General features: G+C 36.7%; 3 protein-coding genes and 1 pseudogene across 4 annotated transcripts; 2 read left to right on the top strand and 2 right to left on the bottom strand.

Moving 5' to 3' along the window:
• The first annotated feature begins 24,029 nt into the window (after positions 1 to 24,029).
• LOC138336659 (uncharacterized) lies at positions 24,030 to 25,724 on the top strand. The gene is made up of 2 exons (XM_069286190.1): positions 24,030 to 24,417; positions 24,577 to 25,724. Exons 1-2 carry the CDS (start codon positions 24,030 to 24,032, stop codon positions 25,722 to 25,724), a joined length of 1,536 nt encoding a protein of 511 aa, XP_069142291.1.
• Positions 25,725 to 39,317: 13,593 nt separating this feature from the next.
• On the bottom strand, positions 39,318 to 40,775 carry LOC138336463 (uncharacterized; annotated as a pseudogene).
• Positions 40,776 to 44,686: 3,911 nt separating this feature from the next.
• On the top strand, positions 44,687 to 60,813 carry LOC138336372 (carbohydrate sulfotransferase 13-like). The gene is made up of 4 exons (XM_069285840.1): positions 44,687 to 45,316; positions 55,787 to 55,812; positions 56,776 to 57,027; positions 58,719 to 60,813. Exons 1-4 carry the CDS (start codon positions 45,217 to 45,219, stop codon positions 59,649 to 59,651), a joined length of 1,311 nt encoding a protein of 436 aa, XP_069141941.1. The 5' UTR covers positions 44,687 to 45,216; the 3' UTR covers positions 59,652 to 60,813.
• A 5,707-nt stretch (positions 60,814 to 66,520) lies between these two features.
• LOC138336459 (beta-1,4-N-acetylgalactosaminyltransferase bre-4-like) lies at positions 66,521 to 112,865 on the bottom strand. 2 transcript variants are annotated; one of them, XM_069285965.1, is made up of 6 exons: positions 112,405 to 112,865; positions 77,861 to 78,093; positions 76,843 to 77,030; positions 74,316 to 74,438; positions 73,754 to 73,858; positions 66,521 to 67,818 (listed from the first exon to the last, which is right to left on the bottom strand). In XM_069285965.1, the coding sequence occupies exons 1-6, from the start codon at positions 112,790 to 112,792 to the stop codon at positions 67,677 to 67,679; spliced, it is 1,179 nt and encodes a 392-aa protein (XP_069142066.1). In that variant the 5' UTR covers positions 112,793 to 112,865; the 3' UTR covers positions 66,521 to 67,676. The 2 variants fall into 2 exon arrangements, with proteins under 2 accessions (XP_069142066.1, XP_069142067.1); XM_069285966.1 differs by lacking the exon at positions 74,316 to 74,438.
• Positions 112,866 to 115,578: the final 2,713 nt, after the last annotated feature.

Below are 115,578 nucleotides of genomic sequence, written 5' to 3' on the forward strand. Positions count from 1 at the left end.
CTGAACATCCATAGTACTTTAGGCCTGGACCGGAGACTAAACTGAACATCCACATTCTTACGATTAGGACCTAATACTGACGGAGACTAAACCAGGGACGCGGGAGGACTAAAACTGAACATCCACAGTACTTAGGCCTTGGACGGAGACTAAACTGAACATTCAACACACATACTTAGGCCTGGACGGAGACTACTAACTGAACATGTCCACAGTACTTAGGGCCTGGGACGGAGACTAAACTGGAACATTCACGTGCAAGTACTTAGGCTCCCAGGACGGAGACTAAACTGAACATTCACAGTACTTAGGCCTGGACGGAGACTAAACTGAACATCCACAGTACTTAGGCCGGGTGACGGAGGACTAAATCTGAACCATCCACACGTACTTAGGGCTGGACGGATGAGTATACTCTGTAATGAACATCCACAGTACTTAGTGAACATCCAGCAGTACTTTAGGCCTGGACGGAGACTAACAACTGAACATCCACAGTACAGTAGGCCTGGACGGAGATCTAAACTGAACATCACAGTAACTTAGGCCGTGACGGAGACTAAACTGAACATCATAGTACTTAGGCCTGGACGGAGACTAAACTGAACATCCACAGTACTTAGGCCTGGACGGAGACTCTAAACTGAACATGATCACAGTACTTAGGCCTGGACGGAAGACTAAACTGAACATTCACCAGTTGTTAGGCCCTGGACGGAGACTAAACTGAACATCCACAGTACTTAGGCCTGAGACGGAGACTAAACTTGAACATTCACAGTACTTAGGCCTGGACGGAGAGACTAAACTAGAACATTCACATTAGTACTTAGGCCTGGACGGAGATTAAACTGAACATCCACAGTACTTAGGCCTGGACGAGAGACTAAACTGAACATTCACAGTACTTTAGGCACTGGACGTGAGACTAAATGGACATCCACAGTACTTAGGCTCCTGGACGGAGGACTAAAACTGAACAATCCACAGTAATTAGGCCTGGACTGGGAGACTAAACTGAACATCCACAGTACTTAGGACTGGACGGGAGACCTAAACTGAACATCACAGTTACTTAGGCCCTGGACGGAGGACTAAACTGAACATCCACAGTACTTAGGCCTGGACGGAGACTAAACTGATCATCCACAGTAGTACTTAGGCCTGACGGGACGGAGGACTAAACTGAACCATCCACAGTACTTAGGCCTGATAGACGGGAGATTAAACTTAAACTGAACATCCACATTACTTTAGGTCCTGGACGGAGACTAATACTGAACATTCACAGTACCTTAGGCCTCTGGTCACCTAGGAGACTAAAACTGATACATCCACAGTACATAGGCCTGGACGGAAGGAAACCTAATCTCTGAACTTATACCACAGTACTTAGGCCTTAGATTGAGACATAAACTGAACATCTCACGCAGTACTTATGCCTATGGGACGGAGACTAAACTGACATTCCACAGTACTTAAGGTCCTGGACGGAGACTAAAACTGAACATTCACAGTTACTTAGGGGCCTATGACGAGACTAAACTTGAACATGGCCACAGTACTAGGCATGGACGGAGGACTAAACTGAACATTCCACAGTACTTAGGTCAGGACGGAGACTAAACTGAACATCCATAGTACTTAGGCCTGGTCACGGAGACTAAACTGAACATTCACATACTTTAGGTCTGGACGGAGGACTAACTTAGGCACTACTTTAGGATTGGAGAGACTAAACTTGAACATTCCACAGTAGACTTAGCCCTGGACGGAGACTAAACTGAATATCCGAGTACAAGCTACGGAGACTACTTAGAGCCCTGGACTGAGGAGACTAAACTAAACTGAACATTCACAGAGTACTTAGGTCCAGGATGGAGAGATAACTGAACATCCACAGTTACTTTAGGTCTGGATCTGGAGACTAAACTGAACATCCACAGTACTTAGGCCTGGACGGAGACTAAACAGACCATCCCACAATACTTAGTCCTGGACGGAGACTAAACTGAACATTCACAGTACTTAGGCCAGGATACGAGATTAAACTGAACATTCACGTACCAGACCTACTGGAGACCTAAACTGAAACATTCACGAGTACTTAGACGCCTGGACGTGAGACTAAACTGAACATACCCACAGTACTTAGGACTGAAGACGGAGACTAAACTGATACATCCCCAGTACTTAGGCCTGGACGGAGACTAAACCTGAACATTCCACAGTACTTCAGGCCTGGACGGAGACTAAACTGAAACATTCACAACAGTACTTAGGCCTGGACGGAGACTAAACTGAACATCACAGTACTTTAGGCCTGGATGGAGATTAAACTGAACATCCACAGTACTTAGGCCTGGTACGGAGACTTAAAACTGAACATCCACAGTACTTAGGCCCTGGACGGAGACTAAACTGATCATCCACAGTTACTTAGGCCTGGACGGAGACTAAACTGAACATTCCACAGTACTTAGGCACCTGGACGGAGACTAAACTTAACATCCACAGTACTTAGGCCTGGACGGAGACTAAACTGCTGAATCATTCATCAGTACTTAGACCTGGACGGAGACTAAACTGGAACATTCACAGTAACTTAGGCCCTGACGGAGACTAAAAACTGAACATCCACAAATACTTGACTGTGGACGGAGACCTATAAACTGAACAATTCACAGTACTTAGGTGGTGGACGGAGACTAAACTGAACATCCACAGTACTTAGGCTCTGGACGGAGACTAAACTGAACATCCACAGTACTCCAGATCTGGACGGAGACTAAACTGAACATCCACAGTACTAGGGCCTGGACGGAGACTAAACTGGAACATCCACAGTACTTTAGGCCTGGACGGAGACTAAACTGAACATTCACAGTACTTAGCCCCTGGACGGAGACTAAACTGAACATTCACAGTACTTAGGGTCCTGGACGGAGACTAAACTGAACATTCACAGTACTTATCGTGTGGACGGAGACTAAACTGAACATCCACAGTACTTAGGCCTGGACGGAGACTAAACTGAACATTCACAGTACTTTAGGCCATGGACGGAGACTAAACTGAACATTCACAGTACTTAGGCCTGGACGGAGACTAAACTGAACATTCACAGAACTTAGACACTGGACGGAGACTAAACTGAACATCCACAGTACTTAGGCCTAGGACGGAGACTAAACTGAAACATCCACAGTACTTAGACCTGGACACGGAGACTAAACTGAACATCCACAGTACTTAGGCCTGGACGGAGACTAAACTGAACATCCACAGTATTTAGACCTGGACGGAGACTAAACTGAACATCCACAGTACTTAGGCCTGGACGGAGACTAAACTGATCATCCACAGTACTTACGACCTGGACGGAGTACTAAACTGAACATCCACAGTACTTAGACCTGGGACGGAGAGACTAAAACTGAACATAACCACACTCAAGTACTTAGGCCTGGACGGAGACTAAACTGAACATCCACAGTACTTAGGCCTGGACGGAGACTAAACTGAACATTCAGTCAGTACTTAGGCCCTGGACGGAGAACTAAACTGAACATTCACAGTACTTAGGCCTGGACGGAGACTAAACTGAACATCCACAGTACTTAGCGCCTGGACGGAGACTAAACTGAACATCCACAGTACTTAGACTACCTGGACGGGAGACTAAACTGAACATCCACAGTACTGTAAGTTCTGGACGGGAGACTAAACTGAACATCCACAGTACTTAGGTCTGGACGGAGACTAAACTGAACATCCACATGTACTTAGTACTGGACGGAGACTAAACTGAACATCCACAGAATTAGGCCTGGACGGAGACTAAACTGAACATTCCACAGGTACTTAGGGCCTGGACGGAGGACTAAACTGAACATCATTCACAGTTACTTAGACCTGGACGGAGACTAAACTGAACATCCACGAGTACTTAGCGCCTGGACGGAGACTAAAACTGAACATCCACAGTACTTAGGCCTGGGCACTGAACCGGACTAAACTGAACATTCACAGTACTTAGGCCTGACGGAGACTTAACTTAACATCACACATCTACAGTACCTTAGACCCTGTTTGACGGAGACTAAACTGAACATCCACAGTACATAGGTTTTGGACGGAGACTAAACTGAACATTCACAGTACTTAGGCCTGGACGGAGACTAAACTGAACATCCACAGTACTTAGGCCTGGACGGAGACTAAAACTGAACATCCACAGTACTTAGGCCTGGACGGAGACTCAAAACTGAACATCCACAGTACTTAGGCCTGGACGAGAGACTAAACTGAACATCCACAGTACTTAGGCCTGGACGGAGACTAAACTGAACATCCCACAGTACTTAGGTCTGGACGGAGACTAAAAACTGAACATTCCACATGTACTTAGGCCTGGACGGAGACTAAACTGACACATCCACAGTACTTAGGTCTGGACGGAGGACTAAACTGAACATCCACAGTACTTAGGCCTGGACGGAGACTAAACTGAAACATTCACAGTACTCTAGGCTGCGACGGACGGAGACTAAACTGAACTTGTGACAGTACTTAGGCCTGGACGGAGACTAAACTGAACATTCACAGTACTTAGGCCTGGGACGGAGATGACTATGAAACTGAACATCCACAGTACTTAGGCCTGGACGGAGACAAGGCTGAACATTCACAGATACTTAGGCCTGGATCGGAGACTATAACTTGAACATTCACAGTACTTAGGTCACTTCTGGACCGGAGACTAAAACTGAATTCACCAGTCAGTTACTTAGGGCCTGGAACGGAGACTAAACTGAACATTCACAGTACTTAGGCCTGGACGGAGACTAAACTGAACATCCACAGTACGTAACATTAGACCTGGACGGAGACTAAACTGAACATCCACAGTACTTAGCCCTAGACGGAGACTAAACTGAACATCCACAGTACTTAGGCCCTGGACGGAGACTAAACTGAACATCCACAGTACTTAGACCATTGGACGGAGACTAAACTGAACATTCACACAGTAGGCTTAGGTCCATGGACGGAGACTAAACCTGAACATCCACAGTACTTAGGCCTGAAACGGAGACTAAACTGAACATTCACAGTACTTAAAGGCCTGGACGGAGACTAAACTGAACATCCACAGTACTTAGGTCTGGACGGAGACTAAACTGAACATCCACAGTACTTAGGCCTAGACGGAGACTAAACTGAACATTCACAATACTTAGGCCTGGACGGAGACTAAACTGAACATTCACAGTACTTAGGCCTGGACGGAGACTAAACTGAACATCCACAGTACTTAGGCCTGGACGGAGACTAAACTGAACATCCACAGTACTTAGGCCTGGACGGAGACTAAACTGAACATCCACAGTTTATCTTTAGGACCTGGACGGAGACTAAACTGAACATCCACAGTACTTAGGCCTGGACGGAGACTAAACTGAACATACCACAGTACTTAGGCCTGGACGGAGACTAAACTGAACATCCCACAGTACTTAGGCCTGGACGGAGACTAAACTGAACATCCACAGTACTTACGTCTGGACGGAGACTAAACTGAACATCCACAGTACTTAGGCCTGGACGGAGATTAAACTGAACAGCCACAGTACTTAGGTCTGGACGGAGACTAAACTGAACATTCACAGTACTTAGGCCTGGACGGAGACTAAACTGAACATCCACAGTACTATAGGCCTGGACGGAGACTAAACTGAACATCCTCAGTACTTAGGCCTGGACGGAGACTAAACTGAACATTCACAGTACTTAGGCCTAGACGGAGGTTAAACTGAACAGCTACAGTACTTACGTCTGGACGGAGATTAAACTGATCATCCACAGTACTTAGGTCTGGACGGAGACTAAACTGAACATCCACAGTACTTAGACCTGGACGGAGACTAAACTGAACATCCACAGTACTTAGGTCTGGACGGAGACTAAACTGAACATCCACAGTACTTAGGCCTGGACGGAGACTAAACTGAACATCCATAGTACTTAGCCCTGGACGGAGACTAAACTGAACATCCACAGTACTTAGACCTGGACGGAGACTAAACGCTGAACATCCACAGTACTTAGGCCTGACTGGAGACTAAACTGAACATCCACAGTACTTAGACCTGGACGGAGACTAAACTGAACATCCACAGTACTTAGGACCTGGACGGAGACTAAACTGAACATCCACAGTACTTAGGCCTCCTGGACGGAGACTAAACTGAACAGTTCACATAGTACTTTTAGCCTGGACGGAGACTAAACTGAACATCCACAGTACTTAGTGCCTGGACGGAGACTAAACTGAACATTCCACAGTACTTAGGCCTCAGACGACTAGAGACTAAACTGAACATTTCCACAGTACTTAGACCTGGACGGAGACTAAACTGAACATCCACAGTACTTAGACCCTGGAGACGGAGACTTAACTGAACATTCACAGTACTTAGGACCTGGACGGGAGACTAAACTGAACATCCACAGTACTTAGACCTGGACGGAGACTAAACTGAACATCCACAGTACTTTAGGCCTGGACGGAGACTAAACTGAACATCCACAGTACTTTAGACCTGGACGGAGACTAAACTGAACATTCACAGTACTTAGGCCTGGACGGAGACTAAACTGAATATCAACAGTACTTAGGCCAGGACGGAGACTAAACTGAACATTCACAATACCTAGGCCTGGACGGAGATTAAACTGAACATTCACAGTACTTAGGACCTGGACGGAGACTAAACTGAACATTCACAGTACTTAGACCTGGACGGAGACTAAACTGAACATCCACAGTACTTAGACCTGGACGGAGACTAAACTGAACATCCACAGTACTTAGGCCTGGACGGAGACTAAACTGAACAGCCACAGTACTTAGGCCTGGACACAGAGACTAAACTGAACATCCACAGTACTTAGACCTGGACGGAGACTAAACTGAACATCCACAGTACTTAGGCCTGGACGGAGACTAAACTGAACATCCACAGTACTTAGGCCTGGACGGAGACTAAACTGAACATCCACAGTACTTAGGCCTGGACACAGAGACTAAACTGAACATTCACAGTACTTAGGCCTGGACGGAGACTAAACTGAACATCCACAGTACTTAGACCTGGACGGAGACTAAACTGAACATCCATAGTACTTAGGCCTGGACGGAGACTAAACTGGACATCCACAGTACTTAGGCCTGGACGGAGACTAAACTGAACATCCACAGTACTCAGAAATGGACGGAGACTAAACTGAACATCCACAGTACTTAGGCCTGGACGGAGACTAAACTGAACATTCACAGTACTTAGACCTGGACGGAGACTAAACTGAACAACCATAGTACTTAGGCCTGGACGGAGACTAAACTGGACATCCACAGTACTTAGGCCTGGACGGAGACTAAACTGAACATTCACAGTACTTAGGTCAGGACGGAGACTAAACTGAACATCCACAGTACTTAGGCCTGGACGGAGACTAAACTGAACATCCACAGTACTTAGGCCTGGACGGAGACTAAACTGAACATCCCACAGTACTTAGGCCTGGACGGAGACTAAACTGAACATCCACAGTACTTAGGCCTGGACGGAGACTAAACTGAACATTCACAGTACTTAGACCTGGACGGAGACTAAACTGAACATCCACAGTACTTAGGCCTGGACGGAGACTAAACTGAACATCCCACAGTACTTAGGCCTGGACGGAGACTAAACTGAACATCCACAGTACTTAGACCTGGACGGAGACTAAACTGAACATCCACAGTACATAGGCCTGGACGGAGACTAAAACTGAACATTCACAGTACTAGGCCTGGACGGAGACTAAAACTGAACATCCACAGTACTTAGGCCTGGACGGAGACTAAACTGAACATCCACAGTACTTAGGTCTGGACGGAGACTAAACTGAACATTCACAGTACTTAGGCCCTGGACGGAGACTAAACTGAACATCCACAGTACTTAGGCCTGGACGGAGACTAAACTGAACAACCATAGTACTTAGGCCTGGACGGAGACTAAACTGGACATCCACAGTACTTAGGCCTGGACGGAGACTAAACTGGACATCCACAGTACTTAGAAATGGACGGAGACTAAACTGAACATCCACAGTACTTAGGTCAGGATAGAGATTAAACTGAACATCCACAGTACTTAGGCCTGGACGGAGACTAAACTTGAACATCCCACAGTACTTAGGCCTGGACGGAGGACTAAACTGAACATCCACAGTACTTAGGCCTGGACGGAGACTAAACTGAACATCCACAGTACTTAGGCCTGGACGGAGACTAAACTGAACATCCACAGTACTTAGGCCTGGACGGAGACTAAACTGAACATTCCACAGTACTTACTTAGACCTGGACGGAGACTAAACTGAACATCCACAGTACTTAGGTCCTGGACGGAGACTAAACTGAACATTCACAGTACTTAGGCCTGGACGGAGAGTTAAACTGAACAGCTACAGTACTTAGGCCTGGACGGAGACTAAACTGAACATCCACAGTACTTAGGCCTGGACGGAGACTAAACTGAACATCCACAGTACTTAGCCTGGACGGAGACTAAACTGAACATCACAGTACTTAGGCCTGGACGGAGACTAAACTGAACATCCACAGTACTTAGGCCTGGACGGAGACTAAACTGAACATCCACAGTACTTAGACCTGGACGGAGACTAAACTGAACATCCACAGTACTTAGGCCTGGACGGAGACTAAACTGAACATCCACAGTACTTAGGCCTGGACAGAGACTAAACTGAACATCCACAGTACTTAGACCTGGACGGAGACTAAACTGAACATCCACAGTACTTAGGCCTGGACGGAGACTAAACTGAACATCCACAGTACTTAGGCCTGGACGGAGACTAAACTGAACAATCCACAGTACTTAGGATCTGGACGGAGACTAAACTGAACATCCACAGTACTTAGGCCTGGACGGAGACTAAACTGAACATCACAGTACTTAGACCTGGACGGAGACTAAACTGAACATCCACAGTACTTAGGCCTGGACGGAGACTAAACTGAACATCCACAGTACTTAGGACCTGGACGGAGACTAAACTGAACATCCACAGTACTTAGACCTGGACGGAGACTAAACTGAACATCCACAGTACTTAGGCCTGGACGGAGACTAAACTGAACATCCACAGTACTTAGACCTGGACGGAGACTAAACTGAACATCCACAGTACTTAGACCTGGACGGAGACTAAACTGAACATCCACAATACTTAGGCCTGGACGGAGACTAAACTGAACATTCACAGTACTTAGGCCTGGACGGAGACTAAACTGAACATCCACAGTACTTAGGCCTGGACGGAGACTAAACTGAACATTCACAGTACTTAGGCCTAGACGGAGACTAAACTGAACATTCACAATACTTAGGCCTGGACGGAGACTAAACTGAACATTCACAGTACTTAGGCCTGGACGGAGACTAAACTGAACATCCACAGTACTTAGGCCTGGACGGAGACTAAACTGAACATCCACAGTACTTAGGCCTGGACGGAGACTAAACTGAACATCCACAGTACTTAGACCTGGACGGAGACTAAACTGAACATCCACAGTACTTAGGCATGGACGGAGACTAAACTGAACATCCATAGTACTTAGGCCTAGACGGAGACTAAACTGAACATCCACAGTACTTAGGCCTGGACGGAGACTAAACTGAACATCCACAGTACTTAGGCCTGGACGGAGACTAAACTGAACATCCACAGTACTTAGGCCTGGACGGAGACTAAACTGAACATCCACAGTACTTAGGCCTGGACGGAGACTAAACTGAACATTCACAGTACTTAGGCCTGGACGGAGACTATAAACTGAACATCCACAGTACTTAGGTCTGGACGGAGACTAAACTGAACATCCACAGTACTTAGGCCTGGACGGAGACTAAACTGAACATCCATAGTACTTAGGCCTGGACGGAGACTAAACTGAACATTCACAGTACTTAGGCCTGGACGGAGACTAAACTGAACATTCACAGTACTTAGGCCTGGACGGAGACTAAACTGAACATCCACAGTACTTAGGCCTGGACGGAGACTAAACTGAACATCCACAGTACTTAGGCCTGGACGGAGACTAAACTGAACATCCACAGTACTTAGGCCTGGACGGAGACTAAACTGAACATCCACAGTACTTAGGCCTGGACGGAGACTAAACTGAACATCCACAGTACTTAGACCTGGACGGAGACTAAACTGAACATTCACAGTACTTAGGCCTGGACGGAGACTAAACTGAACATCCACAGTACTTAGGCCTGGACGGAGACTAAACTGAACATTCACAGTACTTAGGCCTGGACGGAGACTAAACTGAACATCCACAGTACTTAGACCTGACGGAGACTAAACTGAACATCCACAGTACTTAGACCTGGACGGAGACTAAACTGAACATCCACAGTACTTAGGCCTGGACGGAGACTAAACTGAACATCCACAGTACTTAGGCCTGGACGGAGACTAAACTGAACATCCACAGTACTTAGGCCTGGACGGAGACTAAACTGAACATCCACAGTACTTAGGACCTGGACGGAGACTAAACTGAACATCCACAGTACTTAGGCCTGGACGGAGACTAAACTGAACATCCACAGTACTTAGGCCTGGACGGAGACTAAACTGAACATCCACAGTACTTAGACCTGGACGGAGACTAAACTGAACATCCACAGTACTTAGGCCTGGACGGAGACTAAACTGAACATCCACAGTACTTAGGCCTGGACGGAGACTAAACTGAACATCCACAGTACTTAGGCCTGGACGGAGACTAAACTGAACATTCACAGTACTTAGACCTGGACGGAGACTAAACTGAACATCCACAGTACTTAGGCCTGGACGGAGACTAAACTGAACATCCACAGTACTTAGGCCTGGACGGAGACTAAACTGAACATCCACAGTACTTAGGCCTGGACGGAGACTAAACTGAACATCCACAGTACTTAGGCCTGGACGGAGACTAAACTGAACATTCACAGTACTTAGACCTGGACGGAGACTAAACTGAACATTCACAGTACTTAGGCCTGGACGGAGACTAAACTGAACATCACACAGTACTTAGGCCTGGACGGAGACTAAACTGAACATCACAGTACTTAGGCCTGGACGGAGACTAAACTGAACATCCACAGTACTTAGGCCTGGACGGAGACTAAACTGAACATCCACAGTACTTAGGTCTGGACGGAGACTAAACTGAACATCCACAGTACTTAGGTCTGGACGGAGACTAAACTGAACATTCACAGTACTTAGGCCTGGACGGAGACTAAACTGAACATCCACAGTACTTAGGCCTGGACGGAGACTAAACTGAACATCCACAGTACTTAGGCCTGGACGGAGACTAAACTGAACATCCACAGTACTTAGGCCTGGACGGAGACTAAACTGAACATTCACAGTACTTAGGCCTGGACGGAGACTAAACTGAACATCCACAGTACTTAGGCCTGGACGGAGACTAAACTGAACATCCACAGTACTTAGGCCTGGACGGAGACTAAACTGAACATCCACAGTACTTAGGCCTGGACGGAGACTAAACTGAACATCCACAGTACTTAGGCCTGGACGGAGACTAAACTGAACATCCACAGTACTTAGGCCTGGACGGAGACTAAACTGAACATCCACAGTACTTAGGCCTGGACGGAGACTAAACTGAACATCCACAGTACTTAGGCCTGGACGGAGACTAAACTGAACATCCATAGTACTTAGACCTGGACGGAGACTAAACTGATCATCCACAGTACTTAGGCCTGGACGGAGACTAAACTGAACATCCACAGTACTTAGGCCTGGACGGAGACTAAACTGAACATCCACAGTACTTAGGCCTGGACGGAGACTAAACTGAACATCCACAGTACTTAGGTCTGGACGGAGACTAAACTGAACATCCACAGTACTTAGGCCTGGACGGAGACTAAACTGAACATCCACAGTACTTAGGCCTGGACGGAGACTAAACTGAACATCCACAGTACTTAGGCCTGGACGGAGACTAAACTGAACATCCACAGTACTTAGGCCTGGACGGAGACTAAACTTGAACATCACAGTAACTTTAGGCCTGGACGGAGACTAAACTGAACATCACAGTACTTAGGCCTGGACGGGAGACTAAACTGAACATCCACAGTACTTAGGCCTGGACGGAGACTAAACTGAACATCCACAGTACTTAGGCCTGGACGGAGATTAAACTGAACATCCACAGTACTTAGGCCTGGACGGAGACTAAACTGAACATCCACAGTACTTAGGCCTGGACGGAGACTAAAACTGAACATTCCACAGTACTTAGGCCTGGACGGAGACTAAACTGAACATCCATCCACAGTACTTAGGCCTGGACGGAGACTAAACTGAACATTCACAGTACTTAGGCCTGGACGGAGACTAAACTGAACATCCACAGTACTTAGGTCTGGACGGAGACTAAACTGAACATCCACAGTACTTAGACCTGGACGGAGACTAAACTGAACATTCACAGTACTTAGGCCTGGACGGAGACTAAACTGAACATTCCACAGTACTTAGGCCTGGACGGAGACTAAACTGAACATTCACAGTACTTAGGCCTGGACGGAGACTAAACTGAACATCCACAGTACTTAGGCCTGGACGGAGACTAAACTGAACATTCACAGTACTTAGGCCTGGACGGAGACTAAACTGAACATTCACAGTACTTAGACCTGGACGGAGACTAAACTGAACATCCACAGTACTTAGCCTGGACGGAGACTAAACTGAACATTCACAGTACTTAGGCCTGGACGGAGACTAAACTGAACATTCACAGTACTTAGGCCTGGACGGAGACTAAACTGAACATCCACAGTACTTAGGCCTGGACGGAGACTAAACTGAACATCCACAGTACTTAGGTCTGGACGGAGACTAAACTGAACATTCACAGTACTTAGGTCTGGACGGAGACTAAACTGAACATCCACAGTACTTAGGCCTGGACGGAGACTAAACTGAACATCCACAGTACTTAGGCCTGGACGGAGACTAAACTGAACATTCACAGTACTTAGGCCTGGACGGAGACTAAACTGAACATCCACAGTACTTAGGTCTGGACGGAGACTAAACTGAACATCCACAGTACTTAGGTCTGGACGGAGACTAAACTGAACATTCACAGTACTTAGGCCTGGACGGAGGTTAAACTGAACAGCTACAGTACTTAGGCCTGGACGGAGACTAAACTGAACATCCACAGTACTTAGCCTGGACGGAGACTAAACTGAACATCCACAGTACTTAGGCCTGGACGGAGACTAAACTGAACATCCACAGTACTTAGGCCTGGACGGAGACTAAACTGAACATCCACAGTACTTAGACCTGGACGGAGACTAAACTGAACATCCACAGTACTTAGACCTGGACGGAGACTAAACTGAACATCCACAGTACTTAGGTCTGGACGGAGACTAAACTGAACATCCACAGTACTTAGGCCTGGACGGAGACTAAACTGAACATCCACAGTACTTAGGCCTGGACGGAGACTAAACTGAACATTCACAGTACTTAGGCCTGGACGGAGACTAAACTGAACATACACAGTACTTAGGCCTGGACGGAGACTAAACTGAACATCCACAGTACTTAGGCCTGGACGGAGACTAAACTGAACATCCACAGTACTTAGGTCTGGACGGAGACTAAACTGAACATCCACAGTACTTAGGCCTGGACGGAGACTAAACTGAACATCCACAGTACTTAGGTCAGGACGGAGACTAAACTGAACATCCACAGTACTTAGGCCTGGACGGAGACTAAACTGAACATCCACAGTACTTAGGCCTGGACGGAGACTAAACTGAACATCCACAGTACTTAGACCTGGACGGAGACTAAACTGAACATCCACAGTACTTAGGCCTGGACGGAGACTAAACTGAACATCCACAGTACTTAGGTCAGGACGGAGACTAAACTGAACATCCACAGTACTTAGACCTGGCCGGAGACTAAACTGAACATTCACAGTACTTAGTCCTGGACGGAGACTAAACTGAACATCCACAGTACTTAGGCCTGGACGGAGATTAAACTGAACAGCTACAGTACTTAAGCCTGGACGGAGATTAAACTGAACATCCACAGTATTTAGACCTGGACGGAGACTAAACTGAACATCCACAGTACTTAGCCCTGGACGGAGACTAAACGGAACATCCACAGTATTTATGTCAGGACGGAGACTAAACTGAACATCCAGAGTACTTAGACCTGGCCGGAGGCTAAACTGATCATTCACAGTACTAAGGCCTGGACGGAGATTAAACTGAACAGCTACAGTACTTAGGTCTGGACGGAGACTAAACTGAACATCCACAGTACTTACGTCTGGACGGAGACTAAACTGATCATCCACAGTACTTAGGCCTGGACGGAGATTAAACTGAACATCCACAGTACTGAGGTCTGGACGGAGACTAAACTGAACATCCACAATACTTAGGCCTGGACGGAGACTAAACTGAAATCCACAGTACTTAGGTCTGGACGGAGACTAAACTGGACATCCACAGTTTCTAGGCCTGGACGGAGATTAAACTGAACATTCACAGTTAATAGGCCTTGACGGAGACTAAACTGAACATCTACAGTACTTAGCCCTGGACGGAGACTAAACTGAACATCCACAGTACTTAGGTCTGGACGGAGATTAAACTGAACATCCACAGTACTTAGGCCTGGACGGAGATTAAACTGAACATTCACAGTACTTAGGTCAGGGTGGAGACTAAACTGAACATCCACAGTACTTAGACCTGGACGGAGATTAAACTGAACATTCACAGTACTTAGGCCTGGACGGAGATTAAACTGAACATTCACAGTTTCTAGGCCTTGATAGAGACTAAACCTAACATACTCTGTACATCTACATGTACACTGAACATCCAAAGTACTTAGGTCTGAACGAAGACTAAGCTTACATATCATCACTCTTTCACAGTCTTAAAGGAAGCGATTTTTTAAGATTGACGTAATTATATTACTCATCTAATCAGGCTAATCCATCTAAAATTATTTGAGTCAGATTCATACCTTTATATTTACTGGGAAATTACTGCAGAAGACCCGATAGATAACCAGATGATGCAATAATATGAATATAGATAAAATAGGAACTTTTAGTTTGTACACACAATTAAACAAACCTTTTTTAAAGATGCTCCACCGCTGACAAATGGTATTTTTTCATTATCAAAAACAGCAGCAGACGATTTAGTATTTTTATTCAGTTACAAAAGTTACTTTATTTACACCATTACCACCATTGAAAAGTTTGAGCTTCTAATTTTACTTCAAGTTAAAAATATAAAAAATAATTATTTGCATCCCGAAAAAATTACGTGGCACTATATTCTATATAGAATGAAGGACTGATTGTGCATGCACCAAAGGCGAAATAAATTATTTTATGTTATTTTTTTTTGTGTTAATTAGACATATATATACACGATTGAACACCAATAATTGTTCAAATGATGAATATCATTTATGCTCTGTCGGCGGTGGAGCATCTTTAAACAACATTATTTAGAGAAACTTAATCATGCGTAACACGTCCACAGGCACAAAACAAATACTCGATAACAATCACAATACAAAACTAGAGGTGAATAGTGCATTGTTAGTTCAAGCACATAAGGTCAAGATTGGAAACGAAAAAAACCCAAAGAAGACAGCTTAAGAAAATGACAGATAATATTCAACAGCTTTAGAAAATGAACAAAGAAGATTCAAAAACTACAAAAAAGAAAGATTTGAAAAATTAAGACAGAATTCAGACCCTTGAGCTTCAAAATAAAAAAAGAAATGTTCTCAGTATTTTCTTTTGTTATATATTATCATTACATGTACGTTAAAGTGAACAGTCGGGCAAGGATGGCTAAAGGCGGTAAAAATGGTGTGAATGTATCCAGAATAATTTCTTATGTAATAGAAAAATAAACTTTCTCGTCAAAATCTGTCTGCGCACGTAGAAATTAATTTAAAGTATAGGAATCCTAAAACGTCCTCCCGGCTGACTATGCCCGTGGTTACATTTCCACGCAGCCTCGCTTTCAATGTTTTCACCTTTTCTTTATTTCAATGGTCAGAACTGGGAAACGTAAGCAGACCTTGACCGGACACAAACAGTTTCGTGACGTTAATACGTCCACTTTTAGCTCCACCGACATTATTCACTTTCGAGACATCAGCGGAAATGCACATTTAAGATCTTAAGATGCCTTTAAATAATTCTTGTATTTGAATGTCTATCGAACAAAAAAAAACAAAAAAAATCAGATGCATTCTTCCTGAATTTGTATTCGAAATTATATAAATTATGCCTACGGAAGCCTGTAAGGGCCACATTGAAAATAAATATATTATATCGTTATAACGACTTAGTATGTCGTAATAACGACTTATATTTATGTCGAAATAACGACATAGTATCTCGTAATAACGACTTAGCTATGTCATAATAACGACTTAGTATGTCGTAATAATGACTTACCTATGTCGTTATAACGACTTAGTATGTCGTAATAACGACTTAGTAACTCGTTATAACGACTTATCTATGTCGTAATAACGACTTATCTATGTCGTAATAACGACTAAGTATCTCGTTATAACGACTTATCTATGTCGTTATAACGACTTATCTATGTCGTAATAACGACTAAGTATCTCGTTATAACGACTTAGCTATGTCGTTTAAACGACTAACCTATGTCGTAATAACGACTTAAGTATTAGTATTTCGTAATAACGACTTAGTACATTTGTATGTCGTTCTTACGACATAACTATTCTGTTATTACGACATAGTCAACAGTGGCGTAGGAAGATGAAACGTCATGGGGGGGGGGGGGCAAAGGTCCTCAATATTTTGTAACCCCCCCCCCCCCCCCCCGCCCACACCTACAGGAGGAGATTAATTCAACTCCCAACCATACAATATATGCTTTATGTTCATTTTTCATATATCACTAAATTTAATCCTTGTACACATTTATAGACAGTGGGGTCGCTAAAAGGAAATTAACGAATACGCAAATTGGCCGAATTAGCGTGTGAGCGTCGAAGGCGCGAGATTTTGGTGTTTTATTAGGGTCTGACGGTGACCCCGGGATTAGTTTTATGTATTTTGGTGATTTTGCGATCGCCCGACAGCGCGAGATTTTGGTGTTTGGGGGGTCCGGGGGTCTCCCCCGGGAAAAAAATTACGATTTAGAATGGCTTAGATGATTTTTACGATGCATTTTGATGAATTTGCGAGCGCCCAAAGGCGTTGAGAATTTGGTGTTAGGGGGGTTCCGGGGGTCTCCCCCGGGAAAAAATATACGATTTAGAATGGCTTAAATGATTTTTACGATGCATTTTAATGAATTTGCGAGCGCCCAAAGGCGCGAGAATTTGATGTAGTGGGGTCCGGGGTCTCCCCCGGGGAAAAAAAAAATACGATTTAGAATGGCTGAGATGAGTTTTTACGATAAAGTTTAATGATTATAAAGCGTTCTTAACATGGTGATTTTTCGATTTAAAGCTACCTGCATTTAGAAATGATAATTGTGTCGTCATAACATTATGCAACCCTACTCGATCTGAATATACCGGCTTCACACCATCGGCACATTGTTGTGTAACATAAAAAAATGAATTAATTGTTTCGCTAAGACATATAAACAAATTGATCTTTTAAGAGACATTTTTTTAAATAGCACATAGAATCCCTTGATGGACATTTTTAGTCTAGTTTTGTGTGTATTGAATTTTCACTATTTAAGGTTTGACATTATGTGCTTGAACGTTTTTAGGAAATGCGCCGCGCAGCGGAAAATTTTCTAGAATGAAGTACGAAAATGTGGTAGGAGGACCCTCTTTTCTTTCAAATAAGCATTTTTATAGAAAATTTCAGTCGGCGAAAAATGGGGGATTTCCTTTAAGGGCAAAAAGACATTGTTGCCCCCCGTCCTGGTAACGGGCAGTTGCGCCCCCCCCCCCCCCCCCCCCCCCCGCCCCGCTTTCCTACGCCCCTGATACAAGTCGTTATACCTTCATACTAACGTTGCTTTATTACTGTCATACTAGAAGGAAAGATTACTTCATAACTCTTTATTACGACATAACTAAGGTCGCTTTAATTTACGATCATAGTTAACTCGTTATAAACGACGATATTTTTTTTCTCTAATGTGGCCCTTACAAGCTTTAGTAACAAAAATAACAAATATTCAAATGGGCAAAGAAAGGAAGAACCCCCAATTTTTCTGCCTGAATTTAAGAAAGAACCACCCTTTCACCTGAATTGATATGCAAAAATATATACAACAAAAGCTTAATACCAGAACTTTACCTATAAAGGGTTAAAATTCGGGCAAAAAAATGGCTGATCGAAAATGGTGTATTTTGTAGCTCAAAATTAAGGGAGAAAAGGAGTAGCATATAAATGTTATTCTGAGGAAAAACTACTAGTGACAGGCTTATTAATCACAACTGTTATATATTTAAAGAAGACCACTGGGAAGGTAAATTCTACAAACATCCATCCAAGACATTATGCCAAACACCCTCATTAGGAACAATTATAGACTTTTATCTCTTGGTGTATTTGGTCAAAACGGTACAATTCATATCAAAAATCTAATATTTTGTCAACTAGGTAACTTTTGAGGGACAGTTCATAGCTCAATAACGAGCACACGGACCATACGTATTTTTCTTCCAGTTTTTCTTTTATGGTATGAGCTTCTTTTTCTAAAAATCTATATGAGAAAAAAAAGTTAATTTTTAACATAAGAAAAATTTGACTTCTCAAAGTTGGTGTGCCACATCCTTTAGATAGTGTGGAGCGATAGACGAAATTTCTAGGTCCTTTCCAGTGCAAGTGAGACCTTGTTGATGTACGAGGATTGAATTCCTACAACGTCGTCTTTCCACCCTTCGCGTAATATTCTCAAGGTCCCAGATATTACCTGGTCTTACCGAAAGACGCTCGTAGACGCCTTTACATTGTAAAGCCACCGGCTATGTCCCTCGCCCCCAAAACTCTGATAAGATAGTTTGTGTGCCCCACATCAGTATGTAGTATGGTATGTCTGCGATCCTTTGATTGACACATAATTCACGGTAATTATGTAAATCGGCTAAAATTATGGACTGTACTTTGAAAGTTGTAGCGACCCGCGTGTTGTTGCATAATTATTCAAAGGTTGTATGCAGGCGCACTGTGATTGGTCCAGAATTTTTATTCGTCATGGAATACATTCAGTTTTGCACTATGGCATATCTCGGGCATGGAGTATTAAATTGACAGTGATATAGAAAACTCCTTTTATCAAGGATCAAAATGTCCGAGATTATAGAGATTATAAGTCTACTTTCGAATCCAATAATGCAGTAAGTCCAGTATCATTGCGCTTTTACCATAGCTTTAATCTTCTCTAACTCTAAAAGTGTAGAAATAGATGGACGTATATATATCAATGAATAAGAGAAATTATGAGTTCATATTAGTTCATTTCCTTAGTGTTCATTTTTATGGGGCTATTATCACATGTTTATGCGAAAGCGATATTATAACAATCAGAAGCTGATGCATTACAGGAATAACAAGGTATTGTTCCAGTTTTTGTTTAATGGAATCCTCGTTACCTCAGAGGAGTTACTTTTCCTATGTACGTTATACTGATTTATCTGGAAGCTCCCTAATAGTAATATATGAAGGGCGAGTAGGATATAAAACATCTCTGAACAATTCAATTGTGCCTGTAGTGTGTTTGCTTTGTAAATGTGAATGACATTTGACGAGCTAGATGCCAAATTCTGTAAGCCTTAAAGTCATCCAGTAGATAAAAGGTATACCTGTATTCCGTAGTGATCCTGTTTGAAGTACTGTCAAAGGAGAATTAAATGACCATAAATAACGATTGTACATCATTACTGCTTTGCCAAAACACCGAGACTCCAAGTTTTGCTAGATGGCCAGAGTTCCACGAGTTGGATTTAACAAAAGTGGATAGTAACCCCTGTTCATATCCAGCGATGGGATTAAATGAGGAATATTTAATAATATGGAAATCCAGACTGTTAGATCGAATAAAGCCGTGTAGTCTCGTCTCAGATTTTCGTAGTAATTATGATTAATAGTTAACCCAATGTTTTCACTAATGTAATGATTTTCAAGACTGGTTTGTATTTCTTCTCGAAGTTAGTAAAACCAATTAAAAGCAGTACGTCTGAGGAACCTTGAAGAGTCCTGAGGAACCTTGAATTAAAAATATTTTCCGTTGATAAATTTCGCATGTTCTCTTCGTTCGCGAAGTACGTGTTTTTTGTACGAGTAAAATAAATTACTTTAAAATAATCTATAGGGATATAAGACCTTTCACTTTTTCATAAAAGGTGATAACTGATGTATACTTTCACCAAAACAACCATGGGCCCGATCTAAGTGCTTTTTTCTGATAGGCCGAAGTAGTCTGATGATCTAGCGGCGTTTGATATAACGTTTGAGCACATTAGCGAATATCGACTCAGAGCCAGTATTGCCAGGGGATAAAATGTGTATCGATTTTCAATTACGGTGTTATGAAATATCCCTGTATTAAAAAAACTTCAGTCGTCTTTTCTTAAAAAAGCAAAATCCAAGAGGCATTAGTATAAATATGATGGATGTGTCACTTATAAATTTAAAGGGACAATTCGGTCTAAAAGTACATTAAAACTTGCACATATTTCGGAAACAAATCACTTCTTATGCTTATGGAAATTAGATTAGCTGGGTTTACTTTGATATGCCAGAAAAGCCCACCGTAGTCAATTGTATGTGAAATGATCAATCGCCATTACACATAGCCTTGTATTCCGAACCCTGACCCATGCCTGTGTAATAACGAATTTTTTGTCTAGAACTACTCAAAACGCTCTTACAATTGTGTTAACATTATCAGATGCATGTTCTTGTCTAAAAATAAATTTCATCAACTCCTCAGCGGTTATGTATTGCATTTGTTTAACGTGCGTGACTTTGACTCGGGTAAGGGTACAGCGTACATGTTGTACCTGCTTAATCATATTGATCAACATTTTGAAATTTCAATGGTATTAATCAAAATACTTAACAATGTTGTGGAATTTGTCACTATTTCTTGTCATATGTTTCATAAGGAATGTAGAACAACACATTTATGTCATATTTTGCTTCGTGGTTATGTAACGAATTAGCCTCACTGAATTGTCCCTTAAATTTATTATGCATAATAAATAAATTTATGTAAGATGTACCCGGCATAGTATTGCCAATATGTGTTATGAATGTATAATTTGTAGGACTATTTTAATATTATCTTAGATCTAGAGAGGCAAGATCGCAATAAAGAGTTGTGAGCACGGTGGCATAGACCTCTGGTTAAAGGCTCGTCTACGATGTCTAAAGCAAGATTCTTGTTGAACCGCACAACGTGTGTAATGTTGCACTTGCTCACCTCCATTTATAAATGCTGATAGAAAAAAATATAGAGAGTTAGGCAATTATATGATGTGTACAATACTTGAATGACCAAAACCATATTGTGTTAGATGTTGATGATATATCGACATAAACAGAATGTGTCTGCCATTACAACAGAACCAACAGTTCATTATTTGATCATATTGTATGTTTATGTTGTATACCACAAGGGGGATTGATTTACATGGATCCGGGAAACGATGTATACGGTTAAGCATCAACATGGTCACGTCCTAACAATTATATCACGTGCGTCCATTATGTCGCACGTGTTTATTTTATCTCTATCAGCTAAAATGGTCGTGTATACGGAATACGTATACCGAAATGAGGCTTTTTCAATGTGTCCTTTTCCGGTTGCGCGCGCATCAATGGCGGGTGGAAATGAAAATTCGAGGAAGGAACACTGTTGAACACTGTTGAAAATTGGAAATTTTTAGTGAGAAATCTTCGGAAAATAGGTTAAATAGTTAACAGAACTATCAGGCATGTCATGCTGAAGCTATTCGGTTAGCAAAATGTAACTTAACTGATACGCTTAAGCGTTAAATGTGTAAGTATGTGTTGGACGTTGGAGGTGCGATCTACTCACCGTTTTTGATATGGCGAAAAGTCAGTGAGGATACCAATACTTTGTGAGTATATGTAGCTAACTACACTGTTTATAAATGAGTGTTCAAAGACTATCCAAATATCTGGAAAGAACTGAACGAGATCTTATAGATTTGGGGAGCACATCACGTAAATTGATTATTGTATCGGACAGTAAAGGGAGACAATTACGTGAGCAGGCCTCCAGCGATGAGAGAAACTACATAGTTTGGTACATTAAACCAGGGAAAGGTTCGCGATACATCATCAATTTTGTGATTGAAAATATAGACTCCTGGATTAGAAGATATGGATCCATTTTATTGGCCATATGGACAGGGACTTGTGATTTGACAAGGAAAGTTGATCGGTTTATCGACATAAACGACAGAGTCACACCTCAATCCATCGTTGAACAATACGAAAGGTTAACACAAATCGGTCAGCGTTATGGAAACAACCTTCATATAGTGTTTCTGGAGTGCCCCTATTATTCGATCGAAATTTGGAATCGTCTGAAAGGTCACAACGCCAGCGAAGTATTCAAAAGTAATACAAAAAAACTAGAAGGGACTATTGGATGAACTCAACAACATCATTCGAGACCTAAACAGGTCACTCGGAATTCATGCCCCTAAATTCCCTGAAGATATGTGTACATCTCGAAAACACAACAGGAACAATACATCTAAGAAAATCTCATACAACCTACTTAAAGATGGAGTTCACCCAGGTGATATGTTAGCTAAACATTGGCTAAGGAGGTTGATAGTAACACTGGTGAAAACTCACTGTGTATGAACGCATTAAACTGTTACGAACTAACTACTCTGATTTCATTCCCACAACACACAGTTTGTAAATACTATCAAAATGGAGTACAGTAGTGGTGAAGATGATAACCTATCTAATATCAACAAGAGAAGAAGAGATTATTCAGGATCAAAGTATTGTGGAAAGTGTGACATACAACTGAGAAATGACACAAACCATATTGAATGTGATTGTTGTGGTCTATTTTTCTGTCAAGTCTGTACTGGAATCCCTAAAGAAGTTTACACTCACCTAGCAGGTAATAAAACAGTAGGTACTTCATACCACTGTAAGTCTTGTAAAAGAATTCAACCAACATTACAAAACATTGATGACTCAATGAGGAAATTGATGATTACCAACGAAAAACGTTTAAAAGAAATAGACGTGAGAGTAAATAAACTGGAAGTAGAAACTCCGCAGCTGGTACATAACGAAATCACCAAGGCCAAGCACGACATCCAGACAACCCTAGCAACAAATGTAACTTCTTTGGTAGATGCCAGGCATAAGGAACTTGAGGACAGGAAAAACAAAAGTAATAACATCATCCTATTTAACGTTCCAGAGCAAACCAGTCAAGACCCACTGGACAACAAACGGAAAGATGAAAGAACAATACAGACTATTGCCTCATCACTAGGAACAGACGACCTCGCTATTGTTGCCCAGTTTCGGATGGGAAAAAGAAAACAGGGACAAAACAGACCACTTGTTGCTGTCCTAGAACACAAAAAAACAGAGAAAATCACTGCTTGAGAAGGCACGCCAAATAAAAGACTCCGTACCAGAAAATCTAATCCGCGTAATCTTAACACGAGACCTAACACAAGAACAAAGGAGGGAAAGAAAAGATAAAAAAGCACTACAAGACCGGGGTGACCAAACTTCAGTAAAAGAAGATACAACAGAATCAGCTCTACGTAGGACGAGATGTAACCCGATGTTTGGGGAATGCTCCGACTCGGGCCATATCGTTCCTCACGTAGAAAATTTTGGCAGGACATTCAGTAGTAACCTGATGTTTGGGGAATGCTCCGACTCAAGTTCGCTGAAAATGCCTGCCAATAATCCTGGCCGAACTCCCCAAGTCTCAAACATAGATGCCCCACGGGCAAATCCACAGAGTATCACCAGTCCAAATATGGAACGGCAACAACCTAGGGTAACCCAGCAAAAAGCAAAACAACAGATGCAACTCCCATTGAGTCCAATAATAAATGAAAGTGCATCAAGCATGCAGAATAACAGTGCATACCACTACAATACCATTATGGACGACACAAACAACGAAGACTCTACCATAATCTACTCTGATTCACGTCTATCGTGTAGTCCCTCAACAGAACAACCTACATCACCTGTGGTGGATAGAACATAGGATTCAGGTTTTAACTATTTTAACGCCTTACCAAATCAAGACACTTCCATCAGAATCAACAGGCAATACATCAAAATCTTCTATTCAAATGTTGACACCTTATCATCAGACAAAAAATTGGAGCTATTAGAAATTATTGAAAATGACAAGCCAGATATCATCTGTTTAACTGAAATTTTTCCAAAACATACAAGCCTTCATCTCGACGAGGATTCCTACCATCTGAGAAACTACACAACTAATATCTCAACAGTCAGTCACAGAGGAGTAGTAATCTACACCAGAGATACACTGAATGCTGAAAAAACTGATCAGCACATACCTTTTCAAGAATATACTACAATCTCTGTAAAACTCAACGAAAAAGATGAACTTTTGATATGCTGTGTGTATAGAAGCCCAAACAGCCCAGAGGACAACAATAAACATCTGAACGAGTTGATAGACAGTCTGGGAAACACAAAATGCTATTCACACATATTGCTACTCGGTGACTTTAATTACAAGGAGATTGATTGGAAAAACCAGATATCACTGTCAGGCCTAAATAACCCAGCAACAAAATTCCTAGAAGCAACACGTGACAATTTCCTGATCCAACACGTAACTAGTCCAACACGTTACCGAGTAAATCAGACTCCATCTACTTTAGACCTCATTTTTACCAACGAAGAAGAAATGATACGAGACATATCCTATGAATCAGGACTGGGGAAAAGTGACCATCTAAGTCTTCAGTTTAGACTTTACTGTTACAAGGAAACACCTCTAGAGAACCAAACTTCAACTCATCGAAATTTCTTCAAGGGTCAGTACACAGAGATAAAAAGTAACCTAGCCAAGATAGACTGTAATCGCTTAGACTCAATCCAAGATGTTGATGTAGCTTGGAATTCCCTTACTGTTCATTTTAACTACATTATAGAGAAATTTATACCAGTGAGTAAGGGGAGAAACACCAACAAACCTCAAAACCGTGAATTGAGTCACGAGGCCAAGTCAGCCATCCGAGCTAAAAACCGTCGCTGGATTAAATACTTACATTGTAAGACAGAAGATAACTTCATACTTTACAAATCTGCCAGAAACATTGCTACAAAACAAATTCGATCCTCGAAATACAACTACGAAAAGGACCTTGCCGGGAAGATCAAAACAAACCCAAAACTATTCTGGTCTCATGTCAAATCCAAATCCAGAGTTAAATCAACCATAGGAGAAATAAAAAAAAACAAATGGCGAACTATCAACCAATAACAAGGAAACAGCTGATACATTAAACAACTACTTTGCAAGTGTATTTGTCAAAGACCAAGATGCCGAATTACCTCCCTTTCCCCGAAGACATCAACAAGACGACATAGTCAACATAGACATTACAGAAGAAAAGGTACTAAAAGCCATTAAGAATATTAACCCAAACAAGTCTCCTGGCCCTGACAACATTCACCCAAAGTTTATAACCGAAGCAGCAGAAGAACTAAAAGGACCTTTGAAAATTATTTTTAAAAAGTCCCTACAAAACTGTAAATTACCATCAGCATGGAAAGAAGCCATAGTCACTCCATTATTCAAAAAGGGAGCAAAAAACGATCCTAGCAATTACAGACCAATTAGCTTAACATCAGTCCCATCAAAAATCATGCAACGGATAGTGAGGGATGAAATTGTAGCTTATATGGATATCAACAACCTATTTACTCCTCATCAACATGGCTTCAGATCTGGAAAATCGTGTGTCACTCAGTTACTAGAATCCATGGAAAACTGGACCAGAAGCATAGATTCAGGAAAAAGTGTTGATGTCATTTACCTGGACTTTAGCAAGGCTTTCGACAAAGTCTCGCACAAATTCCTCCTCCATAAATTAAAACAGTACGGAATCAACGGTAAACTGTTGGGATGGATCAAAGCCTTTCTCGACAACATGACACAACGAGTAACGGTAAATGGAGCAACATCAGAACCTCATCCAGTTACAAGTGGAGTACCGCAGGGGAGTGTACTAGGACCAATCCTCTTCTTGATCTATGTCAATGACATGCCAGACATGCTAAACTGTACAATTAAACTTTTTGCTGACGACACAAAGTTATACTCTAAAATCAACAATATGGATGATAGACAAAACCTGCAGCACAACATAGACCAAATGTGTAAATGGACACAGACCTGGCTAATGAAACTTAATACATCCAAATGTAAATACCTGGAGATAGGCAGATCTCAAGGAAACCATGTTTATACTATTAGTCAAGATGGCATCGCAACACCAGTACAAAAAGTAGAGTCGGAAAAGGATTTAGGAGTGAACATTGACCAAAACCTGCAGTTCTCAATTCATGCCAACTCGTCAAGCTCAAAGGCCAACAAAATCATCGGTCTAATGTTTAGATCATTCTCATATATGAGTCCTCAAATGTTCCTGGCACTGTATAAATCACTTATTCGTCCAATTGTGGAATACGCAACACCAGTATCCTCACCACACCTGGTCAGAGACATGACCGTCATTGAAAATGTACAAAGACGAGCAACAAAAAGGATACCGTGTTTAAAGCATCTATCCTACCAAGATCGCTTAAAGAGTCTAAGTCTACCAACACTTCAATATCGTAGAGAGCGCGCAGATATCATCCAAACCTACAAAATTCTAAATCATTTGGACATACTGAACGTTGAGTCACTATTCGATGAAATTGGACGAACTTCAACAAGGGGGCACTCCAGAAAACTATATAAAAGGCAATTCAGACTGGGAAAATCAGGCCACTTCTTCAGCAACAGAGTTATCAACATCTGGAATTCTCTACCAGAGGAAGTGGTGTGTTCACCATCTCTTAACACCTTCAAGTCAAGACTCAATAAGTACTGGAAAAACCACCCAGCAAAATTTCAACCATCTTTCTGACAAAATTGTATAAATCGGGTGAATAAATTACTCACAGGAATGGACAGCAAACCCTGTGATATTCTAAATCCATGGAAACTTTTTAATCAGTGTTTTTATCAGTGTCTGGCACTTATATATGTGTCGGTATCTCATTACTATGAGATTAAGTAACATTATGTATATATATATCTCCTGTTCCCCTAACAACGGAAAAGGATTTCAACATTAATGAAATGACTGTATATACATTATTTTAAGCAACCGGAAGTCCATAGTACGCGTTAGGAGTACACAATGTCATTGTTTGAAGAAACTTTAATACATCTCCACAAGCTAGTCTTAGCTTACCAATGATGTCAACTGAGCGAATACTGCACGCGAATTCTGTACCCAGACTCTGTATAAATTAAGTTTCATGGTTAAGGTTCTTAGAAGTACCTTTATTTGAAATACACATATCATTAATTGAAGAATCTAACTTAAGTCGAGACTCTAATGTTTTACTTTACCGTTACCACATTAATATTGTAGCTTTTAGTATACAGGCACTGTGTATATGGGGTTTCCAGTTCGGGTCCGGGTATGGGGTACACAATATCCACTCAAACGTGTTTAACCTAGATTTCAGTGGACAAGCAAAACGACAGTGAGGAAATCTGACTGCATTTTCCGCGTTCATAGTGAAATAAAGGTATGTTAATACTATTATAACGTTTAGAGCTGGAAGATTTATCTCCCTTTTTGCGATATTTTTTCTTACCGTTGTACCGTCCTTTTAGAGGCAGGTGTACCTCTTTCGTGGTTATTGTCCTTGAGTATATTTGTCGTATAACAGGTCCTTCTTTTTACTTGTCATATGGGAGCGTTGGACTTCCCATGTGTGTTTCCATGGCTATAACTGTTGTAATGGCTGTATCAAGCGTGATGGTACTTTCTGCGAGAAGTTTACGTTGAATGGCTTCCTGGCGTAAACCACAAACAAACAAAAAAGATCTCCAATAGTGACTTGAAGAGTGTCTCCAAAGTTACAATGGACTGAGAGTTTACGTAACTCTGCAACATAGTTCATAGCATCTACCCCGGAGCGATGTTCACGTACACGTGTGTGAAAACGGAATCTCTTCGCTATCCCAGATGGTTTGGGATTTGAATGACCATCTAGCACGACTATAATTTTATCATATCCTATAACTGCTGGTTCCATAGGGGCCAGTAGGTTTTTCAGTAAACCGTATGTTTTTGGACCAATCATATTAAAACGAGGTCACTTTGACTTCAGGCTTGACGCAATTCCAATTTGGTCACACTAATCGTAATTGTTGAATATTGAATTTATTCCACACTCGTAAGTTATTTTTTTTACAAAAGACACTCGTTAAAGCTCGTGTCTTTTGTAACTTTAAAAAATAACTGACTCGTGTGAAATAAATTCAATATTCAACAACCTCTCATTGTGCAACCTCTTCAAAATCCTTTTGAAGTACGTCAAAGGGACAAACTACTTGCTCATTTGCTGCCAAACACCGAGCCTTCAGTTATGCTATGGCAGAGTCCAGAGTTGGATATAACAACAGTGATAGTAACCCCTGTTATATCGAGTTATAACCGTACCCGTCCAGCTTCAGTATCATTTAATTACCGTAAACCCACTGTTTTTCGCGAATATCAAATTTTCACGACGATTTGAAACCATTTTAAGTCCTGAGGAACCTTGAATTGAAAATGATACCGGTAATAAATTTCGCATTTTCTACTCGTTCGCAAAGTACGTGTTTTTTGTACGAGTAAAATAAATTAGTTTGAAATAATCTATTGGGAAATAAGACCTTTCAGGTTTTTGTAAAAAATAACTTGTTTTCTTGATAATAGATGTATATATTCACCTAAACAACTCTGGGCCCGATCTAAGTGCTGTTTTCTGATAGACCGAAGTATTCAGCTGCTGACCTATCGGCGTTTGCTATCAACTTTGAACACGTTAGCGAATATCGACTCAAAGCCAGTATTGCCAGGGAATAAAATGTAAAGATTTTCAATTAAACGGTGTTATGAAGATCACTTTGTTAAGAAACTTCAATCGTCTTTCCATTAAAGATTCATTAGTATAAATATGATGGATGTGTCACTCAAGGATAGAACGCAGCATTCCAATAGATAGAATATAAATTTAATTTAATTTGATTTTTACGATAGTAAACAAGATCTCTCCTGAATATGTCCAGGGCTTGATAACAATCAAACAATCATCTTTATTATAATTTCAGACAAGACAGAAAAGCAGACATCAAAAGAATTAACAAGGTTAAGTATGGTCATAAATCATTTTCTTTTAAGGCCGCTCGGATGTGGGACAGACTTCCAAATGAATTCCGAAAAGTTTTCAACTGAGTTTAAAAGACTGATCAACACCTGGGACGGCCAAATTTGTCAGTGTGCCATTTGTCTGTCTTTTGCAAAATAACCGCTCGTGTCATGCTTTACTGTCTTGTGATTCAATTTCTCCTGTGTATACTTACATATTTTCTTTATGCAGCTTGTGTATACACTATATGTATCTGCTAAAGCTTTGTCATGTTTACGCTTTTTCGTTTATTTATCACTAGTCTATGTTTATGACACTTTGTCTTTATATAATATGGTCTTAATATTGCTTTTTACGATCTCAAATTAAAATGCTTCCTTTTAACTCATACTATATTAGTGTATAATCTGTCAATTTTTACTTTTTGCTATGTTAGTATATATGTACATTACACTTACCTGATAGTGTTTTAATCCCTACCTTTAGTAACACAGTGTTTGTACAAATTCGAGTGTTCATGTTTAACTGACATTTCTGTTTTCCCCTCTAATTTCTGTGATATATATACAAACCTATATCTTTTGATTTTCCACATTTTAATTTAATCTTTGTGTTGTTAACAATACATATATACTTTTGTTTGTCGCGATAATAGCTCACAAGAGCTAATGCTATTTATAAGAAATATGCGACTTTCAATTGTATTGCATTGTATTGTATTGTATTGTATAGTATAGGCTCGTGTCATCTATGGCAAGATTTGTACCCCATCTGTGTTGCATCTGATTTATAATGCTGAATAGAAATATAAAGCAATTATTACAATACTTGTATGACAAACAATATTTTGATATGATGATTACGACATTAACAAATTGCCATTTCAACAACAACATTAATTTGATCATGTTGTTGTTGTTGTATACCCAGGGGGTTTATTACATGGATCCGGGACGGATATCGGTAAGCTTCACATGTCACGTCATAACAAATACGGCGTCCATTATGTCGAACTGTTTTTGTCTCTACAGGCTAAAATTGGTCGGTGGTATACGGAACTCGTATACCGAATTGAGGCTTTCTGAATGTGTCCTTTCTTGGAAAAATACCGACACATTGTATATATGAATCTACAAGTACATTTTTACCTGGGTCATCGTCAGGTTTGTCACATCTAAAACATGGCTAATAACGTTTAGAGCTGGAAGATTTATCTCCCTTTTTGCGATGTAAGTTCTTACCGTTGTCCATCTTATTAATACCGTGTATTGCCTTGAATTTGTTGACAGGAGTTTACTTGTCATATGGGAGCGTTGGAGTTCAACCGCGTCCAAAACAGCTGTTTCCATGTCACGTGCGGTTTGATTGACAGCTGGCGATCCGTCAAAATCGTATTTTGTATTGTGTGTGCTACGATGTTTGCTCCGACATTGAATAGAAACACGTGCGTTTGTGAGCACGAGGCGTGGCTATATTTCACCTGGCGATCGGTCACATTAAATGCTTCCTGGCGTAAACCACACACAAAAAAAATCTCAAATTGTGACTTGAGGAGTGTCTCCAAAATTACAATGGACTGAGAGTTTGCGTAACTCTGCAACATAGCTCATAACATCTACCCCGGGGCGCTGTTCACGTACACGTGTGAAAACGGAATCTCTTCGCTATCTCAGATGGTTTGGGGTTTAAATGTCCATCTAGCACGACTATAATTTCATCATATCCTACATGTATATCTCTCACTGTATGGTAACGGGATCCGGCCCCGGTTGTTTGGTATCTACTTCCGGAAAAATCGTACCCCCCAAAAAAAATGAGAGAGGTACGTGCTTAATCGCTTAAAAAACTCGATATTATTTCATTTGTTTATTAAAACCAATAAAAATTTAGAACAGTGGAAGCTTAAAATTTTAATATGTCCCACAATTGTATGTGAAAATGAGAATAAGTCTCCTTTTTTGTATTCAAACATGTAACTGGATCGAATTTCCGTAAAAAAATTGAGAAAAATGCGTGAAAATATGAAAATATCTCAAGATATCGGATGCATTTCATTAAGATAAGATGTTGAATGAAGGATAGAACAAAAACTATCTACCACTTCAAATTTATCATAAAGACGTTCTTTGTCCCAAAAATAGAGAGTGCATCTAACTGTGTTTCAAAAAAAAAAAAAAAAAAAATAATGAAAAAAAACAATATTAATTTACCGTTTAACCACAAATTTTCGCGAACTATCGTCTAGATTCACGACGATTTGCCTACATCGAAATGGTTTATGTCCTGCCGGAACGTTAGCAAGTGGGTGCCGTTGTGAGTCCATTCGACTGGCAATTGTTATAATGCTACATTGTCTATCTCGCTTTCGGCAATAGTAAACGTCGTTAAATTTGTCAAGAGTATCACTAAATAATTAGTTTCGAAAATAATCTATTTCATAACGAATCCTCTTTTAGGTAGCGCAGAAACGCCACCTGTTTTCATAGATAAACAGATGTACCATTTTCACCTAAAAAAAACGCTTCGCCGGATTAAGTGCTTTTTACTACCATAGACGCATGTATCACAACGTGTGCGAACATATCGGCGTTTGCTATCAGTCTTTGTAACCAGGTTCAGCGTTTAATGAGATCCGGAACTCAATAGCCAGGATATGTAAACTGTGTTGGTTACAATTAGTAAGATTTCGTATTAAACGGTGTGTATGAAGATCATTTGTATGGAAACTTCAAATCGTCTTTTCCATTAAAGATTCATTAGTATAAACTCTGATGGATGTGTCACTCAAGGAGTTAGAACGGCAAGCATTTCCAATAGATAGAATATAAATTTAAATTTAATTTGATTTTTTATCGATAGTAAACCATACTTGATCTCTCATTGAATATGTCCAGGGAGTTGATTACACAATCAAACAATCATCTTTATTATAATTTATCATTTAAGACAAGACATGGGGATTTAAAACATGCAGACATCAAAAGGAATTAACAAGGTTAGTATGTACATCTAAATCATTTTCATTTTAGAAGGCCGCTCGGAGTGGAACAGATTCTCTCTTCCATCTTTTGATCCAAATTACATTCCGAAAAGTTTTATTCAAAACTGGAGTTTAAAAAGACTGATCAAATATAATATATAGATATAAAAATTCTTAAACAGGTATGACAAATTCTGCATTTTGAAAACTGTGTTTAGGAATCAATATTGATATACCAACCAAAATATGGTCAGTGCATAGCATGTCTTAATATTCAATTCTCCTGTGTATACACTTACATGTATAGATAATTCATATTCCAATTTTGCAAGTATCCTAATTGTACAAACGTGGATCATTTATTTTCATCTGTAACTTGTAAGAAGCTTTTAAGAATTGTAATTGTATCACTAGTCTATGTTTATGACACTTTGTCTTAAATATGGTCCTATATTGCATTTTTTTATCCACTAATCAAACTTAATATGCAATTATACAGTTTACCTGCATGTATTATATTAGTGTACCTACAAGTATAAATTTACATGTATGTATATATTGCCTGTACCTATTACTATTACCATGCATAGTCTATATTTGATTCCCAGTATTATAACTTTAAGTGTTTGAACAAATTGATATATTAATTCAGTGCTGTAATGTATTTACTGAAAATTAACAAGCATTTAGTGATTTAGGGCAATTCCAGTTTTTATAAACTAATTTTTTATCTTAAAAATCATACTTTTAATTTCACATTTTAATTTAATCTTTGTGTTGAGACAATACACGTCTTCATATACTTTTGTATATGACAATATGTTCCACAAATTATTGTGCTAAATGCTGAATGCTGCGACAATTGAACAAAAGAAATTTTGTATTAAATTGGAAATAAAAATATTATGGTTATAGGCATTTAATACTGTCTCATCATATGGAAAGATGTTGTGTAGCCTCATCTGTGTTGCTTCTTATATTATGGGGGTTTCCATACCTGAAATATAAACAAAATAGAAAATTAGACTTGAAAAATTATACCAGGTACAGAGCTATTGATTATAGGGTATCTTTGTTCTATAGGGAAAAAATGCACATGTACAGGTAAAAATACAAAATTATTGCATTGACACAACCATTATGAGGACTTTTCTTAACCTCTTATTTGTGGTTTACCCAGTAAAAATCCGGACGGATATATTTATATATATCTTCACCTGTATAATTTTCATTTTACAGATAAACGTCCCAGGTAAAAATGATTTACATGTAGAACTTACATTTTTAAGTTAACAGAAGGAAGGATATCTAGTCATTGGTGTCGGTGGTATACCCAGTAATCGTGAACCGAATGGTATTTGTTTTACCTTTCTAAAAATGTCACATTGTATATATGAATCTACATGTACATTTTTACCTGGGTCATCGTCAGGTTTGTCACATCTAAAACATGGCTAATAACGTTTAGAGCTGGAAGATTTATCTCCCTTTTTGCGATGTAAGTTCTTACCGTTGTCCATCTTATTAATACCGTGTATTGCCTTGAATTTGTTGACAGGAGTTTACTTGTCATATGGGAGCGTTGGAGTTCAACCGCGTCCAAAACAGCTGTTTCCATGTCACGTGCGGTTTGATTGACAGCTGGCGATCCGTCAAAATCGTATTTTGTATTGTGTGTGCTACGATGTTTGCTCCGACATTGAATAGAAACACGTGCGTTTGTGAGCACGAGGCGTGGCTATATTTCACCTGGCGATCGGTCACATTAAATGCTTCCTGGCGTAAACCACACACAAAAAAAATCTCAAATTGTGACTTGAGGAGTGTCTCCAAAATTACAATGGACTGAGAGTTTGCGTAACTCTGCAACATAGCTCATAACATCTACCCCGGGGCGCTGTTCACGTACACGTGTGAAAACGGAATCTCTTCGCTATCTCAGATGGTTTGGGGTTTAAATGTCCATCTAGCACGACTATAATTTCATCATATCCTACATGTATATCTCACTGTATGGTAACGGGATCCGGCCCCGGTTGTTTGGTATCTACTTCCGGAAAAATCGTACCCCCCAAAAAAAATGAGAGAGGTACGTGCTTAATCGCTTAAAAAACTCGATATTATTTCATTTGTTTATTAAAACCAATAAAAATTTAGAACAGTGGAAGCTTAAAATTTTAATATGTCCCACAATTGTATGTGAAAATGAGAATAAAGTCTCCTTTTTTGTATTCAAACATGTAACTGGATCGAATTTCCGTAAAAAAATTGAGAAAAATGCGTGAAAATATGAAAATATCTCAAGATATCGGATGCATTTCATTAAGATAAGATGTTGAATGAAGGATAGAACAAAAACTATCTACCACTTCAAATTTATCATAAAGACGTTCTTTGTCCCAAAAATAGAGAGTGCATCTAATTAGCAACGGACCACTTCTTTGTTAGTATACCTAGTTATACATTTCCAGTTTATGATCCCAGAGTCCGATATAAGTGAAAATTAGTGTGCGGTAATAAGTTTAGACGCAATATATCATGGTAACACGTTTTAAAATATTGGTTGCCATGGTAACAAAACGGAGGTCTCTGATTGGCTGAAATTTAAATGATGTCAGAATTAAGTAAAAATTGGTATATAGAGGTTACTAGGTATGGTGAATAACATGGTATGACTTTTTACAAGAATGGTTGCCATGGAAACAAAATGGAGGTCTCTGATTGGTAGAAATTTAGATATTATTAGATGCTAATGAAAATTGGTACATGTGGGTTATGGGGTATGCCGAATGAAATAGTAACAGTTCTAAATACATTGTTGCCAATGTTTCGAAATAAAAGCCGTCTGATTGCTCAATATTAAGATTGTAACCTTTGTGGTGCTGGTATGGCAAACAATAGTGGGTTATCTCATCTTGATTTTGACCAGGTGGCGACACTGTTCCCGGTCCAGCAGTTTTGGAACTCTCTAATGTTTACCTTGACGATCTATTGATGCGATTTTCAATGACGCGATGGAATCGACGCAATCGTGTGATAAATATGCGCATTGGAATCTTAAAGAGCTCAAAACCGAGTTGAGAAAGAGAAATGCTAGAGTATCCGGTCGTAAACAAGAATTTCTTAACCGGTAGGCTATAATTTACAGCCATTAAATTGTTACATTTAACCCGTTACAACATCTAGTGTCATGTCCGATTCCGTGAATAATCATAACGTAGAATCTACTGCAGCAGAATGTCTTGCTGGACATAGAGAAACATTCTATGCTGCTAGTATGAAAATTGATATCTGTATACAGTGTTCCACACATGTACATCATATAGAATTTTGTCTAGTTTTAGTCTAGTGTTGTACATGTACCATAAGCCTTCAATCGGTCAGACATTGCAGTCACATATATTGTACAACATGAGATCTGGAGTTTGAAGTTCTATCTATAATATATACACTTTAGCACATATATATAATAGATATAATAAGAAATATGGGAATACATGTATGCATCAGTATACATTACAGACAAAACTTCAAACTCCTGTTGTTACAATCCCACTAATAATTTATAATTATACAAGTATTACAAAGTACAAACGGAAACCGGTTCTGACACATTTTAGTTTGCATCTGTTACGTATTTAATACAAATAGGCAACTGTCAATAGAGATTAAAAAAATACTTTGATATGCCTATTCAAAAGTCATTCAAAATTCTAAATTTCTTACAGACTGGCTGACTATGATAGAAATCAGAATTTTGGAAAGACAGAAAATTTAGACCCAGAGTACCTAATGACCACACCTGATCCTTCATCATACTTGGATGTAAACTGTGATTCAGTGTTTTCTGGCACCACGCTAGACGATCTTACCACTTATTTGGCCAAGTATGACAAGCAGCTAGACATGCTAATACAAAGAATGTATAGTGAGCGAACCATCCGGTATTTTAGAGTATCTACTGACAAAGATTTTACTTATGTATCATCAAGTTGCTATGCTGAATATAGGTAAGGCGTCACATATGATGTTGATGTGCAATTTGACAAAAATGGTTCTATTCAGCAGGCGCAGTGTGACTGCCCAGCAGGAGAGGGACCAGGTGCACATTGTTAACATGTCTGTGTTGTACTGTATGCCTCAGTTATGTTTCAAAAACACAGAGATGTTAAAATTGAGGAGACGTGTACCCAAAAGCTCCAGAGTTTTCACAAAGCCCTCTGAAGGCACAGGACATAAATATGCCTGGAGCTGATGAATTTACAAATTTGGATTTGGTCCAAGGCCAGAGCACCTCAGAAATGATCCTGGATATGAAGATAATTTCAGAAATAAGTGTTTTAAACTTTTCAGGCATATCCAAAATGCCCATTTTTCAGTTATTTAAGCCTGTCAATGCATTCGCTGTTGCCCATGACCATGATTATTTGAAACTAACACCCCAAGATAGATTTCTTGAAAGAATCAACTTACTCAACATAACACAAGAGAAAATAGATGCAATTGAAGAACGCACACGGGATCAAATAAATAATGTTGCTTGGAAAGAAGAACGCATGCACCATCTTCCATCATCCATGTATGGAAGAATATGTAAAGCGACGGATCGTACTGATTTTGTGAAGCTAGCTAGATCTTTAACACATTTTGCTGACATTAAAACAGCACCGTTAGAACATGGTCGCAAATATGAGAGCTTTGCTATACAGAAATACATGAGTGACACAGGGTGCATCGTTAAACCTTGTGGATTGTTTGTGTCCATGGACTTTCCACATCTGTCATCTTCACCAGATGGTATAGTAACTGACAAGTCCATCATTGAAGTTAAGTGCCCTTATGTTTCAAGAGACAAACCAATTAATTCTCTCACTGTACCATATTTGAAACAAACTTCAGAAAGTTGGTACACTTTGGACCCAAACCATGACTATTATTTTCAAATCCAGGGTCAACTCTTATGTACAAGCTTAAAGGAATGTACTCTTATTGTCTGCCATGCAAATGATCTAAATATCACTGATATTAAGTACCTGTCAGTTCTCAGAGATGATGCCTTCATAGCAGACATGGTTGAAAAGTTAACCAACTTTTATCACAAATACTTCAAACCAACATTGTTGGATATGCTGTACTACAAACCATTTGATCAGTAAGGCTAACATAATATTGTGTTCCCTATCATTTTTCCTGCCTGCACTTGACATTTATACATATAGCTAGTTTTCACAAAGAAAAGACAGAACTTATTGGTACAAAACAAATATAAATTTCATAATTATATGAAATAAATAAGCTGCCTTGTAGCATAGGTATCTGCAAATAAAGTACAATATGTTAGTAAATTATATGGTTTATAAGCCATTTATGGCTATCTGCCGGTAATGATATTGTATTGATGACTAAAGGTAATACTAAATAGGAAACACAGATATTATCAGAGTTGGCCTCGATCACTATGTAAAAAGTAAGAAACAATACATGAACAGTGTGTACATATTCCAAGCAATATTTTATTAATTACTATCTATAGCTATTCCATTTAATGATTTATCAGTTACATCAATCAAATCTGTCAATGAAGTAATTTAGCTACGATTGTAGTAAAATATATGATATTGATAAAACAATGATAAATGTACGTACCTATTTACAATACAACTATTTGAGTCACCTCTAAGGTAGAAGGCCCTTTTTAATAAAGTGTTAAAATAAAATTGTGAAAGGTACTTTGTTTACACTAATCATGTTATGATAACTTAATCAAATCAGAAATATAATAATTTTGACAAACAACTTTAACAAACAAAAGCAGCTGTAAACTCTTAAAATATTACTTTGCTACTCATTCAACTTGTGTATAATGATCACTTTTATCTATCCATTAGAAGTGACAATTTCAGCACCTGTACAAAAATTAGTATACATGAATCATGTAATAGAAACAGGCAAGTGCCCTTATAACTGTCAGTATTGCATGATTGACACATTTATACATCATAACATTACCTGCCTGATTAATTTTGAACCATCAGTAGTTGAAGAAAAAATTCTATAACATTTCAACTTGGTATGCACATTTAAAAAGATCAATTTGTATTCTAAATTTTATTGATACAGTATAACTTGTCAAACTGAGTCTGTCTAATCATGATCTCAATGGATTCCGGCACGACAGTATGGCATTTTCCTTCTAATATCTAAAACCTGTGGTACTGGTATGATTTGGAAACCTATCGAACATACTGTATTTAAATACCATTAAGTGCATGAAATGATACAGGAGTTGCATCAGCTGAGTAACACTCTGATGGGCCACACTGGGCAGGTAGACTATATACATACCATATAATTGGCATACATGTATTGTACCAAATGTGATTTTCAGTAAAGTTATTGTAATCTAATGACATTTAAATGCTTCAAACCAAGTGCTAACTACATGTAATGTAGGATATAGTAGTTTTAATGTAATTACAAATTACATTCACATGTCCTAAAGTAATGTAATTACAAATTAACACAGATCCTAAAGTATATACATAAGATGTAGTAGTTATAATGTAATTAAAATTACATTCACAGATCCTAAAGTATATACATAAGATGTAGTAGTTATAATGTAATTACAAATTACATTCACAGATCCTAAAGTATATACATAAGATGTAGTAGTTATAATGTAATTACAAATTACATTCACAGATCCTAAAGTATATACATAAGATGTAGTAGTTATAATGTAATTAAAATTACATTCACAGGTCCTAAAGTTCTAAATGGTCATTTATATGCAGAATATAATGTACAATCCATGCTCATAGCAGATTCTGCTATTATATTGAACTGTTGTTGTAATTTATTAAAATGGTTTCATAACATCTGAAAGTGTGTTACATTTTATTGAAGATTAAACCTTTAAGCATCTCTTGGAATGATACAAGTTTTGAAGTTACAAAGCATATAACAGCAGAATGTGATATGTGATGAAAGTTTAGTCTCAGTACTGTTAAGAGGATTTGTTAGAATTTTAAATGTTTTTCCAAGACCAATCACTCTTTCAATGTGGACTCTTTTACTTGAGATTCTTCTATCTCGCAGAAGTGTTTTTGAATTAATTCTGTTTCTTTTTTTGAAGAAGGTTGGTATGTTCACAGTGACATCCATTCTAGCAAAAAAGATCTTGTACGTTAAAACCTTTATCCGCCATCACACTGTCTCCAGGATCACAAATATTTACAAGCCTACATCTTTCAACAATTTGATGGTCACTTGTACACCCACCGTATGCAGTTGAAACATAGTTAACCAATCCACCTGTTGTTGATCCCACTAGAATCTTTATGGTGTTCCTGTTCTTGTAGGTAGAAAATGTACCTTGTTGAGCTTTTGGAGCTCTTGGCTTCTTAATGGGACATTCGGTGCCATCTACTATAACTCTAGTTGTTGGGAACTTGGCTTTGAAGTCAGATGGGGCAAAGTACCTCACTAAACTGCGAGATGGCCAAATGTTAATTTCCTGCCACTGTTTGGACATAAATATGATCCATGTATATACAATATTTTTCACACTAGACTCAGATATTGAAAAAATTTGGACAACTCAAAGTTTGTTGTGCAACGCCTGAGCTTCATAAGTGTCATGAAAAATTGATCTTCTACAGATACAGTGTCAATCTGAAAAAATATATATTTCAAACAATAGGCAGCTTGTCCAAGTATAGACAACACAAACATGAACTTCAGGTAAGACTCTAAACCTGTGTAGAAGTGGATGGTAGTGTCATCATTTGCGAATTGTTCAACAGAAAACATAGGAATCTTTGAAGCACCGGTATGTGTCTGTGTAGATTTGTCAACATTTTCATTACCTACAGAAGATATCACAGTATCACTGTCACTCTCTGTCACATACACCACCTCTTCCTGCAGGTCTACACAATCATTAAACTGTTGCTCCAACTGTTTGGTACAGACATTATCAATGTTGATTCTTGTATTTTCACGCAACACCGCCCTTTCCTTTCTGTTAATAGCTGACTTGGACTCTGGCTGGGTCCAACAGAAGATGCTGGGTACAGCAGCTGACTTCAGTCTGCTAACTGATGGTGTCTTTCCTGTGAATAAAAAGGTTATTATTTATCAACACAAAACAGATGGATATACAGTAGCATTATACTTGAGTGACTATGATAATGAAGTTAGATAAACATATAGTTATACATGTATAAAAAAAATCAAATAGCCACAGGTGTAAGGTTTTGTTAATCATATAACTACATTTGTAGTTATATACATTGCATGTAGGAAATTTGAAATACAACTTATAGGCTAAATGACATAAAAATTGAACAGGGTCATATCATTACAGTAATTTTTTTTTGTTTTGTTTTGTTTTGTTTTTGTCTCTATTGTGATGTCACAATAATGCACTATATTTCTCTTCATGGAAGTTAAGTGCGCTAATAAACCTGCATAAGCTTATATATATTAAATATTCGGTAATGAAGTTATGAACGTTTAAATTTTTTTCGAAAAAGTGTTATTTCTTACGTCTGTGACCTTGACCTTGAACATTTTTGTGAAAAAATCGAACGTACGTTTATAACCCATGTACGTACATAACGTGTCCAAAGTTGAGTGTCGTACCTTGTTTGGTTCGTTAGATATCCTGCTAACAAGATTTGTGGAAATAAGAAAAAAAAAGAAAAATAATAAGAAAAAACAGAACAATAACAAAAGGGATTTCCTAATTACAGTAGACATTGTCATCCTCTAATGCAGGTAGTATTATATATATACCCGCCTAGTATCTAGTAATTTCATCCATATGAGTTTTTCGTATAATTCATGATAAAAGCAATGAAGTGAAACAAATGAGGTGACGTTATGATTTCGAGGACGACGGGACAAAATGTCGGTCTCAACTACATTTTTGCAATACATTTTGACGTGAGATTCTTCAAAATGCAGATTGTTTTAGTTGTGCGATCTAAGATGTGTATTCATTTCATTTTAGATATCATTTTTTTCTATCTCATCGGTATTAATTTTTGCTCGCCAATGCTCGGTTCATTAAAGGCCCACTACCTTTCCGAAACGGCTTTTAATATTTAAAATGGGAATGTAAAACAAGATCGATAATTTTGTAGAGTCCTAAAAATTATTAACTTACCGTTAATACTACATTTATCATCACCTTCTGAAAGATTTGATTAAAATAAATAAAATATTTATTTTCATAACGCGGGTCGTATTATGTTTCCCGCCGTCGTCCTAAATACCGCGCGGTAGTTGACTATCACTGCGCCAGACGGCAAAACAGCGAATTGACTCTCCACTGTTTTCATATATTACGCAGGCAATCTTGCATATGTTTGGTGTCGTAACCTTATTTTAGATCATCGGTATGTATTTTCTGGTGTTATTAATGTTTTTTAACAAACCTTTATATTTTGCTCCGGAAAGGTAATGGGCCTTTAAATCCCATATGAGATGCACACGTAGTAAAGATCCTATGTATATATTTTCTGTTTTGATTTATACCACCGCTATTGAGTCTTCTTTTGCCGTATTGGGGACACACTCGTCACAAGTTACAAAGGGTGTCAATGATAGCATTAGGTGTTATCATTATGGTGTCATGGTTACTAAAACTTCGCAACAACACGATATACATGTATCATTCATATTATCCACCTTGTGCACTAACTGCAAAATGCATTCATAATTGAAGGTTTATCAGTAGATGCACAGACAACAAAGAATTTGGATTTATGGTCACAGCTTCAATTAATATCTACATTTGGCGGCACGGTCTGTCAATAGACCATAATGGCACGTCATCAAACAAATTCAATCAAAACTACAACACAAATTAATTGATAGATTCTGGGAAACAGTAATCCACCAATTAACATGGCCGCCGGTCCATCAATAGACCATAATGGCAAGCCATCAATCAAATAAATTGATTGATTCTGGGAAACCATTCTCAATCAATTAAACAATAAATAAATAAATAAATCAATCAATCAATCAATCAATCAATCAATCAATCAATCAATCAATCAATCAATCAATCAATCAATCAATCAATCAATCAATCAATCAATCAATCAATCAATCAATCAATCAATCAATCAATCAATCAATCAATCAATCAATCAATCAATCAATCAATCAGATGACAATAATGATCATTGGTACTGGGAAATAGATATCAACTGATCCACTTCAGTCGTCAATATAAACAGCAGATATAACCAATTCTCTAACATTAGGTGTACTTTACTGCAGTGTTAAAATTACCGTTATTCGGTGATTTTTAAAATAGAAAACAAGTCCATACAATATACTGAACGGGTTTTTCTTTCGGAAGAAAGAATATGTTCATTGTCAACATTGAAAAAAGCATTCTTCTGAAATTTACATTTGTAGAACGTTTAGTTAAGTGATGACTAATTCCCCTATCTATATTTGCAATGTTGTATTTAGTCTTATAGTATTTAAAGGGACAATTCAATGATGCTAATTCTTTACATAACCATGAAGCAAAGTATGACATAAATGTATTGTTCTACATTCCTTATGAAACATTTGAAAAGAAATAGTGACAAATTCCACAACATTGTTAAGTATTTTGATTAATACCATTGAAATTCCAAATCGTTGATCAATACGATTACATAATGTAAGCAGGTACAACATGTACGGTGTACCCTTACCCGAGTCAAAGTCACCCACGTAAAACAAATGCAATACATAACCACTGAGGAGTTGATAAAATTATTTATTAACAGGAACGTGCATCTAATAATGTTAACACAACTGTAAGAGCGTTTTGAGTAGTTCTAGACAAAAAATTCTTTACTGCACAGGCAAGGGTCAGGGTTCGGCATACAAGGCTAAGTGTAATGGCGATTGAACATTTCACATACATTTGACTACTGTGGGCTTTTCTGACACATCACAGTTAAACCAACTAATCTAATTACCATTAGAACTGGTTTGTTTCCGAAATATGTGCAAGTATTTATGTAATCTTAGATCGAATAGTCCCTTTAAAGTGTTGCATTTTTAATGAAGTAAGAGTGAGACACAATAACAAGTTAGCCTTCAGGCTACAACACGTTTCAAAACGTTCATCCTTAGCACAGGGACTTGTAACGTAGGTTGTGAGAAAGTCTGTTGTGTATACATGTGTACTATATACTATATAAAAGGACAAGGGAACCAACGGCTCGCTCGGAAGAAGTACACTTGCCTCTACAAAAGTCGCCGGTATTCCGTCAAACAATGGATAAATATGTATATATTTAATACTAATATATTCTTAAATAAATTTTCGATACAGAAAACACAACTTCAGACACGAAATAATATATTAACATACCTTTATTTCATTATGAACGTGGAAAATGCAGTCAGATATCCTCACTGTCGTTATGCCTGTCCAGTGAAATCTAGGTCAAAGGCACTCATATTCCCTTGTAACAAATTTTGTATGCATTCATTTCACTTTCTGGTGATATTTTCCCATTGCAAATACAAATAGGCTATATCCGATAACGCTTTCATTAATCCAATCCAACAACTAAGCGAGGAATCACACTTTTTTTATCCAACACTCGACTCTTGTTCGTATAATCCGCCATATTGTAATTGATGATGGGTACCTTTTTAGTGTACTCGCCCTTACCCGCTACTGCACTGAAATTCTGCACCCAGACTCTGTATAAATTAAGTTTCATGGTTAAGGTTCTTAGAAGTACCTTTATTTGAAATACACGTATCATTAATTGAAGAATCTAACTTAAGTCGAGACTCTAATCTTTACTTTACCGTTACCACATTAATATTGTAGCTTTTAGTATACAGGCACTGTGTATATGGGGTTTCCAGTTCGGGTCCGGGTATGGGGTACACAATATCCACTCAAACGTGTTTAACCTAGATTTCAGTGGACAAGCAAAACGACAGCGAGGAAATCTGACTGCATTTTCCACGTTCATAGTGAAATAAAGGTATGTTGATATATTATATCGTGATTGAAGTTGTGTTTTCCATGTCGAAAATTTATTTAAGAATGTATTGGTATTATATATGTACATATTTATCCATGTTTGACGGAATACGGGCGACTTTTGTAGAGGCAGGTGTACCTCTTCCAAGCGAGTCGTTGGTTCCCTTGTCCTTTTATATAGTATATAGTACACATGTATACACAACAGACTTTCTCACAACCTACGTTACAAGTCCCTGTGATCCTTAGTGTCATTTTCAGATTCAGATACACAAGGTGTTCAGTATGTTATGAACGATCGCTTACATTCGTTTTCTGGCATTGCTGTATGTGTTTCGTTTGCAAACAATAGATACCAATCTATAATGCACAGCCGCGCGTTCTCTTCTTACATAAAAGGAAAATGAGTATTTGGCGTGTTATAGAGACGCAGCCGACCGTGACATGATGCCGGTTTGATTTTGCCAGTCGCCTTGTTTTTTTCGCTATACTATATTTAGTTTCTTCGTCATCCGTGACTGTGTAGTCATTTGCTAACATCATTGTGAAATGGCAATTCGTAGATGGAAAGGGAAATTGGTGTGGTTCTTGACAGGACTTCTGCTAATGTGTGTTTCCATAAAGTGGATAATATCGATCCAACCCACAGGTAAGTGTACCATGTACGTGTATGTGTGTTTAAGTGTGATCATGTTTCCCCATGGCCACCTATGCTACCAATTCGCGTCACCTACAAAATGTATGCTCCCATACTGACACACCTGACCTCTTCTTATCATAACTAACCATTTAAACATACCTTTGACATCTCGGACATCAAAGCTAATCAATAATGTTAATATGTATGTCATCTCCTATAACCGCCATTGTTGTTTTCGTTAAATGTTTTGTTTCCATCGACGCCGTAATTTATAAGATCTCCAAATATGCGATTCATGTTACAGATAGGCCTATCTCTCTTATAAACCAGTTTGCGGTGAATCTAAAGTGTCATTTTTCAGCGTTACGGTTCATGTAAAGTGTACATCAGGTAACATGGACTACCTAATATAGATATTGATGACTATTTGGTACCAAACATGAGATGCACCAATGTAATCAATAAGAAACATCAACATAATGATGTATGCTAACAATGAATCAAATCACTTTGGTTAAACAGCACCAGAGCAGTACTTTAGTGATATCCCATATAATGCTAGATATACACTATTATCTACTTTTTCAGAAAATATTTGACTATAGCTAATCAATCGCTACAAAACACAAAAGTGATCTTTAATATTTTTGATGTAAATAGACTCTGGACTACTTCTTTTAATGTCACAAAGGAGAAGTCGATTTATTTTACTCTAAGCTACCTTCAGGAATCTGGCACGAATTTCCAATCGATGGTATGAACAACGGTTGAGAAAAACGTATATTTATTTTTATCTGCATATTTTTGCTATGTGTCAGTGACGTATACCTTAAAGTGCTTATAGCGTAAAGAGAAATATTTCCTATAAGTGCGTGATGGATTGAATTGAAAAGTAACAGATCACCGTGGTGTTTATAGTACGTTTCTACAACGGGGATGAACGCGGTCATGAGTTCTTTATACCAATCTGATTAAAATCAGCTGTTTGATACTCCGCTAACTTCGTGCTCCGCTACAAACTGTTTGTAGCGGAGCACGAAGTTAGCGGAGTATCAAACAGCTGATTTTAATCAGATTGTCTTTATACCATATATATTTTAATGACCATGAATCTTACATATGTTGAAAATGTTATCTATAGCACGTTTATAAACATTATTGGTGTTGCAATTATTCTCATATTGATAGTGAAATTCAGTTGTCTGATTTTGTTGTAAATACAGAGTATATATATATATCATGTCAAGTGTATTGTTTGGGTTCGTTTGACAGAACAATAGTAGACTATACGTTAAAGATGAAAACTATACATACATTAGTTAAGAACAACTCAACAACTGAATGAAATCGAAAAGGTCATCCCCAAAAAGAGTGACATTTACATTTATGTTAATGATCCACCATGTGGATTAAAACAAGAAATAACGATTATCAAATATGCAAAATACAAATCACTACATCTAAACAATAAAATTTTATCAAGATTATGCTAGCCTAAGTGGGGCTGACCTAAAACCGCCATAAAGACCCACATGATCTACAATATCATGAAGGATGATATGCAATTGCATGAAGGTCTTCATGAATAGAAAACTTTTTATAAACAGGCCGGTAAATTGTGAGTATCATTTTGTGGAATTTCATTATCAGATTTGACATTAACAAGGTAATTTCATCCATATATTGAATACAACTTCCTGCATAGATTTATTGTATTTTCATCATTAGTTAATGGCTGTATCATATCTCAAGGTTCTTAACAGGGTTGGGGTAATTAAAAATGTAATTGTAATTAATTGCAATTAATTACATTTTTTCAAGTAATTGAAAGTAATTTGTAATTAAGAAATATTTCAATTACATGTGTAATTTACATTTCAATTACTTTTCAATTACATTTATATATTTACTAATGTCTAAATAATTACCAAATTTAATGAATGCATGACATTTATTTGGCTATGTAGAAATTTAAACAGGTAACATATGTGAGACAGTAACCATAGTATACAGTATAGTATAGGTACCTGTAGTTTACCAATACAATACAATACAATACAATATTTTATTTATTAGAGTGTCACACATTTTTACAACAGGGTAAAAAACAGCCATGATAAATAATTTACCAATTAGAATAAAAATGCCAAGCCAGATCTGACTTACGAGACACTGAAAAGAATATATATATATTTAAAAAGTATCAAATTATCCAGTTAAAAAATTCGTCACGATCGTAAAATGGTGCCTGTTCTATCGTATATCGGTAAGGAGATACCTGATCAGTATCATTATATAGGTTGGGATTCTTAAAAGCATGTACTAGTACATATTATTATTAAACAAAATCAAAACATAATCTTCGTCTGTACATGTTATATAATGTGGCCGCTAACGTGGATTGAAGGTTCGTATTCTGCATAAGAAATTGTAATTTAAGAGAAGAATCAAGGTTTGTGAAGTTTGGTAAATAAAAAGATGCTTTGTTGTATAGAGAAAGTTTCAAATCTGAGTAAAAGTCACAATCTATCAGAAAATGAGTCTCATCTTCTATAGAGCCTGAATTGCACAAAGTACATTTTCTCTCCTGTAAAGGTATAACAGGATGAGAATACCGTCCCGTCTCTACTTTAAGTTTCAAGTTCCCACAGCGAAATTTGGCTAAGGTTTGTCGATGTTTATAGTTCATTATTAACGTCACATATGGTTCCGGAGCAAGATTATTTTTATACGTTCGGTAGGTCCTAAGCTTATTTCTGTTGTCTTGACCGGAGTCGTTCCACATTTGTCTATACCAGTTAGTTACATCCTCCTGTTTGAATACTAGTTTTGCATTATTGAGACCTGATATATAACAAGGGGTAGGTTCTAATAGAGAGTTCAAGTTCCGTATATTTAACATGGATTCCACTCGTTTATCCCAGCTTCTTCCTCGAGAGAGTGACCAGATATGAATTGTTTTTATGAGACGCCGGGGTTCACAGCACTTGAGTTTTAGCCAAAGCCTACATACTTCTATTTTCTGTTTCGTTGCACACGAGTTCCACCCAAGGTCGCCTCTTGTCGCCACGTTTGAAGCATTTTTTCCGGAGCCAAGGAAGTAGCGCCCGGCCTTGTTTTGCACGGTTTGAACAAAACGGTAAGAGTTAATTCCCCATATACCGGCACAGTAGAAAAGTACGGGCTCCACTAACGATTCATAAAGGTTCTTAAAAACACCAAACGACATGCCACCCGCGAATCTAAATTTGCTGTATAGTGCGCCGAGTGCTCGACTTGCTGATTTCGCTAGTTCCTTGACAGTAAGCTCCATGTCTAAGTGTTCCGTAAACCATATACCCAAGTATTTATAGCGATCGGTAGTCTGGATATTAAGATCGCCACATGTGAACTGGAAATTCGATTTTGGTACACTTTTGTTTCTAAAGTGAATAACGTTGGTTTTTTCGACGTTGACCGTAAGACGCCACTTCCAACACCAATTATGCAAACAATTCATCATCCGTTGTAAGGAGGGCTCATCCGGCGCCAATAACGCCACGTCGTCAGCGTAAAGAAGAATAGAGATCATGCTATCACCAATCGTGACTCCACATCGAAGGTTATTGATTTCCTCTGCAAGGTCGTTGATGTATATGGCGAATAAACTCGGCGAAATATTGCAACCTTGTTTTACGCCGTTGTTGACGTTAAACCAATCGGTGACGTGATTGTTCAGCCGTACCGCACATCGCGACTGTGAATAGAGAGATTTCACCGCGTCCAAGAATAATCCACTTATGCCAATAGCTTTAAGTTTGTACCATAGGCAATGTCTGTTGACGGTGTCGAACGCCTTTTTAGCGTCTACGTAACAAACGAACGTCGAGTCTCTGGAAAGTTTTCGGTTATTTAACACACTATAAAGCGAATAGATGTGGTCGAGGCAGCTCCTCTTCGAACGGAAGCCGTTTTGTTCGTCCGCTAGTAAGTTATGACGTTCAAGCCAGGTGTTTAAGCGTTGTCCTAGGATATCGGTATAAATTTTACTGGGTACAGACAAAAGCGATATCCCGCGGTAACTAAGCGGATTGGTGAAGTCTTTCGTATCCGACTTAGGGATAGGATGAATTATTCCGGAAGTCCAATCTTTTGGTACAGTACTATTGTCAAAGGAGTATTTAAAAATCTTGAGAAGTATGTTCACACACGCGTCGTTCCGGAGAACCTCTACTGGAATATTGTCAAAACCTGGTGATTTTCTGTTTTTCGCACGCGCGATAGCTTTCCGTACTTCCTCCCTGGTAAATGGTGTATTAAGGGACGTAACATCTACCGTGTTAGAAACCTCTACACTATTTGTCTCTAGTTTCGTTTTTACATCAGCGAGATGAGTCTCGTCAAAATCATTTGAATCACCATGACTATTGTAGAGTTTTTTCATATTTATTTTTCCAACATTCGAGGACTTCGTCTTTTTCACGAACTATGTTACCATCGGTGTTCACGGTTTCCATGGGGATTTCCTTTTGTCGTGCATTTGCCATACCGAGCTTGCCAATCTCTTTCCACATGTCTCTAGAATTGTTCTCTAATAACAAAGAATTAAGTTTCGATTGTTCCTCTAACTGGAATCGCCGTTTATATTTACGATTAAGCTGATCAAACGTTTTCCGTTCCCGACAAAAACTCTCCTTAAGTTTGTGTTTTGCCGAACGAGACCCTTTAAATTTCAGCCATAAACGTTCACACTCATGAGCAATGTTCCACTGTGTTTGGAGTTCGTCGTTCCAATATGGTTTCAATAGGTATTTGGTTTTGGGCCGACCAACAGTTTTTCGCGTTATTTTCACCCGCTTGTCCATTTCCGTGAATATGAGATCTTTAAGATTTGAGTACGCTTGATCAATATCTCCATTATCCTCCAGATTTCGCTCGATTATCCGGATTGTCGAGTTTATTGCGTCGATACTTTCGGCATCACTTAGAAAATCTGACGGTAACGTCGATAAGTTATATTTTTTGCTGGAATCCGGGATACTTTCTTGATTTCTTGTTGTTGTCCGTTTTGTTCCCATAGTAAATCCGAGTATAGAATGATCGGGTACGCTGGTGTGACCCTCCAGGCCTAGGTTGCGCACAATGTCTGACATTAAAAGTACATTAAAACTATCAAATAAAAATAATTGTTCGTGCGGAACTATAACGTAATCGACAACTGATCTGCCCCTTCTTGAGACATGAGTAAAATCATCAGATCCAAATCTACCGTTTAAGACACAAGTATTGGTTTCAATCATAAAGTCAATAAAAACATCACCATAATGATTTGATCCGTCGTCAATTGAGTGTCTAGGGGGGTATTGTATCAACACCTTCAATAAAGTCAGCTGAATCGCTTTATTCTGGCATTGAAGTCTCCTGCTATACATATGTTACCCAAGGTTTGATAAGAATAAATACTTTCCAACAGGTTATGGAAAAAAGCATCACTTTCCGCTGACCTTGTTGATTGTTGGGGTAGTAAGGTAAACACACACAGAAAATAAAGGTCCTTCTCAGCTCCATTACTGAGTTTTATCCATAAAATCAAAAACAGAGCGGCATTGTATTTTTCTTCAGTTACAAAAGTACACCATCCGAAAATTTGAGCTTCTAATTTTGCTTCATTAAAAATGTAAAAAATAATTAATCCCGAAAAAATCCGGCACTATTTCGTACGATATTGTAAATGTAATGTTCAAATGATAAATATCATTTATGCTCTTCGGCGGTGGAGCATCTAATTTCGTTTATAAAAACTCCTACACCGCCGCTTCCCCCCCGCTTAGCTTTTTGATGTAAAGCTTTCCGGTTATTTCCAATCCATCGATATCCATTGATATGTGGTTCCTCATCACCTCTCAGGAATGTCTCGCACACCGCAAAAATGTCAAAGTTCATTGCGGTGATTACTTTTGTCTAAAGTCAAAATTGTTTTTTTATTATTCACTGACAACCCTGCCAAATTCCAAAATCCTAGAGACAGACGGGATTTCTCCGTTTCCCTATCTACGTTCATTATAGTGTCGTGTGTTTTGACGGTCCCCTGCCCACCGTGATGGTTGTTTACGTTACCACGTGTGGGCCTAGCTAGGCGTAAGTCGGTCACGCGTGTCCTGTTATCGCATTCGGTTCTGTTATCAAACCTGTCCCATTTTGACGTCTATTTGAATTTGTGTGCCGTTGATTCTTCCATGAGTTTGAAAAAACTATTGTCTCTGTGTTGGTATGTCCCCATTTCTGTGGTTTCTGTCCCGCGGACGACTGTCATGAGCATTCACGTGTGTGTCACTGTTATGCACTTGTTCACCACGTGCAGCCGCGTACGCGCCGAGTCACTGTACGAGTCATCCTGGCCTGAGTTGCGCTCATGATCACGTGTACGACGCACTAATCGGGTACCCTGTACTCGGTATTTATTATTTCTGCCGATTTCTTTTAGGACTGTGTGTAGTGGTGTACGTTCTGTCTCAAGCTCACTTTTTGATTTGTCACTGTCAATGTACACATTGTTGTAGTTGTCTGTACTTTTCAGTTTCTTTTTCTCTTTCATTATTTTTGTTTTGTTTTCAATCGTGTCCACTGAAGCGATCACAACACCGCATATCTACCTTTCGGTTGTTTACGTTCTGCATGTGTGATTTACCCCTCAAGCAATATACTAGTTTGAAGTTGTGAACACAAAGCCTGTGATTACAACTCACAAAGGTCTTGCTTATATAACACCTGTTGATCACCTAATTAGCAAATCTAATGAAGGCAAAAATATAGATGATAGTTCAGATTTGTCTTCACGCCCCTGCCAAGAAAATTATAATTAACAGAAGACTTTTTTTTCAGTTTTCTTCCCACTATATAAATAACACTGTTACGAAAGAGACACAACTGAGGTCTTAAATCCAATGAATTGTAGGCATCTACATTAGTGAAGATTGCACAGAGAAATATTGTGACCCATTAAAGTTCTGGAAAGATTATTCTTGCAGATTTCTAAATTCGTCTTTTTTAGCTAGCAAGTACTTAGCTATACCAGCCACTTCAGCTCCAGTAGAGAGATTGTTTAGTGTTAATTTCTGGCAAAGATTAATATTCCGACCAGACAGATACAGACTGTCTGATGATGATTTTGAGATGCTAATGATGATAAAATGCAATAAATAAATATGAATACCTTGTACATAAAGCTGACGCATTTGACAATATTTCTGCTAGGTCCAAAAAAAATTTACATGTAAAACAAATACACCCTACCAATACTCAATTGTACCTTGCGGTTTATGTGAAGTGAACATGTGTTCTATCAGAATTTACTGATATCGACTTATTATATCTGTATAACTGCTACAGTGTATGATTATACAAATGTGTATATATGCAAGGACGTATATCTCATAAATCCTTGGTATAAACATATAAAAAACATATTAAGAAAATGTAATGTGTAATTGTAATTAATTACATTTACAAAACTGAGTAATTGTAATTGTAATTGTAATTGAGTTTTGACCAAGTAATTGTAATTGTAATTGTAATTAATTACATTGCAATGTAATTGACCCCAACCCTGGTTCTGAAACGTACACATTGTATGTTTTAAGGTCACCACCGCCACGACTTAGACAAAATGTTTATTTCTTAATCAAGCGGAATTGTAAATGACTCTATCTATGCGTTCTCCGACCATGGTAACTTATCTGGGGTTAGGTTGTGAGCGGATATTTTTTTGTAATTTATTAGCTAAGATGACCAGGTCGGACGTGTCCAGGTAAAGGCATTATCATCCCGACAAGTCACAAAATAAAAATAAATTGGTAACATGTGACACACTGATTTCAGTGTGTCTTTTTTTTCCTTCTTCCTGGAGTAATTTTTTTTCGAAATTATTATTTTCTTCAAAATGACAATGAATCACCTCTCTTGCCTTTGGTTATTACCTTCATTAAGTATTTACTAAAGAATAAGTCTAAATCGCAAGAGGGGGCGGTAATTGACAAGGAACTGTTTAATATGTACGCTTCAATCTATGCTGTACCTTTTAAGAAGGTAGTTCTAAGGTAAGTATTACACGCAGAGGCTAGAACTGAATAATACAGTTGCCTATATCTTCAAGCAGTACTACATTATGCTGAACAAGTTGTCTCCTTTGAAGTGATGAACAAAGTAATTTATTTGTTTTATAGATTACAAACCCATAAGCATGATAGTGCTTTTTATCATAAATAACATTTTTTAAACATTACCTTATAAGAAAATTGGGTTTTCACTTACAATAAATTGAAAATCAGTTAAGAAAAATTTACAGGTTCAATTTCTTCAAAATTTTGACAGAAGAAAAACAAATAATAAGTATTGATTATGGGGAGAATTTTGGGGTAAGTGATACCTCCACGTTAAGATCATGATGTACATTACGTTACACAATGTTAAAAATGCTTAAAGTGGTTTTAAATGGCAATAACATTGTCCCAATAAACTAGGTCATCGTACAGTGATGGGTTCACAGTAGTTTTACAATACCACACCTCACAAAAAAGTATAATATAGTGACATTTTAAGTAGGAGTAAAACTAGGGTCTCTCGCGAAGCAGCATTACCGTAATAACACCTAGTTATGCCGTGAGCTGCTGATCGTCTTGGAAGGCCTCATGAATGCAGAAATGTTCAGAATCATAGACCTGTAAAGTTATAACGACCCCCGTAAAAAAACTTGTCTGGCATAGAATATTTCAATACTGGGCACCAAACCAACCATGGTCCTTATCAAATCAAACCAATTTTTTTGATAAAGTTCTGGCATTTATCAAAATATATAAACAAGTATTATACAGTTATCACCATACATTCATAGGCAAAGACCTTCCATTGTGTGCAGTAAACACCGGCATACATCACTGCCCCATGAATACATGACACCCTGACTGTCTGGACGAGGTCAATATTCGGCTAGTTAAATAGAGCATGTTAACGCTGGATTTTATGCTGCAAAATACCAAATTTACATATCAGTGAAGTACCTAGGACTAGTCATGCAAATCGGGCTTTAGAATTTGTGCATTGAAATGCGACTAAATATAGTTTCTGCTTTTTTGTCCCATATACATGCCATCACTCACTACGTTGGGTTAATTTTATACAATGTCATGCATATAAGCGATCGGCCTATTGATAAGACTACTCTAGCTACTGGTCGAGACATACTGTAGTCTCTGAAATTGAATAGCGTTAACAGAAAATACATGGTACGATTGTCGTTTTAACAGGACAGGGTGTAGTGTACAGTTGAGTGTCTTTCAATTTGAGTAAATCAGTAACCCTGATACGTGGCAGCTGTTGATATTATTTACAAACCGTTATTTATCAATGTAAATGGATTTAAAACATGACTATTCCACAGTTGTCGGTGTTTCTCCTATACTTATTGTAAAAGAGTTCAACATCAGGAACGAACCTATTTATTATTTGAAATGAGAAAAACAAAATACATGTACTATAAAGGGACTTACTACTTCTAAAGAAGTCAGTGGTTTTACAGGAAGATAAATTCAGCTTAAAATGGTTTTAATTCTAGTACACATACTGAAACACAGATAAATTTTGTACCGAATAATTGTATGACATGATGTTCTTGTTTCTGCGTCTTCGCCGGTATACTTCAGTGACATAACACTAAAGAAAGTTCAAGAGTTCCTCTATTGTTTGTTTATATGATTAAAATAACGTCCTATTAACATTAAAAATGGCCTCCCATGTATGCGGTGTGTTGCGTGTATGAAGCGTGAGGTGCGTTTTTGGGTGACTGCGGTATATCCGTGTTGTGTTTTCTTTTACAGTGGAATTAGAAATCATGCGCTTTTTATAGTGCTATATCACTGAAGCATGCCGCCGAAGACACCAAGCAACATATTCCATTCTGTCACATTATACTGACAACGGGCGAACCAGTCACCCCACTCATTTTATGCTGAGTGCAAGCAGGAGTAGAAGCTATCACTTTTAAATAATATGGTGTGTCTCAGTCAAGGGACAGAACCCTGAGCCTTCCTCACAGACATGAGCGCTAAACCATTGTTATGCCGAAAGTGAGGTGGTGTCAAGGGAGACGTTTGGAAGAAAAATGTAAGGTAGGAAGAAAGAAAAAAATAAGATCCTAAACAGCAGGTACAATACTTACGCCCTACCCGCAGGACCCGCTACTGCAACACGTTGCACATATGGGAGGCCGTTCTTAGGTGACCCTGGCTGTTACAATTAACATTATAAACAAAATCAAATCAAATATGAATTTTGTCACGCGAATTTCATCTGGAATTTAAAAGAAGGAAATAGATAAGGAATAGGAAATAACAGAAGTAAAACAAATTAAGGAGGAAGTGTATACTAAAGTGTAATCCATTATATACTCATTGTTTTATCAGAAACATACTATGTAAATTTAATTTGTTTATCATTTCTTTGCAGGCTTGTCACATGACGGCCATTCGGAGGTAAGTTACAACAAATTATGTATTTCTCTGAATTCATTAAAAAAAGCTTACTCCTCTGAGTAATAAGGATCAACTAATCTGATTAAAATACAGATCCTTAGTGTCACTACGTTGGAGTGGTTATAAGGATATGCATTTCAATCAGATTGAAGGAAGAACAAAAATTGTATTTCAAAATAAACTGAGATTGTTTGAACAACAGGTAATACCGATGTAAGTAATATTCAAGGTAACACAATCTATATATATATGTATACAAATGAAGTGAATGAGATTTATCCTGCAAGCAAATTTGCATTGTCGGAATATACATACCACATTTAGTTTTGCTGTATTCAACACTAACGGATAATAACTGTATTTTAGCTTTGTTCGCCGATTCCATCGACCTTCTATTGGTTGATCCATTGTTTGAAAGTCGGATATGCTTGTTGAACATTCTAATACGAATATGTTAACAAATATAACACTGCTAAATATAAAAAAACCTTTTTGTAATGTAACACTGTAAAAAGAATACATGGTCCGTGTCTAAAAATACAAGATATTCGCCAAAATGTAGCTTATATTTCAAGAAACTAATCATATATTTTCTATATATGAGTATAGGTTAGTTTCAATATAAAGAAAATTTATATAGGAAATATGTTTAAGTACTGACGGTACAAAAATGTTATATAAATGTAATTTAAAAGTGGTCACTTAAGTTTTCCCTGAGATTAATTGATTATCAACATTTTGTTACTCGACTGATGTTACAAATTACCGTTACATACTGTAGTCTCTGAAATTGAATAGCGTTAACATTTGTTACCGTTCCAAAACACAAAAATAGGTCAGTGAAATGTAACAATTCTTATATTATTACATAATATTTTCCCCATGAAATATCACCATGGTCTGTTTTGATTAAATAGTAAATGTTTGTCCTAGTTTGTGTTTGTTTTTTTTATATTTCAACAGATTGAAACACAACAGAATGTTAGAGATGTAAACCGAGTTCAGGGTCAGCCGTCTAAACACCCGGATGTTGGTGAAGTAAACAAAGAAAGAAGGGAGAGAATCCATAGAGTATGCTCCACGAAAGAGAGCGAGCTCCGAAGAAACAAATCCATAACCGATATTTCTCCTCACATTAGTATTGATAAAAAACATGAATTAACATATTGCTATCTCCTTAAGGCTGGATTTACATTCTGGGGCATATTATTTCGAGTAAGTGTCTTTGCCTATAAGTTTGTTACATGATTTGTATTCTGGGTCGTGTTATTAACAGTAGGTATATTTGTCTATATGTTCGTGTCATGTTTATATTCTTGGGCATATCAATTAGAGTAGTCTCATATATATATATATACAAAACATTGTCAGTGCTGCACACTTGTGGTGATTTGTTTAGACTCATGAGGCCAAAAAATGATATTTCTGTTTAGGGTTACCCGACCGACCCTAGTTTTTTTTACCCCAACCCTATTTTTTTTCCATTTTCTAGGAATTTTGTTTTAAAAAGTCGGGACTTACAACTCAATCTCCGGTTCCGGCAATTATTTAAAAGTGAAAGACACACACACAAAAAAAAACCCAAAAAAAACATCCCGACCTACCGACCCTATTTTTTAGCCAATGTAACCAAAAATAGACATATTTATTTTGGCCTGAGTTCCTTTCGTATTGCGGATGGTGTTTAGATTTAAGCATTCAAACCATTAAAAACTCACTTACAAAGAGACTTTATCGTCAGGCAAGGTAAGACCGTAAACACGCCGATTTTGTTAAATCGCACTGTTTAAAATTGTTCTGCATTTGCATATTACAGGGTTTGTTAATTTAAATTGTATTGTTTTGTTATCAATCCTGTGAGAGTAACTGGGTCTGCTGAACCGACAAAAAGGAAATATATTGATGTACAGATGAACATTAAGCAAACAAATATGTAAACAAGAGGCCCATAGGGCCTGTATCGCTCACCTGATTTTTTTTGTAATTCTGTAATTTAGTAATTAGTGATTCAAAAATCACAAAGACAAATTAACCCCAAGGTTTGTTAAATTTGAATCTCAACCATAAAATGATGCTATAGATACCATACGAATATGCTATCCAATAACAGTTTCAGAGAGGAAGTAATTTATATGAAAATAGCAAAATTGACCCCTTTTGACCCCGCCCCTCAGGCCCCCAGAGGATCAGTCCCATCATTTGTAAAATTTTGAACCCCCACTCTATAAGGATGCTACCATTGCATTATGAGTGCTCTTCCATGTTCAGTTGCAGAGAAGAAGTCATTTATATGGAAATAGCCAAATTGACCCCTTTTGTCTCGGCCCCTCAGGTCTCCAGGGGTTAGCCCCATCATTTGTTCAATTTTGAATCCCCACCCTTTAAAGATGCTACAATTGCATTATGAGTGTTATTCCATGCTTAGTTTAACAGAAGAAGTCGTTTATATGAAAACAGAAAAAAATGACCCCTTTTGGCCCGCCCCTCTGGACCTCGGGGGGTCAGCCCCATCATGTGTACAATTTTGAATTCCCACCCTATAAGGGTGTTACCATTGTAATATGGGTGTTATCATATGCTTAGTTTCAAAGAAGATTTTATAAAATTTATAAAAAGTACAAGCTAAGGCTGATTGAATCGAAAATCTCAGTTTATCAAAATACTATGAAATTCAATTTGTTTAATGATATACCTTAGGAATCCTATGAGTACCGAATACTGATTAGCTGCAAGTTTCAACACGTAGAAGCAAACCGGAACCTATAGCTACTTGTATGGTACTATGGTACTAGTTCCCTATATATCAATTCGCACAGTAGTTGGGTATATGAGTGTGGACTACCTATAGATTTGTTTAAATTCATTATCTTGTTAATATAATAATCTACTATATTCTTTTCTTTTAGATGGTTAGAGGAAATCTCAAAGCAACAACTCCATTCGATCCGACAACATTTTATCAGCGAGGTATAACCATAAGTTCACTGCATTCTTTGCCAGAAAAGGCACGGGTCCCATTCTTCGACAAATCCTTCTCTTTTATGTTTACCAGGGATCCGTATCGTCGGCTCCTATCTGGTTACACCGATAAACTATTCAGACCTAACTACCACTGGAAAGCCGAAGCTCCGAAAATAGCTAAAATTGTACGACGAGAAAAGAAAAAACGAAAATGTGTATCCGATATAACATTCAGCGAGTTTATTAAATATGTCATTTATTCTGAAGAACATAGCATACCGCGTGATTTGCATTATGGTTTCGCCTTTGACTTTTGTGATCCTTGTCAATACAAGTACGATTTTATTGGTAAAATGGAAACAATAAAACAAGACACGATGTATTTACTGGATAAAATGAATCAACCGAAAATAATCGCAAGTCTAGAAAACAACTTCAGGAAACAATTTCGAGATTATACAATAAAAGAACGTATGGATATGCTATCCAAATACCAAAATACACATGGGGTTCTATGTACGAATACCTTTAGTCAGGTTCTGAAGAAAATGTGGAAAGGGTTTCAGATGGATGGTATAATAAGCAAATCATCCAATTATTCTATTCCCGAGATGTATAGCGACTTGATTACGCCATCTGCTTTCCATGATATTGTTGTACAAGCCATCGGTGATGCGGATGACGAGAAAGTGTCTAAAAAGAACAAAGAGGAAGCGTTCTTAGAAGCGTATTCCACCGTTGACACAGCAGACATGGAGAAACTAAGTAAACTACTCCAGCCAGATTGTGAAGTGTTTGGCTACGATTGTAGACCTGATCAACTATTTAAGGACAGAAAATATATCAAACCTTGGTATTTTGATATCAACACTGCTTGATATATAAGTGTATGGTTGGTAAATACTGATAGATACGAGTGAACAAATTCTATTACTACATACCACACATAGTGTGATATTTACGTGGTCCAAAATTCATGATTTAACTAACATCAGGAAAACTGAATTTCAGCGGTTAGATTCGCTCTCTGTCCATAAGTGTATGATGTATATTATATGATTCAAGCATTACGCAACATTTCGTCTCGAATCAAAGTTAAGTAAAGTCTCGCGAAGTTACAAAAATATCACCCTGCAAAAATAGCCAGCTATACACGGTAATAGGCATATTGATTGCCGATTGCTGCTTGCTATATCTTAACAATACAAATGATATTACCAACTGTTGTAAATGTAATCTACAGCCCGCATATGTTGCATTAACGTACTATTTATTATTGCTATGATTTTTTTCTATAATTAAGTAATTGATACCTTGTAGAAAAAAAATGATATGCGATTTTCTAACGAGATTCTTTGTAGATTTGTTAATATAAAAATCATTATGAAAAATACTGTCACAATTAACCTCTTCTTAGTACACTGTACATCCATGTGATTGATGATTTATATGGTATATAGGTGAATTCCAAATTGATTAAAAAATTTCAAATACACCATTTTGAAAGTCAACAAACTCTAACCAGTTAATCACAGTCGTTGATTTGGACATCACTTCATAGTCCATTTATTACGTCATAATGTGGTTTTGTTTGGCATAATCAATGATCAAGGTCTAATAACATCTGTGACAATGAACAAAAGACAAAAACAGGATTTGATTAAGAATGTGCATGTCATCCTTTTTGTTTTAAAAAAATGCAAAGAGATAAAAAACAATCGTTTATATTTCACATTATGATTGATATTGATTTCAACGAAAAAGAGGATTCTAGAATGACTGTAAAGATTCGATAGATGATACTAAGTATTGCTATTCATCAAAGAATTAAAGAATTAGAGAATTTCATTAACACAATTTCTTCTGCCAAGAACGTTGTTCCTTTGCAAAATTATTAAATGGTCGATCATGGCAAAATTATGACCAACAAAAAGAAAAAAACTGAAGTTAACACCTTTTTTTCTGTTTTAGTTTTAATATCTTAGATACATAATACGTAATATTTTAAAAACACATCTTTCTTCTGCTTGATATTTAATTTCTATAATCTTTATACAAGTGCTTATATCACCTTAACCATAACTTGCAGCAAAAATTACCTCAATACAGCAAAAAATGGTGGCGCAGTGATGATTTAAGTAAAAACAATTTCAGTAAAAAATGGTAAAACTTGGCTACTTATGCAAAAGATAATCTTCATGGATATTTTATTTCGAATTTTTTAATATTACAGAGGTACCTCCCTCGCGGTAGGTATCCATTGTGACGTCATTATTCAGGCGTAATCAAGGTCGTTTTCTCTAAAAAGTATAACGTTACGCTCCCATGCATAAGATGTCCAATCAATACCAAACCACAAGGGCAGTTAACTCTGTCATATGCAAATACAACATAGCATACCATAGAGTAATAGTACCAACAATGCTGTAGACTAATCGTTGCATGGAATCTGCGAACTTATTTGTAAAGTTATTTCAAAATGGCAGGATATTATGATTGTAAAATTGCAATGAAACGTCGAGTTATAATATAATGTAAATTATATTATGTAAATATGAAGGATAGGGATAGGCTAGCTTTGGAATGATGACAAAATCTCGTAAAACACTCGGCAAAGCTAGGGATTTGCAACATTTTGCGACCCTCCGATAGAATATCCTTCATATCCACATAAGAAACTATTCTTGATACTGTTATCGTAATGATATCACTAACACAGACCAAACTCAGGTGATAGATTTGATGTCCACTACATGATATTAGACCAATACACCATCTATGAATTAGACTGTCCATCCGTTTGTGTATTATGACATTAACAGTTTTATAACAAAAGTAACCTTTCTGTCATACACACATCTTTCATTCAACATTTTTCTCTCGACATTATTTTTCATTAAAAAGCATCGCTAAGATATTGTATTATCATCAATAACATTAATCAGTTTCCCATAAATTTTACAACCGATTCATTTTCTTCCAGACATTCTACCTCTCTCATTCTATTACAAACATACTTCATATTCTTATATTGTATTTAGTTTGTGTATCAACGCCCATCTTTCCAAATAAATGCGCACAAAAGTTCAAATTATTTTTGTGTGTCTGAACATAACTATCATCATAACCAATGTTTTGATATTTAATGATATCTGTAGGTTAAAGATGCTCCACCGCCGAGAGAGCATAAATGATAATCATCATTTGATCAATAATCGGTGTTTAATCTTGTAAATCAGGTCTAATTAACACAAAATATTATCTGAAATAATTTATTTTGCTTTTTGTGCATATAAAACTAGTAGTTCATTCCATATAAGACATAGTGCCAGAGAGTTTTTCGGGATGCAATTAATTATTTTTGATATTTTCATCTTGAAGTAAAATAAGAAGCTCAAACTTTTCAATGGTGGTAATGTTGTAAAGTAAGAACTTTTGTAACTGAAGAAAAATACTAAATTGTCTGCTCCTGTCTTTGATCGAAAAAATTACCATTTGTCAGCGGTGGAGCAACTTTAAATAGACTAATTATAATGTGTCTGATCTGTTTTCGGTGTTTGGTAATCTGGTCTCTGTGAATTATTGTGAGATGTAACGGTTTGATTATTTCCTATATGATTTTTGTAATAATTTTTAAACGAAATGTGAGTAGAGCTAGCGATCAATAATTAGCAATTTTTTCTCGTTCACCTTTTGTATACATTAAAGTTTTTACACCTGTGTATTGTGATACAGCAAAGACGTCACAACGTTATTATAACAAAAACAACGATTATCTGAAAAAATATCAGTCTTTATGGTATCCAATAAAAGTGATAGAACTACCATTAATCTGGTGATTTATTATGCTTTAGACTCAGTAGACGATCGTTCTTCTTGTTCGTACCATTTTAACCTAGATGATACTCTTGCCTTTTGTGCCCATTTATCATAATATGTATGTACATGTATTTCTTCGTGTATATCCTTGGTACAGCAAAACACGGTTATAATGATCCCGCTTACAACGAATCCATGGTAAAAATGTTGTAAAAATACAATTATATGTTTATAGTAGTATATAATGAACTCTGTTTATAACCAAACTATTTCGCTGGTCCCCAGCGGTTCGTTCTAACCAGGTGGTACTGTGTTTTCTTCATCTTCCTTTTGTATCTATAAAGAATTATTCTTTCCTCCAAATATACGATATGTGTTTGTGCCTTGTTGAGAAGCATACTACAGTCGTGTGACCGCACAACGTTACACGATGTGCGGTATGCGCACGATGTATGCACGATGTGCGCACTATGTGCGGTCTGGGCGATGTGCGCACGATGTGCGATCTGGGCGGTAGGAACGGGGTCTGGGCGATAGTTATCGTGGTCGATATAAGTACAGGAATTCAATTTTATTGAGTAAACATGCGGAACGATGACGGGGTTTTATTGCTACTGTATTGAAGACACGTAAATCCAAATGTGATATACACACATGTATAAAGGCTGCTAAACAGTCTACTGTACCGGCTAATCAGGCCTTTACAAGGTTAATATACTCCGTGTTAAATTAACATTTTCAAACTCTTTTTGTATTGTTAACTTGAACAATTTTTCAGTTTTGAAATTTAATTGTATATAAATATCTAAAACAAATCATATAAATCTTTTAAAGCGGGACAGCTTTATTAATTATATAGGTTTTACCAGAAATTTATATAGTATATATATCTAAATATCTTGTTTTACGTTTGTTCATTCAGGTATTCATATACTTTCTATACCAGACCTTACCAGGCCAAGTTAAACTGAAGGTAAAACAATTCATGACCAGAGGGCAGAATTAGTGACAAAGCGCACGGCGAAATACACATACAATAGCTAACTATGTACATGTGCAATGTATATTTAAAACATATATGGCTATGATGTCATCTTTTGTTGTCCCCAGTACTTTATTTAGACTATTGTTCAAGTACTTGCTCTGTCTGTAGATTAGTACACCTTTCACTGTACATTAGTTTACCTGTAGCTGTAGATTAGTTTCAACTAATCTACAGTTCCCGGTAAACTAATGTACAATAAAAGGTAGAGAGTGACACTACATGCAGCATTGTAAAATTGGACAGATAAATAACAAATAAATGTAATCAAATTCAACATGAATGTAATAGAAAACTTCAATAATACATATTATTACATATTTTCTGTTTTTATATATTGATTCGTGGTCATCGGCATAAATCCATTCACATCAACCACAACCCATAAAATTACTCCTTGTGTTGAAAACCAAGACTCTTTAGTATTTTGACAGCACAGGCATTCCTACAATGATGTTTTAATTTTAGATAGATATGTGTACTTTCTTTCTTTGAAAATTGAATGAATGCTTTCGGTATATTTCCCAATAATTTCACTGCTAATTGCTTCATTTTTTAATACATACACGTAACACATACATCCACGTTTCCCAAATTGAATAATTTCGGTATAATTCCTTATCAAAGAATCATACAAAGCCTACTGAACAAATTTGAAATTTTAAGCTTTCTTTTCATCACTTTGCCGTTTTCACTGAATTCCAATGTAGTTTCCTTTGGAATCCACTAAATCTTGATATTATGTTTTAGGACCAATCATATTCTTCATTTCATAACGTAGAGCGGTATATTCAAAATTGATACGTTTTCATAATCCTCCATATCTTGTGAATTTGCGACAAGTTAAACCAAGTGAATGGTCTGCCTCTGACATAAAGAGCAGTTGAATTAACATATTATAAAATAAACTCTCTTATTGGAAATTTGATAATCATTTTAGATAGTTTGACTTCGTAAAGATCTGATCTATACTGTCTGCCATGTTGCCTCTTGTACTGCTCTACTCAGAATGAAGATAACTCAAACTCCAAAAAAATCTCTGGTATTAACATTGGTATGGAATTTCATGAAAAATTCATGCAATGCATGCACGACCAGAGTAGACATATTACAACAATTACTGTGCTGACATGTTCAGTGTCAAAGATGGTTGAAGGCCTTACCTGTAGCTGTAGATTAGTTACGAAATAGCCATAGTTAGCATTGTACATCAGAGTGCCATGTTTTAAGTAAGAGAAACACCTCAAACTGTAGATTAGTCAAGATAATGAACAATGCTCGGTCCTTCGGGCCTCGCATTGTCCATTATCTTGACTAATCTACAGTTTTCGGTGTTTCTACTATACATACTGTACATGTATTAGGTACAATGTACATGTAGGTTTGGGGTGGGACTGGGTATAAGGGAACCAAATGGGTATTGTCTCGAAGCATGTTTGAAATACACATATATGTAGTATAAATTTAACTATTAATAAACCCTCTCCCTTTCCTGGAAAAAGATACAATGTAAATAAGATAAAAAAAGATACAAAAAATGTGTAAATTATCTTCATTTTGAGAAAAAATATATTATATCAATTATTCTCAATTGAAAGAATAAACGCAATTTGATAAAAAGTAGCTATAAGTTTATTATTATTATTATTTGAAACAAAATCACACATGGGGTCAAACAGACTTTACAAAATCAGGTTATACAGGTACAGAGACGATCACAGCATGCTTGTTATCAATTGAATTGAAGAAAATTGGTAGATCTTACCTGTGACGCCTGACTGATCATCATCTCAGGTAAGGTGTCACCTTCCTAGGTGGTGGGATGGGAAAAGAGAGAGAAAAGGGCCCTAGGCTTACCTGTGACTATAACGACAGCCCTGTGTGCCTATAATTTACAGTACACAAGTCATTTATATATATACTTATATATACGTAAAAGCAGGTACAATGTATACCTGTATCCCCCGTACAACGTAAAGTACATGTATATATATATATCAGTGCATGCAACAAACTTTTGAACCAATTAAACATTTGTATAACATATGTACATATATCTACGAACATGTAATATGATAAAATATTGTATTATTATGCGTCTGTGTAAACACTAATTAAACAGATTTACACGTATGATTAGAATCTCTCTTGACAACATGAATTATATATAACACTAATACATATAATTGTTTTAATATACATGTTATCACTTTTAGTTAATAATCTTCTAATAAATGTACACAACTTGTGCTTTATTTCAATATAAATTTCATGTTTATATACAGTTGAGTGAACGCACAACTTTCCAAAACTGCAAGCACACATCGTGCATACATCGTGCGCACAGCTGTGCGGTTCGTATCGCAAACCGCACAGCTGTGCGGTCCGTACCGCACAGCTGTGCGAGAGGACGATTTAAATTTGGTCAATCAAATTTGCGAAATCGATCCATACACGGGCCGTGTTGATGAGTCTAGTTTGCTTGTACTGTCAGTTTATTGATATCTAAATCTAATAATTAATTTCTGTTTAAACATATGTTACTATCTCTATATATATTATATATAAACATGAAATTTATATAAAGTTATGTACATTTATTAGAAAATTAAATAAATTTGTTAACTAAAAGTAATGACATGAACATAAAATAATGTGTCATATATAATTCATGTTTTCAAGAGACATTTTAATCATACATGTAGATCTATTTTAGTTTTTATCCATACACATAAAATACAATATTGTATCATATTACATGTAGATGTACATAGAAAGAAAAACAAAGTCTGAAGATATTTAAAATCAACATTGTTAAGATCTAATTACCCCTTACAGAAGACTGTTTATCAGCCCCAAGTACGTAAATTTATCAAAAACAAAACAAAACAAAAAAATTCATATTTATTATTTAATGGATATCCTTTATATATCACATTTAGATTTACCGTGTCTTCAATAGAGTAGAAATAAAACCCCATCATCGTTTCGGTTGTTTAATTACTCAATAAAATTGAATTCCTAAATTTGTATCAACCACGATAGCTATCGCCCAGACACCGTTCCTACCGCACAGACCGCACATCGTGCATACATCGTGCGCACATCGTCCGCACACCGCACATCGTGTAACGTTGTGCGGTCACACAACTGTATAATATATAGAGATATCGCTTTAACTGACCATACAATGAATAAATCAAAATTAAATGTATATCAATCAAACTATATTTCAAGTATTATGATAAAATATTACATGTGTAGAAACATATGTTTAAACAGAAATTAAGTATTAGGTTTAGATATCACTGGAAGGACAGTACAAGTAAATTATACTCATCAACACGGTCCGTTTATGGAATTATTTCGCAAATTTGATTGACCGATCGTCGAGATCGCACAGCTGTGCGGTACGGACCGCACAGCTGTGCGGTGTGCGATCCGAACCGCACAGCTGTGCACATGATGTATGCACGATATGCGGACGATTTGCGCACGCAGTTTTTGCTACGTTGTGCGGTCATACAACTGTAACTAGAACATACACTTCTTTTATCTTCATTTTTGAGAACTTCCACCATTCTTTTATCATGCTACTGAATTGATTGATAATAGGTTTTTTTACATGGGTCATAATGTATTGAAGATTTCATTAAAAGTTTAGATTTGATAAATTCTACATTCATTTTCCAGTATCGATTAAATCCTTTAGATTTAGTAGTTTCTACATTCATGTTCCAGTATTCATTAAAACGTTAAGATTTAATATAGTTTCTACGTTCATGTTCCAGTATCTTGACCCGTATTCCCATTGGGATTTAATTCTTTACAAGAACTAATGATTGGGCAGTGCATGAAAGATACATGAGGTATCTCTGAGTTTAACGAATTAACTGTCAGGAAATGAAATATTTTCTTGACCTTTTTTCACCTCTTTTAAATGTTAAACATTTTTGTTTGGGTATCTTCTTCGCCGAATGTCTTCCAAATATAAGGATTTCATGAAGTTTTGTAGTTTTGAATATCCCTATTCTTCATACCTTCATACACCATATTCACTTCGATTAATGCTTACAGTAACATTAGTAAAAAGTTTCCCTCTGTTGATGTTCATCACTTTATACTTTAAACTGGTAAGTCCATCGCTTTTCATACGGCGAGCTGTATTCTTTAACAACTTCTGCCTGAAGAAAATAAAAAAGAAACAATAAATTCGCACAATATAACATTAAAAAGAACAAAGTATTACATAAACAAAATTTAGCTATTTCAAATACATGTAAGTGAACAATATAGTTTAACAATGCAAATTAATATTTCTGTTTTCATAAATATAACTAAAACATAAACAAATAATTTCATTATTACAATGATTGTATCTTACAAAACTTCCAACCATATGCTTTAATGACAAAATCTTATTTAATGCAAAATTGACAATATTATTGTTGATTTAAGTGTATTTTACAGACGCCTATAGTGCTAAAAGTAACATAAAAATACTGTACGTTTCAGATGTTAAATCTAAGTCATTTCAGAATAACCAATAGCTTGGTGATACATTTGAAATTATTATAGGACAAGTGGCCTTATTACATATCATTTTACTCCTGTTCATAACGGTGTATGTGATTAGTTAAAATAAATCACATGACATGGATTTTACAACAATGACACACAAAATATAAAATGCCATTTTTTACTTATGTCGAATTTTCGGTATCACAATCAATCTTTGTCCTCGGTGACATTGTGATATGGGAAATATTACACCTTCGGTTATATAAATCTTCATATCAAACTGCCAACGGGGTCATAAATGCATACTATTAGAGTATGAAAATGGGCGTTGTGGCTGATTTAAATCCCAAATAATTAGATATATTTAGGTCGATTTTAGCCGAGGTCTTTTAAGTGTATTTCTACAGACGCCTATTATCGTCCAAAATCTTAACATAACATAGGGTGAAGTATATACCATTACATAATGATAGCGGGGTATGTGAAGCCATAAAATCAGGACACAAATGTTGGGTGCAAATAAGCTGCTTATTATTTAGAATGGATACCATAATACTTTTGTAAGTCATATAGCTCCATTACAAATATAAAATTAAACTATAGCGGTCAGTGTATCCTATACATTACTGCCACACATAGAATCTTGAATGAGTCTTCATAACATTGGAGTTTTTATGAAACAGTCTATGAAGGTTTTCTTTTTGCGAGCAAATATTAATAAGTTTGATAAAATCTCATATGAAATGAACACATTTAAGATACTTTTATCACATCATACAACAAACTATATTTCGAAGAATCTCACGTCAAAATGTAATGCGAAAATCCAGCGGAGGCCGCCATTTTGTCTTGATGTCCTCGAAATCCTGACGTCACATCATTTTTCCTGGCGTCATTTTTTGTTTGTTTCTGTTATAACGTCACAATGAATTTCCAGCCAATGAAAATAGCTTCAGGTCATACATGTAATACTCAAGTGACATGCAAAAATAATAGGAAAAATAATGTGACGTCTATACAAAATGGCGGCCCCGCTGGATTCTTGCAATTTGACGCGAGATTCTTCGAAATGTAGGTTGTCGTAGTTATGTGATGAAAAGTATCTTTAATTTTTGTTCATTTCATTTGAGATTTTATGAGACTCGTTTAATTAAATCTCATAGGAAATTACACTTATTAAAAATCCTATATATCTTGCATAGATATATTTTATAATTCTGCATTCCTATCTGATGGACAGAGCTATACAATGTCATCCGGTTTTTTAATCACGTAATAAAGATGTTAAAGACACATTGCACTCACGACCATATACAAGGCAATTTCCTTTGTATCATGTACATGGTATCTATTCATATATGAGCAGATGTGATCAGGTATTTATAACTATCCAAAACTGATCACCTAAACAGTGTACATATGCCATGTAAATGTAATGTAACTTCACTTATAAGATTAAAATGACAACGAGTTTGTTGAGAACTCTGTGGTTATTAAGACAACAAACGAGATCAGGTGTGTTCATGTCACATGCATAATGGGATTTGCATTCATGATATCTGGTATGTGTCAAACCAAAGCAAACATTATATAGTACGTTTTTAACATGTACATATTTCATGTACAGACAAATCTACTACTATCATAACAATAGGTTTTCGTCAACAAAATATGTACGTACAAATTTTGTTGACGAAAACGTACTACTATAGCATGTTTATAGCAATAGGTTTTTGACTCAAAAATTTGTACTTACATATTTTGCTGACGAAAACGTGTTACTTTAGTAACACAATTTTGTCGGTCCGTTTTCGGCCATCGTAATATAGCCATTAGTAAAACTTATGTGAAATGTGTTACACCTGATGTATCCATGATTACGGTTGCGTGACAAATCGAATACTTTGCGTATTTGCTCTGTAAATAAAAGTCTAGGGACAAACCCGATAACGATAGGTTTTAACTTGAAAAAAGTATGATATCATATTAATACATTGTAAAACTCAAATCCACATTTTTTCACTTTCGGTCTGAATAACGATGACAAGAAAACTTAAGTATATCATCTATATTATATTTACGCAATAAACTGTTACATGTACCAGATAGAGTGCACAGTTGATTTAAAGTCAATGCGGGTGAAATTAAATATAATGACGCCCACTAGAGCGCCATGAATATTTTCTTTACAAACGAATTGAGATCAGATCAACTGTATATCCTATCGTAACAGATGATTGGCCATATGGTCGTTCATAGCCAAATATACTCATATCTGGTTTGCATAGAGTAAACCGAAAACTAAGTAGAAATGTGAAATATAGTATCTTGCGCGTTATGTAAATAGAAAAAAATTCTGTTGCTCAAATATCATTGGTTTGTCTGTTTGTTTGTTTGATTAATTAACGTCCTATTAACAGCTATGGTCATGTAAGGACGGCCTCCCATGTATGCGGTGTGTTGTGTGCATGTTGTGCGAGGTGCGTGTTTTAGGAGACTGATGTATATTCGTGTTGTGTCTTCTTGTATAGTGGAACTGTTTTACTATCATTGGTATTTTAAACATGATGCCATGAGTTTAAACGGTCATCTGACTATTGGCTAGGGATACAGTAGTTGGTGTTTGATACTGTAACAATATATAACAAGTAAAATGGGATGAAAATTGTAAACACAGAATTGTTAGTTTCTGAATGTTGATCAAGGTCATTAAAGTGAACAAACTTGGAAGTACTTTATCCAGCATACAAGAGGCCCAATCCCTTAGCTCTTTCGGCCTTTCAAATATTAAATAATTTGCTTGACGATTTTCACATATGTGACCTCGTATGTAGGGAAAACTTCCATTCCAGCATGCTACAGACCCAATATAATATAACTGGGTCTTTTTGTTATTGACAAAATGTCGTTTAAATGTTTAGCCTATTTTGACCCTGTGGCCTAACATGAAATATGAAGGCATTCAACTCACCATGCTGCATGTCCAATATGACAATGATGGGTCATTCGGTTATTAAAGAAGTTGTTTAAATGAAAAGTTTACGCCCAAGTACGACGGACGACGTCGGCCGGTTTTATGATGGCCTAATAAATGGCTGAAGTAGCTATATATATAGCCTATTGCTAGCGAACGTAGCTCGAGGTCATGATCATTATTTTTAGATTTTACCAAGACGGTATACCATCATATTAACAGAACGGTTTGCTATATTCTTTGGACTACACATAGTGTATGTAGTGTTCTTAAGTACGTCAGTAAATTTCTGAATATTTCACTTGTGTTCAGAATTTTAGTGGAAATATATAGCAAAATTAAACCACTCGTCAAATTGATCCTTTATACCGTATAAGCCTTGGCGAATACTTGAAAATCATAGTATGTCTACTGCATTAAAACAGTATGTTTAAATTATGGTTCTCTCCAAAATCTAATATTTGTTATCCTTTATTTGAATTGGTCTTAAGATAGCAGCGACACGCCTAGGACCTAATGAGGCATATAAATGGAATAAAGCAATGGTTCAGACAGATTGATTTTTTCATATAATTATACATGTATGTAGTAAATTTTAATAAATAAGAAATGATCCCGTAAATAGTTTGGCGTTCGGAAAATTTGCTTTGTTTTCACCCTTTACTTGAAGTGCAAAGTGATTATAATGTAAGGGAGCTAACTCCTCATATTACTATGCATGTTTGATATAACTAATAATTAAACCGTAGTTCCATTTGCGGATTCGTACCAGTTGTACTAAAATGATGCTGCACCGCCAAATAGAACGCGTTTAGATTTTTCCATGATGGTGGCACCCATATGAAAGAGATACGCTTTGAAAATAAAAGCTAATTATTTTCGCTGTTAACAATACAATGGATATAAAAAATAGTCCCTAAATAGTTTCGGCATATATTGAAATAAACAATCCATGTAATTTTATCGGGTATAAATACGTTCTGCCTTGTTTTAAACAAAGAAACATTCAGGTGAATGATGAAAAATCTCGGGTCCGCCATCTTGGATACAAGTGGTACGCTTCTGAAAACGAACCACTTGTACCGGTACAGTTCTGCTGGTACGGGCAGTTCCAATTGAGACACAACAGATTCGTATCGATACAACCGGTAATTGTCCGTGTTACGTATATTTCATATCTATACATTTAACTTATCTTGTGCATGTATAAGTAAGGGTTTCCGCCCTTGTTATAGCCGAAATTGTTGTCTTATGATAGTGTCATTAATCCTGACTATGGGACCAAGCCCAGAACCTTGCTCACATATGCCAATTCTGAACTATCACAATATGAGGGTCAACATAAGCTCGAACAGAACGACACTCAAGTGCATTCGGAAAGAAAATAGACGTCTCTTGTTATTATGCATTACGGGGTAGACTCAGCAAGTTTCCATGTAATCGCATGCTTACAAAGAGAGATAAATCCTAAATATACTTCATTCTCACTTGTATCAAACATAATTTACTTCTGTTTTGCAGTATCACAAATTCGTTACTAAAAAGGCATGTCATGTGGTATAATATTACTGTCTGGATTTAATATTTACCGAGCGGATGTATGAAATCCGCGTAGGTAATATTATTAGTTATACAGTGTTTAGATGAATGGTACGGAAATATATTAGGTCATGAGAAATAGTTATTGGACTCGCTCGATGTAGATGAGCCCAATAATATTCATTGACCCGATATATGTCCGTATCACCCTATAAACATTATACTTTTACTAACAACCTAAAGACAAAGGCATCAAAGTACACGAACATTGCCTTAAAGTCAACTTTCAATATATTACGAGCGTTACTAAAAATTACATGTGCTGTGACTAAGAGAAAAGAATTGACATGCTATTTTTTGTTTAGTAATTTATTGAAAACCATACAGTTTGATAATTGAGCCGTGAAAATCATTCAAAGACAAAAATGTATGATCTCTTACAAACATTTGTTACAACATAAAAATTGTTGCACTTTCAAAGTTCTTTTTATTTATATGAAAACATATCTGTGTGAGTGACATTATAATTACTTATAACTTTTAAATTTTAAATGAAATTGTAGACAAAAACTTCATAGTCTGACTAAATGTTCTCATTTCGTTGCATTGAAGGCGTAAGTATATATATTTTGGCAGTAGTGTCTAAATTCATTTTGAGCTATAATTTGACTTTGTAAAATTGAAACTTATGCATTGTGAGTATTGTAATTCTGAAATTGTTGGTATATTTCGGTGGTGAATAACATTTGGAAATCTCTTCTTGATTCGTGGAAATTGCGGCATATATTCCGAATTGGCATATAACAGAGTTGTCTGCACTTGTGGGTAGGTATTGATTGTGACGTCATGTGTTTGCGAGCGTAACGTCAAACGCTTCGGAGAAAACGACGTGAATTGCGCTCACAAAATAATGACGTGACAATCGATACCTACCCGCAAGGGAGCTAACTCAGTAATATGCAAAGACGGAATAACTTCAAACATGTTTTGCATAACTCATCATCAGCCCAACGTCAATAGAAAGCCTTACGGCTTGTAGTGATATAGTGTAATAAATTGCATCAATGGTAAAATGTCCAACTTACCGTTCCCGGTTTACAGGGTTTCCTTTCTCGCGGTTGTGCTTTATCATTTTGTATCGCGCTATCGCCATACTGTACCTTTCAAATGTGCCATTAACAGTTTTCAACCTACAAACATTCCAAAGAATTATGTAAATTATTTCTGTATAACATGACTCGTGGTTATTGAATATGAAATTTATTACGCAGTCGCTAAAGCTCGTGTCGTTTTGCAACTTAGAAAAAAAATATTTTTATTCGCAATCGCGTGGAATATAACTTCCATACTCAACATACATGTTTAACCTGTATATACCATCAGTATGAATTTAACATAAATAATTTTCATTTTTGATATAAAGCACCAAAATCGGCATGCATTATATTTTATGAAGTTATATAATTAGTTTGAATACTACCATACTCACCAAACATGTTTAACCTGTATATATCATAAGTATAAATTTAACATAGAAATAATTTTCATATTTGATATAAAACACCAAAATTGGCATAACATGTATGAAGTCAGTTTGAATACTGACTAAGCTACTACATCAGTCATACATCATCCATGATACACTACCTGGTCATGAGATCATCATCCTCCCCTCCCCATCCAAAGTACAGATTGGAAAAACCATTCAATTTTTCCATAACTTTTCTAGGCAGTTGTGTGACACCTCCAAATATATTTGCGTATGGAAGTCTGGATATAAATACATTAACAAAAAAATAGCGTTATAACAAAAAGTAGCTATGTAAGTCTCCTGGTTTGTTACTCGTCCGTTACAAAACGCGATTTCGAGATAGCAAAACGTCGACGTTGGTAAAATACAATTTATCTTTGATTAGTCCAACCTTCCGGTAATTACGTCATATTGTGACGTAATTTGTGTGATAATCGACCGTGAATACTTTTACCCACGTCGTTATGGTATCTTCGATCACAAAGGCTAGCTGACAGGGCCGTACCATACCGATTCTAATAACAAACCAAATTTATTCCACTTTTAAATTTCACAAAAGAATTGATTCCCTTGGTATTATTTTTTTTCTAATTAAAAAATGCTGAATATTAGTATTACATTAAGTAAATAACTTTACGATTATTAATTGGATTTATTTATTTTGAACGGGCAATCTCATTAAAATTAGACTTGTAATATTGCCCCACTACGATGCTCTACGTTACGCTCTAATACAAGGTCTAATAAATCATGCTGAGGTCACCCAGAGTTTTGGAGTGTAACGAAGATCACAATAGTGGAGCGGAATTACAAGTCTAATTTAAATAGATTGATTGAACGGATGTGGATGAATAATTTATAAAAAAGAGATAGTGATATACGCTTGTCTAAATATTAAATATGGAAATATGGAAATGGTGGTAGAGTCCTTTTGCGAAAGGAAAATATATTGATATATTGTTATTTACATATCATATTAAATAGATTGGCTTTAAAATACTTGTTCAAGCATTTTCGCGTACCATCGACTGCAAAATATGAGAAAATAAATAAAACATCGTTTTTGACATATTAATTACATGTTTTACACTGCATATCGTCATTGTCATCTTGTTAATTCTATCGGAACTCATCGGTTGTTATCGTAACCTATTTGTATCGAGCCTGAGGTATTCCGATTGCAGTTAGTCGCGATTCATTGCTGCCAATATTGCTATTGGCATCATTTCGGTTGATAACCCAACATTACTTCAATCACGTCACAACCCTACTGGGGTTCATTGCGGTCCTTTATTCAGGGGACCGCTATGAACTCTGGGAGATATTTATCAAATGATTTTATCATTTTGTAGAACTATAAAAAGTGCAAGAGTTACACTATTATAATATTTAGGGGGTAATTAACTAAAAAATAGCTAAAAATTGAAAATCAACACTATTACAAGGAGGCACAACATGAATATACAGCAGTCTCCTTAAACCTATACATCCACACACGCAGAGCATTGCATACACCGGAGGAAGGACTCGGTAGTATAAGACAAATTACAAATCAATCAATCAAGCAATTGTTTTATTAAAGTGACAAACATCTTACAGCGTAAAAACATTTTATAAGAGCAAAACTGATATGTCCAGCCAATGATGGCTTACTTAGACACTATATATACTATAATTACATAAAACAGAATAGTCTAAAATATTACATACTAAAAGAAAACAAGGTTTGGTTTGGTTTGATTAATGTACGTCCTATTAACAGCTATGGTCATGTAAGGACGGCCTCCCATGTATGCGGTGTGCTGTATGTATGTTGTGCGAGGTGCGTGTTTTGGGTGACTGCGGTATATTAATGTTGTGTCTTCTTGTATAGTGGAACTGTTGCCCTTTTCATAGTGCTATATCACTGGAGCATGCTGCCGAAGACACCAAGCAACACACCCCACCCGGTCACTTCATACTGACAACAGACGAACCAGTCGTCCTACAACAAGGTAAGACTGTCCCAAGCAATTAAACTGGTTAGTATAAAGCCATGTTATGTTACGGGATTTAAAATTTACAAAGAGTTACTGCTCCTCCACATTGCATAAATAGTAAATTTGATAATAGATTTGGAGGTGAATTATCTGAGTGGAATTTGAATTGGCTAAAATTATCCATATTGTCGATCAACGTATATCTGAACTTGAACTAAAAGAGGCTACCGTAAATCATTATAATTAATTTTCTCTTTTTTTTTCTGGCTTTCTGAATGGCCTATTCATTTTTTTCATTCCAAGATGGAAAAAAACAAAAAAAAATCCGATAATGGCGCCGAAACTCGATGTTATCGTGACGTCACAATAGAAACATTGACGTTGCGTATTGATTTAGAAAAAAATAATCCCTAGTAAAAAAATCAATGGAATCGTACGTGTAAACGTATTTCATCTGATAAAGTAGCCTGGAAAATTAATTATAAGCATTGAAGTCTACGCGGATTCACACAGTTTGCAAACAAAATTTCTTTTATACCCCAATGTGAATAGTGACTTCAATGCTTAAATAAAACCCACATTGAGTTAAGAAATGGACCTCGTCCTCAACCTCATTTGATTTTAACTATGAAATGAAGTAAAATTAGTATTGTTGAAATCATACCTGTACTTAAATTTGTCGACAGCGGCCGAAAGGTGGCGGGGTTTTTCACCACATCCATAATAGATTCGATCATCCTCGGGTATTAGGTCAACATCGTGAAACACAAAACAGCTGTAGTTAAATGACTTGATTGCCTCCTTGTAGCCAATATTCATCAGGAGACCTCTGTTAAATGTGCTATTACCTGCCTAAAGAGGTAAAATTAGTTACATCAGAAAAGGAACTCTAAAATATATAATAAGGGTCAAAGAAGTAATATCAACAGGATTTTTCAGATGACACGGGATTCAATCAAACGTAAGTCTGTTGGATACGAATCACTTCAAATGACAAATATGGGACAAGGAAGTAATTCCAACCGTGTGGACAACACAAAATTGTCAATTTTTCGAGGCGATCTGCATCTTTATCAAGACAAACAAAACGAACAAGATTACATAATAGAATGCGACCAGTAATGCGGGATAATGTAGACAAATATCGCCTCGAAAATTTGACAATTTTGTTTCGTTCACACGGTTGGAATTACTTCCTTGTCCCATAAAATATAAAATAATCAGATATGCATGTATAAATTGTAGTAATGAATCGTGACGGTTTTTCCCATATTTAAATTGATTTCTAATAGCAATGTGTTGTCAGGTGGCTGTAATAGAGGATTATCTTTAATCAATTCTATACGAATATATATATATATAATTATTATAATTCCTCTTACGATATCAATTTTAACGTAAACATTAATTTGGAAACATTACACATCAGGTACATATTGAAGTTGTAAACGTAATATTGCCAGATTTGCATAGTCGTTGTTTACTGATGTCAAATCATGACGTCACGATTAATTCCCAACTAATGAAATCGCCCCAGGTTACCCTATAACACACATGAACTAAGCAAACCTATTACATAGGCGAAGTCACTGGATACACGGTAGATTTTGAGATAAAATCGTCACCTAAGTGATTGAGAAAATAGTTAATTATCAGAAAAAAATCATAAGTAGTTGTCAAACCTGTTCTATCACGAATATTCCATAATTAATCTGTTGCCTTTCCAACATGGTGTGTAGGTTGTAGAGGAGTGTGCGTAGATGGAGTTCCCGGTTACGGTATGGTATTATTATAGCAACTCGCTGGTCACTGTGGCATTCCTTTGGAGAATAATTCACCCCTGGTACCAGGTAACTCAATTTGGCTTCTATTTCCGTGAAGGTAAATGCCTGGCGATACGTAGCAAGACGCCCAACTGTACAAATAAACATTATAATAAACGTTTGAGAAATAAGAATAATTCATTCATATTACAAATGTTTTTTTTTTATTATATCTGGAGTCATTTTTTGTTGTTTTTGTATATGCGTATTACATATTAGATTTGCCCTGCTCTTCTTATTATCTCATTGGATAACAAATGGTCGCATGGGCATCGATATATTGAAACGATGTTTTTATTTTTAGAAACATCGAGTCAAATGTTGAATCTTTGACCTCATTACCCAAACGCCGAGTACTTCAAGGTGACGTCCTATGGCCATATCTTTGTAATTAACATAAGCATCGGATTGATTCTTTTCCTCTGTCATTATGTAATTTTACCAGGGTGTTATATTAAGGCTGTCAAAGAAACTACAGCACCTGTGATTCGGTCGAATCTAAAATAAATACCTTGTTCTCGGTCATTACACCATGTGATCCTCAACAAATGTCCATAAACGATAAATAACCAATAAGATCTGATGCATTCTTAATTCAACTTGTAACAACTCGTAACAACTCGTAATTAAGATAATAATACGTTTTGAAATTATCAAAAAAATGTGTCAATTTTTGATATCCAAGCTGGCACATGGTGTAGGTAAGAGTTATATCCCCTATAACGCTATGTATCAAACCGCTCTACATTATGCACACAGTTTGTTCAATTCACAGAACACCAACACAACATATGTAAGTAATTTATATTTTTTTTGTACAACTGGTATAAACGATATACTGTGATGACAACTTGTATGACGATTCACTGTGATGACAACTGGTATAAAGATATACTGTGATGACAACTGTATGGCGATTCACTTTGATAACACTTGGTATAAAGATAAACTGTGATGACAACTGATATGAGGATTCATTGTGATGACAACTGGTATAAAGATACACTGTGATGACAACTGGTATGGCGATTCACTTTGATGACACTTGGGATGAAGATAAACTGTGATGACAACTGATATGAGTATTCATTGTGATGACAACTGGTATAAAGATATACTGTGATGACAACTGGTATGGCGATTCACTTTGATGACACTTGGGATGAAGATATACTGTGATGACAACTGATATGATGATTCACTGTGATGACAACTTGTATGACGATTCACTGTGATGACAACTGGTATAAAGATATACTGTGATGACATGTATGCGATTCACTTTGATGACACTTGGATGGTAACTGTGATGACAACTGATATGAGGATTCATTGTGATGACAACTGGTATAAGATATACTGTGATGACAACTGGTATGGCGATTCACTTTGATGACACTTGGATGAAGATATAATGTGATGACAACTGTATGAGATTCACTGTGATGACAACTGGTATGAGGATCCACTGTGATGACAACTGGTATGAAGATTCACTTTGATGACACTTGGGATGAAGATATACTGTGATGACAACTTGTATGACGATTCACTGTGATGACATACTGACGATAACTGTGATGACTGATGATACTGAGCAACTGGAATACTGTGATGACAACTGTATGGGATTCACTTGATGACACTTGGATGAAGATATACTGTGATGACAACTGGTATGGCGATTCACTTTGATGACAACTTGGGATTACTGTGATGAAGATGGATTCACTGTGATGACAACTGGATAAGATATACTGTGATGACAACTGTATGGATTCACTTTGATGACACTGGATAAGATATACTGTGATGTGATGACAACTGGATATGTGATACAACTGTATGAAATAAAGATTCACTGTGATGACAACTGGTATGAGGATTCACTGTGATGACAACTGGTATATGAGGATTCACTGTGATGACAACTGGTATGACGATTCACTTTGATGACACTTGGGATGAAGATATACTGTGATGACAACTGGTATGGCGATTCACTGTGATGACACATGTGTGAAGAAGATATACTGTGATGAAAACTGGTATGTAGATATACTGTGATGACAACTGGTATGAGGATCCACTGTGATGACTAATTGTGTGCTCATTGATCCCCACCCTATTGCTTAACCCAGGAACCAAGAATTCTACGTCGCCTCAATACCACACCACTCCCTGACCCCAGAATTTGTTAGAAACAACAGCTTTTAAGCTGCAATATAATTTAATAGAGAAAGGTAGTCATCAGAACGTCTTGTATTAAGCAGTGAATCCGTCTAAAAATATGAAAACAAGATATTGTGATCTTAAACTGCAATATAATAGAGCAAGTTAGTCATCAGAACGTTTTACATTAAGCAGTGAATCTGTTAAATATCATGAAAACAACATATTTTGATCGTAAGCTTAAATATAATAGAGAAAAGTAGTCATCAGAGCGTTTTGAATTAAGCGATGAATCTGTCAAAAATTATGGTGTTTTGATCTTTACATTTTCACCATTCAGATACTCCCTTGATCCTTTAAAGTGAATGGTATTTAATTTTCATAATAAAATCAAGATGATTAGCGTATAGAAAATAGGTAAGGCATTATTATATAGACTTAAAAACAGTAGAAAGTGAATTTGCATTATTTTTCAATTACAAAAGTTACTCACTTTTCTTGAAATATCAAGTAACATTTAAATCCTTGATAAAGCATCAGTCAGAATATTGTCTTTTCCTTTGTAATGTTTGATGTCAAGATTGTACTCTCCCAAAGTCAAACTCAACCTGAGAATTCTTTGATTTTTGTTTTCCATTTTCTAATAAAAGTCAAAGGGTTGTGGTCGGTGAAGACCAACACAGGCACAACTGTGGTGCAGGGATATACATTAAATTGGTTCAATGCCGGTAAGGATGTTGCTTGATAGGTTGCGCATCGACCACATCCACGTCGTGATAGATAGCATCTGTTTTGCCTGGTGTATACGGAAACAAATGTTTAAACTCAAGTATCAGATCTTTCAGTTCACTTCGTTCCTTTTCCGATACATGACATAGTTTCTTATCTAAGTTTGCGAGCACATCTGAGTTCCGTAACTTAACACCACAGTCTTAACCGACATCTTGTACATCCCCATCTAAGTCTATCTACATATCTTAAGCATATTAATATGACATGATTGAGTTTTCTTGCGCCTCCCTAGAATTTTTACAATGTAGTTCATATCATTGACCTTTTTTAAACAACAGAAGGTCTAAAATACCATGCTTGCAAAGGCTGACCCGGTATTGGTAATAGGACCAACACTTTGTCACCTGGATCATAACTTCTTGCACGGGCGTCTTTATCATACCATGTTTTCATTTTGGTTTGAGTAACGGCCAGATTTTCTTTTTCCAACTCACATGCCCTTGTCAACCTTTGCTTAAAGTTAGACACATACTCTAAGAGATTCACTTTAGAATCTTCGCCCAAAATTTAGTCTTTCAAAATTTTCAAACACAAATTCAAAGGGGACTGACACCAAGATATTTGTGTACAGATTCTCTAACGCCAAATAACAACATAGGTATGCCTTCGTCCCGATCTCTTTTGTTTTCAAAACAATAAGATCTTATCATATTCTTCAATGTCTGATGAAAACGTTCTAAAGCACCCCGAGACTCTGGATGCAGCACGAGACTTGTACTGCTTGATCTAGAGCTGGTACATGACTTGTTGAAAAATACCAGACATGAAATTCGAACCTTGGTCCTATTGGACAGCTTTTGGAAGACCAACCAGTGTAAAGTATTTAACCAAAGCCTTGACGATGTTAGGGCCTTAGTATTCCTGAGTTGAATGGCTTCAGGAAAGCGTGTGGAAGCACACATAATAGTTAAAAGATAGTCATTCCCAGACTTCGTTTTGGGTAGAGGACCTACACAGGCTATAACGATTCTACTAAATGGTTCCTCAAATGCTGGAATGGGTTGCAAGGGTGCCACAGGGATCTTCTGATTATGTCTCCCTACCACCTTACAGTATGATCTACAAAAATCAGCCACATCCTGTTTCAACTGGGACAAAAAAGTGATCTAAGATCCTGTTATAAGTCTTGATCACACCTAAATGCCATGCCATAGGTACGTCATGAGACAAACTCAAAACATTTTGCCTCTACCTCGGTGGGACAACTATTTGATTGACAACCTTCCAGTCTTCCTCGGGAGACACATCAGGGGGGCGCGACTTAAGCATTAACACACCTGACCTACGGAAGTAGCAAACTGGGACTTTCTTAGACTCTTCCTCACTCAAAGCTCGATTACACAATAAGGAGATTTCAGCATCTTTCTCCTGTTCTACTATAAGCTCCCCTCTATACAAAGATGCTTCACTCATCATGTCAGACAAAGAAGTATCTTTGTTAGGAACAACTCTATCACTATTAAAGTCTACATGATTGCTCAAAAGATCACACTTGCCCCCGACATTCTCAATATCATGAGCGAAGAAAGTGTCACCTAACCCTGGACTATAATGAACCTCAATTACTGCAACATCAGAAAATTCTTCCTCATTGAACGAGTTACAGCACAAGAAGGGAAAATACTAGGAAATTCCTGTTGAATAGTCTAAGCACCACCTGTTTTATCAGGGATACTGGACACTAAGGGGACATGAGAGACACGCCCTCTATGTGAAGTTCCGGTCTAACACCAATGGTGACAGGCCCAGTTACCAAGTCTGACCTTAAATTAAGGCAATAATGGAGAGGCACGTTAACAAAACCTAGCTCTACACCTTGAAGCAAAACACTACTACCAGATGAGGTCTCCTCAGACAAAGGCACTAAGCCATCTAATATCAAAGAATGAGAAGCCCCAGTATCTCGCAAAATCTCCACAGGTTTCAAGTTGGTACTATCACTAGTAAGTGAAACAAAACCTTCAGAAATGAAAGGGGAGTACTTCTCCAAGACACTATCAGACTCTGAGCTCTTAATCTAAACAGACACTTTAGAATCTTCCACAATATCACTAAGTTTCTGAATAAGCTTTGACCTGGCTAACACAGAAGGAACTGACTGTATACGCCTTTGCTCCTTACGCTGGAGAGAATAATATTCAGACATAGCATGCCCTACTTTCTTGCAGTTAGTGCAAACAGGACCAGAAGGAGACCCCACACCTGCCCTATGATCTGTTTTAGAATCAGAATTAGCCTTATCATCTAATTATGGGATTTCCATCATTTCCATTCAGGATGGAAATCCCTATTGTATTCTGTTTTTTTCTTATTAGGGATTTCCATTTACGGATGGAAATCCCTATTGTTATTGTTCTGTTTTTTCTTCTTCTTACATTTTTTTCTTATTTCTACAAATCTTGTAAGCAGGATATCTCACTTACGGAACACGGTACTTCGCTCAACTTCGGACATGTTATGAACGTACACGAGATCTTGAAACTTACGTTCGATTGTTTGCATAAATGTTCGAGGTCAAGGTCACAGACGTAAAAAGCTACTATTTCGAACAAACTTTAAACGTTCATAACTTCATAAGCGTGCTCTGTACGTTGTCAACGTTTAGTCATTGAGGTAGATCGTGACATAGCGCGTGTTTTGTTCATTACATGTTATCAGAGATTATGTCAAGGCAAAGAGATCGCTACGGGGTCAAACAAAGGTCAAAAATGAAAATTGCCACAGAAACGTTTTGAAAGTTGAATATAAAAGGGCTTACTCTCAGAAATATATAATGACATCTTGTCAGCTGATCCAAAATGGCGGAGATATAGCCGTTTGAAAAATGGCGATTTTGTCGTTTTCCGCCAAAATGTACAGATATCTACAAAAGTTATGCTCGTTTTCCGCCAAAATGTACAGATATCTACAAAAGTTATGCTATTTCATTGACCTTGAACTTCACTCAAGGTTACAGTAAGGTAAACTTATCAAAACAAGTATATTTTACGCCTAATTCAGTGATCATATAGATTCCATATTTCAAACAAGTACAACATACATGACTGCCTACAAATGATTTTCCTTTTTGATCACCTTAAAATACAGGTCTCATATCATACAACGGTACATTTGTTGCAGAACAACTTTACATCAAAGACCGATTGCCGCATAGACATACTATTAGACATTTTCATCAACTAAACGGACGTGAGAATAAGCTGTGAATGTGAGCTCTAGAGGGGATCATCTCAAAGTTACTTAGCATAAAAACCAAGTGAGCAGTAAAGGCCCTCTAGGCCTCGTTTTTAGCTCACATGGTCCAAAGGACCAAGGCGAGATTATGCGATACCGCGGCGTCCGGCGTCCGTCGTCCGTCAACAATCGACTTCTTCTCCATAACCGCTGGTCTGAATTAAACAAAATTTGACTGGTAGCATCCCTAGGGGGTACTAATTGAACATTTTACAAATTGTTGGGCTGATCCCCTGTGGCCCTTAGGGGCGAGGCCAAAAGTGGTCATTTTGGAAATTTTCATATAAACGACTTGTTCTCTGAAACTAAGCATGTGATAGCACTCATAATGCAACGGTAGCATCCTTATAGGGTGGGGATTCAAAATTGTACAAATGGTGGGGCTGACCCCCTCCCTCTGGCTGTTAATAGGACGTTAAACTAATATAACTATAAAACCATTGTAAAAAAAAAACAAAAAAAACACAAAACAAACAAACAAACAAACAGGTGAGCGATACAGGCCCTCTTGGCCTCTTGTTTCAAATCATCAGATGTAGATACATAATAGCCTAAACATAAACACATAACATGATTTTTTTTGTAGTTTGTTTGGCAATACAGAATAATAAACACAAACACCCACAAATGAAAACACAAGCTTTCCGTTTTTTAATTTTCCATTGTTTCGTGCCTACGAGTTAAACATAGATCAGACAGACAGGAAAGTAAATAAAATAACTACATCAAACTTCAAGTCCAATTCAATTTCCCTACCTATATACATCTGAAATCGACATCTGTTTGCATGTAGGTATGTTGTGTGATCTGGGAAAACTGACAACAAACAAGAAAATAGCTAGATTTAATCCCGATCACAACACGAGATTTCCACCCAAGTAATGATACAAGTAATGTTAGCAAACAGACGCTTGCTTTAATGCTCTTTCCCTTTGCTTTTTAAAGTCTAATGAATGAAGAATGAGCGAGCGAACGAACGAATCAAAAGAAAAAAAGAGCAATGAACGAACGACATAAAGAACGATCGGACCAATAAAATGATGATTATAAATTGTATTCAGTTGCACATTTATATCTATGATTATACTGAGACATACCTCCTGGCAAATATACACATGTACATGTGGACAATAAAGTACCCCGGAGTAAAACCAAAAATGATTTGTGGAAATCCCCTTTTTGAGCATAAGATTGCATAGCCAGGTAAATGTTCATATTGCGTCAGTTTCAAATTTTAAGGTATGATGTTTGGAAATTTTGAATATCTTGTAAATCTGCTTCTAACAGGGAATCTCGAGAACTAATTTAGCTTCAATAAGTATTGTATAAAACTATCGTGTCGCATAGGTTCGAAACCCTAGTGCCTGTAGTTTACATGCGGCCTTGCTCTCTTATACATATTTATAGTCTATGGGACACATTTTTTCTCATGACGGTCAGAACGAAGGAGAGCAATAAGATAATGTATAAAACTCTTTCTTGCAGACTTGTAGAGCATTCCATTTATTAAGATATTTGATTCTGCTATATCAGAATGTATGTGCTGTATATGCGTTGCTGGCTTTATCTGAATATTGAGAAGAATTCTGAATTATAACTTGACAAGACAGGAAATAGCTAGAGAAAAATATTTTCTTTTTAATGGAACTTTACGATGTTGCTGCCTCCCCACAGCAATACATGGTGCAGTATCCGAAATTTGAGTGGCAAAAACTGTAAGTTTTGACAAATAAAGTCGTTATTGTATGATCGCATAACCTACCAAAACCAGCGTGCGTCCAACTGTGCAATCTGCGATACAGTTTATCGCACACAGCGCATTTTGGAATTTTGGGTTAAATATAACGAAATATCGTAATTAAATCACCTTATATTTAGCAAATGCAGAACCAAAAAATGCCCATTCTTACTTTATATTGTAATATTTCACACTAGATATAGCGTGTATTACATATTCGAAAGATATTTAGCTACGTATACGACGATGAATGACCTTTATGTATGTACGCAACCTTGATACTCCAGAAGTTACTATAACTGACGTTACATTGTGCATACATCAGCTGCCCACGGGTATCATATGTCTATGCACACGTCCTGACGAACAGTCAGGACAGAAACTGCATATTAAACGAACATACTTTCGTGTATGTTTCATATGAGGTCAGACAGACAAACAACTGAACAAATTCAGAAATAGCCTATTAGACCCAATCAACCTTGAATGAAGGTCAATGTCATTCAGTTGAACAAATTTAGTAGTCCTTTATCCCAGCATGCCACAGGCCTAATATCAGGTTTCTAGGATGTTTTATTATTAAGAAAAAGTATTTTAAATATATTTCAGCCTATTTTACCCCCGTGACCTTAAATAAAGGCAAAGGTCATTTATTTGAACAACATGGTAGTCCATCATCCAGGCGTGCAACAGGTCCAGAATCAGGTCTCTAGGAATCTTGGTTATAAGAAGTCGTCTAAAGAGTTTAGCCTATTTGACACCTGTGACCTTGAATGAATGTCAAGGCCATTCATTTGAACCAATACGGCAGCCCTTCATTCCATCGTGCCACAGGCCCAATATAAGATCTCTAGGCTTCTTTGTTGTTAAGAGGAAATTGTATAAAGGTTTTAGTTTAATTGATCCCTGCGACTTTGAATGAATGTCAAGGTCATTCATTTGAACCAATACGGCAGCCCTTCATTCCATCGTGCCACAGGCCCAATATAAGATCTCTAGGCTTCTTTGTTGTTAAGAGGAAGTTGTATAAAGGTTTTAGTTTAATTGTTGATCCCTGCGACTTTGAATGAAGGTTAAGGTCATTCATTTGAATAATCTTGATAGGCCAGCATCCCCGCATGCCACAGGTAAAATATTGGGCCTCTAGGACTCTTGGTTATCAAGAAGAATGTCGTTTCCAATGTTTCTGCAAAAGGAAAGGAAATATAATTTTCCGAAAAAAAAGTAAACCTAAAAATAAAAAGCGAGCCGGATAACAAATTTAATAATGTTAATCTCGGTTTCTACGTGTTGTTCTGATTTTGAAAAGAAATATGATTTTTTTTTAAATTCATTTATCTATTTTTTTAGCTACGCCACTGCCAATAGACGTCGATATCGTCATTGACATTTTCGATTTGCAAAAAACCAGGAGGATGTTGTTACACTGAACATTGATGTATGACTAGTCTTCGTCGCTATCACAATAAAATTGTGTGCAAATAAAGAATACATTTATACATTCAATTTTCATTTGATCGTATGCGTTTTCACGTGTACAAATGATCCAATGGAGTAACACCACTTACATGTACTTTAATTGTCTAGTAGGAAAATCACCCGCGTTTGGCAAAAATAGAATGTAAACATATAATTGCATACAGATATAGCGACATTTACAATTCGAATTTCTAAATATAGCTTATTTTCAATCTGCAATATGAATTAATCCGTTTTCAGTGGGTGTTTTGTTTTAATTACCACGCAAAAAACTGATTAAAATCATAAAAATACTTCGTAAAACTCATCTCAGCCATTCTAAATCGTATTTTTTTCCTGTGGGGACCCCCTAAAACACAAAAATTCTCACGCCCCCGGCGATTTTTACAATTATAATTTCTAAATATAGGTAATTTTCAATCTGCAATATGAATTAATCCGTTTCAGTTTTATGTTTACTTAACAACATTACCACGTTAAGAACGCTTTAAAATCATAAAAAAAACATCGTAAAACTCACCCCAGCCATTCTAAATCGTATTTTGTTCCCAGGGGGCGAACCCCCCGGACCCCTAAAGAACCGTTTTCTCGCGCCTTCGGCGCTCGCACTCCACTTTGCGTGTACATTAATTTCCTGCTAGCGACGCCACTGGCACAGATCGCACATTTGGACGCACGCTGTTATTAGTAGGTAATGCGATCATATTATAACAACGTTATTTATCAAAAGTTACAGTTTTTATCACTCACATTTAAGGAATAATTGTTTTTTTTGTTGTTCCCTGGTGTATGAACTGCATTTTTTGACAGATATTTTAGATGACGCGCGATAGCGCGTCATGTTGAAATATCTGTCACAAAATACAGTTCATACACCAGTGAATAACAAGAAAATTACAATTATTCCTTTTATTTACATTTCAATCCTTTTTCAATGTTATTACATAATTCATCAAAAAAAAAATCTATTTTTTATTTTCTTATACGCATTGGCGGAAATAGCCGAGTGACTGATTAACAGTGGACCAATAGTTACGATTTGGCGGGAAAGGAAATCAAGTACACAAAACATAGTATCAGAAAACTGTGTATATTTATTAATACAGAAAGAAAACCTATTGATATATTGTCATCGTTTCAAAACCTAAAATCGATTTTAATGCAACTTTTGAGAAAATTGATCGTCATTTCTCAAACATAACTGAATTATGTAATTCTACATCCGCGCCGTACGCGTCTTATGTGAAGCGGTCACCAACAGCGTGGTTGTCAGAGTCACTGATGAAAGTTGAAATGACACCCGTGAAATATTGAGTGTGACAGCATGCCAGGAGTGAATGAAGTACTGTTAGCAATTGTTTGACGAGTTGCAGAGTCGGGAAATGACACGGAAGAAAGCTGGTTTGGGCTTGCAGGACTCGTAATCGTTGACGAAGCCGGAAGCGGTATTAATTTTGATGAACACGGACGGTTATCTCCGAGTGCTACGGCCGACAGCGCTGACGACATTTCTGATCACTGGAAAATGATCTATTGTAAGACCTGATTGATGACTCGGATCGGTGGCCAGATGATACTACGTGTTGAGAAATCTGATTCGGACATAGCATGAATCGCTGTGGCCCGCAGACAGTGGGCAGTGTATTTGTTGTCAAGCCCCGCGCCTTTGCATATTTCCACCATAAAGTTGGAAAAAGTCCGCTGGGCTAGCGGCTTGTTTGAATCCCACAGCCCATCAGACGACGTGTTTAAGATGTATTTATTGAAAAGTTTTTCGGCTGTTCGGTCCGTTTTCTGGATCAGCGTTTGGAGATGTTGTACAGGGCAATTGTCACTTCCAGTGGTATACATTCGTTTGTCTGCCTGTGCCTCGGCGGCGCATATTCCCCCTTGAAAGTTTTTCTGTTGAACTTCGTGATTCAGTGTGACGTAATCGCCATTTTCATCACTTTGGAAAAGCCAAACTGTTAAACTTGAGTTGATGATGAAATTCTACACCGCATGACATGAAGTGATACCATACAGCTTGCCTTAGGATGAATGGAGAGGACATGGCCCCGTTTAAAAAGTAGGTAGGGATTTTTCAAATTGCACGGAGATATTATAGCTTTATGTGCTGTCGGTCTTGAAATGCCCAATGCCATTCTCTGTTTGAAAAGACCATTTAATGTTATATTGCATTGTTTGAATTCCTTATCTCGCACAATGTCTACATCCCTTCCCAATTCCTAAAGTTTTCTGTTGATAGCGCCTCTCAACTTTTTAAGTGTATTTTTATGATACTCGGCTGCGTGTTGTGGGGATACCATTTTTTTCTGATCTCTGTTGGACATTCTTGGGTCTTGCCTCGCAATAAAATTTTGCTAAAGTTCTGTTCAAAGTTTCTACGTCAACGGTTGAAAGATTTATTTCTTTTCCATAGACTTCGGAGTGCCATTCTGTTAATAAAAGGAAAAAAAGTGTTCAAAAATATTAAATCTACAGACTAATTTATAACTTGAGAAGAATCTTGATCATGAATAGGCATACTAATGTTTCATTCTTTCATTTGTGTATTGATGGAATGATTGTGAAGTGCTTTGATTTAGCCGGCATTTCCTTTTATTTTGTCATTATTGTAACTTGTTACAATGTTGTACACGAAATGATAACAAATCATCACCCGGATATGTATAAACATTTGAGATTAGCCAGATGGGTCGAGTGCATACCGCAACCTTGAGTGATATGTTAATAAGATCCAGATTTGAATAAGTTTCATAAAATGTTTTTAGCGATAAATCACATCAGTATATCAGTCCAACATCATTGGAAAGCCATATTTTGCTTATATAGATATATGGTAATATTTACATAAATGGTTAAAAGTTATACGTGTGATTGCGTAAGCATATGTATATATAATAGTATTCCTAATTTCTAGTAAGATATATATATATATATATATATCAGTAGTTGCACTAGGTTGATGGTTGGAATTTCAGGACGTGGTTCTTCCAGTGGTTGTTCAGTCTGTGCTTAAGATGTTAATGTTTTCTGCGTTGACCACCTCTCTGGGAAGGGAATTCCAGGACTCAATGATTCTGTTACTGAAAACATACTTTGATGTGTTAAGGCGGAAGGGTTTCTTAAACAGCTTTTTGTCGTGTCCCCTGGTTCTGGCGTGTCTCGTTAGGGTGAACATATTTTCACTGTTGGCAATGTCTATTTTATTGAGGACTTTATAGGTTTCCACCATATCTGCTGTAATCGTCTGTATTCCAGTGTTGGAATTCCCAAGGCTCTGGTCCTTTCAGAATTTGGAAGGTTTTTGAGTTTAGTTAGCCTTTTGGTTCCTCTTCTCTGGACATTTTCTAGTGCTTTGATGTCTTTCTTTAACCATGGAGACCATATCACAGAACAATATTCTAAATGAGGCCTGATAAGAGTTTTGTAGAGTGTGGTAAAAGTTTGGTTTTCAAGATACACAAAGGTTCTGAAGATAGTTCCCAATATGCTGTTGACTTTTGCTACAGATTTGTTGACGTGGTTGGTAAACTTCAGTTTGTGGTCAACTAAAACTCAAAGATACTTTTCAGTAGTCATTTTCTCCAAGGGTATCCTTATACTACCATCTTTTATATAGTATTGGTTGATTTTGGGAAGGTTACCTATTTCCATATGTTTGCATTTATCTTTATTCAATTTCATGAGCCATTTGTCTGTCCAGTCTGTGATCTTGTCAATGTTCAGTTGGAGTTCTAGACAATCTTGTGCATTGTTGGTTTTAGAATATAGTTTGGTGTCGTCAGCAAAGAGTTTAACCACACGGTTCATAATTTCAGGGATATCGTTGACATAAATCAGGAAAAGAATAGGTCCGAGGACACTCCCTTGTGGTACTACGCTCTTGACTTTCCTGCTTGTAGAACTTTCCCCGTTAATGATTACTCTTTGGTTTAGATCGGATAGGAATGTGCGTGTCCACATGAGGATTTTCCTTCTGATCCCATATGCCTCTAGTTTGTGCAGGAGTAGCCTATGTGACACTTTATCGAAGGCTTTGCTGAAGTCTAAACATATTACATCCACATTACTTCCATTATTCAATGTTTGTGTTAATTTCAATTTTCAATAACCTCCAGAAGTTGAGTAGCGCATGATTTACCAGGCATGAATCCATGTTGATCAGGTGAGAAAAGATGATTTGCTGTCATATGTTCGACAATTTTGTCACGGATGATTCTCTGCAGGATTTTACACGGCAATGATGATAGGCTAATTGGTCGATAGTTGTTAGGGTTTTTGGTTGATCCCTTTTTGCGGATTGGACAAACATTAGCAGATGTCCATTCAGATGGTACTATTCCGTCGTTCATTGATTTCGTAAAGGTGATAGTTAGCGGTTTAACTATGATGTTTTTTGTTTCCACTAGCAGTTTAGGATGGATTCCGTCTAGTCCTGGTGATTTGTTTGATTTCTGTTTCGAAAATGCCTATAAAACCAACTCTTCTGTAATTTCGGTGTTTTCTAAAGGGAATGTAAAATTTCGGCTGGGAAATGGAGGCAATTCTATGACTTCATCTTCTACAAAGACACAAAAAAATCATTCATTACCTCTGCTGTTTCTGCATCAGACTCTGTTGATTCACCATTGGGCTTCAAAACTCTTGTAATTGTTGATCTGGTTTTAGTCTTCGATCTTACGTAGTTCCAAAAGCGTTTGGGATTTTCCTTTATGTTACAATGCAATACAACGTTCATATCCCCTTTGTGATCTTCGTAGTGATGTTATAGCATTATTTCTAGCGATCTTGTAAAGTTGTTAGTTATTTTTCGTTTTGCAATGAAGGTAGTTTGTCCATGCCTTATGTTTTTTTCCGAACAGCATCAGTTGCCTCACGATCTATGTACGGTTTGCAGTGTTCATTGATATGTTTCTTGTTTACTGGTATGTGTTTCTTAAAACCGGTAGCTAGAAGATCCACAAGATTATTCCAATGTTCATCTGCTTTCATACTTGCATTTACATCGATGACATGTTCAGTCAGTCAGCTCTTCAATAATTGCTTTATAGTCGCCTTTGTGGAAGTTACGTTTTTTCGATATTAGATTCCAAATTTTCTGAGTAACAAGTCAAGTTGAATTCCAGTAACAGGTGGTCACTTTTTCCCAATCCTGGATTATATTTGATGTCTGTTATCATTCCTTTCCTTCTTCGTTAGTTATAATGAGATCCAGCAATGACGGTGTTTGATTTTCTCTTATTCTGGTACATTGTAGGTTTCTTGACATGTTGTGTGAGGAAACAATCTTGACTTGCTTCTAACAACCTTGTGGCGATATGAAGCTCACCTACAAAGGATTATTAGCATCCCAATCAATATCCTTGCAGTTAAAATTTCCAACCAAAAGTATATGCGAGTAGTTTCCTAGTGAGATGGTTTCCATGAGATTTAACAATTTGTTATCGTTCTCCTTGTTACTATTAGGATTTCTTTATATACATCCTACTAGTAGGGTATCTCCTCTTCTCAGTTTGATTTTACAGAGAACGAATTCTCCAAAGGTTGATTCAAACTTTACATTTTCATGGAGAATTGAAGTTTTTATAAATATGACAACACCACGCTTTCCCGATGTTTCCCCGAAATGTGCACTAAAGTTGTCTATTAAGTAAGCTTGGTTGTCATTATTGATATAGATTGATTTTGGGTATATCTCGGATACACATAAAATGTCCGGATTCCTTTCTGCGATCTCCACTTCCAGTTCCGCCTATTTAGTCACTGTGAGTGTATCCACATTATTGTATAATACTTTAATTTCTTACAATTCACGAAATAAAATAAAATTGGTAAAATCAGTATCCTATGATCATCACTCTGTGATGTAGGTTCTTCATTTATCCTTTCATTAACGGTGGTGTTTCCGGTTGTGTCTCCAAAGGCTGTTGTTTCAGTATATGGAAATGTGATGTCATCTCTTTAGTCAAGTAGAGTATCTTGAGAATATAGTTCCTCTAGTACCGTGGATTGTTGTTCGTTGTTTCCCCTGCTCAGTAGGCCTCTTTGAGGTATGGGACTTAAATCCATGTTGTCCATGTTTTGTAGGACGCTAGCTGTATCTTCTGTGATCATATTCTCTATTCAATTCAGCATAGAGATATGTTGTTTGTTTAGAACATCTCTACCTCTTGTTCCCATAGGTTGTCTTCTGGGCAGTATATTTTCCCTGGGGTAACTATCGCTACTTCGGATGCATTTCTGTTGGGATGTATGTGGATTTAAGGTTCCCTTCTCTTCTCTCTTTTTCTTTCTTTCATCTTTTTGTAACTTGGTTTGGTCACTTTTTGATATTACTTGTTTTAGATGACTCGGAGCTTTCATGGATATATGACGAGCATTTTCTAACAAGGATTTTCGTTCAGATTTTTCCTCTAAAACCAATAGTAGTGGCCTGATCTTAGATGCGTCATATTTACCCATTCTAAATTGGGTGGTTAGTTTGACCTCTTTGTTTATCAGGCTTCTCGTAAGGCCATCTACGTCCTTCTGGTCATTTGCCTTCCTTTCGATGTTGTTTTGGCCATTCTCTGGGACATTAAAGAGAATGACGTTTAATCTCTTATTTTTCCTTTCTTCTAATTCTCTGTGTCTCTCATCCACCAGGGTTATAACTTGTGATTTGAGGTCAATTTTAACTTCAGTCATGAATGTCTCTTTGATATCCTCTAAGCCGGTTTCAACTTGAGCCTTGTGTTTGAAATATATCATTCTTTAATAAAATATATTCTATTGCATTATCAAATATGTATTTTAAAACATTATATGTGATGGCGACTGACAAAATGGTCCCAGATGCGGCGATAATGACGTCGGAATGAATGACGTTATAAAATTTCGCACATATTTTACCGACGTCATCAAATCAATTAATGTCCTTCATTAATAATAACGGTAAATTATACATTTGACATTAGGCTGGCTTTTACTTAGGGTGACCTAACAGGCTAAATGGACTAAAGCGGCGAAGAATGAGTGAACAGAGCTATCTCGTTCTAATGTTAATGATTCTAAATTAACGTTTAAAGTTTAGTCTACAAGTTTGCCAGTAAAGTTTTCTTATCAAGATTTCATTCATTTAACCGTAACTTTTGGGTCGCGGTTGCGGAGTGGATATATATACTATAGCGTTCTACCACTAGCCCTCTACATCTGTGTCGCGAATCACACGAAGGGCAGTTGCAAAATACTGGCCGTAGGTCGATGGGTTTTTTCTGGGGATACTCCGGTTTTCAACCATCTAAACCTGCCACGTCATTAAATTAACCTGGTTGTTTGTAGGACGTAAAACAAAAATAAACCAAACCTTTACAATATATGACCTGATATACTAGTTTATCATACATGTACAAATATGAATTCATTTCCTCATGAAGTTGTTCTTTTGGCAGTTGCCGTGGAACCATGAATATAAAAACAAATTATCATATTTGATGTATTAATGGTATCATTGGCGAACTATAAATAATCTACACACAAAAACATTGGAAAGTTTCAAACCACGAAACTAGAGTACACACGGATATTTTTGTTACACATAGCACGCCGTGTGTCACTCCGTCAAATCGTAGAACAAGATTGTTACATGTACGTGTCACAGATCAATTGATGTAGTTACATAATGTACATGTAACATATGCACATGTATTTTTATATAACATCATTGGCAGGCTTGTGACATGACGTCAATGATCATGACGTGATGATTTGACGTCGCTTTTTTGTCATTAAAGACTGTACATGTTGCCTCATTTAAAGTCGCATATCTCTGAAATGCTTCGTCCTGCAACTTTAATATTTTATAAACGTGATCTACACACCATTAAGTAAATAAAAATGTGACAAAATGAAAATTTGATTTTTCCTCATCTGGGCCCATATTGTCAGTCGCCGTCACATATAATGAAATAGACTTTGGATCATGGATGGTTGGCCCTCCATGTTTAAAGTGCTGATCAGAATTTTAAAAAAGACATACAGTATATACAAGTGTAGTGTAAAAGTTCAAATAATTACTTTCAAGCGACCTTAATTAGACTGTATAAGGGGCACTAAGTTTTTTTCATCTTAGAAAGTTTTACATAAATCAGAAACTTAAATGCATACTTATATAAGTGAAGGTTTCAGTGTGTTAGGAATATTAATGTATGTACTACATGCACATAGTACTTTCACTCCCTATAAAAATGCACAAACTAGTACTGATTGATAATGCATCCTTGAATTCTTGATTTTATCTAGTCACTAGGCTATATATGCACTTTTCTTGTCATTTTTTTAAAAAACAAAATTAGAATCAGAATGACACTAATGTACAAAAGTACCTTATCGTACATTGTATATAGACCATGAATACAGACATAACGAGACCCTACTGACAGAAAAATGTTTTCTTCTAAAGCATGCACGTACATGTACATGTGTCTAATAACTAGTCTCTGGTATTGTACACATTGGGACTATTCGATCGTTAGGAAGTTCGGTCACGGCCACACACGTTACCGACTTTATACCTTCAGAAATCAGTAGGTCTTGATAGTAACAATTTAGAACTAAAACTTCTTGATGACCTGTATTAAATATGACATTTGCACAATAGAATATTTTATGAGTTACTTACATACAGTTTTACCTTTGAACACATGTGTACACATGTCGATTGTTGCTGTTATATTTATCCGAACGCCAACGCTAACCCGTATTTTCAAATTACACACGCCGTACAAGTCTACAGTGTTGACGGAAACAGCTGTCATGTCGGAGCATTCGAATTGGCGGTTAAGGTCACGTGCAAAAGGGGGCGGTACCAAGCAGTTTGATTAACAGCTGGCGATCCGCCAATTCGACCTAAACTAACTCGGTGGCAGAAATATGCCTCCATTATCGGTAGATTTAGAGATAGTGAATTCAATTAGAGGGTTACAGGGTGTGTTTAAGGATTAAAGTATCTTTCTGGGGGTTCTATCGAAGAATAAAGTTGAGTAGGGTATCGATATTTGAAATGGACCGCGAAGCGGTCCATGAAACAAATATCGATACCCTATTCAACTTTATATTTAGATAGAACCAACAGAATGAGACTTTAATCCTTATATTTACAGTCTAAACTATTATTTTCACAGCTCAAAATTTACCCTTAATGGTGTTTATGGCATTTATAAGACTAAATTTGGATTATATCGTTTGGTTCCGACAGACATTTGGAACAGCCACTCGAAGTGGCGGAAATTCCCACCAATTTATCAATGAACATACTAGTAAAATGAGTTCCGTCTGATGAAGCATATATATCTAGGGTGTTTTCGGTATGAAACTATAAATCGTTTTATTTATCTGTTGTTAAAAACACCATGGTGTAAAGCAGTTTGGTTTTAATCTTTTGTTTCGTATGATTACACACGCTTACACAACATTCATAACGTGGCAGGATATTTAACGTAGTTGTGACGCGCGTCCGATTCAAACCGCCTGTGTCAAGGAGGTGTGACAAACAGAGAGTTTCTTCAATTTTGTGATCACTTGAGTTCTACTTAATCAGTTCACGTTTGAAATTACTTGAATACACGGATGTTTACATAGTTCCATGTCATTATTTCCGGATTTTGGAGATTTTCAAACGTATCGGACGTCGTTTCGAGGAACATGTACAAACACAGGTAGGCCCACTACTGTAAACGTTTACCGCTCTCAAAATGTTAGCTTATATTTATATTGTTGTTTCAAACACTTCAATAAATATTATAGATATCTATTACAAGTATTGTAAAGCTACAATTGTAGGATTCCGTTTCATTGATATTTCGAAACACCCAAACGTGTGTGTATGTAAGGCCTACTCTCGCCGATTCACAGTAGATAACGTACAGGACTTGTCTGTCCCCCAAGGTGAACAAAAATGCATTGTCGTGCTAGGTCGTTTTGGTTAAACTTATCCAACTCAAAGACCGATGTTGTCCTGACATATCTTATCCATTTGCGTACAACCAAAGATGTTAAAAATACAAATAGGATGTAGATCTACATGTTGTAGCGAACAACACAGACTCACCGACACACAACATGTAAACATTGCGACGTCATCAAAATGTACAAAACTGTACATTGTACAACATTGTTTATTTATCATACGCACGGAAGCATTGCTCAAAGAGGTACGGTAGTTACATAAACAATGTAGCTTTTCTACATTTGTATTTACACACGTACATGTATATGTGTTCAAACCTACATTGTATTGTGATACACTGAAAACACAAAAAGTTTCTGATTTGGACCATCATAAATTCATCCGCGGGGCTCCAACTTGCGCGTGACATACTCAGTCTATCGAGAAATAAAGTTGATTAGCCTTTGGTTGAAATCAACGGGGTTTATACTATAAATTCACCACTGACTGTAAATAAATGTTAATACAAGTATAAGATATATTGGTGGCGGGATAACCCACCTACGCATTTGCCTATAATGTACACAATGTAAACATCTACTGGTAATCACAGTCCTCCTCCGAACTCACTCCCAAAAAAGTACATCTTCAGGAACAACAGCTAATGTGATAGTTACTGATTGTTCAAAGTTAATGCTGTGAGCATGTATTAAAAATACGCAGGTCCATACATTTGACAGCTGGGTGAACACCATCCCGTAATAGACTGATGTTTATCGAATAGCGAATTTTCCTAAGCTTCGATGATTTTCTACTATTCACCATATGACGAGACAGATTAACATTGGGTTGGTTGTTACTGGTATTTATTTGTTCAATGTAACTATTAAGTAGTCTAATCTGTCTTGTAACTTCTTTATCGTCAGTAGTAGTGTCATCCAGGTCATTGGGTAGACCTTTGGATAGGTTCCAGGTAGTTACACTAAAGGTGGGACAGTCTAGTAAACACAGTTTGACCTTGTTACCATAGGTTTCGGTAATAGTAATGACTCTGTGTATTTCATCGACTACTTGGTTAACAACTATGTCTGAGTTTGGTTCCCTAAGACGAATGTATTTTCCAGCCTTTAGTCCAATGTCACATGTGCCTGCCCAAAGATATAAAATAACTGACCTGTATATGTTAACAGCCTTATCTAATCTAGACTCGATGAGATCCACAAGGTCTTTAGTCCTCGCGCCTGGGATGCATCACAACCTTTACTGTCGGATACCAGAATTGGTTTGGATTGGAGATGGTCACCGGTCGCCAATAGTTCTGCACCGAGTTTACGAATAGTTTTGTCTAGTTTTGATAAACTCATTAGGAATTAATATTATATGCGTAGAAAGTAAAAAAAAATTCTACTTACAGTAGTGAAAAACCATCTCCCACAACCCCATGAATATATATCATTTCATCATGATGGCATTTTTCAAAGATGGCGCCTTTCCTCTCTATTGGCCTCCTCACCGTGAATGTTTCAAACAGACATTTTTGGTCCACCACAAGTTGTTACACAAAAAAAAGGATCCGTAGATTGAATGATAGCCTAAATAAACTTCTCATGACATCTTGAAACGTGGATGGCAGATTATAACATGGATTATAGACCGATCTACAATACATTTTTTCTCTTCAATTCAGGAAGACGTCCATACTCGACGCATGCGCAATCACTTCTGATTAGGCCTACCTTGAAAAAGTTTCATCCCCTAGACTATCTTTTTTGTTGATTTACTTTGGTTGCATTCTTCGTATGTTTTCATTTCCTCCTCGCTGACAGTTGCTGTGCTAGACATAACTTCACAATTTTCGTCCACTGAAACCTTAAAGTTTCCGTAAAGATTATTTTCCTCTTCGAAATCGGAGCTTGACATATTGCGATATTGACGAACGTCAACAAGCAGCAGACGACCAAAATATTCGTGAACTTCCAGGTATTTATTTCTTTAATTCATTGAAACTAACAAAATCAGTTTAAACGTAAATGTTCATATTCGATAACATTTATATGATTGTGAAAAATGTTATGAGTCATGTTTATGAACAAAACGGACCATCAAACTATGATGTATCTCGTATCAAAAATAGTTTTATTAACTGAAAACAAATTGTATAGAAGACTATCATCAATGTTGACGTTGGCGCACCGTCATTTTGACGTTGGTATCATCCATGTATTCATACGCATTGGTGTTAATTCTTCATCTAGGAATAAACACTTTTCATTTCAATAACTTCATATAGAGAACACGCAGTGGAAGTGTAAATATTACACACATCACCGTGACACACCGGGTTCGGATACTGCACCATGTATTGCTGTGGGGAGGTAGCAAAATCGTAAAGTTCCATTTAAAACAAAACACTTTTTTCTGGCTAATTCCTTTCTTGTTTATTCTGCATCAAAGCTATTTTCAATTTTAAACACTCATGGTAAAAATAGTGTAAGCCCAATTTTATTTTGTGTGTGGGGATGGTATGTATGTAGCTGTATACATGCGATGTGATTACATTATGTGGCCAAAGGGGAAATCATGTTAACTCTAATTGTACGAATTATTAACTTGGTCTTCATATAAGAAAAAGAGAATGAACGTGGACTTGGAACCAAATAGTATGGTGTTTTTTTAATATTGTGAAGACTAAAGAAATGTAGACTAATTTCTCCAACCCAAACTCACGTCCATGACACAGCTGTAGTATGGTGAAAGATTCGGAACACATTTGTATAAAAAATTAAAAGGTACATCCAGATTTTAAAAATCTTATCAAGATCCAGATAGAGTCAGAAACGTATCTACATTTACTGAAACATTTACCTCGCTTTGAAATCTTATGCCCCGAAAAAGGATATTACCACAATTTTGTTTGGTTTTACTCTGTGTGGTCCTTTTATTATCCACATGTACATGTGTATAGAAGTACATCCCAGTATAACAAAATCAGTACTTTGTGTTAGTTTGAAATATAGGATATGACAATATCAATACAAATTTCCAAAACTTTTCAATTCAAATCCCATTCAAATAGGGAATTATTTTTTCTCACCAGACTCCCGCTGATTGGCTCATTTAATTGAACAACACTAATTAGTTGTCAGCACTGTTAGTTCGTCCTTGTGTGCAAATTGTAATCGTATATCGTGCGTGTCTTCCTGTCCATCCCTCCATCCATCATTCAGTCCGTCTGTCTGTCCATTCGTTTGTTCGTGTGTTTGTTTTGTTTGTCTATCAGACTTAATGATATATATCTCAAAGTATGCGCGTGCTGTACGCAGTGTGTGTCCTATCATTTCGTACGGGCAGACAGATTAGTGGACTGTCTATTGAGAGGCAAACAAAATGCCACCCATTTAGAGTTGTTATAGTTGAATCATGGTCGACACACACGACATGTTGTCAAGCATTCAAATTGAACACGGCGGCGGTACCGCATCTCTTTCGCAATATCCACGTTGCATATACATGATGCTCACTACAGGCCTACACGTTGTTTAGCTCTCAACTACACGTGACTTTTTATTTTAAAAATAAAACCGGAAGCGATGGTGATTTGATGCAGTTTATTAAACTAAATGAGTAGTCGGCGGCCATTACAAATGTGTGAAATAGTCTCAGAAGTATTTCGTTGTGCAGAGTTGTTTAATTTCACAATGAGATATAACATGGGGCAGCGGGTACATGATCCCAACGAATAGGTACGTGTTCGTTTTCCCGACATTGTATGGATTAGAAATATGCCGCTGACGTAGCGAAGGCAAAATCTTCCCTACGATTTCATCTTTTAAGAGTTATCGCGAGCTGACTATATATATATATTAGGCAAAAACATTTAAAAAGCCTAATAATATAGGCAGGTTTAGCGAACCAGCACGCGCAGTGTTGCGTGTTATTAACCACATACACACATTTAAAATATGGTGGCCTCATTTCACATACATGTACATCATACAAAATGGGATTTCATTTAAAATATAGTATCTATTTTGATATCCCATCATAGGCAGTGATCCGTTCAATACACATGTATGTTTCACACATACATGTTTCACACGACAGCAGCGATCCATTCAGTTGATTTTATTGCATCAGTTCCATAAAATTGTAATTTGATAACAAAATTTCAAAACTAAAAAACTTTGTAAATGTTACACCAACTAAAATACAACAGCGCTGAAAAAAAACAAATGTCTATTCATAGACATATTTTTGTACCATAAAGATTCACACATAATTGATTCCCATTAATAAATATGTTAATTAGTCCTAATTTGATTGGCCATAGGTCACTGACCGCTGTAAGCCCCATAGTAGATTTATACGTCTTCTGATTGGTCAAGCCCCTGATTTAGCCCTTGTAAGACAAAGGGAGTCCCCACTATAGAGCCCCATCCATACAGCTTCAGACGCCATCTTTGAAAATTGAGAATATTTCTAAAAATGTCAGCATTTACATACTGTTTTAGAAGGTAGAAGAAATTTAAAACATCCCTCCAACCAACCCCGTCCTTCCAACCTTTATGTGTGAATTTATGGTTGTTTTTATTCTTATTAATATATCTTTGTATCATGCATATTGTAATCCTCATCCTTTGTTTTCGTTTAAGAATATATGTTTGTCGTGTGGCGTTATTTTCGCTCACCTTCGCTAAAATTTTTCAAGAAATTTAAAATCATATTTCCTTATAATATAAATCTAATAAAATAAACGGCTTCCCCTCTTTATCAGGGGTATGCCAAGATTTAAGAGCCGTTATTTTCGCTCACCTTCGCTAAAATTTTTCAAGAAATTTAAAATCATATTTCCTTATAATATAAATCTAATAAAATAAACGGCTTCCCCTCTTTATCAGGGGTATGCCAAGATTTAAGAGCCATCCTATTGTTTAGTCTTTATTTCATGAAAATTTTGAGCAAACAAAGCTCGAGGTATGGACCAAGAAGCCTTACTGATTTGAATGTAAACATGTATGTAACTTTAATCTTTAGCAGGACAAAAAGACAGATTATGCGTCGAAGATGAGTCTAGATGAGTAGAACTTTTTAAGATAGTCTTCTCTTTTTTTGTTCGTTTGCTATTTTGGTTCGATAGTTATATTTTTTTCTTTCTTTCGGGTGTGCGTTTGTTTGTTCTTTCGACCGTTTGGTCGCTCATTATAGATAGTTCGATTTTATACGAGAAAAAATAGTGTGGCGATCGTCTGATCGATAACATGATTATTTGCTGAGTGGAAATCCCTTGTTTTGATCGCGATAAAATTTAGTTTATGTTTGTCATTAGAAGGGCAACTGAAGGTTGGATTCCTAGGCTGACCAAATTTACTAGTACCTGTGGTACTGTTTTTGTCTTGAGAACTGTTTTTAACAAATGAGCCTGTGTGGGTGAGAGCGTAATCATCAGCCATTGTATCTGATTTACTAAGTGTTTCAACTTTTCTCTCATCTAAACGATTTTTTATGTTTGTGTGGACAAACGTTTAAACTCCTCTATCAACAATACTAATTGCCTCAATTTACCGAAATCGTCATCAATTTCTTAGAATCACACCACCTATTAAATAATTTTTCTTTTTTCTCTGGCAAATTCTACATGAGTTTGTTCATCTCTCCATCTCGACTTTCGAAATTTCTGGCGGTAAGCCTCAGGAACTCAAAAGCTGTCAAAATAGCTTTCTTAACTACTTGGTAATTTGAAATCTCATTGATAGACAAAGAAGAATAAATGTCTCTAGCTGTACCAATCAAAATATTCTGAAGAAGCTTATCTTTAGGCAATTTCATACTGTCAGCTATTTTTCATAATGCAGAAAATGCTTGTCAACTTCTTTCTCTTCAAAGGAGGAACTAACCTAATGTTTCTACTAACATCGAAACCTCTGTTTCCTTGCAAACCCCTAAAAGTTGGATTACTTGAACTGTCCTGAGAAGCTAGCTCTAATTCTTTAATTCTAAGTTCTGTTTCAGCTTAAATTTTCTGCTTCTCTAACATCTGATCCTCTCAATTTTTTTCTTTTAATTCTCTTTCAATTTCTTTTTCTCTTAACTCTCTTTCCTTGTCTTATTTCTTTTTCTCTTATCTACTTTTCTATTTCTCTTTCTCTCATTTCTTTCTCTATTTCCATTCATTTTCATTTCATGTTCAAGTTACATTTGTCTAATTTGAATTTCTGAAGTGACTGTTTTCTCAATACTATCTAATGCACTAGAGTCAAATTTGCCATAATCAGCAAAATATCTTATAATTACATTCCTAATTTCAGCTTTCCTCAAATGAGTTTAGATAGTTAGGCCTAAATGTTTACCCAATAACAGTAAATCCTTCTTACTAACTTGCAAAAGATCTTCCATGGACGGCGCTTTAACAAACTGTTCTACCTGCATAGCAGTCATGTTTATCTAGCTGTTGGTTTCAAATGTAAACTCAAAGTCTGTACAAATATTTTGAAAATTTCTTGATTATTTTTTAAGTTAGATTTCACAAATTAAATATCGATCTCAGAAACGAGCCCCCAATCTGTTATGACCAAGAGTAACAGAAATGAGAAATCAACAGCTAAATTCCAAACACAATCTAATTATATATACAATATAATACAGAGATGGTTTGGAATATCTTAAGTATTTTGGTGGTAGTACTAGAGTGATACGATAGTTTAAAGTTTTTTTTTTACTTATCTGTATGCAAATGTCCTAGTATAATCCTTGATAATTCCAGGTTCCGAATAAACAATTATCACAAATCCAAGAGGAAAATGAATGTCCACAGATAATTTGTAAAGTCCAGGCAATATGAATAAATCATAACAATGCGTTGTAACAATGTACAGATAAGTCACAATAGCTCTCCCAATATAATCTAATATGGAGCTGTACAATTCTTGATATGTTTAATAACAGGTTTCATTGCAGTTCTGATTAGCCTTAAGCAGCTAGAGTATATATAAATATATATATAAACCCTTATTTCAAGAATATTGGAGAACCTTCTATTTCTAGAAATATCTTACTAAAAACAGTAAACAAATAAACACACAGAACTTTCTGGAAATAGATCATTCTAGATCCCTTCTTATAATCAACATATTTACAAACATGATGTTTATACATGATAATATTCTAGAAAGTTCTATAACCTAAATTATTTATATGACCTTTATAGGATGTATATTGATAAAATAGCCACAGGAGTTATCTCCCTTATTTAATAACTACTGTTATGTATGACACTAAATACATGATGTTATTAGATAAGGGAGATAACTACTATAGCTTTATTATCAATACATACTATAAAGGTCATATCATTAATCTAGGTTATAGAACTTTCTAGAATATTTTCATGTATAAACAAATATGTTTGTAAACATGTTGATTATAAGTAGAGATCTAGAATGATCTATTTCCAGAAAGTTCTGTGTGTTTATTTGTTTACTGTTTTTAGTTGGATATTTCTAGAAATAGAAGGTTCTCCAATATTCTTGAAATAAGGGTTTATATATATATTTATATATACTCTATATATATATATTCTTGAACTAGGGTTTAGCTATATATATACTCGAGCTGTCCAAAGCTAATCAGAACTGCAATGGGACCTGTAATGAGACATATCAAGACTTGTACAGTGCCATATTAGATTATATTGGGAGAGCTATTGTGACTTTATCTGTGGATTATTACAACACTTTGCGTGGATTTATACATATTGCCTGGAACTTTACAAATCATCTGTGGACATTCATTTTCCTTGTGGATTTGTGATTATTGTTGATTTGAAACCTGGAAGGATCAAGGATTTTACATTTTGTACCAGGACATTCACATACAGATAAGGAACACTTTAAATCATCGTATTACTCTTGTACCACCACCAATTACTTGAGATATTGTAAACCATCTCTGTATAATATTGTATATATAACTAAATTGTGTTTTGAATTTAGCTGCTGGTTTCTCATTTCTGTTATTCGTTCATGTAACAGGAATTGGGGCTCTTGTCCGAGATCGATATTTAATTTGTGAAATCTAACTTTGAAAAATTAATTAAGAAATTTTCAAAATTTGTGTACAAACTTGGAGTTTACATTTGAAACCAACAGCTAGATAAACATGACTACTATGGAGGTAAAACAGTTTGTTTAAGCGTCATCCCTGGAAGTTCTTTTGCAAGTTAATAAGAAGGATTTACTGTTATTGAGTAAACATTTAGGCCTAGTTATCAAAACTAATTTGAGGAAAGCTGAAATTCGGAATGAAATTATAGGATATTTTGTTGACAATGGCAAATTTGACTCTAGTGCATTAGATAATATAGAGGAAACAGTCACTTCAGAAATCCAAATTAGACATATGGAACTTGAACATGAAATGAAAATGAAACAAATAGAGAAAGAAATGAGAGAAAGAGAAATAGAAAAGGAGTTAAGAGCAAAAGAAATAGACAAAGAAAGAGAGTTAAGAGAAAAAGAAATTGAAAGAGAATTAAAAGAAAAAGAGATTGAGAGAGATCAGATGTTAGAGCTAGAGAAGCAGAAAATTCAAGCAGAAACAGAACTTAGAATTTAAGAATTGGAGCTAGCTTCTCAAGACGGTTCAAGTAATTCAACTTTTAGGGGTTTACAAGGAAACAGAGGTTTTGATGTCAGTAGAAACATTAGGTTAGTTCCTCCTTTTCAAGAGAAAGAAGTTGACAAGTATTTTCTGCATTTTGAGAAAATAGCTGATAGTATAAAATGGCCTGAAGATAAGCTTACAATGCTTCTTCAGAGTGTCTTGATTGGTAAAGCTAGAGACATTTATTCTTCTTTGTCTGTAGATGACATTTCAAATTACCATGTAGTCACGAAAGCTATTTTGAAAGCTTATGAGTTAGTTCCTGAGGCTTACCGCCAGAAATTTCGAAACTCGAGAAAGAGAGATGAACAAACTCATGTAGAATTTGCCAGAGAAAAGGAACAATTATTTAATAGGTGGTTTGATTCTAAAGACATTGATGAGGATTTCGGTAAATTGAGGCAATTATTGATGATAGCGGAGTTTAAACGTTGTGTCCCCGTAAACATAAAAACTCACTTAGATGAGAGAAAAGTTGAAACACTTAGTGAAGCAGCTACAATGGCTGATGATTACGCTCTCACCCACAAAGGCTCATTTGTTAAAAACAGTTCTCAAGACAAAAACAGTACCACAGGTACTAGTAAATTTGGTCAGCCTAGGAACCCAACCACTAGTGGCCCTTCTAACGACAAACCTAAATAAGGTGATAAGACTATGTCTGATTCTAAAACAGATCATAGGGCAGGTGTGGGGTCTCCTTCTGGTCCTGTTTGTAATTACTGCAAGAAAGTAGGATATGTTATGTCTGAATGTTTTTTCTCTCAAGCGTAAGGAGCAAAGGCGTAAACAGTCAGTTCCTTCTGTGTTAGCTATGTCAAAGCCTAGTCAGAAACTTAGTGATATTGTGGAAGATTCTAAAGTGTCTGTTTAGATTAAGAGCTCAGAGTCTGATAGTGTCTTGGAGAAGTACTCTCCCTTCATTTCTGAAGGTTTTGTTTCACTTACTAATGATATCACCAACTTGAAACCTGTGAAGATTTTGAGTGATACTGGGGCTTCTCATTCTTTAATATTAGATGGTGTAGTGCCTTTGTCTGAGGAGACCTCATCTGGTAGTAGTGTTTTGCTTCAAGGTGTAGAGTTAGGTTTTGTTAATGTGCCTCTCCATTGTGTTTATTTAAAGTCACACTTGGTAACTGGGCCTGTCACCATTGGTGTTAGACCGGAACTTCCCATAGAGGGCGTGTCGCTCATTTTAGGCAATGACTTGGCTGGAGAGAAAGTTAGGATAGATCCCTTAGTGTCCAGTATTCCAGATAAAACAGGTGATGCTGAGACTATTCAACAGGAATTTCCTGGTATTTTCCCTTCTTGTGCTGTAACCCGTTCAATGAGTAAGAAGGTTTCTTATGTTGCAGTAGTTGAGGATCATTATAGTCCAGGGTTAGGTGACACTTTCTTGGCTCATGATATAGAGAATGTCGGGGGCAAGTGTGATCTTTTGAGTAATCCTGTAGACTTTGATAGTGATAGAGATGTTCCTAACAAGTGTACTTCTTTGGCTGACATGATGAGTAAATCATCTTTGTCTAGAGAGGAGCTTATAGTAGAACAAGAAAAAGATCCTGAAATCTATTATTGTGTAATCGGGCTTTGAGTGAGGAAGAGGCTGAGAAAGTCCCCGTTTGTTACTTCCGTAGGTCAGGTGTGTTGATGCGCAAGTGGCGCCCCCCTGATGTGTCTACCGAGGAAGACTAGAAGGTTGTCAATCAAATAGTTGTCCCACGGAGGTATAGACAAGATATTCTGAGTTTGTCTCATGATGTACCTATGGCAGGGCATTTAGGTGTGACCAAGACTTATAACAGGATCTTAGATCACTTCTTTTGGCCCAAGTTGAAACGGGATGTGGCTGAATTTTGTAGGTCTTGTCATACTTGTCAGGTGGTAGGAAAAACTAATCAGAAAATCCCTGTTGCACCTTTGCATCCCATTCCAGCATTTGAGGAACCATTTAGTAGAGTCATTATAGACGGTGTAGGTCCTCTACCCAAAACTAAGTCTGGGAATGAGTACCTTTTAACTATTATGTGTGCTTCCACACGCTTTCCTGAAGCCATTCCACTCAGGAATATTAAGGCCCCTAACATAGTCAAGGCATTGGTTAAATTCTTTACACTGGTTGGTCTTCCAAAAGCTGTCCAATCGGACCAAGGTTCGAATTTCATGTCTGGTATTTTTCAACAAGTCATGTACCAGCTCCAGATCAAGCAGTATAAGTCTAGTGCTTATCATCCAGAGTCTCAGGGTGCTTTAGAGCGTTTTCATCAGACATTGAAGAATATGATGAGATCTTATTGTTTTGAAAACAAAAGAGATTGGGACGAAGGTATACACATGTTGTCGTTTGGCGTTAGAGAATCTGTACAAGAATCTCTTGGCTTTAGTCCCTTTGAACTTGTGTTTGGACACACTGTACGTGGTCCTTTGAAAATTTTGAAAGACAAAATTTTGGACGAAGATTCTAAAGTGAATCTCTTAGAGTATGTGTGTAACTTTAAGCAAAGGTTGACAAGGGCATGTGAATTGGCAAAAGAAAACTTGGCCCTTACTCAAACCAAAATGAAAACATGGTATGATAAAGATGCCCGTGCAAGAAGTTTTGATCCAGGTGACAAAATTTTGGCTCTATTACCAATACCGGGTCAGCCTTTGCAAACTAGATATTTTGGTCCTTATGTTGTTGAAAAAAGGTCGTTGATGTTAACTATATTGTACAAACTCCAGGGAGGCGCAAGAAAACTCAATTATGTCATGTTAATATGCTTAAGAAATATGTAGATAGAGAAGAGAGCAAGACCTCTCAACCTATTGCTACTTTGGCCTCTGTACCATCAAAAAGTGAAAGTACAGCTGATATTTGTAAATTAGACTTAGATGGTGGTGTACAAGATGTAGGTTTAGACTCTGGTGTTAAGTTACGGAACTCAGATGTGCTCACGAACTTGGACAAGAAACTATGTCATCTATCGGAAAAGGAACGCAATGAACTGAAAGATTTGATACTTGAGTATAAACATTTGTTTCCGGATACACCAGGCAAAACATATGCTATCTATCATGACGTGGATGTAGGCGATGCGCCACCTGTCAAGCAACATCTTTACCGTGTCAATCCTTTGAAAGAAAGAAATTCAATAAATGTTGGACAATGATATTATTGAACCAAGCAAAAGTGAATGGAGCTCTCCATGTGTTCTGGTACCAAAGCCAGACAAGACATACCGACTCTGTACTGACTTCAGAAAAGTAAACTCTGTCAGTAAAACAGACTCTTATCCAATTCCAAGGATTGACTCGTGTATTGACAAAGTTGGCAAAGCCAAGTACGTAAGCAAGTTTGACCTGTTGAAAGGATATTGGCAGGTGCCTTTAACAGAAAGAGCCAAAGAAGAAACGTCTTCTTAACAGCGTTATATCAGACCTGGAAGGCTGTGATGGATACATTGATGACGTCATCAACTACCACGACACGTGGGAAGACCATCTACGCGGGATTCGTGAGCTCACTACCATGAAATTGACTGTAAACTTATTGAAGTGTGAATTGTGTCATGCATCTGTTGAATTTTTAGGTCATGTTGTAGGACAGGGGCAGGTTAAACCTGTTCAGGCCAAAATAGAATCAATTATAGATTTTCCAACTCCTGGAAGCAAGAGAGAGCTGATGAGATTTCTTGGTATGGCTGGATATTACAGAAAATTTTGTCAAAATTTCTCTGTTATAGCAGCTCCACTTACTGCTTTGTTAAAGAAAAATGTCAAATTTGTCTGGTCAGACGAATGTAAGTCTGCCTTTGAGAAATTGAAAGCCATACTATCAAACTCACCAGTTCTGACTGCTCCAGATTTTAATAAACAGTTTAAACTGTTTGTTGACGCCAGCGATGTAGGTGTTGGTGCTGTTTTGATGCAAGAAGGTTATGAAGAAATTGACCATCCAATTTGTTATTTCTCGAAAAAATTTGACAAACACCAGAGAAATTATTCCAACATTGAGAAAGAATGTTTAGCATTGATTTTGGCCTTGAACCAATTTGATGTGTATCTCTGCACTACAGTTGTGCCTGTGTTGGTCTTCACCGACCACAACCCTTTGGCATTCATTGGGAAAATGAAAAACAAAAATCAAAGAATTCTCAGGTGGAGTTTGACTTTGCAAGAATACAATCTTGACATCAAACATATCAAAGGAAAAGACAATATTCTAGCTGATGCTTTATCAAGGATTTAAATATTACTGATATGTCAAGAAAGTTTCCTTTTCAAGAAAACTTTCTTTTCTTTAAGGAGGGGTGTGTTATGTATGACACTAAATACATGTTGTTATTAGATAAGGGAGATAACTACTATAACTTCATTATCAATACATACTATAAAGGTCATATCATTAATCTAGGTTATAGAACTTTCTAGAATATTATCATGTATAAACAAATATGTTTGTAAACATGTTGATTATAAGTAGAGATCTAGAATGATCTATTTCCAGAAAGTTCTGTGTGTTTATTTGTTTACTGTTTTTAGTTAGATATTTCTAGAAGTAGAAGGTTCTCCAATATTCTTGAACTAGGGTTTAGCTATATATATACTCGAGCTGTCCAAAGCTAATCAGAAATGCATTGAGACCTGTAATGAGACATATCAAGACTTGTACAGTGCCATATTAGATTATATTGGGAGAGCTATTGTGACTTTATCTGTGGATTATTACAACACTTTGCGTGGATTTATACATATTGCCTGGAACTTTACAAATCATCTGTGGACATTCATTTTCCTTGTGGATTTGTGATTATTGTTGATTTGAAACCTGGAAGGATCAAGGATTATACCAGGACATTCACATACAGATAAGTAACACTTTAAATCATCGTATTACTCTTGTACCACCACCAATTACTTGAGATATTGTAAACCATCTCTGTATAATATTGTATATATAATTAACTTGTGTTTTGAATTTAGCTGCTGGTTTCTCATTTCTGTTATTCGTTCATGTAACACTACATGTATTTGGTGTCATACATAACATACCATACGCTGACGGTAGAAATATAACAGACAGTCACGTACACATACGATAAATATAGCAGGCAATCCAAATTCAAGTTTGATTAAGGTACAGGTAAACAAAACTTACGGTAAAGATCGTAAAGTTTTAATTTGAAAATAGGCCCTTTAATAAAAAACATTAGTAAGTGTATCACGTTCACAATTGATAGGACAGTTACCATAGCAATTTTGAAGAAAGTTACGAACAATTTTGACGAACCCATTTGGTCTTTTGTAGTATTATGAAAGAGAAGCTGTTTGGTATCTGTACCAATTTCAAAACATCACAGGAGCCTGTGTTATGGAAAATTTAGTGTTGCCCTCCCGAGGTGTACATTAGGGTTCCCTTGTGATAAAATAAAACTGACTTAACACGGTTCAAGTGATTTTAAAACATTTTTATGATGACAGCTTAAGATTCTTTTCATGATTTAAAGATGGTACGCCGTCGAAAAATTGTATGTTTTCCCTATCAAAAACAGCAGCAGGTGAATTTGCGTTTTTCTTCAGTTACAAAAGTTACTTACTTTACCATATTAAAACCATTACAAAGTTCGAAGCTTCTGATGTTATTGAATAAGCATTCATGACCATTCATGATGGTTGTAAGTTCATGAATATTCCTAAACTGTTCATCAACTTTTTGTGAATTTTCATGAATGGGTTGTTCATAAATGTTCATGATTTCATGAATAAAAGAGATTCATGAACGTTCATGAATTCATGAATGAAAGGATTCATGAATGTTCATGACATATTTTTGTTCCTAAATTATTCATGAAGTTTTAAGTTCATTAATTGCATAACATATTCATGAATAATTAAAGAATATTCATAAATTTTATCCATGAATAATTCATGAATTATAAATGAATGTTCATGAATTATTCATCAACGTCTCGTAGGTGTAGTGACAAGCATATGAAAATATTATCAGACTCTTTCATATGTGGATATGAAGGATAAGGATATTTTACCCGAGGGTCACAAAATGTAGTAAAATCCGAGGGTTTTGCAACTTCTTGTGATCCCGGGGGTATTTACAATGCATTAATCACTGTATTCAACATTATATACTTCTATAATTATTATTTCGATGTGTGTTATTACTTTAACGTTTTCAGGGACGTCAATATACCTTCACACAAATATTTTGGTATCTTTTTTCTGAAGTGTTCTCTTCACTCTCTTACTTTGCAAGTCAAGATTTTTGGCGTGAAAATGGTGAAAATCGAAGTAATTGTTATGAATTACATATCATGTTTGACCTTGCTACGTGCAATGTCTATTTTGAGCATTCGAACTATTAAGTGATACCATACGAAACAATACTATACTAACCAAGGTTTGGCGGGGTTGCCGGACATTCTTTCAAGACTCTTGACCGCATTACTTCTTTATCTGTCGTTGCATTTGCAGTTACGTTCACATTTCCTTGTGTTTGACTGACCCATCTTTCACTGGGAGTTCGGATAAATTCTCCGTTAGGCCTCTGTGTATTTGCAGACCCATTCACATTTCCAGTGGAAAACCCGTATCGCATTTGCTCTGCTATCCTTCCACTGTGATCTTGAATGAATCTAAAGTTATCATATGTTTTTGTGATCAAATTGTTTTCAATTGTGTAGTAGAAACCAAGATGAAATGCCGTTAACAAGATTACGATGAAGATGCATAGTTTAAGGAAACTCCGAAAAGACATTGTATGTCCGCTTTCATCTACAGCCATTTCATTTTAACTTTTAGCTTTAAAGGATTGTGTACTCATGGATTTAGTGATCGCATGACTGAACACAGATAAACCTGCGTTGCGAGTCTTTACATATGTGTGTACACACACATATATATGATTCAGTTGATTTTACTCCGTGGACCTTACGGTCCATAAGTACAAATTATATCATGTAAAATATACAATTTTATAACAAAAGCGATGGAGAGTGATTAATACAATAGATATTAAATTTCCAGCCAAATGTCTCATTTTTTTAACTTTTCTGACCTTTTCTTAAAAGCAAAATGAATAAATTTACCAGTATCTTTTGTAATTCTTTAACGTTGTTAACACTTACAATGTAATAATTAAACAAATTTAAAAACACTTGGTCTTCTGTAATAATATTTCTTAATACACTTTTGGCGTAAATCAACACAAAATGAACATTGTAATAGAAAGTGATATTCATCTTCAAGTTCGTTTAAATCACAACATGTACACAATTTATTCTCTCATGGGATATTTTGTTTTCTACCCTTTTCAATATTCAGATAGTGTGCCGAAATTCTTAATATTTAAATATCTTTTAAATACACTGTCAATATGTTTTCTTAAATAAAATTGTAAACAAAAAAATATCATTTTATAAGTTTAGTCCCTAAAATACTTCTTTTAATTTGATCAAATGTTTTCTTATAATCTATAAAGCAGCAATATAATCTTTTTTACTTTTTAAAGTTTTGTTTATCAATGTTTGTAAAACGAAAATTGCATCAATAATAGAACACCCAGGTTTAAAACCAAGTTGTTATCTGTTATAACATTATACTTCTGAACCCATTTCATCAGTCTTTTATTAAGGATCGATGTAAATAATTTACCCATACAACTAACTAATGTCAGCCCCCTATAATTATTTGGGTCATTAATATCACCTTGTTGTAAATTGGTACTACACAACCTTTGGACCATGACTCCGCAAAAAAAACCAGCCTTGAATATACATGTATTATTGATAACATTAGTAATACACAGAAGTGGCTCATTCGAACAGTCTATAAAAAACCTCATTAAAATGTTATCTTCGCTACAGCTTTTGCCCCTTTTCAGAGTTTGTATCGCAGCTATAACTTCATCGGTGCTTATCTGCATGTCTAACTCTTCAAAAATATTATCTCCGTTACTCGTAATGTAAGCATTGTCAATTATTATTCAAGTTTTTGAAGTGGGTATAAAAGTCATCAATCTTTAAATCCAACTGCGATACTTTAGCTTTTCGTTTCGAGAATTGTTTTGGATTTTTTTTTTCAAATCAGATCTTACATATCTCCTTCATGTATTGTCTTTTCAATTTATTTTCATATCTTTTGTATTCTGTTTTTTTTTTTTTTTTTTTTTTTTTTTTTTTTGTCAATAAGTATATGATGATTAACTTCTGACTTAACTTTACTAAAAAATGTCAATGCCTTTTTATAGTCAGCATACTTTTTCTTACATTCATTTGTAAACCATGGTTTATCATCACACCTTTGAACTCTAATTGGCTCAGACATATTACACTACGAATACACTTTACGAACTTCACAATAAGGTAAAACACAAGCATCAATAATTTGATAAAAATCATCAATTACACCATTTACATCTTTTTGAGAAAATTATATTGATCAAATTATTTGAATTATCACTCAGGCTTTTTCGAATGATATTAATATTTTCATTTTTCCATTTCACAGTCTCACACTCAGCTCTTTTCTTACTTTTAGATCGTTTATTTGTAGATAATGCTTCATATTTATAATTCAATCGTATTATAAAAGTGATAGGTGAATGATCTGAAATCGTTAATAAAATTTCAGACTTAAACATGATAATATCATTAAAGTTTTCAATAGATGTCAAGAAATAATCAATAGTACTTTTTCCATTTTTACTGTAAAAAATGAAACTACCATCTCTGTCACCTCCGTGACGGCCATTGGCAATACGTAAACCACTAGCTTTACACAACGATAAAAGTCTTCTACCAAATGAGTTCACATATTCATCCATATTACTTCTAATCTCTAAGTTTACATCACTATTATAGTTAAAACTTTCTAATTTATCTAGTAGATCATTACATAATAGGTCATTCTCAATAAAATCATGTCTAACACCTGTTCTCGAATTAAGATCTCCAAGCACGTATACCGAACCTTCATTATTATATTTGACAAGTGCTTCCTCTAAACTCTGAAACAAGTCAATATTATTAGATGTATAGAATACATTATTTTCTGGGGGAAAGTAACAAAATATGAAATGAAGTGATCAATTTTGTTTGGTGTATTTCAGAACTATCATTGAATCGTTAGTGTTATGTACAACTCTAATGTTATTATATAAATTATTTTTATGAAAAATAACAATTCCCCCTCCCCTTCCGCTTTTCCTAGGAAATGCGAAACTAGAGTAACCAGGACATCCTATTACCTCTTTTTCTGAAATCCAACATTCACAAATGCACACAATATCGTTATTTTTAATGGTTTTTCAAAAGACACTCTCATTCAACTTTTTGCAAAGACTTTTCCCGATATTCCATGAAACCACGGATATCCAATTCGTACAATTACTCTCCGCGCCTCCCTCTCTCAGTTTGAATGCGTTTCGTGACTTTTTCATGTACTGTGTGATATATGTATAATGCATACGTGAACAGTGGTCCTTTTAAACTACAAAAGCAGCTCATTTACATGCAAAATTGTATTTTGTTTTCTGCATTCAGCCTTTTATGATAAATGATGAAGTACATA

This window comes from Argopecten irradians, chromosome 12 (assembly GCF_041381155.1).
Source record: "Argopecten irradians isolate NY chromosome 12, Ai_NY, whole genome shotgun sequence".
Taxonomy (NCBI): Eukaryota; Metazoa; Mollusca; class Bivalvia; order Pectinida; family Pectinidae; genus Argopecten; species Argopecten irradians.

Bases quoted from the DNA above. Each gene is read 5' to 3' on its own strand.
- LOC138336659 (XM_069286190.1), top strand. From the start codon at position 24,030: ATGTTTGGGGAATGCTCCGACTCGGGCCATATCGTTCCTCACGTAGAA. The intron at 24,418-24,576 runs GTAGTCCCTCAA...CCTTATCATCAG, and splicing joins CTCTGATTCACGTCTATCGT to ACAAAAAATTGGAGCTATTA.
- LOC138336372 (XM_069285840.1), top strand. From the start codon at position 45,217: ATGGCAATTCGTAGATGGAAAGGGAAATTGGTGTGGTTCTTGACAGGA. The intron at 45,317-55,786 runs GTAAGTGTACCA...ATTTCTTTGCAG, and splicing joins AATATCGATCCAACCCACAG to GCTTGTCACATGACGGCCAT. The intron at 55,813-56,775 runs GTAAGTTACAAC...ATATTTCAACAG, and splicing joins CACATGACGGCCATTCGGAG to ATTGAAACACAACAGAATGT.
- LOC138336459 (XM_069285965.1), bottom strand. From the start codon at position 112,792: ATGGCTGTAGATGAAAGCGGACATACAATGTCTTTTCGGAGTTTCCTT. The intron at 77,031-77,860 runs GTTTGACAACTA...TTACCTCTTTAG, and splicing joins GAATATTCGTGATAGAACAG to GCAGGTAATAGCACATTTAA. The intron at 73,859-74,315 runs GTAGTGTATCAT...GAATGTTTGTAG, and splicing joins GATGATGATCTCATGACCAG to GTTGAAAACTGTTAATGGCA.